Here is a 118,816-nt window from a genome sequence, read left to right on the forward strand (position 1 = left end):
AAACATGAAATGATCGAACTAATGTTTTCTTGAATCTACATACTGCACTTACGTTTTCTACCTGCAGACCTGCTGAGTAGAAAAACATTTGGTTTTATGAGTGAGAAAGCACTAAACTGAGCTTCAAATTACCCTGTTTTGATTTTGTAACCAGAAGAATTCTGCAGCGTGAAATAAACTTTGAAAATGTAAGAGACCACGGCCCAGTCTGTCTGCAGACTGAGCCCAGCTGCTGCTACTGCCTCTCTCATGCTTCAGCTCACTTGTTTGCAAAAGCCTCTTACAGTTCAGGCTGACAGAGCTTTGCCCCTGCCCAGGGACTATGATGCTCAGGTGCTATGGGTTAGATGTGGAAAAACAGAGGCTCTCTTACCAAGTGCGTAACAATGCAGGTAGGTGCCAAACAGGCTTTTTCCACAGCACCCTGTACACAATCCCTTTGAAAAGCCATCCCTGGATTGAACTGGCCATTTGTAGTACAAACAGCCTCACCTACTCGTAAATTCGAGTACCAGATTCAGCTGGTTGCTCCTTCCTGCATCTCGGAGATCAAATAAGGTGAGAAACTAAAAAAAAATAATAATCCCACTCATCTTGGCAAAGTAACAACTTGTTCTAATTCCTCAATTTAAGTATGTATTACCAGTCTTTGGTATCTTTGGGTCAGCTAAGCTTTGACAACACATCTGTGTTGTTTGATAACACATCTGTGCATCTGTTTTAATCACCAAACGTGAAGCACTTTGTAAAGTATCCATATAGCATATGGAAAACATATTAATACAACAGATATTAATAGTTTAACATCTATATTTTTTCTGTTTGCCATTCCAGATTTTTTTTCAGTCTCTAAATCTTAGAACTTGAATGTGATGCTACTTGTTAGGCTGAACTGAGTATATAGCAGGTGCTCTGCCAGACATATTTAGGAAGTACGAAAACTGCAGCTTATATGTAACACCATTATTATTATCTGCTAACATTGACTTGAATGCTGTGACTGCCAAAGCCAAGAAATGGATAGAGGCATGAGTGACATTTGAACACATTGCTGCAAATTTGGAGATGACTTACACTTTCAGACTACAGTATTTGAAGGCTGAGATGAAAATAGAAAATGACCACTTAAAATTCTTAAATTTAAGATGCACTATAACAGCAGTAAGAGGTTCCCAGCTCACACAGTTCTGCCTTGCTCAGCAAGTTCAGGCACCTGCCCTTGGGTACTGATGCTGGTGCCAACCTTGCTCTTAGGCAGTAATATCTTAGAAGAACAATAGGGATTCAAATAATATTCAGTGAAGACATACAGTACACTTAGCCTATGTACAGTTTCCTTGTAGGCAGTTCCTCACTCACAATTTTACACAGAATTTAACATGCTCACTCTACATAGGTAGGATCACTTACAAAATATTCACATTTTATTAAACTGATGCTTGTCAATAATAATACGTGATTATATATTTACTATATTATCAACAATAATAATGATCATCATAATAATGATGAATGTCAGTAACATGTGATACACTGAATGTGAGGCTAAGCTGTCTGTAGCAGTTTCTTACAACACTGGACGTACATGACGTATATAAAGTCTTACAGCAAGCTGCTGAAGTGGAAGTTTAGCAACTAATAGCTATTCTTACTCCAGTTGTGAACTCTATGCAGAACAGCAGCAAATTTAATATGGAGAACATTCCAAGCGATCAAAAGCATAAAGGTATTTTGCATTTAAACTTTAATTAAAGAGACGTCCAAGTTCACAAGATTGCTTTGGCAATCAATTGTAAAGGTCTTAATCATCCACTAGTGTCTTCATTTCATGTTCAAAGATGCACTACCAAGGATTTCAAGATGGTCCCCCTGTTAGAAGCCTCATTTGTCTGGTTTCCATTAAAATTAGGAATCCCTGTGTATTCAACACTAAAAGACAAACTCTCCAGGTCCCTAATCTTTGTTTGTGTTGCGTGTTTGTTTGCAGCTTGGCCTGGAGGTCTTGAGAAATGTCTTCACAGCTCATGTGCAGCACTTGCACTTCTGCAACACCAGACACATCCTCTTGCATCCCTTGTTTCTATTCAGTAGGGGCAAATCCTGCAACTCTGAGATCCTAACAGCTCCACAGTGACCCTATTACTTGGTAACAAAGAGTTTGTTTGACAAAAAGGACATCACTACATGCAGACCTGTCAACTGAGGTTAAGAACATTGAAGTGTAATGACACGTTTAAGTTTCATCTGCTAATTATTACTAAGAGAAGATCTGTTGTGCTGCCAAGAGTCAAAACAGCCTCATACAATCGGAGGCACAAACAGGTGGATCAGGCTGTTGGCTGAACAAGGAACAAACCCCCCTCTGCTGCCAACCTACAGAGCCTGCTGGCCAAGCAACAGGCGGTGCATACAATTCACCTGTCTTTTAAGAAGATCAAGAGCCTATTTTCAGCTAGTATTTCTTCATTTTCAGAAGTTGTCTTAGGTAACTCATCAGAACCTGAAAGGAAAACTCTTTCTGTCTCATAGTTCAGTTGCACAGAAGCAAGTACTTCAAGGAACTGTAATAACAAGACGTTCTGCGCTGGCAAACACCAACAGAAGTAAGTACAATAGCTGCTTTGGATACACACTGAGGAGCAGCTTGCCACAAGCAGTTGCTTAATATATGTTTCCTACAACTGCTCTTTATTGCTCAACAATTCAGCAAAATAACAACTGTCACCGTACAAATATGACGTTCAATTCAAATATGTTCTATGTGCAAGAAGTTCTTACAGATATATACACACACCTCATAACACAAAATATGGACATAAGTCTGAACCAACTCATACAGCCAGGTTTCAAAAATTGCTTTAGCAATTAATCATCAAACAAAAGAAAAGCTTTGTGCAACACCTTTCTAGAAGCTTCAAGAAGGCTACAATGGCAACCGAAAAAAAGACAAAAGCATGACTCTTTTGCTTTAGAAGTACTCTAAAGAGCTGACCTTCAGGAGGGTATTATTTTTTTTCCCTAGATGATAATCAGTAACAGTGCAGGGGGAAAAAAACCCAGTGTGGAGATCCAAGATGTACTGCATAAGTTACCTGCTTCTATCCAGACATTAATTTACACAAGTCACCCACAAACTCAAATTGTCAGAATTCTGCAAGCAGAGTAAGACCCTTTCCTCTACATGTTTGCAAACAACAAGGACAGAAAACACAAGCAAAGTAACTGATACCACAGAGGCTCATCTATAGCCATCGGAGGGGAAAGATGTTTGCCACAAGCTGTGACATGGTAACACTCTCAGTTTAAACAAATTGCTAAGTAAATGTATCTCTCAAAAAGAAATGGGTCACCCAGAAGCCAGATCAATGTACAAACTCCAAGTCAAGAATGTCCCGCAGTGAAGACTGTTCCTTCTGTTTAGCCTTAATTCTTGACAAGGGAGCTCTGATTCTCCTCCTTCCCACTTCTCATTGAACGAGTCCATCAGCTCCCACAAGGATACCCATTCCCTGCAGTATAAGCTGCCAAAGGGCTTATAGATAGCACAACTCAATTCTCATCGTTTTAATCTTTCAGAAAAACCTGCAAAGATCCATTGAGAAAAAGTAGGGGCATGAGGGGAAAGGGAATGACTCCGAGCAGACATGTAGCAAAGGACTACTGAATTTAATTTTATAAAAGAAAAGGACATTACTTACTCAGCTATGTTACTCTACATAGAACAATCTGCAAAGATCCAGCTGAAAGAAACTTTTCCCAAAAGTTGTAATTTATATGTAATTGAAAAAGTTTTATTACAAACACTACAAGGGACATGTATCTGTACAGGAGATAAGTTTGGTTTCGCTTTCTTGTGCTGCCCCATAGGTTTCCTTTGCTGCACAGGCAGTGATCATTTGCAGCGCAGTGATGGGTCGAAGGCCGCACGGAGAGGCTGACGGATTATTAGCAGGGAGTTAGAGCAGCCATGAGGAGTTCCATTTTGTACACAAAGTTACGTCCTTCCATTTTATTCCACTGCACTTCCTTGAACGGCCCTCGAAGGTGATTCCACTTGTTGTCTTGCAGTACATCACCTTTGGGGAGATCCTTGCACTGACTCCGTGGAAACTGAACCATAACTTTGCTGCCGCTTTCCGGACCGTTACGTACTGTGATGAACAGAGATGTTTATGAGCATTTTTACACTGTAAGAACCCCTCACATTAAATATCCTTCCTTATGTATGCTATATACATTACTCCTACTCAATTCCAAACATGCTGAAAGCAAACATGGAAAATTATCTTTTTTTTAAAAAAAAAGCTTTTTCTCTTTGAATTTTGTCTCTCATCTCCCATTTCTTTATTATTTTACTGCCTTAGCACTGCATGTTCTTGCTTAAAGCAAATTAGAGAAACATTTGACAAAAAAAACAACCCTTACAAACAGGGGCGTTTCTCTAGTGATGCCAGGAAGGGCAAAGGTGGGTTTTTTCCTGATTCCTGCCTTGGATGTATTCCCCCCCAGTATGTTGAAAAACATGATCAAAAATATATTGTTTCTAATGGATTTCTCTCAAATGGACAGGAATAAAGTCACTCAGGATAGCTGTTGCTTTTAATCACAAAATTCTGCAAGACCGATGGAGGTGTGGTGGTGTTCTACTGGCTTGGGTAGGGTTTTGTGTTTTGATGCTGGCTGGTGGTGGTCTGTGTTTGTTTTTTTTTAATAAGCAGTTAGTGAGCTAACACATAGCCTTCCCCTCACCTACCAAGCTAGTGTTCTACAAAGAAATAACTATCAAGCTGAATGAACATAATTTCTCCTTCATAAATTGAGGCTGACTATTCCCCATCACCTTCTTCTCCTTACTATGTTTGGAAACTGTTTCTGGGACTGGTTTTTGGCCTCATCTTCCCAATAATTGCAATGAGGCTGACCAGGCTGTAGTTCACCAGATTCTCCTTGAAGACAGGTTGTGATATCTGCCTTCTTCCAGTCCTCAGGAATCCTTCCTGATCACCATGACCTTTCAAAGGTGATCAAGAGTGGCCTTACAATGACATCAATCAGCTCCCTCAGCACTCCTGGATACATCCCACCCGGTCCTGTGAACTTGTGTATGTCTAAGCCTGTTCACAGGTTCTCCAACTCCATCCTCTGCTCCAGAGGGTAAATCGTCTTTGCACCAAAATTTCCCGTGGGTCTCAGGGACCCGGGATTCCTGAAGGTCAGTCCTGAGACCAAAGCAAAGGCGGCAGCAAGTACCTTGGCCTTCCCCATGTCTTGTGCTACCAGGTCCTCTCCCCATTTAAAGGCAGGCCTACATTTGCCTTAAGTCTTCCTTTTGCTGCTCACGAATCTATTGAAGCTCTTCTTGTTGCTTTCTATATCCCTGATATATCAACCAGCTCTCTTGGACCCATCTTCTCTCTGTCCCATAGAATGGTATCCCATAGGATTCTTCCAAGAAGGTCCCTGGAGAGACCAAACTCTGTTCTGGTTGAGAGCTGTGATCCTGTTGTTTGCCTTCCCTTCTCTCAGGAACTTGATGGTTTCTGTAATCTGTTTTTTCTATGCTAATTCTACTATTTTAAAGCCTGTGTAAATTAAATCAGGTTTATATGAAGTGGCTTACTGGGCAAAGTATTGCTTCTATTTAGGTGTCAATTCCATACACAAAGAGATTGTTTCTAGAATATTTTGGCCAAAATTGAAATGATTCTATAGAAGTCTAGAGACTATCTCAGAAAGAGACTTACAAAGTCTGTAAAATTTGCTTAAGCATGTTAAGGTTTTCCATACATTCACAATAGAAAACACTACCTGAAATGGCATAGTCTCCATTTGGTGATGCCACAGTTATTGCTGAAGCATTGCCAATACTCTCCACTGGCCCCAAGCCAACATGATTACTGAAACTCAGCACATGCCATCCCATAACCTTCGCAAGCTGCTGAACTGCATGTACTTGGTGCTGTGACATCTGAAAAACAACAAGCGATTCATCTTCTCTTCAGTATTTGCACACCACAGAAAATAAACTGCTTACTGGTTTTACCAAGCTTTTTTTCTTCTGCTATACAGCAGTCATTTATAAAACTGACTTTGTCTTATAAATTCTCTAGTTTCAGAGGAACTTGTTTTATAAAACATATATGCTACATAAGTGCTAGTAGAGCTTTTTGTGTTGTTTGAATTTAGACTAGTTCCTTTGCGCACTGAGAAGACCACTGTATTAAGCAAAATATGCAGTTAGATTATTCAGGTCTCAAGAACTAATTCAAGTGATACAAACAGGATTTTGAAATAATACTTTATCTGAATGGAAATAAGACTTCTGCTGTAAAATATATAAAATCTGTGAGAGTATTATCACAGCAAACTCAAAAAAAGCTGAGGCTCTCAGATGCATGATCATCTCTATTAATGTTCACGTGTAAGCATAGAGCTTTAACTGCTTAAAAGTTTAAATGCTAATGCTTTTCTGTATCACAAACTTGTAACAAGGAAGTATCTGGCACTGTTCAGAAGTTCTCTGTGAACAAGTCTGAAAACATTTCACCAGAAAGAGATACTCTCAGCAGAACCTGCTTCAACTTGTTTTCTGTGTTGTGGAGTTTCATGTAACTGCAACAGGCCAACCACTGTTATTAAATACTTGTATTTTGAGTATTTATAATGCAGAGTAGGGAGACTGTCACTTCTGAATAAAACCAGCGACTCGCTCTAAGCAATTAAGAAAACACAGTTCATTCAAATATCAGCTGATTTAGTAATGGCTGATGCAGAGTGAACATTAACAAGACAATGTTGAAACAGCAGCAATTGTGGCCTCATTAAGATCTCTACTCTAGACAGGACCTGGTTGCAGTAAGTTTCATATATTGAATACCTTTCTGTCTGCTATGACTCTCACTGACTTGTTCTGAAGTAAGCAAAAATCTTAGTACTCCCATGATGATTACCATAAAGAAATGTATTTTAAGTGGGAGGGAGTGGATGGATGGTGGCAGAGCGGTGGATGTTGTCTACCTTGACTTCAGTAAAGCCTTTGACACAGTCTCCCACAGCATCCTCACAGCTAAGTTGAGGAGGTGTGGTCTAGACAATAGAGTAGTGAGGTGGGTTGCAAACTGGCTTAGGGAGAGAAGCCAGAGAGTGGTAGTCAATGGTGCGGAGTCTAGTTGGAGGCCAGTATCTAGTGGAGTGCCCCAAGGGTCAGTGCTGGGGCCAATATTATTCAATATATTCATTAACGATTTGGACGAGGGAATTGAGTGTACTATCAGCAAGTTTGCTGATGACACCAAGCTAGGAGGAGTGGCTGACACGCCGGAGGGCTGTGCTGCCATCCAGCGGGACCTGGACAGGCTGGAGAGCTGGGCAGGGAATAACCTGATGAAATTTAACAAGGACAAGTGTAGAGTCCTGCATCTGGGCAGGAACAACCCCAGGTTCCAGTATAGGTTGGGAGATTACATATTAGAGAGCAGTGTAGGGGAAAGGGACCTGGGGGTCCTGGTGGACAACAGGATGACCATGAGCCAGCACTGTGCCCTTGTGGCCAGGAAGGCCAATGGCATCCTGGGGTGTATTAGAAGGGGGGTGGTTAGTAGATCAAGAGAGGTCCTCCTTCCCCTCTACTCTGCCCTGGTGAGACCACATCTGGAATATTGTGTCCAGTTCTGGGCCCCTCAGTTCAAGAAGGACAGGGAACTGCTGGAGAGGGTCCAGCGTAGGGCAACGAAGATGATTAAGGGAGTGGAGCACCTCCCTTATGAAGAAAGGCTGAGGGAGCTGGGTCTCTTTAGTTTGGAGAAGAGGAGACTAAGGGGGGACCTTATTAATGTTTATAAATATATAAAGGGTGAGTGCCATGAGGATGGAGCCAGACTCTTCTCAGTGGCAAACAATGATAGGACAAGGGGTAATGGGATCAAGCTGGAACACAAGAGGTTCCACTTAAATTTGAGAAGAAACTTCTTCTCAGTGAGGGTGACAGAGCACTGGAACAGGCTGCCCAGGGAAGTTGTGGAGTCTCCTTCTCTGGAGACATTCAAAACCCGCCTGGACATGTTCCTGTGCGACCTCACCTAGGTGTTCCTGCTCCAGCAGGGGGATTGGACTAGATGATCTTTTGAGGTCCCTTCCAATCCCAAACATACTGTGATACTGTGATACTGTGACGATATTATTACTACTGACCTTAGTAAAAACTGGAAACTGACAGTTGCTAAAGTCATCATACAAACATACTGAAAATAGGAAGGTGGATGACTGAATTTTTCACTCTGTATTTAAAGTTTTCTCACATTTTCTACACAGATAAAGGTGAGATTTCAACAACTCCTGTTTCCCAAACACTAAAAGAAAGGGAACAATAAAGTATATGAGGCTACCTGAGATAAAAGGAAATCCTGCAGTTCTTGCTCTTGATGGGACAATGTAATAACTCTTCCATCTCTGTGCACAACCCTGATCTGTTCAACTCCGATGTTCAGTTGTAGTTGAATGGATCTTAGAAGACAAGATGCATATTTATTCAAAATGCATTACAACACTTAGGAAAACAGGAAACTAAGTACACAGAATCCCTCCATGCATTGGCAAGAACTCTAAGATGAGGATGGTGCAAAGCCTATGGAACACAACAGCAATTCTGAACATTTCCATTTCATCACTCAGCGCAACATCTCCCCCCACACTGCAGGGGACACGCTCTGTGACATGTTCCCAGACCTGGGCCACTGCTTCTTCAGGTCAAGGAGCCTCCTGAGGCATCTCACAGCTCCCTGCCTGCCACTGTGCCCAAGTGTCCTTCCAGAGGTGCAGGGAAAAATGAGGTGTGCTCAGGGCCTGTCCTATCCTACAGCCAAGACTTAGGGAGCACATGGAATCACAGCATAGAATCATAAAATCATTTCAGTTGGAAGAGACCCTCAGGATCATCGAGTCCAACCATAACCTAACGAACTCTAGCACTAAACCATGTCCCATGTGCTCTGGAACTGAGACTGCAAATCGCACCAGTGACACAGCCAGAGAGGACTGCTCAAAATGGTAAAAACAACTGGGGCATCCACAGTCAACACAGCTGATAATCCACTGCTGGTCAGCACATGGACGTTCGTTTCTGGAACATGAAATCTCTTATTAAGATGACAAGGTGCATAATTAATAGCATGAATTACATGAGTCCCACATTTCAGTACCTATGCAACCAAGCTAGGACTGCGCACTAGCTCTCCGTGGCCAGACTGGAAGTTTAGAAGCCAACACATACAAAGATATTTTATATTTAATTATCTCTATCCAAACTAAATCTCCCCTGAAACAGCCACTTTCACCTTCAATTCCTTATTTGAAAGAAAACTATGATAGTTAACTACTTACTAAGTTTCTTCATTAACATGTAAAGTGGGGGGAAGAGTTTTCTCAGGGTGGCTGTTCCCTCAACAGCTCAGAAAAAGAAACACTCATACACAAATAATGGGCTCCTACTTGTCTGTCTGAAGAGAACCTAAACTTGTGAAACACAACCCGAACACACTCTGCCATTGCTGCATGCTTCTACAACTAGGCAGATGCATGCATTTGCATACTTACTTGCATATTTGTTCATATCCTTGAGAAGTTATTAGAACTTTGACACTGGATTCATAAACATCATTTATATTGGACCAGTGAGCCTGAATCTGAGGATCCTCAATACGACTCGCCAGACTGTCAATGGTTCGAGCAGTTCTAGAAGACAAAGACATATTCCATGCACAATAATCAAGACAGCTTGTGCTACTATCTTGTTTAAAGGAAATTAGTAGGTTATTAATTTGTGGCAGGTTTGTTTGTTTGTTTGTGGTTGTGTGTTTGTTGTTGGTTTTGTGTGTGTGTGTGGCGCACACACAAATCAATGGAACAGTGTGGATCAGTGTTCTATTTCAGCACCATCCTGCTGCTAATGAAGCACACTTGCTTACTCTGTACATTTCACATACATTCTGAAGCAGTATCAAAGTGGTACTACTCAGTATCACCTACTGCACAGCAAAGAATAGTAAAAAAGATGTATGTAGTTTAAGTAAAGTAAGGACAATTAGCAGCAGCCTGTGTTGTAACTGTCACGGAGATCTCAAAGAAATCTGTTGTGTTTTGTTTGGTTTTTTTACTAGCTGAGTGTTGTTTGCTCATATTTCATATGTTGTTGCTTCTTAGTACTTAAAAATAAAGACTATTTTAACAGTGAAGGAAGAAGTAGCTATTTTTAAGAACACTGAAAAAAGATCAATTGTATTCTACATAATAGTACATTTTATTGTAACTTTAATAAGAATAGCTTGTGACCTACCTGCGCCTCAAAAAGATATGTTTTGCCTGCTTTATTATCTTTTCCAGAAGTCCTTCATTTGACTGTAAAGAACTGATATCATTTTTATCAAAAGCCTGGGGTCCTGCAAGTCTCATTCTCTTATGGCCAAAAGGGGCACTAGCCGGATGCGGCATCACTGTTGAGCTCAGGGTTTGCTTGTGACACTGCGACAAACAACAAATGTTATAAAGGGAAGTGGTCAAATAATGTTTTTTTTTCAATAAATAATACATATACTACAATATGCTGTTTCACATCAGGTTTTTTGAGCGTACATACTTGCCAAAAGCTCAACTTTTTTACTTTATAAACTTGACAGTACTATAAAGCCAGCTTTACACTCGTACTTTGGCTCCCCTGTTTATGTGGTTCTTGCAAACCTCATGGAAAGTGATTTTTTAAAAAAGGTGCAAGCTAAAAAAAAAATTGGGAGTACGGAAGTAGTTGCTACTAATAAGTCTGCCTTGTATACATGTCTGGAGACAGAATGGTCAAATAAAAATAGAGGAAGCATTTGAGAGAAAAAAAGATTTAGCAACCTGTTTAAAGTCAAGAAAGGAAATTCACTACAGAGCTGAGCACTGAAAGCTTCATGAAACCTATTCCAGTGTTTAAAACACTGGACTATTCCACACGACTGCATGAGTTGCAGAGCCATGCTCTAAGGCATGGGTGTCAAATTCATGTTCACCGGGGGCCACATCAGCCTCACAATTGCTTTCAAAGGGTCAAATGTAATTTTAGGACTGTATAAATGTAACTACTCCTACATTTAGTTTGACACCCCTGCTCTATGGAGATAAACAGTCCCTAGAACATGGTTTCACAATTGTTTAGGTATGTAAAATTGTGCTCTTTTCCTGAACAGATGCAACCTCAACCTTCTACCCCAGGTCCTTCTGCTTGAGTATATGAGAATCTAAAACACTGAAGCAGAGAAGCAGATGTCCAAACAAATGAAGTTACTATGGTAATTGATTGTTCTTTCTTTATGGGATACAGTCTGAACAGATGCTCACTTAAAGTATTTGACCAGCACTAATAAGACGCAAAGGAAAAAGGGAGACTGATGAGCTGTGGTGGAAAAAGCTTGCCCAGCTTTTCTGATGTAAGCAGTCAGGCCTGAGGTTAAACGCAGAACTAGTGCTCCATGAAAGCATTAACTGGAATTCTCCAACCACCTAGACAGGTTTACAACCTCACGGCAGCTTGCCTTACGCACACGGACAGAGCACAGCTGGCCTCTGGTGGCACTCGGCTGGTACAACAGTGCTGCACACTGTGGAAGCCTGAACAAAAGCCCAAAAACTCTTCGGTATTTGACTGTAAATGCATTACCTCTCTGATAAGTTGATGCAAATTATGTTCCAGGACATAGAGATGATCCTCTGGATTCTGTTTTTCAGAAGCAGACTTCTGTGATTTTTTGTCATTGGAAGAGTGGCACAGAGAAATAGACAACTGCAAACCTGTATGAAGCAGATTACAAACAAAATGAGAACACGATTTTCAAGAAGGCTACTGAGAACTGCTTTTCTTCATGTTTTATAGATGGTAGTTTTACGACCAGTATTCCCTGTATCAGAGAAAACCAAAGAATGATGTTGGAGAGCACAGCACCAAAGGCAAGTAAGACTTGCTACTCACTGAAGTGTTGACAGGCCAACTATTAAACTCACTAGGTACATTTCACACCAATTTCTGTGACACTCCTACACAAAAATAAGTCCTCAGGACCCCATTCCTTTCCCAAAGGAATAATGATTTACCATCATATAAATTTTAAGCAATTCAGAAACATATTCTTCACATGATGTTATCAGTTGTGTACCCCCGCTACGAACAGAGGATTCACCAGCCGATTCTGAGCCTCCTCCTTGCCATTTAATTACCCTCACTGAAGATTACTGGCCCCCATTCTTCTGAAAACCCAGTAACTCAAGTCTTAAATTTCAGCTGCTTGCAAACCAGAAGCAATGACTTATGCACAGCTCCAAACTGCGATGTGTACGTGGCATTACAGTTGACAGCTTTAGGTGCTACTGACAAAAATACAAAGAAAAACAATCCAAAATCCACACAATAAAATATGAGTAGTTTAGAAACTCAAGTGCAGCATCTCAATGTTTCTATCTTTAGCAAGCAAAATTCAAATTCTGGGAAACTCTGGTTTTCAAAACCTTTGAAAAACAAGAGTGTTTGTTTTCAAGAAGATAGCCTTAAAAAAAGTCGCATCAATCAGAATCTCAGTTCACATTTAAGAAATAGTCATAGGTTAAGAAGTCTTAAGAAGTTTCCTACCTGGGAAAGGTTGGGAGATTATCTGATTTTTCACAACAATGTGAGGAATTTGCGATTTAATTTGAACAGCCTCTCGTGACAGCTGGGCAAAAATTTCTTTACATAAAAGAACATTCTGTGCAGTCTCCAACTTTGTCTGCCAGTGCGGAGAACCTGAAAATAAAATCAACATTTGCAGGAGGAAAAAGTAAAGAGAAGCTACCTTTTTGTTCAGATCCCAGATATTATACAAGTAATCCAGCTACAAGTAATCACTAAGATAAGGTAATCAGTATCTTCTATCCAAATAAAGTATTTTCAAAATTTTATCCCAATTAAGCAAGCACTTTAAGATAACACTAATGCATTTTACTTAGATTTTACATAAGTAAATTGTGAACTGCTGCTCCCTTCTGGAATCGCATATTGTACTCTCAGGCCTTTTGTGAACTCTGCTAATGAACCTCTGCTGCTTCAGTCGCGATCTACTTTCAGTGATACTTCAAGCTTTATTAAACTCACTCTACAAATGTCCTGGTTTTGGTTAAAACAAGACCAATTCTCTGTTAGTGAATTTTCCCTTCAGTTAGTTTCTTCTAAGTAACTGCATTTTTCTGAAGTTGGCTGCATGTTTTTCAGACAGTGTTCACCTATGGAGCTGATAATGCCCAATGTTTGCGTTTTTACTGAGTTAACGGTAGGAATGGTGTGCAGAAGAGGCCCAGGTTTATCTTTAATTGCTATAGCAGCCAAGGTCGCTGACAGACCTCTTATGTCCCATAAGTGAGGGAGTCGTACTTGCGGGGGGGGTGGACAGAACAGGTGACCCAAACTGACCAGCAAGGTATTCCATGCCATATACGTCATGTGCGGTTTAAAAGCTGGGACATCACAAGGGTCTCGCTCTCTTTGTCCATGGCTGGTGTCTGAAAAGGACCCTGCCCGTTCTTCTGCATGCAACCCTGACCCTGGTTCCAGTCTGTGCATCCACGAATCCAGTTCCTGTCTACTGTGGAGTCCAGTTCAGGGCTTCCTGGTGGCTGCCCTGCAGATGACTTACTACTCTGGGAAATTCCACACTGGTTTTATGTATTTTGCATTATTTTCTCTCATTATTAGTATTATTAGTAAAGTTTTGGGTGTTTGTTTTTTTTTTTTAGCTTTCCATCTTGCAAGTCTCTGTCCCCTTTCCTCTTTTCCCCATTCCTTAGCGGGGAGGGGGAAGGTAACAGAGAACATCTGCCACACTTTATTGTTGCCTTGCAATAAACGGTGACAACAATGACCCACCAAATAATGTTAAATTCATGTATGTGCTTTCACAGGATTTATAGGTCCAAAATTCTTGGAAGATTATGGTCTGAGTAAGCACATGAGCTCTACACTGTACCCTGGATACCATATGAAACATCTACATAGAACAGCATCCTGTCTATGTTCAAGACAGAGCAAGCATCTGTGACACAGACCACCGTGAAATAAAATCCTGTCAATTCTTTTTAATCTTAAAGGATAAAGGATGAATTTTTAATCCCAAAGGTTTACAGCTTCACATATTGGCACATATCAAATGAATCAATATAGTGTCTGCCAGGTGAGCTGTTGGTAAGTAAGGCACATACTGTCTGCAGAGTTTCAGATCCAGAGAAAACATATGAGCCATGGAAACAAGTGATGCATTTTGGGCAAAATGAAGAGTGAACAGTCACTCAGTTCAGTTGAACTCATGGGATGCAACTGGCTGAAACACAATACATTGGTTTGCTTTCGGTTATGTGCACACACTTTTAGTGACTAACAAAAGGTGCGTGAGAATACTTAAAATATAATCCTAGTAACTTTGTTTCAGAAACTGATTAAACACATATGAAAACCTGAAGGAGTGCGCTTTGAAAGTATCGTGTTTCCAAAGCACATGCAGCCTCTAAACAGAAAATTTCAGTTGAAAGAAGAGTGAACAGGAATAGTTTTATTTAAATCTATGTGCTAAAATTTTCACATGCAAACCCATTTCTTAAGAACGTGCTCAAAAAACAACAGCTGTACCTGGTTTTGATTTTGGCATGGGTCTTTTAAAGAGATTGACTGTCCCAAGGTCACCAATGTCCGGAGCTTGTTTCTGAATAGAAACCTAAACAAAAGAGAATGTTATTTGATGTTTGTTCTTTGTTGCAAGCATACTAACATCAAAACAAAACCCACGCTATATCATTAAAGTTACTCTGGCAAACCTTGATATAGGCTGATCCCTCTAAATCACTTGGAATTTGAACATCCAAAGGACAGTAATCCTCAGGTATCTTTTTATCCAGGTCAATGTCTGTGTTCTTTATCACCTCAAATGTGCCGTGATGAAGAAAAAGGGAGCCTAAGAAAGGAAGAACAAAGATACACATACTGTACATCAACCATCTTCTGCAAACAATGAAGCTCATACCTCTGTTTTGCAAGAATATGTATTTCTAAGTCTCCAAACCTCCGTAGTTGCGATTGATGCAAATTTCTTAATGACTTATTAAAAAACAGGTAAATTAGAAAGCTAATTTCAGCACATCAACATCTCAGTCCTCCAGTGTGTGATGTGGAAGTCTGCAAGTAGTATTGAACAATTATGGCAGAAAACCAACAGTGTTTCTAAATGGTGCCAGTAGATGCAGGGAAGGAAAAATAAAGGTATTTTGTTAAAACAAGAAAAAGTTAACTGCCCCGTTTTGCAAGCAAGTAGTTTAAGGTGCAACACCCCCACTGAGTTAAAGGAATGCTAATGATGTTTGGTTTACAGTGTTAAAACTACAACCATGTTCTGTCTGTAAAATACGACTGTATAGCCAGTCATTCAGATGGGACAGATAAAAGCAGTTGCCGCATCTGTCCTAGTGCATCCTTCTGACATCCAGGGCACTGTTCATCTAAAGAGACATATCCTGGGCTACAACTACAGTTTCTTCATCAGTACAAGATGAATAACCCTAAATTTGTCCTTCCCCCACTTCACTGATGATGACAGAAGCACAACATAACCAGTTCAAATGCCTGCTTTGTATCTACATCTTAAGTTTTGTGAGATCCTGTATTCACTCTTTCACTCCCTAACTGGCTCTAGAACTCTGGGTTGGTTACCCTCTCTTACTGTAATCTCTGAAATGATGCAAATTCTCAGCATCATCTCTCACAAGTGTAGGAATAACACGTAGAATAAACCTATCTTCAAAAACGCTCTTTAGTCATGCACTTTAGTTTTAGTTAGTCCTCTGAGGAACAGGGAGTTAAACACAAAGATCCTCATGAGTCCCTTCCAACTTGAGATATTCTATGATTTGACCTCTGCTCAGAGGAAAATGCAACATACTTCTTAATATTTTTAAAAGGCTTCACAGCCTGTAGGTAAGAGCCAAAGATTTACAAGCTCTACATGTCAACTGATCAATTCCATTGCCAATGCAGAATTGTTTCTGTAAAGCAATCTTTACTAGAATCCCACAGTTAGCCTTTAAAATCACTTTCAAGGTTGAGGATTAGCATGATATTTTTCCTGATAATAAAAGAGGCTTCCTCCTTTTATAATCCTACCTCATAATTACAATTAATTTTTATTATGTTCTGTTATTATTAGAGCTATCCCATCTGTTCTTCCAGTTACATTAAAAAACCCCATAAAATATAAATACCCATTCTTGAGAAAAACAAGACCCTAGTGTTTACCTGCACTTCTGTAGCTCAGATCCCCAAGAATTTTGTCTCCTACTTTTCTCAGCTTCCAGTGTTGTCTCAGTCTTAGCAGTTCAGAGTTGAAGTCTCTTTGTCGCTTATTTTCCTGGTTTTCCGCAACTGATTTGGATAATCTCTCCGCACCTTTCAAGAGAATTTGAGCTGCTCCAGCTAATGACTTCTTTTTTGAAATCAACTGTAGAAACTGAGGATTCTAGTAACAAAAATAAAAAAAGACAGTTGCACCTTAATTCTCAAAAAAAATATTATTAGTGGATCTAACTGACAGTGACCGATAACTTTTGCTGGATGTTCAGTAACTTATTTAGAATTACTTTCACACCAGCATTATATAGCCACAGCAGCATTTTTACTTAGAGCTCCAGCAAAGGGGCCTTCGGTACCAGCCCCACCTCCCAGTCTCAGCCTCACCCCAACCCATAAAGCACCACACCAGCACATCGCAAGGAACATTTTACTAAATCACATACATATCACACACGAAAAAAAATCAATGAAATATACCTGTTTTGGAGGAATAGGATCCTGCATAACTGGGTCTAGAGTCATGAACTTTTTATCCTTCACAATGCTAAGAACATCATACAAGACACACATCTCAGTCAAGGCGCTTCTTAAGTTGTTCCTCACTGAATCCCAAGGCCAGAGGGATGGCTGAAACTTTACCAACCCTAAAAATAGGACAAAAGAATGGGAAAAAAAAAAAAAAAGATAGTAAAAAGTAATGGTGTAAGGCCCACTTTTAAGCCACAGAGAGATGACAGAACAGTCTGGGTTGGAAGGGACCTTCAAAGCTCATCTAGTCCAACCCTCCTGCAATGAGCAGGGACATCTTCACCCAGATCAGGTTGCTCAGAGCCCCATCCAGCCTGGCCTGGGATGCATCCAGGGATAGGGCATCTACCACCTCTCTGGGCAACCTGGGCCAGTGTTTCACCACCCTCATTGTAAAAAAAATTATTTTTCATCTCTGGCTTGAATCTCCCCTCCTTCAGTTTAAAACTATTACCCCTTGTCCTATTGCAACAGGCCCTGATAAAAAGTCACAATGGCCTGAAATACAACATAATTGTGTAATATCTGGATCTACTCTTTTCCAGTTTGCCACTGTAATTCACTCGGTCATGCAAATCCCAGCCTCATCCACGGCCAATCGTGGGAATCCGCGGGGGAGGGTTCCCCAGGCACCCGTGGGGCTGCAGGCCGGGCACCCCCGCAGCCAGAGGGCCCGGGGCCCAGCCGCCCTCACCTTCCTCATCCTCCGCCTCGCCCGGCTCGGCCCAGGCGCGGCCCGCCGAACCCGGCTCGTCCTCCTCGGAGCCGGAGCCCTGGCTGAAGTCGATGCGCTGCGCCAGGCGGGCCAGGTTCTGGGACATGGAGAGCGGCTGCAGGTAGGTCTCGCTGCCATCCAGCCCCACCTCCTGCACTTGCTTCTCGCACGCCGACTCGATGCTGATGCGCACGGCCGGCGCTCCCGCCATCTTGCCGTGACCTCCGGCCGCGCCTGCGCGCGCCCTCCGCCCCGACTACGGGTGCCGGGCGGGAGGGGGGCGGTGAGAGAAGGGGCGGGGCCAGCGCCGGGGGCGGGGCTCGTCTGGCCCCGGAGAGGGCGGAGCCGACCCTGAGGGGCCGGGCGGGTTGAGGGGCTGGTCGCGGACGGCGTCGGTACCCGCGGAGCTGCCGCGTCGCTTCCACGGCCCGTGAGAACACGCGGCCGCTTTCCTTCAGCCTCCCGCGGCGCAGGTGAACCCCAGCCCGGTGTCGTCCTCAGAGCTGCAGCGACTTGCGTGTTCAGCCTGCAGGAGACTGAGGAGAGAGAGACACCTCATAGCGGCTACGGCTTCCTCACAAGGGGAGGAGGAGGGGCAGGCGCTGAGCACTGCTCTCTGGCAACCAAGAACCTGAGGGAACAGCAGGAAGATGTGCCAGGAGAGGTCCAGGTTGGACATTAGGAAAAGGTTCTTCACCCAGAGGGTGCTGGACACTGGAACAGGCTCCCCAGGGAGGTGTCACGGCCCCAAGCCTGACAGTGTTCAAGAAGAGACTGGACAACACCCTCAGACACACGGTGTGAACTGTGGGGTTGTCCTGTGCAGGGACAGGAGTTGGACTCGATGGTCCTTGTGGGTTCCTTCCAACTCAGGACATTCTGTGATTTTTGACCACAGCTGGTTTAATTCCCTGTTCTAAACATAAATTCACTTCTCAGTCCCCAACATCAACTACGACCACACAGGAAGCTCAACCCAATAGCAAAAAAACACCCCACAATAATACTGCAATGAAATTACCATTTTAATTCAGTCACAACAATTTTAAGTACAAAATTAAGAAGTTGGCAGTTTACCGCTCTCATATTTATTCTCAACTGCTAAATGTGCATCATTAAAAGCGTTACAAAAATCAGCATTTGTATTTCAGAAAGATGAAGTTGCTGTGGCGGCTCAGTCCCTGCCAACACGGTGTGTCTCGGGGGGCCGGTCAATGCGGAAGAGCAGCTCTGCGGGCAGCAGGTACCCCAGGTACCCCACGCTCTCGGGGCTGGTGTCCTGGTGGTAGTGTCCTCCCTCCCCGTGCTGGCTGAAACAGTGGGTGTGCTCCAGGCGCAGGTCAAAGCCCTGTCACCAGAGAAAAGACCGTGAATGTGCATTCAGGTGAACTGTGGTTAAAAGTTCTGGGATAGTCTTTGCTTTATATTGTGTGTTTTCACACATCTCAGGGTTCACTCCAACAACAGTGAAACTTGAAAGATGATTGGGAAACTAGTAAGGCAAAAGAAGAGGAGCTGTACAAGGATTTACCATGCGACATCAAAGAGAAAAGAATTTAGAAACCCTGATAGCTCCCAACTTTTGGTGTCAACCTCCTAGAGATTTCCCCCCCTATTTTTTTTTTCCCCTCCCTCTCCCTTTCTTTCAGGATTAAGCAAAGCAGTCACACCAAGGAAACCCTACTGGAAATCAGAACCTTTCTGCACTGAATGCCACAGACCTATGCAATTAAGGGACAATCTCTATGCAAAATTCTGAGCGCCAGCTTAAATGAAAATGGGAAGAACTGAATAAAATAACAACCAGCCCACTAAACTGTGAGATCACACCCACCAGTTTGATATATCATAGAATCATGGAATGGTTTGGGTTGGAAGGGACCTTTAAAGATCACCTGGTCCACCCTCCCTTGCCATGGGACACCTTCCACTACATCAGGTTGCTCAAAGCCCACCCAGTCTGACCTGGAGCACTTCCAGTGATGGGTCATCTACAGCTTCTCTGAGCAACCTGTTCCAGTGTCCCACCACCCTCATCATAAAAGATTTCTTCCTTACGTCCAATCTAAATCTACCCTCTTTCAGTTTAAAACCCTTGCCCCTTCTCTTATCTCTACAGGCCCTGGTAAAAAAAGTCCCTGTCTTCCTGATAAGCCCCTTTTAAGCACTGAAAGGCCACAATAAGGTCTCCCTGGAGCCTTCTCTTCTCCAGGCTGAACAACCCCAGCTCTCTCAGCCTGTCCTCCCAGCAGAGCTGTTCCAGCCTCTGATCATTTCTGTGGCTCCTCTGGCCCCTCTCCAACAGGTCCATGTCTTTCTCAGGGCCTCAGAGCTGGATGCGGCACAGCAGGTGGGGTCTCGTGAGGGGCAGAATCACCTCTCACGACCTGCTGGCCACACTTCTTTTAATGCAGCCTGGGATACAGTTGGTTTTCTGGGCTGCAAGAGGATACTGATGAGTAACACAATGGCATTTGAATGCCATCTTCTACTGCTGTCTCTGTAGTGACACTCAAACATTTCCAAAACCATAGGCTTAGCCGAGTGCTGTTGAGCTTGCTGTTAAGTCAGATGGGAGCAACCCAGCTGCATCCACTACACAAGTTGCATTGGTTCTGAATGCAGCAGCTGCTGATGGCTGTTTTCAGAGCACTCGCCAGTTGATTCTGGGAAGATGCACACAATTTAGCCTTTGGGCAAAGGCTGCCACATAATGACAGAATAAAGTCACACCCTGGAACATATCCAAGCTTACAGCATGTCTCATTTAATTCTGGAAATAGGTTTCTTATATTACTTATGACTGCATTGTTATTTATAGTCATTTTCATCTATGGTTTCCTGGTTACTTTTAAAAAATAGTCTTCCTAACAATGCATATCTTAATAGCTTTTAAAACCAGATTGTTTTTTATCCTCAATTGTTTGCTGTTGTATTTAGTGCTTATGAAAGATGCTAGATAACTTTCTAGCCTGAGGTTTTGCAGGCTTTAATTTGCATCAGCAATTATGAGACACATGCTTCATATATTTTGACACAGCATTAGTAGAGACAGTTCTTAGGAAAGTGAACTACATGAACGCATGGCTGAACAAGCATCCACACTCTTAACATTTCTGCTGGTGTGGCCAGCACCAAATGCAGACTGTGCTGTTGGGTTTGGGACAAACACTTGCACCCTTGCAATTGCAACTGAACCATTAAGTTCAATCCACTCTGAACAGCCAGTAGAACAGATTGCCCTAGCCTCAATTCAAACCAGTGACAGGAATGAGAAGCTTCTGTTCCATTATACCACCTCTGGAAGAGTTTAACACAATATATACACACTCCTGTTCTTAAAAGGAAAATCACATCCAGGACAAAAATCATTACAAGTCTCAGTTTACACTTAGAAATGACAGTTACACTCACTGGATCTCTGGAAACTATTACTGGCTGACAAATCAGTGGAGCCTTCATTTCAAAGAATTTGAGCCAGTTATTCACATCCTCGTCGGTGTTCAGAGGACAGGCAGAAAATTCTGGAGGCTACAGAAGAAGTAAAAGCTTTGTAAGTGAAAGGAAGACACTTGTATCAAGACACTTTTTCTCTAGCAACTTTCCTTCACTTTTGCCCTCCCCACTATTCTGCTCACAGTCCTTCTTGCCTAAAAGAAGTTCCAGTGTCAACTACTGTGCTTCTGCCAGAAACACAAGAGACCAGAATATTGCTTCCTTCATTTCACACATAGTGGGAGAACTACTGAAGTCGGGATTCTCCTCCTGGTACATTTTATAATAAGCAATAGACTTTTTAAAATTTACTGAGCTTCTAAGTATCATCTCAGTTCATGTATCTAATTTCATTTTACAATAGTTCTACAGTTCTTTAGCTGTCCGCAGATTTCAAAGGAAAAGATGATGGTACTAAGGCCAAGTAATTAAGCGTCACTAGTTTTGTAACGTCAGTTTTGTAATGTCAGCTCCTCACTTTAATACACTGCTTACCCTAACAGATTATGGATATATTTGAAAATACAAACAAACTCCAAGCAGTAAAATGTTACACCCTGATTTATACTTCTGTTTTCAGAAGGGTGAATAAACTTAAATGAACTGAGAACAACTTACCATAATGTGAATCTTCGCTTTCCCCTTCTGAATGATAAATGTACCACCCATGCCAACCGGCTTTTCTCCATAGTGTTTCTCTAAAATTTGTCTCAGACAAGACACGAAGTTAAGTTCCCCAGTTCTTCCATTGGCTTTCACTTCAATGACCTGGAGAATAAAGTTAATTTGTCACTGCTGCCTTCCACAGCAACAGTCTGCAATGGTCTGTAAGAGCTGCTCTGAAATTCTCCCAAGCTTATAAACCAAAATTACTTTTGAAAATGTGAGTTTTCCTGCAAGTACTGCTCCACTTGCATCATTCCAGTACCTGACCAACTCCCTTTCCCAACTTTCTGTTCAACACTAGCTTTGCCTGTGAAGGGCGCTGGGCAGCAAGTCATTTACTCATACATAAGACAATGATTTAAGCAACCCCTTTCTGTCCCCAGCTGGCTTTCACTCTCTTGTAAAGAAACTCTTGGAGACAGAGAAGGCTGCTTAGTTTCCATGCAGTAGTCAGGTTTGTGACTGCTCTGCCAACACCTCTTTGTGCAGCTGTGGTGGGGGAAGCACTTCTACAAAAAAACTAGACAAGTGCCCAGACCTGATTTACACAAGTACATTGCACAACCATTACCTTAAATCACTGTTGGTTTGAGCTGGATTTGGATGGATGATTTATGATAGAAAAGTTTTAGTACACTAATATACTTATCCCTCAAAAATTCCAGTGCCTCTCTGTCTCCACCAATTCTTCCCATCATTCAGCAGCATCTGTTCCTTATGGTTGAATAATTCTTTCATGGAATTACTACTTCACTGTTATCACAGAAAACTGATAGTAGAACATTGAAGCACACGTTTCCCTTCAGCCACAAAGCTCTACACAAAGTCACCTTTGATCCAGATACGTACCTTACCGGGTTGGCCCTCGCTGGCGTAAAGATTGGCCAACAGCCCAAACTCACAGTCTGTGTATTTACTGCTGTACTTCTCAAGCAGGCACCCTTTATCTGCAGGATTTATCTGAGCAATGTAGCTCCCATTTACAGCAGGCTTTTTTTCACTCTTAGTTTGAACAATAGGAATAAGCTGAGACAAAGAATAGGTAAGAATAAGTCAAGTAAGTCAATGAGAACATGGAAGAGTCATTCCAATGAACAGAACTCATAAATGCAATTTAAGCTTTGGACAACATTCCCAAGAAATAATCCCCTTCATCACACAACTGTCTCTCAGGATGAGGTCTGTACTGGTAAGAAAAATGCACTGATATTGTAATGTAATTGGAAATTCCAGAAAACAGTTTTAATTTTTCTGGACAGTTACATTTAATGTTATGTGAAGATGAATGCTAGTGTTGAAAACAAACAAGCACCAAAGAAAACAAAAACCAACCAAACAAAAAACCCCAAACAAACAAGGGAAAAAAAAAAAAAACCACACACAAGGAAAAAAACAGTCTAACCATTGAGATCTGAGGCCTGCATGCAAGTATTGAAATTCTATGTGTTTATCAGTGAACAGTAACAACCACTACTATTGTGGCACAAATTTAATGCTGACATGGACTATCTCATCTGCCAATAAATGCATCAAAAGGAGACAGCAAGACCAGAGGTTTATGCTTCAAAAGGCTCTAATCAAAGCCTCCACAGGCAGCAGTTTTTGTCTCCTGCAGGTGATCGTTTTGTGTGTGGCGTCTTTAAAACTTATGAGGGTAAAACGAAGACATCCAAGAGGGCAAAAGACAGGGAGTATTGCAAATGCATTTACCAGTAACTTTGACAAGCATTTCTAAGTCTTGTCATTAAAACCTCTGGTCAGGTCTTTGCCAATCAGTTTCAAAAAATCATGTTTCTTGTATGCTTGAAAACAAGCACATGCTTCATGGAGAATTACAAGTTAAAAATTAATCTTTATCATCTCAATAGTATGCACTTCATTGGATGGCTCTCATCCAAATCCCTCCTCATTATTTTATGTGCTTTTGGCATGAATGGTGTTTATTAAACTTTTTATTGTAAATGGAAAATACCCAGCATGATTCTGCTCTACTATTACGATACTTCTATTACTTCATTGAGAACCATCACACTTATTTACCAACCTCAGCATTTACTCCAAGAACCTTTGATGAAGCCGCTCCAGCTCCAAGAAAGAAAGCTCCAGGAAGCTCTATGTCTTTTGCAACTGTATTTAGATCATAAACCTGCAAAAGAGAATCAATCCTGTGATTTTGGTGTGGTGCTCTGATTCAGATTTGTCATCCTGTTCACCATAACCTCTGGATGCATTTAATTCACAATGCCCTCATTGGTATTTTGGATAATTAGGTTGAACACAGTTTCTGAACAACACATTTGGCAGCAACAAATTTGGTATATGAGCATTTGTTTTCTGAAACGTAGAGTCTGCCTGTATGCTTTCCTGCCATTTTACCCCCAAAATGAATTATTGTTCTTATTTAAGTTTGTATTTCTGTAAAATAAAAAATGGAAGGGAATATCATATAGAGCCAGATGTCAGAAAGGAGGCATGATGTTCTTGGAAAAGGACAGTAACACAAATCCATTGTTGGCCTGGAAATGCAAATACAGCCAGTTTTTACAAATTAGCATGGCTGTGATTTGAAATCACAAGCATACAGCAAGCCATACATAAACATGCAGACAAGCCCTTTGTTTAGCAGTTCCTTCCATGCCTCCTGTCACAGACGGTATATTTCCGAAACTATGTTGTATTTGAGGGCAGGAGAAGATGAACCATCATCCACGATATGCTATTTTTCCTTCGAAGTGTAAGATTTCTTGACATAGTCTATGTTAAACACACGTCAGAATCAATCTTGTAAAACACCGAAAAGTCTTTTTTACAAGTGGAATCTTATAGTATCTGCTAATCCTTAGTTTTGTTTATATTTCAATAAGATATTGCTTTTCTTTCGACAAATGTATTAAATCCCACAGCTACAGGAAAACTCACTTTTTCTTTCCGTACAACAGGTATGAGGTAAGGAACACCTCCCACATCTGCTATTCTAGGCTTTCCACAGATTCCTGGAAAAATACAGCCAGTTAGCTTGGTAAAATAGTTTTTCCTAATTAAACAAGCACACAGTCTAACCTACCAAAGAACCTGTTCCTCAAACTTCTAAAACCCTTTGAGAACACTATTTCCCTAGCATGCTTAGATAAAGTCTTGCACTACTAAGACGTCCAAGGACAGTAAACCCCCAAATGATTCACAGTAGGATTTAATGCTAGGCAGCCTGTTATAAAATTAACATTCTCTAAGCACAAAAAAATATGACAGTGGCAACAACTTACTGGTTCTCCGGTAAGATGCCCTTACCACACAGTGGATACCCCCACCGGTACTTGCAAAATTTCAGGAAAGCTGGATACCCAAGTCATCATCCCACTTATTTGGACATGTATTTTACGAAGGGATGAATCACCTTCTGTTTCTTTCACTATACTGATGACAGAGGGAACTCAGATGAGTAGCACAAAAGGCATGTCTGTCTTCCAGACAGCTAATGTCAAAAAAGATGAATCCCATTCACTTCACCAACATATGTGAATGGCAGGGATTTAAAAATTAATGGAAGTGCAACTCCTTAGGTTCATACAGTGATTGGCAGAGATTTAAAAAAGTATCCATCTGGAAGGCAGCTTAATTTCAAAATCTTTTCAATACACTAAATAAAGCTTATGAAAAGAGTATTGCAATCAAAAGTTAAGAAAAAAAAATAGGACAAGTATGATATTTGGTATTGGCTTGTCCTTGTTCATACATCAACTAGGAAGCAAGTTCAGAAATAAATGTAACTCTCATATATAGTCTTTATCTTAAAAACAATTTAAGCTCTTCCAGCATCTTTAGAAGACCAAAACCAAGTAAGATCAGGTAGAAAGAACTGGAGAAGCCATAGTGGAAGACAGGAATACTAGGTTACCTTTGGCAGGAAAGTTGAAGGGTTCCTGAGTCAGATCAGGACAGTCTACAACAGAGACTTGAGCATCAGCAAAGTTTTCTTTAAGCCCTTTCTGCAAAACTATAATAAAGAATAATGGCAAAGTTACTAACAATGAAGAATTTCTAAGAGTTTGACAAGTTACTAACAACAATAAATCTATCTGTTTAGACTTTATTTCAGCAAGATATATCAAATGATTTATGCTTACCCAAAGTAACCGCATTGATTTAAATGTTACTGTCTGTAGGCACTTGTTTCCTGAGCCACAGCTTCAGAGAAGAGCAAAAGCTCATTCAGATAATTGTTAGTTAGCACACTAATTCATTAAGAATTTTTAACACCTTTTAATTGAAATACAATGACTGACCGCTCCCAGTAGACTAGGAGTAGCACAATGTGAAGCGACATGGATAAACTTCAACCACATTCAGCAGTGGTTTTGCTTCACGAGAGCAGACAGTTACGATCACAGAAAAATAGCATGTGAGAGCAAAGGAGGAAGTGAGGTTTAGCTGAAGTGACAACCAGTTCTTTAAATATATCAACTAGACTGTTTGCAATTGCTTTATCATGATCTCAAATGGTCTCTGCTGTTTGGAAACTTCTGCAGTCAAGGATATTGCCCATCATGTTTCTGTTCATGTGGGGATTTTCTGGCAGGTGCCACTGTCAGTACAAGACATGTAATGAATGTGCTGAGGGAGAACCAACAGCCCCAAATCTAAACTTTTGGGTTTGCTTCATATCAACATTTTTAGGCTCAGACCTGCAGAGTCACTCAAACAACAGGGAGGATTCTGACTTAGACAAGTTCACTGTTTGGAAACAACTTCCAGACACTGCTTCAAATACCATGTTAAAATGCCCAAGTTCTTTCATGCCTGGGGCTCTGCTTTGTCTGATATCTCAAACTAGAGAACAGACAATCCAGCCTGTGATCTCAAATCAGGCAGTTCCTTATTTACTCAGAGGATTTTCCTGTGCCTTCGTTTCCTCCAGTGGGGGTTTCAGCCCCACTCCGTGTCTCAGGAGCACCCTCACCAAGCCATTGACCACAAGGGTCAGTAGAAAGTACTGGTCAATTTTCTCAATACACCTCAGAACCTTCCAGTGAGTGGAAAAGGACAAGAAAAGGGCACTCCTCAAATTATACTTAAGAGCTGAACAGCAACAAAATTCACAGCTTACAGGATACCCTCAGGACAGAGATGGAGGTGGGAGGAATTCTGCTTTGTGATCCATCTTTTCTGCTACTGTTTTAAGCTGTTCTACTGCAAGTACACACTGTTCTCTGCCAGCCCACAGGTCTGTAATTGTCAAAACCTTCACAACCCATGCACGGGTCTGCAAATGCAGCAGTTTTAAAGGGTCTCAGATCCTGTTTGAGTGCTTAAACATCATCTGGGTCTGGGGGAGGACTCATTGTTTGCTTTAAGGAAATAACAGCATATAGAAACACAGTGCTTTTCTTTACATCTCAGTGTACTAACAGCATGAACATTCTGCATGTACTAGCTGTAGAAAGGTTTTGATAAGAACTTTAAGATAAGTTTGGAAAGTACATTATAAGTTTATAAGTTTGTAAAAAGTTACACGCTGCATGACTTACCCCCAGCAAGCTCCTCCAGACTTGGAACATGAAAAGCAAACCTTTCGACTTTGGCCATTTCCTAATTGGCCCTACTTTCTTCAGGCAAGACACTGCAGGAGCAACCGATCTATCAACAGGGATAATAGTTTAATGATTAAAACAGGCTGTTTTCAGGGTATTACTTATTTTTCATTTTCAGTCAAGAATACATAGAAAACAGTAGAATTGTATTTCTGCCATCAAAGGAAAGACTAACAACTTCAATATTAAAGTGCATTTTCTTATGTGCTTTGGAAGATGTACCTGTCAGCTGTATAGCTGGCTCAGAGCCTTAGGTATGCTAGTCTCAAGCTTACAACTGGGTGTAGGCAAAACACATCCTACACTGAATCCAGTTGAAGGGACAGGTCAGGAGATTTATCTGTCCTTTGTCAGCCTGGAATCATAATTTGTTTTTGAAATAAAACTTGGCTTTTCTGAGCACATTAGCTGCCTCCTCAGTTCTTCCCTACCTTAACATTTACTTTTCCAGCATTGGCTATGATGGACTTTCAACTGCAGCTGTGACTTGGTCTCTAACTGATTCTGGGAATGTGTTTCTCCTTTGTAAGAGTCTGTGACACCCTTCCAGAGCGGAACAGGCTAGCAGCAAAATCGAAAACAGCAGCAGCAAGTTCTGCAGTATCAGGCTTTGTATGGGTACAGAGCCTGTAACAAAAAAACTTGTTTGAACATAAGTTTAAGAACCTCTTTACAAATGAACTATATTTCAGTCAGCCTTGCAACAGCAAAGCCAGCTACTAGGGCTAACCACTAGCTGAGGGCACAAACGGCTGATTATACACTACCTATAAATCAGCCACCCACAGCAATCATTAACTCCTTAGGCACATGCTTGCTGCACGCAGGAGAAAAACAAAATGGGTCCCGTGATCCAGATCTCAGGCCTTGGAGTAAAAAGCAAAAAGCCTAATTACAATCTCAAATCTGACAGAGCTTTTGTTAGGAAAGACCATGATGTGAGCTAGCTGTTTATGCGTACTTTTAGCTTCTATTTAAAAAAAAAAAAAAAACAGCTTGTATGATTGTTGAAAATCATAACTGTCCTTACACCATCAGCCTCTTGAGTCTGCATAAAGAAAAAAAAATCCAACAGGTAAAATGAAAAAAAAAAAAAAAAAGAAATAAAAAGAGTTGGGAGATAGCGGTCACTTAAGTCTTCGAGTTCCAAGTTCAGCCACCCCAAGTTACTGCTGTAACAAGCAGTAGAGAAAGGGAGAAAGACAGCTGCCTGTGTGTAATAATTCTCATCTTAATTAGTCTTATTCATCTCCACAGGTGACTCAGTCCAAATAAGTAGGCTCAGATATAACACCTAGACCATCACCTGCTGTTTAAAGGGCAGTAGTCTGCTCCCCACAATCAAGAAAGGATGGAAAGACTGTGGAAAAAGCTCAATGCACCATGATAAACCCTATCTGATTGCTAGGCAGTAGCCCTTACCTGGAAGGACACCAGAGAAGTAGATCCCTGAGTCACCAAAGAGAGCAGTCCCTGAGACTGCAAAGAGAGCAGTCACAGGGGAGCCTGCGTCTGTGGGAGAGGGAGAACCTGAAAGGAGATAACATCAAACAGTTGAGATCCATCATGGAGGGGTGGAACGACACTGAATTACTAGAGAAGACTTTCAAATAAAGAACACAAATGCTAAAGTATGATAAGATTGTTAGATCTGGGATGGTGCAACAAGAAGGGAGATAACAAGCATCTAAAAAGACTTTCAAAATCTATCTTTTCAGAGCAGGAAGAAAACATCAGAGAGAATATTTAAAGGCCAGGAGAATGAAGATGGAATGGGAACTATGATATTAATGGGGTTGTCTAGTATCAAAACCTGAATTAAAACTAGTTTGCAGGGTAGAAGCCAGAAAGGAGTGGTTACAGGCAGGCTAGAGACGAGTCAAGGACTGGGGGGAAGAAATACCGGTGACAAATGAATACGGCAGTTACGGAGAAGACACCAAGAAGATCAAAACATCTACAGCTGCATCCTTAGAGGTTGCATTCCCCAGCTGGAGCCAAGTGAGGAGATCCTGTCCGGGGCAGGGGAAGGCTGCGGGACAGCAGAGGCATTTGCCCGAGCGGCGGGGATTTGGGGAAGGGATAAGTCATGGAAGGACAAGGAGAGCGCCCGGCGGGACTGGGGTGGCATCCAGGCGGCCGAAGGCAGCAGGGGGAGCTGGAGCGAAGGAACGCCAAAGCTGACAGGGCACTTGGCAGGGCTGCGAGGGGAAGGAAGGGGGTGCTCAGGCTGGAGCCGCCCGCTCGGGGAGACGGGACTGTAGAGGGAAGGAGAGGCGGGACAGCAGTAACAAGAGACCGACCAGTCCCACGAGTCTCACCCCGGGCGGGAAGTGCGGGAACCGCGCCCTAAAGAGAGCCCGGACCCTCCGGGCTGAGACAGCCGGGAGCTGCCCCGCACCGCCCGAGCCTGCGAAAGCGCTGGCAGTCGGTCCCTGTCCCCAGACGCGGCCGCCGCTACCGCCTGCCCGCACGTACCTGCGCCCGGGCTGCGCGGCGGCACCGCCCCTCTCGCCGGGCACCGCCCCCCACCCCCGCCGGGCACCGCCCCCTCTCTCCGGGCACCGCCCCCCCCCCCCCCCCCCCCCCCAGCATGGCAGCACCGGACAACTCCCTCCCTCCCTCCCTCCCTCCCTCCCTCCCTCCCTCCCTCCCTCCCTCCCTCCCTCCCTCCCTCCCTCCCTCCCTCCCTCCCGTCAGCCCCCGCGCCTCTCGCGAGCGCCCGGCGCTATTTAACCTCCCGGGCGGCCATTTTGCGTCCTCTGCAGCGGGGATGCGAGAGGGGAGCAGGTGAGGTTATTGCGCGCGGCATCCGCCGGCATCCGCGGCGCTGGGGCGGCGGGAGCGAGGGATGCGGGTGAGGCGGGAGGAGGCACAGAATCGCAGAACTTTAGGGACTGGAAGGGACCTCAGAAGATCATCCAGTCCAATCCCCCTGCCGGAGCAGGAACACCCAGATGAGGTTACACAGGAAGGTGTCCAGGCGGGTTTTGAATGTCTCCAGAGTAGGAGACTCCACAACCCCCCTGGGCAGCCTGTTCCAGTGTCTGTCACCCTCACTGAGAAGAAGTTTATTACAAAATTGAAGTGGAACCTCTTGTGTTCCAGTTTGAACCCATTACCCCTTGTCCTATCATTGGTTGTCACCAAGAAGAGCCTGGCTCCATTCTCCTGACACTCACCCTTTATATATCTGTAAACATTAATGAGGTCACCCCTCAGTCTCCTCCAAACTAAAGAGCCCCAGCTCCCTCAGCCTTTCCTCATAAGGGAGATGCTCCACTCCCTTCAGCATCTTCGTTGCCCTGCGCTGGACTTTCCAGCAGTTCCCTGTCCTGCTGGAACTGAGGGGCCCAGAACTGGACACAGTATTCTAGATGCGAGGAGCAGCGGTATCGAGTCGTGCCCGCTGGCCGGGGGGCCCGTGTGCGGGGAGGGCCCGGCCCGGCGCGGTTGTCCTGGGGAGCGGCAGAGCCGGGCGGCTCCTCCCGGGGGCGGGCGAGGCGGCCCCGGCCTGTGGGAGCGCAGGGAATGTGCCCCGCTTGGGGCGCGTGTCCGGCGCCTGGAACCTGAGGTAAATGTTGGCGAATTCAAGGGTGGCTGTTTGATGCGGAGGGAAGTGTGTGTGAAATAATCAGCCAGTTACATCTTGTTTTTTTTATTTCCTGAGGAGATCTGTCTGGCCTGCGGGCTGTTAAGCACAGGGGTGCAGCAGAGGCGGAGAATGATGCTGAGCTCTGAACTGTAAGTATCTGGCACAGCCTGGAGAGCTGAGAGGGCTGATGTTGCGTGTGGTGGTGCTTGGATGTCATCTTGTTTCTGGATGTTGCGTTTGTCAGGTCTTGGGTGAACTGATGTTAGCCGTGTGGCTGCAGTTTGTCCAGGGCGTAGGTGCACGTTGCTGCTAAAAATCACCTTTCCTCGCACTGATATGTGTATTTTGATACAGCAGATCTCAATTATAGTTCTGATTTCTTCTTTTTTTTGGTAACAGTATGTAAGATTTGTATTTTAATCATTTGCACTTAAGAGGAACTTGTACTTCGTTATCTACTGACTATATATTAGGGTAAAATCTGTGTTTTGTTGCTTACTCACTGTATTTGGTTAGGATATGTCGCTGTACTAACCACAAACTTGAAAAAGATGTTGATGGAGCAGAACAGAATCCTTAGAAGCAGAACTTAAAGCAGACAAGAAGGATAATAAATAACTGAAGCTATAGAATTGCTGCTTAGTGTAAGCACAAATGGACTGCGCCTGCTCAGTGAGCTGCTACCATAAAGAGGTCAACTAGCGGACAAGTGATGAAGATGATAAACGACCCCCAAAGCGAAAGTAACAACCATCAAAGAGATTGAAAGAGTTTATAATATCAGTGAGAGGATGCTAGATGACAGCAGAGACCACAGAATAATCTGCCTTATGCATATGCAATTAGTTCTCAGAGCAGGCAGCCAATATGATAATGATTTCTGGGAAATGTAATGAGCATGTAATATTTGTACCAATATAAACCATGTACCACCAACTAATCAGTGGCATACCTATGGAGGGACACCCCCAGCGCTGAATAAAGAAATGCTACTTTTAAAACCCTAAAATGTGGTTTTAAGAGTTAGTTACTTTGCCAGTTTCATGGTACCAGTGTGGCTGCAGTTTGTCCAGGACATAGGTGCAGGTTGCTACTAAAAGTCACCTTTCCTCACAGTGAATGGCAGATTGAGTCCCTGTCTGCTGCTATTTTAAGTGCATTAAGATGAGTTTAATGTCTAGTGTACTTCTAAGTCTGCATTTAATGCAGGTTTGGAATGAAATATTTTCATTTTGGAAGAAATGCAAGGGGGTAGATTCTGCCTTGAACAGTTAGATGATACAAAAAGTTATCTAATTGTAGAGTGCTTAAAATTCAGCCACTGATGTATGACTGCAGCAGACTTGTGGTATTTTTATCAGTCTTTGTTTTGAGAGTAACTTGGAGGTCACTGTAGCTGGATGGATTATAGGTGTGAACTTAATATTGTGAGTAGTTGTGGCTGGTTGTGTTCTGTAGCCATTTGTCCTGGCCTGCTATTCTTAATCTTTACTGCTGATCTATATAGATGTACTGTATTTTCAGACTCGTCAATTTCATGTTGCTTATGCCATGCTTTTGGGAGGCCTTCCTGAATCCGTGCAGTTATCTGTAGTCTACAACATGAAACTGTTATCCAGATAATAGCAGGTTATCTGAGGAAATCAGATGAATCTTCCGATGCTAAATGGCATGTAATAACATTAGAAATATTAATGGGTATGATGATGGGTTTGTGAAATGGTAAAAAGTACAGTGAAATTACAAAGATGCAAACTTACGTGACTAGTAAATTATCAAGGACCAGGTAAAATAAGGCTATTAAGTAAGAAAGACCTGTTTCTCTGATGTGTGTTTCAGTCCCTTTTGTGTAGACTTGGGCAGCTGAAGGGCTGGATTGGGTTGTCTTGCAGATTCGACTGAAAATTAACATTTTGTTTGTGGGACTGTTTCCCATGTGGGTTGATAGCCAGTGAACAAAGGATTGATAGATGGTTAGAGCAGCAGGCTTTAATTATAGTGTAGCTAGCAAAAGAGAGGGAAGATGGCATTGCTTCTGGTGGCGACACTATTAGATTAGTTTTAAAAGGTTGTAAAGCACAGGGAAGTGGGTATCTGTGTGTGACTTAAAGCTGTAGTGTCCTTCCGAGTGTAAGAAGCTGTTGGCTTACATGTGTGCTTATACAAGGGAATATTTATTCCTAGTAGGGAGAGAGTTAAAATATTCTGAACTCCGATCTACGAATTTCTGAACAATCTGATGCAACTCTGAAGTTAGCCTTGCTTTGAGCAGGAGTTGGACCAAAAGAGCTGTAAAAATCCCTTCTGAGCTGAACTATGCTATGAATGTCTTAAGTAGCTGCAACTTAACTGTTGCTCTGAAGGTTTATACACGTTTGCCTATGATTCACAGGAGAATCTATGTTGAAATGTGCTCAAGGTTGTTCTTGTAAGTTTATTAAGTGGAGTGGTGGAAGGCTTGTTACCTGATTACATAGAATTTTCTTTAAAGCCTTGAATTCTCATTGATTTTTAGGGCACACTGAAGCATGACTGATACGGATGAGTCTCGGGCTTCTGGCTCTGATTACTCTGATGCCCAAGAGCCAATATGCAGCCAGCAGAAAGAACCATGTAAGGTACATGCATGTAAAACAAATACACAAATGGAGTGTTCACATTCAAGACAGAAGAAAGCTGCTCCTGAGGGGTCTTCAGATGAGCTTAACGGTGTACGCAGACCTTCAGCTGAGGTTTTACTGGACAACAGTGACTCAGAAATGTGAGTTTTTGTCTCAAGTTTAGAATTTTTTGAGTGAAGTACTTGTGTCATATATCATAAAAGTATACATTCTTTTGAAATTAAATATTATTTTTTCCTTTGCAGTGATCTCTCTGCTGCTGGTGGCAGTGAGTACCATCCCAAGAGCTCCACTGCACCTTCAAAGCAAAATAAGAGATCTCGGTCTTCAGGGCAACAAGCTGGATCTGTCGGAGGCGTGTCTGACAGTGAAAGCTCTTCCGATTCTTCTGCGTCCCATCCAAGTCCAGTGAAATCATTGGAATCTTCCAAGCAGCAGAAGTCAAAACTCAATTTGAAAGCCATTTTTGCCTATCACTTCAGAGGAAAGAAGTTTAAGGCTGCTGCACACCGAAAATTCAAGATTGTCTCAGGGAAGAGGAAGAAGAAGAGAAAATATGAGAGCACAGGGAAGCCTATAGGGAGGCCACCGCTGACAGCCTCACCTCTAGAGCAAAAGAGAAGGCTTCTAGACAGAGGTTTTCAGTTCCCTTTTGTTGAAAAACATTATGGAAAGAAAGATCTTCCCTTAAAAATGGTTCTTGGTTATGAGGTGAGTCTTCTTTTGTGGGATAAATGTGTTTTTTCATTCAGTCTAAAAGTAGTGAATTTAAATAGGCTATGTTGTGCCTGGTGTCCTACAACAAAATGGGTAAATGGTTTTTACTTTTGTTGAACAGCATGCTTGATGTTGTCTGTTTAATACCTTTGAGACAAACACAGCTAAAATATGGGTATCAATATAATACTACAATTCAGTTCATGATATAAATCCTTTATAGTGATCCATGATGGATCTCCTTTATAGTGATATTTTAAAGATCTCACCTGATGTATTCTTTTCTTTAGCAAGCAGCTACGAAGGGTTTTTTGCAGTACATTGAAGTGCTTAAATATGAAGAACATCTTAGAAAAGCTCTAAAAACCCTTGAGGCTGGTGAAGACTTAGAAAGAGAATGTCTGGTGGTACGGAAACACAAATATTTAGATGATGAAGGCCCCATTTCTCCTATTCGGGAGACAAGGTAAGTTCATCTTTATATTTTTAGGTGTATAAAACTTGGATTTTTTTTGTTCTTATCTAAAATATAAATGTGTGTGTATTCAGGCAGATGCGTGTTTGCTGGTATGGGGATGGCACCAGCCCTGCTTTAGTCTCCAGCCCCAAACAGCACTGTGCACGTTGCTCTGGAGAAAACCATCTCCATCCAGCCACACCAGTGCAGTCTCTGCTGCTCTGACACTTAAAGAATTCAGGAGACAGGAGAGGAGCATGTGGGTTTGTTAGAGTTTTAGGTGTATCAAGTTCAGCTCCTATCCTGTCCTTGTAGCTGCTGTCAACATTGTGTAATCTGGATGCGAATATCTGCTTATGAAAGTGTTGTTTATTTTGGGAACAAAGTGCTCAGCTACTTGGGATTCTGTGCTTGTAAATATGACCTGGAACTTCTCATAGAAGGAGATATTTTTAATCTGAAGACAGATCTTTCTTTCAAGTGATGATTTGTAATGTCTCATTAAAATGATGTGGTAAAAATATTCCTGAAATGAGTTCCTCTATAGTTACCCCAGATAATGAAGTGGTGTGTTTTATGGCAAAGACTAAAGGATATTTTTTAATTTCCTTTTTACTATATTAAGCATTGAAGCATCTTCGGTCTTTCTTCATGATCAAGCATTTAACTTAGATGCAATAAAGGGATCAGCAAATCAGCAAGAATACTTAATGTTTTAAGTATACTCAGCACATTAAATTAGAAAGACTAAAAGACAGTGTAAGGTACAAAGCAGGCTTTCAGCTGCTGTTCACTTCAGTAATCACACTGCTAACTATGTGAGTAGAAGTATTAGGGTGAGCATGTAAAATGAGTAACATTAGTTTGCTCTCTTACAAAAGACCAGAAGAAACAAAGTTCTGTAGAATAAATGCAAGTCAGCTTATCCAAACATTGGATTCTTTTATATGAAATGAGTACTGAAGACTTGTAGGTTTTAGAACCAGCCCTTCCTGTGCCATTCACTGAATAAAATGGTTTAATCTGCTTTGAGGGAATCCTTTCTATCTTAAACCTGTAGATGACAGTAGAACTGGATTTCATACTTGTGTTCCATGACAGTACAGAGATAATATTTCTCAGTTCTAATACCAGGAAGACAGCTGTGTGTTCCTGCTAGCTAACGCCTGTCCTCTGATTTTCTTGATCGTATTCTGCTGGGTTTCTGGCTTACTGACTCTCTAGGTTGTTTGCTGGTGTAATCACAAATATCTCAATACTACTATTGATGTCTGATATGGAATGTTTGTTCTGCTGCGAAGCACTGCTTCTGTCCTGCCAGTATTGCTACTTAGGATGCAGTTCTGGATTCAGAAACTACAATTTGAGAACAACCTTATGCAGAAGTATTATCTTATGCCTACCTTGTTTCCCTGAAAATAAGACAGGGCCTTATATTAATTTCCGCTCCAAAAGATGCTTACTTTTTTACATGCACAGCTGCCTGGGCAGTATTTAAATTGACTTTTTAATGAACTGTAATTAGGACTTATTTTTGGTTTAGGGCTTATATTTCGAGCATCCTCAGAAATCCTGAAAAATCATGCTAGGGCTTTTTTTGGGGGAAACAGGGTACAAGCTGTAGCACTTCCTTACACATTAAGAGAAACCAGGGGCTGTGGTAGGGCAATAATTTGCGTGTTTTGGGCTACTATAAAAATAGGAACTTGATTTGAATGTTTATATTTCAGTGATGATGGTGATGACAGCTTGAATTCTCATAATCAAGATGACCTTGATGCCAGAGTAGTGGTGAGTAAATATTCCTTAACTTCAGAAACTCTCTAACCTTCTTTCTCTTCTGAGGTTTAAGAATTTGTGGGTAATGTTTTGAGTACTTAATTCTTGAGCTTAGATGCAGAGTTAACTGTGTCGTACCTGTGAATCCTGATCTGTAATGCAGAAGGAAGTTGTTTTGAGAGTCTGCACTCTCTTTGAAGTAGTGCTGGAATGTGTAGGAATTCTGGAGTTCTCTGAAGAGTTCTTAAGTTTGTGAAGTTACTTCCAAAATCTTACCTGTTAAGTGTCTCAAAACTAGACTTGTGAGTACTTCTGTCTTCCATTTTCTTAGGAGAACAGCTCTTTCATTATAAGCAGTAAAATTCCAAGTAAGAAAAAATCAAAGCCAGAAACAAAACGTGCAAAATCACCTAAAGTGATTGAAGTAGAGGAGGAAGACGACTGTGCTGCTGCAACCTCTGGGCTTCTGCAAGGGTCACCCCAGTGAACAGAAAACAAAGCAATGGAGTGGCAGTGATCACTCTTCAGTTACCTTTTCATGGCCTGCTTGGTTTAAAGCATTGTTCCTAAGCCAGTATTGAGCTATCAACCAAGCAACCTAGTCAGGTTTGGTTTAAGGTGAGTGTATTGGGCTTGTGTCCAAGGTGGTTACAAAACCAGTATAATTTGTCTTTTTGCTAAGCTTCTAAGTCTTCTTTGCTGTCCTGTATCAAGTGCATAATATCCTTGATCCAGTGGCTGATAAACCTGCTGAAATGCTGACTTCTGCAACTTGACTAGTGTTAACCAATGGATCATGGAATTTGTGTAATGAAAAATAGGAAAACAAGTTCTGAATATTGTAACATAGCAGTAGCACAGTATAGGAAAATGTATGCATTTGTGTATGTACATATATATGCTCGTGTTACAAAGGACAATTTGGATGCCTTTCTTTCATAGCTGACTTTTTTAAGTGGCACTTGATTATTTTTCTGTGTCTTAAGGAAATGCAGGTTAAAGTGTGAAATACTTTGAGAGCTAAGGGTTGAAGACACAACGCAAGTCAAGTGCCAACAGTAAAAATTCAAAAGTGCTTAGTCAACTTGGGCAGAAGTCTATTGCAAAATATGATTAATGTATTTAAATGATGATAAAAATCAGTTTGCATGATTGAGGTTGAGTATTCCATGTGGAATAACTTCTCTGGAAATTAATTCTCTGCTCCAGAATCTAAGACAGTGATCTGAAGTTATAAGTTATCTTAAAAAATAACTCCAGCAGCATAGTGAATCTTGGATTAAAAGATTGTTTTTCCCTTCTTGCCCTCCTCTGTCCAGAATGGGTTCTGATATGAACATGACTAAGCAGAAGATCAAAGCTCTTTATGATGACATTACTTAACAAGCATTGCCCCAATTGCAAACATCTTTTCTCAGGGATGCTTTAGACAGTTGGAAACACGACTAGTGAATGTTTAGAAGTGGTCTGAATACAGCTGACTCCTGCACAAGGCAGTCTTGGTAGCAGTAGAAATAAAAAATAGTTTTAAAAGTTTACTTGTCAGTCAACAGTATTGAAAAAATGAAGGGTGATCTGCCTCACTCAAATGCTTTTAATAACCAAATGGCTGTCAGCAACAAACTAACAGCTGTTCAGCAGGTAAAAGTAGTCTGGGCCAAACAGTGATGTTGTCAGAAAAAGACTTTATATCTACTGGTTTCATTTCCTTCAAAATGCAGTTGACAGTCTGAAGAGATACACAGTGAGTCCTCAGTACAATGAGAGCAGGTCAAGCAGCATTTCTTATATGGTTGATTTAAGGTCCCAAGTCCTTGTAAAGGAAGTTTGAGGTTTCCCAGTTGCCACTTGGTAGCTAGGGGGTAAAATTGCAAAAATTACTCTGCGGTAGTTGAAGATCACATTGAGTGTTGGTCCAAAATTAATGGCTAAACATGATTCTTCCAGGCATGTACCTGAGAAATACTCCATGGCTTGAAAGAGACTCATCCTGGACCGAGGAGTGGGGTTCTTGCTTGGTAAGGCATAGCGAGGTGGTTCCTGGAGTCCTGCTCATTCTGCAGTTCATGTGATGAATTTTTCTGTTCAACTGCTGAGTGACTCAGAAATGAACTAAATTTCAATTCTGATTAGAACTGGATAAATTAATATGAAAATCAAGCTTATTACAACCGCTAAATTGATTGCTGAGACCTAGCTTTTGACTTAAGAAATCTTGAATTATTTGATCATATCTGATAGTCCTTATCACTTTTTTTTTCCTTCTAGTTTGTTGCCTTTGGAAGATGAAATACTACTGCTCAGTTCTCTTGATGTGCAAGGTAAGCTGTTAGTTGGTTTGCAGTTCCTATTTTCTTCAGGTAGCTTTTATACTTCGTTTCACTCAACATTTTTGAAAAAACGTATTCTATAGTTCAAATGTGAATACGTAAGTGTTCCATAGCTGCGCAACTTTGTGTGAAAGCTTCCAAAGTATGGAGTTCAGTGCAACATCTCTTCTATCAGTCTGACCAAAATTAGAGCCTGGAGCCTCTGCTTGAATGAAAACCCAAACTTTTGAGTTCTTGAATACTTTTCTATTAAACGCAGTTTTTGTTAGAAGTTGTATATAGAAGTACATTGGTTTTACCTGATGTTGAATGCTGCAGGGCAACTTAATCTTACCTGAGTGGTTTGGACGCTACCTGGGACCTTCGCTGCTGTACCTTTCTGTACTGGGCTGTATCATTCAGCTGCAGCTTCTGATCGCTTCCCAGTGGTAAAATTTCATCTTAATGCATGTCCCATGCAAGAACAGGGGGGACAGCACAAAGAAGCCAATAGTCTTGCACAAATATATTGATAAAGCTGTGCATAGGAAAACATCTTGAACATGGGCAGCCCTGAGCTAAAGCTGGGCAGTAATGAAAACCTCATCAGAACATACTTAAGAGGCACTTTCTTTGGCCATTGCTACAGTAAGGGCACTGGACTAGAAAACATCAGTTTGACATGGCATAAATTGTTCTTATGTCAGCATGATACTGGGTTTTCTGCCAGCTACCTTGGTCAAAACCATACCTGTCTCTAAAAATAGAAAACAGTAGTGGAAAGTGACAGTTATTATTGTAGGTATGTAGTAGACTGAGAAATAACTTGATTTTTTTTTTTTTTTGTACTGTTAAAAAGCTGTTTCAGAAATAGTAAAAAGATAAAAGTTGATGCAGCCAGTCTGTTCCAGCACGTGTTCAGTTTTTGTCTGTTGCTGTAGACAAAAACCTGGAACCTAGTGCTTAGAAAAAACCCTTCTTTCGCAACCCACAGCTGATGAACATATTAGTTGTGTTACATATATGAAGGGACAATATTTGCATATATTCAAACAGCAATTCCTTTAAATCCTGGTGAATCTAGGGGGTGAGTTTCATGTTTGTGATGTGCAGAAGTGTAGTTCAGTTATGTCGATCTCTTTCCAGGCTCTGCAGCCCTAAGCAGCTGCAACTTTTTTGGACTGCTTGAATTCTTACAGCTGTTTGCTGGCCTGATGTACAACTCTAGTACTTTGGCGGACTATAGTGGAATGTGTTGGTGAAAAAGGTAAGCTTTGTGTGTAAGAATATTAGATTTCTTCAATAACTGTTTCCACAGCAGATAATCAGACTAATTTGTGCACTGTCTGGTGTCTGCTCCCAGCAGTGTCTCCCTGATGGGGTGTTCAAAAAGCAGTGCTACAGTATTTCAGCAGCTGGCATCGTTGGTTTTCATGCAGATGTGCTGGTTAAACTTGGTATTTCTGTTGAAACAAGTAGATTGAAGGTTTCTTATTGCAAAGCTTGTCAAGTACAACATGGAAGAACTGTTGAACTGTTATGAGATAAAAGTACAGTTAAAGCAATGGCCTTGTTCTAAAACATTTCTATTTTAAAGGGCATTCCTGTGATGTCTGGAACATGGTGGAAAGCCTCTACTTAAGGGTAAGTACTGAAGAAATAGTTTTTTTTTCCTAGGTGGAGGTAGTTGGATGAGCATCATAAAAGCTAAAGTCTTAGCTTTTTGGTTGCCTTTTTACAAAGAAGCAATATTTTATTTTGAAACACAAATCCAAGTACCAGATGGCAGCTGGCAACATGTTTCTTTTGAAGTTAACTGGCTAGACTTCAAAACCAGAAGCTATTCTACAGACATTGTCAAGAGCTAATTGTTATGCCTCGTTATTCAGCAAATAGACACAACTCACTGTGTGTCTGAATTGAAGAACGTGGCTAGAAGAGTAACAGGTTCTGCTTTCCTCGCTGTAAACTTAATTGCAGTGGTGACAATGAGACCTGTAACAAGTTGACTTAGTGGAAAAATGATGCAAACATAGTTCAAAATGTAGCTACTGTAAAATCTCAAGGATTCATTCTGCCTCCTGCCTCCTAGAGGAACTGGAATTGGCAGGTAAAGACATGCAGCGCTGCATTCTTGTAGATGGTTTATTAGAGCATATTTGTAAGGTGTCTTAAAATTGTGTGTCATGTGGGTTTTCTTTACATCACAACAGCAGCTGACTGTTGGGTTACTCCCTTAGTTGTACATTCTGTGCCATGGTGCTCCAGGTTCTTAAAATTGCAGGTGGATTTTGTTGATATGGTAGTGTGGGCCATGGCTCAAAAACAAACAAGAAACCAACACGTTGTTGTGCCATTAGAATTCAGACAGCATAACTGGGCTACAGTCTGCCTGCTTTGAGTATAAAAGTACCAAAGTCATTGTAAAAATTACTACAATGCTGAAATAACTTGGAATTATTACTCAGTTGCAATAATTTCCTTCTTTTTAGGGAGCCTACGTGATGGTCCAGTCTGAACTAGCATCATGGTAAGTTAGTGTGACATTGTTTTTTTGCCCTCACCTGTTGTTAGCTGTCTGTCTTTAACCTGCTGAGCTGCTTATATTGCTGGGTTTCTTACTGAGAAGATGCAGTGTTGCTTTAGAAAACAGGAAAGCTTGTCTTCCTCCCAGCTTGAGAATACTGTGAGAAAATTGTTGTGATGATTGGCAATATGTTCAACTGCTCTGAAGAGAGTGAGTGAGAACAGCCTTTCTGAACAAATCTGAGTGTTCTTTTCATGTCACTTTATTCTGAGCATCTTAACAAGCAGCGTTTTGTGTCAGTGAGCAAAGATCATGACTCTGTAAAGAAAAGCCTCTCTCAGGGAGAAAGGCTGTCAGGAATGCCTGTGGTGGTTAGAAATCACCTAAGTGCCAAGTACTGCTCTAGGTTCTGATGGTTTGTGTGGACATACGTGTCAGTATGTAACCTTAGCTTGTATTTTCAGGTGGAGTGTAATGAGGAGAAATACAGAATACCATTTCGCAGAAATCTGAGGCCTCTTCTAGGTTAGTATGACCTCTGAGGTTCTGCACATTCCTTAATCACAGGGGGTTAAAACTGTTGCTCACATGGAGTTCCACTTATGTGGGGAAGATAAAATATAACTTACCTTCCTCCTGCCCCCAAATGTCTTGAAACAAATGTACAAAGTGTTTTTTTGAGATACCTTTCCAGTCTGCTTAATTTTTATCTGTCATGTTAATTTATAGTAGCAGGAGTGTTGAGGTCTATCCCGATAGGATCTCTTCTGTAGGTTCGTGTCGTTGGAAACGCCTCACAGAATAAACTTGTGGTTTCGCTTTACCCATTGAACTACCTGTTAGCTCTGTGGGATAAAACTGCAAGACAAATCTCTGCAGATGTAGCATCCTAGGAACTGCAATAATGCTTTATGTTTTCCTTTAGGTACTGACTTATGCTTTTGACACAAATGAAAAAGTGATTCAAGTGGAAAAGCTTGGTAAGAGTCAAGAGATGGTGTGTTTGGGGACTTCAGGTGTAACCAAAATTTTGGATTACGTGAGCTGAACCTACTCTTTAGCCAGGTTTTTGTGTAGGTACCTGATTACTAACATGGTTTATTGTGGTTTGAGTTTTCTGGATGGCTTGAAACAATCTATTCCCCCTTTGATCAGGAAGGAGTGATTGTTTATTTCCTGTTTTGGTGGCTGTAAGAAAGAATAGGCAGCACTATCTGACCTCGTCTGTCTGAACTTGAAGTGACTTTGTAAAAATGCTGCATTTTTGTTCTGTGTTAAGTACATGTTTGGTATTTTCATACTGAAGAGCAATATTGGGTTTTATGTCTGAAAGTTCCTGAGTATAAAGTGTTATCTCTGAGCAGCTCGGCCAATTTACTACTATAGCATTAAAATTTTTGGCTTCTGTTGTATAGAATGCAGAGTTTAAAATAAAAGAAGCAAAATATTCTCAAAGTATAAATCCTTCATGGCAGGAATACATACACACTTAAAAGAATTCTGAAGCTTCTGTTTCTTTTAGGTGAAATTCATGGAGATTGTTTTCTTTTAGTTGCATGGCAGTTTTTGTGAAAGGAAGAGTACATCAGCTCAGCTTATCACGAGACCCCTAACTGCTGCACACAGAAAGCTTGCACGTTAAAATGAGTGATTGCAGCTGTTGCACTGTATGGTATCTGCACCCAGCAGCATTCTCCTGGTGGGGTGTTCAAAAACCAGTGCTACAGGAGTTCAGCATGTGGCATCGTTGGTTTTCATTCTGCTGTGTCTGGTAAACCTGGTATTTTTGCTGAAACAGTCTGTGTCCCTTTTCAGGGATCTGGGTGCACTTGCTTTCTCTTTCCATGTTCAGTGTGAGAACTGGATACTGTCGACTAGGCAAGTGCATTCAGTTTCTTTTTTTTTTTCTAAACAGGTGCTAAAGCACAGAACAATGTGACTTCTGCTGTGTTAAAAGGATGAGCTGTGGAAGATAACCTGTCTGACAGGTGAGTATGGAGTTACTTCTCAGTTCACAAGGTTTCCTTGCAACTGTGTGTTAACTTGGTATGACTGTAGAACATTGAAACCCCTCAGTCAGTGTGGAAACAGTAATCTGGTAGCAGAGACTGCTGGGCAGTGATTACCCAGTATCTGAGCAGGTTGTGTATCTGTGAGCCATTCTTGTGTGTATAAATACTTGAAATGGCTGTCACAGTTGCGCAGCAATTTGTAGCACTAGTTTCTGAATTCGACTGCTCTTGGTCGTGAGGAACTGTTCTGCACTTGGAGCTTTTAACAGATTTTAGGCTTGTTGGTGTACACAGCTTGGGAGGATTGATTGGTCCTTAACAAGAAAGGAGAACCTGAATATCAGTTTAAGTTGGTGGTAGCAGCAGTGAGAGCGAGTACCCGGTCATTACCAAGGCTGCTGGGATGTTGCTGTTTCTGGTGAGCTGTGGACATGACCGTAAAGCAAGTAAGTCCAGCAGGCTCTTCCATTGCCACATAATGTGGCACAAAGTCTGCTGGGAATAAAGCTTTAGTGTGGGTCAGGTACAGCGCTCCCTCCTGCTGCTTTGATGACAGCAGGTTCCTGCTGAGGTGTGGGTGTGTGGCTGTGTCCTTGCACTTCAGATACAGAGGAACAAAAGTTCTAGCCAGAACCTTTGTAACTTGGACTCCAAGTGGAAGGGATGGATGGTTGATGGTTATCACACACAGAAGCAAAAAGAGGAGAGAAAAGGCTGCTCCCTGCAATTTACATCCAACTTTGTTGTTAACACTTCGCTTACACTAACCAAATCTGACTTTAACCCATAGCTGCAGCATGTCAGAGGGCTGAGAAACACCATCTGAGTGCCACCAGAGTGAGTCTGAAGGTAAGAGTGCTCAGCAAAACTGCTGATACTGAAACTCCAGGTCACTTCAAAGAGAGTTTGCATGGCTGAAAAACCAGCAGCTCTTAACGCGGTGACCGCATATTAAAATCCTCTGCAGGATGCCGTGGACGCTTGGTGTGTGCTATGGTCTATTTATGAGGATATAAACCTTCCCTGGTGAGGCCTCTTGGCCTGAAAAAGGATGTGTATCTACTGCCATAGGTCCTTTGAGATGCTGATGTAGGGAAGAGGCTGCTCAGTTCCATTCTGAAACCAGTTGACTTTCACAGCATGTGAAATTGGAGAACAGGTTAACACAGCTGTGACACCAGCAGTCCTGTGACTTAATTGCTGCTTCCTCTTCCCTTGGCAATGATACACCCTAGAGCTGAATGAAGGTCTTACAGTGGATAATTCTGAACAGCTGGGTGAGGGAGCAGTGCAGGGTGGGAACACTACAGGCACAGTGAGTAGCGATAGGAAACAGAAAATAATGGTATGTGGGGAGCTGGCATTGAGATGATGCTTCTGCCTCTTAACATTGTAGAAAGGGGGTATGTATGTGTTCCCCCTGTCATGCTTCAGACTAGAGGAAGCCTTGTTAAGTGAAGAATTCAGTGTGCAGAAGACAAAGTTCAAATAGCTGTGGGTTTTTTGGTATGGTTTGTGTTGTGTTTTGTTTTTTTGTTTTTTTTTTTTTTTTGAGTGGAAGTGCTGATGTTTTTTCTCTCTCAGGTCCTGGTGAGGTTGCTGTGAGTGCTGCAAGGAAGAACTAGAGAGCTCTTTCAAACACAACCTTATCTAGACTGTTTATTGCAATAATCTAGAATTAAATGTGTCATTCCAACTTCCCTCACTGCTCTACAAGATGAAATAGTGGATGGTATTTGGAAACCAGTTCAGAAGCACAGGGAGCCTTTGCCCTCCTGGAAGGAATGGAGACTTCACTGCCTGCTTGGTGTTGCAGAAGAGCTAACAAAGCTGAGTTGTGTCAAGTTGTGATTTGACTAGAACAGGCTTTATCAGCTGTTCTCCTTTACTTCTCTGTCACTGAACTCCACTGTACTAAAGCTCTGGTGAGGTATTTACTCTGTACAGAATGTCAGTGTTTAAATAAAACTGTCTGAAAGCTGCAGCCTGGGGTAATTTCCTGTTCTACTGTATGCAACCAAAGGAGAGGTGAGTAAATCACAGCTTGCTGGTAGCAAAGGGGAGGCTCAGTCTGATCATACTATGAGAACAGGCATATTCAGTCACACATTCAGCCCTTGGAGAACCTTGAGGATGAATATGAGACTACAGATACTATACCCTTCATTTTGCATTGCAAAAAGCCTCCACCTCATCCAGGTGCATGGTTTGGCAAGCTGGTTTTGGCTTATGCTACTAGGGGGGAAACAAATTGCTTTTGCTACTGTAGCACATGCACCTGCACCATGGAATGAAAAAAACAATCAGTGAAAGCAACCCTAAATTGAGGAGACTTTCTCTGCTGCATTTTGAACAGGACCAGCCTTAATGAAATTGCCCTGCTATTCCACCTACCCATCACTACATTGAACTTGGTTGCAAAAGTTGCTTTGAATTTGCCCTGTTACAATATAATTACTTGGCTCTGAATTGGAGCTGAGGAAGCTGGGACAGAAGAAACACATTTGGAAGTGGTAGCAGTGTAAGGTTTTTATTCTCTTTCTGTCTTTAGGTGCATAACTATGTCCCTCTTGGCTGCAGGAGTTCACTTCCTAAAATCTTAAATCACATCATGCAAAGGACAAGTTAGAATTTGCGCTTTAGAAGAAATTAATGTCTTATACTCTGAGGATTCAAGTATTTTAAAAAACTTTATTTGAAAATGTTTAATACAGGTATGTTAAAAGAGATTGTATGATCTCCCTTTCAAACACCCAACACATGTAAGTAAAGGCTTTTCACAATGTCAGTGTACACAATCTGGGGCAAACCACAATTAAAATGGTTAATTTGCTTCTGCAGGATTTCAGTAAAACAGGGTACTACAGCTTGTTTACATACAGCTCCACAATTCACTTAATGAAGTCTGCATTACTCTTGGGATTGTACCAATACACAAGTGTTCCAAGTCTGCCACTCACGGTGCTTTCCAAGTCTTCTTGGCTCTTAGTTTTTCCAGCATTTTCTGCAAATCAAACAAACCATGAGATCACAGTAGTCTAGCTTAAATGACTGCAAAAAGTGTAGTAAGGTGGATACAACTGAGGTACTACTCATGTTTAGGCTGAACATCAGTAGGAGTGGAAGTACTGCTCCAAAAAACACAGGTTTCACAGGGGAGGTGAGCTTTTTTTCACTTCTTTTTATACTTCCATAACTAACAGAAAATAAGAGCGATTTATTCCACCACAAACACGCTCAGGTGGTCACTGCTAAAGGCAGGATTTGAGCCTGGAGCCCCTCAGAGCAGCCTCAACCTGTCAGGTTTATAAAGTGTGTAATTCCTCCTGGTTGAGGGCCAGCAAGGGGACAGGGAGAATTAACAACCCGAGTCCTCTTGTTCTAGACCAACTGCAGGCAAACGCAGATGGAATTTTTGCAGCTTTTAAGCTGAGGAGTGCTCAGCAAGGCACAATCTTGTGTTACTTACAGTAGCAACAAAGCCAGAAAACAAGAGACTACCTTAATGGAAATTCAGTCAAGTTGGGACTAATAAAACCCCCACCCTTCTTTGGCCCAGTTGACTTTCCAGCAGCTGGAGTCCCTCAAAGCCTTTTTGCTCAACTCAAAGTCACCAGAAACATTCAGCCTGAAGTAGATCCTTTTTGAGAAAATTCCAGCCCAGTCATAGTGCTGACAAGGAAATGAAGTGGGATATATGCCAGTAGCACCATTTGAAATCCAGACTGGTTTGATGGCCTCTTTCAGTTGTACGCATACCACAGAACTATGTCTTAATTACTTTGATTAGAAGCTCTGAAGTCATGAGAACTAACCAGGTAGGATGACACTAGTACACTATTACCTTTTGAAACTCTTTTGCCTTTTCCCTGTTTTTAGCATAAGTTTCTTGCCTTGTTTTTTCTTCCTTTCTGATTTTTACTTCCGCAAGTTGATTACAAAGTCTGTCAAAACAGTGGAAAAAAAAGTGCCTATTGTCAGGAAGTGAAGTGGCAAAGCAGAAATCAGTTAATAGGCTTAAAGGTTTATACTGTCTCAATTGTTAGAAATTTAAAAAAATAAAATGGACCCAGGTATTTAGTAATCTAGAATCACTTAAAATTCTTCTTTGGCTGCCTTTGGCACCCTACTTAGGAGTTGTATATGCGTATTATCATTAAGCATCCATATACAATTCTGAACTTTGTTTCACCTTCAATCTAATTTCACACATGAGCGGACACCAGGAGCTGAGCAGGCTGCGCTCCTGGCTCTCACTGCCAGCGCGGGGAGAATTTCCAGCAGGTTCCGGGGTCAAACACAACATCCCCGGTCCCAACGCGCTGGTGTTGCTCTGACTGACCAGCAGCTTTCACAGGACAGCTGGACTACTTCTGTTTTTTTAATTTAACCTCCCACTTGTGTTCATGCAATACCTTGAAGTACGCTGATGCATTGCAGTTTCTCCAGCTTGCCTGTCTTCTGGAGAAGACACCTTCACTTCTCCTACTTTCTTCAACTGATTGGCAACTGCACCTTTTTTTCCTTTGGAAAAAAAAAAAGCAAAGCATAGCTTAAATCTCTGGTTCAGCTAACTCAAAAGTGTGAGAGGCTTCAAAGATCTTTAAATGCCCCTACAAAAAAACAGGCTAACAGAACAGACACAAGGGAGATGACACCTTGTGTTGAAACAAATCTTCAGTCTCACTCATTAGGCTGTTGCCAGTCGTGCTTCTCAACAGCCAACGTCCAGCTCCACGTTTACACAGAGAAGCATCAGTTCACTTAATGTGGTTGTTCTTTATCAAAGAACTATTGTTTGCAAAGAAATGATCTATGACCACAAACATGTAGGCAGACTGTGAAAATAGGTCTCATAAAGGGCCTTTACAACAAGAGGTGGCCAGACAGTGGCGGAAAAAAAGCTCCCTGCATTCCTAAGAAAACAAATTAAAGAATATTTGTCTGCAACAGCAAAGATGCAACAAGTGTGAAATGTATTCTTCAATAGAAAACAGCAGTTGAAAGGATACCTAATCTTGTCCCCAGATAAACCTACCAGAAGCAGGAATAGATTCCTTTCGCTTGCTTAACTTCTCAGACTTTCCTCTTTGAAACTGTCTGGCTTCTGGCTTTGCATTTTCTCTGTCTTTATTTTTTATTTCTTCTACTCTTTTCAGAGATTTCTGGATGAAGTTCTTCTTTCTTTTTAAAAATGATTCTTGCAAACTTCCTGGTGTAGACACAAACTCCAGCCGCATCGCTGTGAAAGAAAAGGTCAGGTCTGAATGTTTCTCACTTACTAGAGCTGATATTGCTCACGGAGAGAAGTCATGCATTTCAATGCATCTCTCCTCAAATGCCGAGCTGGACTACTTTTGTGAATCACACAAGGGAAATGACATTAGGAATGATGAGTAATCTTGTAAAACAAGCAGCAATTCAGACCTGTGGAATCTAATACCTGCAAGCAGGTCTGCCAAGGCAAATCCTGTGATAAACACTAGACTGAAAGCATCTTGATGCCTCAAAATGTATTAAAGACCTGAGAAGTCCCTAACATGGTTAAATTCTGTCAATTCCTGTCTTTCGCGTTACTGCTGTTCATTTTGGACAAAAAAACCCCACTTTGCTGATGTTCCACACTATCATCAGAATAGGAAAAATACATTCTTTGGCTATAAAGCTTGGGGACAGACAGGAAAACCAACCAACCAACTCAAAACACATGGGGCATAAACTACATGACAATAAATCACAAAATACCACAGAATTTTTCAAAATTAAATAGACACAACACAATAAAACCAGTAAAAGTTATAAAGTCTCATTGGAGACAGCCTGGCATAGGAAGAGCCAAGTCAAGACTTCCTTGTCAATAAGACACATTTTAAGCCTGGGCCAAATGATCTCCAAACCAGGCCTGAACAGGAAGATGCACTTGCCTAAGTAAAAGCAGTTCTATGTTTTCCAAAGGAGAGGTGTATTTATTGATTATTTTAATACTGTAAATAAAGACCTCCTCTATCTCCACTTTATTGAAGTCACATATAATTACCTGCCGTCTGATGTGATGGAAAGTGACTGTCATTGGGACTCTGGGCTTTCGAAGAACCATCAGGACTTGCCAACACCGAATAATCCACATGTGGAGCTAGCGGGAGAAATTCTCTCTCCTGTTTCAAAAATAATCAGTGATTGCAAACAAAATACGCCACAAATTTGCACAAAGCGATAGTACAGTGCCACTAGCGTAGACTAGATTCAAATAAAAGATGCAAGAAACACGTCAGAAAATGATCTGCATAGTAAGTGTTAAAAAGCTGCTTTCTAAAAAACATTTTAAAACTTAAAATAAATAAATAAATAAATAAATAAATCCATTAAAGACCCTTTGCCCACCAGATCCCGATTTGTTCTTAGTTCAGGGCTGCCTAATTTAATCTCAACCGATCTGATTTTCTTTCTCTCTCTCTCCCCCATCACTCTCCTCCCTGTTCTCGGGGAAGGCAGCACCCACCGCAGAAGCACGTCCAGCCACCAACCTCCACCCTGCCCACGTTTCAATTGCTTTATAAAGACCCAACTTCAGGCGCTTTTTCAACCTTCTCTAGATGCCTCCTGCAACTGAAACATGATTTCACCTAAAGTATTAATCTAACACACATTACTTGGTTCTACTTCATTGCTTCAGTACCAAAACTATTCTCTCATTACAAACTAGTCCCTCTATAATTTATGGCCTTTGCTTTATAGAATCATAAACAGTTTGGGTTGGAAGGACCTTCAAAGCTCATCTAGTCCAACCCCCCGCCATAAGCAGGGACATCTTCATCGAGATAGGTTGCTCAGAGCCCCATCCAGCCTGGCCTGGGATGTTTCTGGAGAAAGGTTGCTTTATGTAAGCACACAGCAGACCATAGACAAGTGAAGTACAGCAGAACAACGAACTGATCATACTTTCCCCATAAAACAAGAACTGCTATGTGGACCTGGTGTAGCTCCATCCACCAGGCAGGGGATTTTTTTCCTTTCTTCTCCTGTTTAGTTTGTAGCTTTTGTTTTCTCCTACCCTCTTCCTTCACGTTTTCAACGTAATGGGACACAACTTAGTCTTGCAGACAGTGGCAAGATGTTTCTGTTTCTCAGTAGAAGTCTTCCCAAACTCTACTTGCTCTGATATGACAAGGTAGTGATGTTAAGGAATAGCCTTAACTTCAATTAGTTCCATTAGATCTGTCCACAAAACTTAACAGCAAAACCAGATAATCCAGTCACTCACTAAGCTCAGGCAACCCTCACATTCTCTCATTTTGCAACAGTGGATTAACTGCTACCGTGAGGCCTCTCCTTCTACCATTAACTTAAAAGCACAATTACATTAGGTAAGAAAGACTCACCTCAGTAAAAACATTAAAATCAGGCTGATCCATGCGTGCTGCTTTATTGATTCCATCCTCTTTAATTTTCTCTTGGTTAGTATGTTCAATGTCTGATTCTGCCAGACTGATGTCATTTGAGCCTATCAGAGTGAGCTCAGATTCTTCCAGAATACCACACCCTGACTCAGTCTCCTGGAAAATAAATTATACAAGACATCACTATAAAAAATAATATATATATCACTATTTCCAGCAATAGGAACAGCTGCTATCTTATCAAAAGAGGAGGCTCATTCAACATGTAGAAGAAAGAAAATTCATACCCACGCTATAAATGAAATGCAGAAAGAACACTTTGCCTGAGGTATTGAGGTGTGCAAACCCTGGAACCTGAGTCCAGTGCAAAGTATTTTATCTACCAGCCTTAAAACCCAAAAACAAATAACCAAAAATAAGCAAACAACAACAAAAACTCCACCTCTTCTTCACTCACCTCAAGTTTAAATTACTTAGTTCCAGAGCAACCCTTTTTTTTTTTGCTTTAAAGCTACATCAAAGCTGTTTCCTCAAGTTTCCTTATGCTCTGGTTAAATTACGTACCTCCTTCAGGCTTCTAAATGGGGAGGGGGCTGTTCACTAAGTAACTGTGCCACGTAGCACAGCCACGTGTTATCGTGACTGACGCTGAGGGAAATGCAATAGAGACGCTACAGCTCCTCCAGCAACCATGGGAACTCCAGCTCAGTTTAGCTACTGCTAATTACTGCAGTGCTACCATCTGAAAGAAGTAGAATGGCAGAAGTCCAGGAAACATGCAGGTCTTAGACTAGAATTGTAAGAATCAACATTTGCCAGGCTTTCAGATAGTAAAGGGCTTAGTGCGAGAACAATAAAACCCAAACAACAAAAAAACCTGCACAAATTACTGCTTTGGGAAATTTCTAACTCACCCAGACTGGAATAGGACACGAGCTTCTGGGCACAGATTTAGAATGTTCTTCATGTCTTCCCAGGAAAGAACCATTCTGTTGTATGACAGCCTGTAAACGGATGTCCGTGTCTTCCAAGTTGGTTCCTCTGGGAATCCCTGAAGCTTTTTTTACTTCTGGAAAACCTTGATCTGGCTCCTTTATATTTGTATTGCACTGAGAATCCAGTTCCACAGCTTTATTTGCTTCATGTACATGAACTGGTTTTTCAGGCAGTTTCACATACTTCTCATCAAATGCCTCCACAGGTAATTTTTCAGAATTCACAGTCTCTTGTAATAAGCGTTTAGGGAAAGTTTCATCCACTGTACCTGGTGGAGCATCCAGCAGATAAAATGATTTCTGCTCTTCCAGTGGATTCAGACTTTCATTTTGCTGATCTTCCATGGAACACTGGAGATTAATATGTTCCATAGTTTTTGTCAGTTCTTCATATTCTCTGGCAGATGAAATGCAGTTCTCATTGCCCCATTTTTTAATTCCAGCATCGAGGTCCACTGGCTGATCAGCACTCTGACAGTGGTCACTCAGGGTAGATTCCAATTGCAGTGGGTGAAAAGAGTCTTCAGAACCTGTTTCAAAAAGGATCAAGTCAAAATTCCAGCTAACACAACAGAATTCCAGCTTTTAAATGCCTGTCCATAATGAAAAATTTTAGTAGTGTATAATAAGAAGTCCAGCAACTAGGAAGAAACATTTTATTTAAGAAAAGTCTAAGTTTCTTCTAGCGTAATACCATTAACAATACATAAAACGATTGCTTCACTGTATACAAAACAACTTCAAGAAACAACACTCTTTTTTTTTTTTCCTTCTTAGAATATGTTTAGGGACAGACTTTGTCATGCTAATGACATAACTACATTGTAAGTCAATGGATTTACAATTTATACTCTGTCAATGAAAGCCCTTTGAGTCACCTTTTGGGACAAAGTCTCTAAACAAGGAAGGAAACAATCTACACCACCATTACTTGGGCATAAACTCTTAAAAGTAGAAGGAAACATCTGAATTGGAACAATGATTGTTGTTTCTGTAAGCTACAATATTGCACCCTAAATTATCTTTCCCTTAGGCTCTACACATACACATCAAGATTTCTTTCCCAGAAGAGGCTGGGAAAAAAAATCAGGTATCAACATTTGAACTACTGGAGAAGCATTTCAGCCAAACAAACAACAGGGTTGCTTATGTTATTTCTTCCCTCTTTTAAAGCACAAGAGTAATAGAATGATTGGTTCAAGATTATAAAAACATGTAAGAGATGGGGAGATTTTGTAGTTCCAGTTAAATCACAAAGATTGTTTCTGTAAGCAATATAGAAATAGAATGGTTTGAAGTTAGAAGGGAGTTTCCTAAATCCTATTTGCTGTGACCACAGGCAGTCTCAAAGTGTAAACCTCTCATGGCACTTTTTATTACTTTTTTTTTGGTACCAGCATCTGCCAGCTAAAGGGAAAGAGAACTAAAATGGACACAGAATAGCTGCTTGCAGCTTTAACGATAAATTGTGTGTGTTTCCAAAAATTATACGTGTATACATATATATGCAAAAAACAATGATAATTGACCAGGAACATTTACATTATAAATACATCTATTACTTAAAATATTGTGCTGTGTTTCCTGTTACTGTTCAGCTTTCTGTTGGAGCACGTTAAAATCATGAAACATCTGATTCTTGGTAAATAAGAGCTTCAGAAATATTTAGACTACTACGAGATGCATATGGAACTTGAGATTGGTCTTCTTGCTTAGAATACATGAAATATCAAGTTAATTTAAATTCAACTGCAAAACATTAAAAAATACTTTTCCTGCTATGACCTGCAGTTAAAGCAGCATTAATCTAGTAAATTAATTACTACACTGTAACACAACAGTTTATTCCCTCCTTTTTCTTTCCCCCCTTTATTTTGTAGATAAAGCAGTTCTATAATCAGATCAAATATCTCAACACGCAGTACAGAATGACTATTGGTGTGACTTAACAGTGGAAAACAAAAATTCAATGATTTGTTGAAAAACACAATGTATCATAGAAAAAGTAATATCAGAGACATTCTAACCCCTATACCTCAAAAATTTTTCATTAATTTATGGAACTTCCTTAATTTTCTCAAATTTAAAAAATTACAGACATGCATGAACAAATATTTGGAAAAGTACCTAGGCTGACAGTTTCACCCAGAGTTGATATTTCTTCACTAGGATCATAATTACTACACAAGTAATAAGAAACCCAATATCCATTACAATGACATGAATATACAGGCCTGCTTTTGTATTAAAGTCATAACTGCTGAGAAAATAAAGAACTCTATGAAATTTAGGAGTTCTACCCATTAAGTGTGGTGGAGAAGACAGTGTGTGAGAGCAGCAGCAGAGTTAAGACATTCGAAGTAGGGCTGATAGATAAGTGAAGGTTCTTGCCCAGTTTCAACGCAGCAAATCCACTTCAAGGGTTTGTATTTACATGCTGGGAATGGGTTGATTGGGAAATCATTGATCTGACTGTACTGTACGTACCTAGGGTAGAATGCTCTTTAACAGACTCTTCTGCTGTAACATTTGGCCTGTTTGTTTCAAGAGCAGAAGGCAGACTGCTGCTTTCTATGTTCAGACTGGAGTTGCTCAATTCTACAAATGCAGACATGTCTTGGCTTTTTGTTGAAAGTTTTGAAGTCTAGTGACAAAGAAAATAATCTTGATTTAAGATTCATTTTCTCAGAAATATGAAGGTTAAAAGTTAAAGGTAATATTTGATTTTTAGATCACATTTCTGCTATAATCAGCATAACTACTTCCAGTTCTAAGTACATCAAAGATTATTACTGTGTTTCTTCTAAACAGAAGACAGTATAGGGATTATACATTTAAATCTTAAGCCAAAGTATTCCTCCATCAGAGATTTTCTGTAGTACCTTGCTAAGTTCTCTACTGTCTTGCAAAATTCTGTATTGAGAACTGGATGATGATGAACTATCCAAGTCAAGACTTGGCTCCAAAGGCTGAAAGAGCTGGTGATGAAAGTTCAGCAAATGTCTCTGTGTTTCAAGAAAATCAAGTTCAGCTGCCGGAGCTGTAAGAAAAGGAGTTATTTTAAAAACAAACAGCCACCCCTTAACATCCTCCCCTAAAAAAAACAATGGACATATCACACCTTGCTTTTATATGCAGTAAATAAAACATATGGAATTCTGCAAGTATACAAATACTAGCTTGTAAAAATTAAAAAAATAAACAAAAAACCCACTATGATATCCAATTCTTTCACCCTGAAACAATGCAAGTACAAAAAAGCAGCAAGGAAGTGCTACGCCACTGTCGCTTCTTTTTTTTTAATGAAAAGCTAAAATCCATAAGCTGTCAGTTCAGCACTTGTGAGACTGCATCAGAAGTTCTGTGGGCTTCCCAGTACAAAACACCCAGCGACACAGTGAAGCAAGTCCAGTGAAGAGCTACAAGGATGATTAAAGGAAAGATGAAGCACATGATGTTCAAAGACACAAGTTTGTTACTCTTAAGAAAGGGCTTGGGGGTGTGGGAGAAGAGCACAGAAATCTCTGCTGTGTGCTGCATACTAAGAGACCATACAGAGATGCAGTCAGTCTGCTTGAATGTGTTCAGTGAAAGAAAGCGATAACGGATGCAAGATGGAACACAGGAAATTCTGGTTAAATACAATTGAAAAAAAGGGAGAAAAAAATAAAAAAGTTGTTAAAACGTCGCCTCTGTCCTTGGAGATATTCAGAAGTTGCCTGGACAGGGTCTTAAGCAACCTTGTCTAAGTTGGCTCTGCTGTGAGCAGGAAAGAGAATTTGGATCACAGAAATGGTCTAGATTAATTCTCTGATTCTAGGTTTTCAAATATTCCAGGAGGAAGCAGTTCAAATTAAAATACTAGGGCTAGCTTCATGACAGCTAATAAAGATGTTCTTCTTTTCATGAATCATTACATCTTTCGAGAGAGCACAGAACTCCCACCAGTCTGGTAATCAGTGTTTCGTCAACATGTGACCCTGCGTGAATAACAAAGTATTAAATATTACTGACTCTACCTTCCTGAAGCAAAAGTTGTGCATAAATAAGTGATAAAATTGGTACAGATAACAAACAGCCTGGCCATGGTAGCAGGAAGGTGCACAGAACTAGACTATGATCAGGTAGATACCCGATCAGACTGTTTTGGGGTTTTTTTGCACTATACTATGTTGTGTGGACATTTACATAAAGAAAAGCATGAAGAACATCAAAGCAAAGTTCTCACATGTAGAATCCTTACTGACTTTAAAACATAAGCTGAATCTAAATAATATAAACTAACACATAACATCAAATAAGCTCCTCCTCATTCTGTGATGAGAGTGCAGCACAAAAGTTCTCTAATGGCACATACCTTGAAAACATGTATTGTCCTCTGAGCCAGAGTCCAAGTCTCCAGTACGTTTCCCCAGCCCCTGCTGTCTCTGATTTCCTTTATAATGATACACCTCTCCGTCAGGCAACCAAGTTCCAGATGCTCCAGACAAATTCTCTTGCCTCTGCCGCACAGTAAAAGGCAGCGAGGAGTTCCAAGGATGTCTTGCTGTTTTTCTCAAAATTCTATCTTCCATACTATCAGAAGACAATCCTGAAAGAGTAAGATAAATGTTCACAGTTTTGCATACAAACCACTTACATGAAATCATCTGAAAAGACACTGCTCAATATCCTGAAATATTTGTAAAGAGCTCTGGGGTTTTGTTTCTTTAACTGTTTCCTGTCAATGCTCCCACAAACTGTACCTCAAATCTCCACAAATACAAGCTGATAATATCTAATTAGGTAGCAGTCAGTACAGCTTAGCACTTTTAGGAAAGACTAAAACAATAACATCAGTAAAGAATACATACTGTTATTTTATACTAGCTAACATTTTCCTTTCATATCACATATAATTTTGACAATCCTTTAATGTGAGATAATCCTTATCCCTTGAATTTCTTTATGACATTGGGCAATAGTTTCATTCCTGCATAAATCGAAATTGCCTAATACTAAAACAAGAAATCTGAGGGAATCAAGGAAACCCAAATGGGTTTCCTAGTTAGCGCACGAACCCCTCTTTGTCTATATGCTTGCAGTGGAATCGCACACAGCTGTCAGAAAAAGTCATTACTAAGAACCAAGTGTATAGTGAAGATAAAACTAGACTTGAAAAACTTATTCGTGTAGCTGAGTAACCGAAACCTTTGGTACTTTTCTTCCACAACTAAAAAAAATTAGAAAAGCTACTACCAATCTTAGAATTTGCCTTAGCTTTCTTATGTCAATAAAACACAGATTTGTCACATGAGTTATGAAGTTTATTACTCAAAATGCCACTTAGCAGTTTAGAACATTAGGGCTAAAATAAAGCCTGAGATTTCGGTGGCTCAAAAACTGTAATCTTCAAAAATTGATTTATAAATATGGACTAACTCATATACATGTGGTTGTTTACAAGATCAGATGTATCAGATTAACACAATATTAAGTCTTATACTATATAAATCCACGAGTCACTATCATTTCCCATGTTCACAAGTTAAAATGTCAGTATAAAGAGAAGCAACTACTTATTATAAAGGAATTATTTTTAGTTTTAAGAAAAAGTAACTTAAAAGCAAGAGGTAGAGTGCAAGCAAAAAATATGAACAGATATCTTCCAGAAAACTATTAAAACTCAATATGGTATTCAAATGACATTTTTGCAAATATGTTATTAAGAAATAGTATGGTGACAAGCACATATTGGTACAATTCTCTTAACAGCAAGACAACAATCACAGCTCTATAACAATCTATGATATGTATCAGTTTATCATTTGGGGATAATTTTTTTAATTTGCCACTGAAAAAACTGCGAGTGTTCAAGTTGCTTAATAGAATTCAAAATACCCTTGTCCAAAGCTGACAGATTATAAGGTTAAATTATTATAAAAGTAAAAACATCATGAGCCCACAATGAGGTATTTTGGTTACACTCAACTCTAAGACATATTAGTCATTCTTAAGTGAGGTTCCACATTAGCCTATTTCAGAATAACGTATGTCCAGTGAGTTAGACCCATTCTGCTATAAAGAAAATACCCAATTTTCCTTTCACAAGAACAACAACAAAAACCAAACACCTACCAGTATCACCAGGGCTTACGTCCAATGTTTCACTAGTCGAAAGGCTTCCAGTGGAAATTGTTGAAGATAAGTCACAGGGTTTTCCTTGCATGAAAGCCTCTGAACCTAAGGGCGTGGATTCTACTTTAGAAAGTACTTCCTAGGATGAAATAACACACCTGTTACCACGTATCTGGATGTCCATAATTATAGCTTTACAACCACACATTTTACTCTGAGCTCAGTTCAAGTGTAGAAGCCTTCATGTGTTTGCACAGTCAGGCAAATACAGATTCATCAGTGCTCAGTACAGAACACTCACACCCAATGGCCCAGACACATCACCCCCCAAACACCCCCCAACACACACACACACACACACACACACACACACACACACACACACACACACACACACAGTTATAAAGCCTCTCAGAACTGCATACAAATCATGACACCTGGAAGATTGTCTTATCTTCTGGTGGTCAGATTTGGCTATTTCTCATCACAGACCCATTTCTACTAATTGTGGATCTCAGAGGGACATATATGGAATACATGAAAAACTCAGGAATTTTACATGTTTTACATGTACTTGCAAGACTGAGCCTTTTACATACAAAAAAAAAAAATACAAAATATCCTAAAATATTATCTTCCTTAAATGTGAGGTAAGCTGTACAAAGTCACAAAACATAGAATGAGGGTTCTTGTACTTTCAAATTTTGAAGGATTAGATGTGAACATTTCTTTCCAAACTCCAAGTTAAACTGTGCACAGTGTGTCCTGGCAGCAAAGAGAAGCAGCAGAGTCCTGCGGGAATACAGCCAGTAGTTCCATTGCAGAGATTACCTCTCTTTACTTAGTGTTTGTCGTACTGTTGCCTCTAAAATACTGCAACCAGTCTTAGCCACCCAATATGGGATAGAAAGATTTCTTCACAAAATAAAGAGTAAGTGAATTTATATGGTTATTTTGAGATGACTAACCGTATTATTGAGCTTGGATGATAGTCCAGAACGCGTTGTAACTCCCTCTTCAATTTCAGCAGCAAGAAGTGGTGAATCTTGAACCACGTGAGAATCCTGGGACTGGGCTGAACACAAATGTAACAGAAGCAATAAGGAACAGAAAACCACTTTCTATTATAGTTCATGGTTCGCAATTTGTTTTGAGCACCAGATGGCAGCAATACTCTGCTGCTCCTGTTCTCACTAACAGGGCACCAATTTGCACATCTTTACCACTTTCTTCTCACCTGCAACACAATTTCTGCTCCACTGTACCGCCAATTTAATTGGTAACCAGCAGTTCTCCTTGACCAGCCTTCGTAAAATGTCTTAACTAGCATGACAGCACTCTGCAGAGCAAGCAGAAGCTAGAAATTCATGCTTTGGCTTTGCAGAATGAAACATGGCTTTGCTAGAGTTACTACAACCATTTAATTGGGGTGGGAGGAATCTTTTGTCCTCTACTATTACAATGACTACAAAGAAAAACAGACATTCTATAATAAGGTGTCAAGGTTTAAAGCAAGGCGGCAAACCAGGACAAAGGAGATGAGAAAAATCAGAATCAATGAATTAATTATTAATTAACTAATTAATAATTAATTATAGCCTGACTACTACCACAGAACTGAATCACCTTTGCCATCATACTCTTACACATAAAAATAAGTAAGATCAGTATCTATACAAAAGCACCACCACTACAGCAGCACCAGAATAATGCGATTGCTGTATTCAGTGCTGACAAGCACCTTCGAAGTGTGACAATTCTAAGATTGTAAATTAACTGCCAAACAAACAATTCTAAAACAAATATTCTAATTTCCAGTAATAATTTTCAAGAAAGAAGTGCTAAATATCAAACTGAAATTAAACAGTACAAGTTCAGTGGGTGTGTTTTCTCCTGATTCTACAAGGGCTGCTGGTGACAGAGGCATTTCAAACCCCCAGCATTTGTAAGGCTCTATACTTAAGCAGATACTGTAACATTTTGTGAATCCTAACACTAGTTTGTAACCTGTATAAATTGAAACTCAGTGTCTCACTGGGAGATGAAGTACAGTTGTTCCACTTACTTTACTATACAAAAAAAGGGGGGAAGAGATTTACCAGTGAGGCAACATCAGTAAAGTATCTATATGATGTGATATTTATGTATCTGAATCCATATGAAACATTTAGAAACTCATTTCAGGGAAGGGAAAACAAAACAAAACAATCTAAGGTTTTCTATAGCCGCTATCATCAAGTAGTCTTCTAGGAGAAAGTAAAAGACATGAAAGGAAATAGATCGAAAATATGCTTATTTGGGTTAAAAGAAACTATATTATTACATTAAATGCTAACTGACTGATCTCAAAATAAATGGTAAAGAAATTCTCAAACGGCTTCTTTCCTCTCCACTCACAAATTCTCCAGAAAGTTCTAGCAGGCTTGATCCTGATCATTTATGACATTTTGATTGGTAACTGAATGGAGCCGTTGGCAAGAGAATTTGCAAATAATATGAAGGGTGGAAGAATGGTAGAGAAACACAATACCTCGGACTCCTGCAGAGCTAGGTCTGTTAACTCTGTTCCAATATAGATAAAACTATAAATAAAAGAGCACAGAACACTAGTTTCCAATCCCTTTTCTATATGTATGAGACAAAGGTCTTCGGGTTGACAGGAAAGATAACTTTTAAGGTTTGAGTAGAACAAGGTGGGACCAAGGTGGCAACAAGCTCCTTGGCTGGATGTGGCAGTTGTGAGACACAGCAGTTTTGCTCTTTTTCTTTGGAGTAGCATATAGGAGACAGAGCATCCTGAAAATGAACGAGGCCTTGAAGAAAATTCCTTGAACCAGCATGAAAACTGCAATCATATCATCTCTTGGTATTTAAATATCTCCATAGGAGGAAAAAGAAATGCACAATCCAAAAGATTTCTAAACTCAAAGAAAGTAATAAGAAGCAGTGGCTAGAAATGTCTGTTAGACATTTAGAAACTGGAAATAAACCATTTATTTCACAATTTGGTAAAAAATAAAATGCTGGAACAAACTACTGAAGAATTCTCCATTTCCTGGTACCTTTACATAAGATTATTTTTCTGAGAGAAATGATTGTACTTTCTACAAAATACCAGTGTGACAGGTAGTAATTTAGGATACATATCAGATGAGACTGAAGCAGTTAATACTCTCTTGTATATAAATTCTACGGAGAGCTATGCTACAAGTTTTTCATTATAATACTGTAATAACCTGCACTGTTCTTGTGATATTAATATAAGGAATGAACAGTAGCAATTTCATGCTATAAACCAAATTATTTAATTAAAAATACAACATTCTCATATCTCATGACTTTGTTACATTAATATCCTTTATCCTTTGGTGTCTCATAAAGGAGGGTTTTTTAATTCTTCTCTCCTTTCTCCAAAATAATAGTGCTGCACAGCCTTCCTGTTACAAAGATACTGCTGATAGTTTTGGCAGTTGAACTGCTCAGGGCAATCCTCTTAAAAACATAATCACAGAAAGCTTTGCTTTTTTTAATAAATAGAGATGTTCACATGAAGTTTTCTAATCCTCTTATATAAATCATTTCACTGTTCATATATAATACTCACTAATGTAAAAAGCACTACACTAAGATATTTCATATGAATTGGTTAATGTTCTAGCAATGATTCTATAATTTAGTCAGAAAAATACAAGCCTTTTATCCAAATGTTGTTAAAAAAGAGAAAATTATTTAATGATAATTTAAGCTTAAATATAGATATATTTCAAAAAGCATATTCTGAGAATTAAATGAAGCAGTTGAAAGATAATGAGCTTATATGCACATATTGAAAACAAATTTCTAGTAAATACTGATTGAATTGAAAAGGATGTCTCAACATAAACTAAATGAAAAGTTATCTTAAGATTTGGGGCAGTGGTGACATTTCTAGCAAACCCAGGAGAAGCACACTGCATATTGCACATAAAGATGCACATACAAGGCAGCGAAGTTGCTGGAAACTCCTTTGCAGATCTAGTAATGTATTTATTTTAGATGGCTACTAAAAACTGTACTGGGCCACAAGATGCTGACATCTTGCAATAAGCTTCAAGTTGCTTTAGTCGAGGTTTCACAAACTTTGTGTAACAAGTCAGGCACAGCATTTTCAATGATAGCAACAATAAACTGCATTTCAATCTGCAGGAAATTTGAAGAGAAGCAAGTGCATTATAACTGAAAGTACTGGAGCCTTTCAGTTAACATTATTCCAAGACCAGAGAGAAACGTTGAATTTGTAAAGGCAGGGAAAAACAGTAGGAATTAAAAACCTTGACATCCACTTGTTAGTCCAATCTCTAGAAAAACTTCTTAATAACCCACTTGCTTTGTTTACTTAAGACTAATCACCTTTGTCCTTTTATAAGGCAGTCAGGCTACCCATAACATGCTTAGCAGGCTTCAACAATCTTGTAAGAAAATTATTTTGAACATTCACAAACCACATTATAAGAAAAACAGGTGGTTTTTTTCATAAGGAAAACAATTTGGTTTAATTTATGGATCAGACTTTGCGACACATGGACACAGCCCATCCTCAAAGGTGTGATGTCTAATACAAGCTCTTCGCAGATGAACAGAAAAGATCAGAATGAAAGTAATTCTTACATTACATCCACCTCAAATCCTCTGTTCAGTTTTGGGCCCCTCACTCCAAGACAGACGCTGAGGTGCCAGACTGAGTTCAGAGAAGGGCAACAAGGCTGCTGAGGAGTCTGGAGCACAATTCTGATGAGGAGCGGCTGATGGAACTGAGGCTGTTCAGCCTGGAGAAAAGGAGGCTGAGGGGAGACCTTATCACTGTCTGCAACTGCCTGAAAGGAGGTTGTAGCATGGAGGGGGTTGGTCTATTCTCCTGAGTAGCAAATGATAGGACAAGAGGAAATGGCCTCAAGTTGTGCTAAAGGAGGTTTAGATTGGATATCAGGAAAAATGTATTCCAGGAAGGGCTTGTCAGGCATTGGAACAGGCTGCCCAGGGAAGTGGTGGAGTCACCATCCCTGCAGCTGCTTAATAAATACGTGTAGATGAGGTTCTTAGGGACATGGTTTAGTTGTGCACTTGGCAGTGTTACATTAATGGCTGAACTCAATAACCTCAAAGGTCTTTTCCAACCCAAACGATTCTATGATTCTACAATTGCAGTATTTTTACTTCTGTCATAACAGACAATTCTTTCAAAGTTGTGTCTTTGAGCTAACACCCAGCCTTCTGTTTTTTAATCTCAACTGTATTTTTAAACAATACACACTCATTTTCAGTGGACATTGATATTTGCAGCATGTCACCACCCCAGGGTTCTCTTTAAATAAACAGTGTGAATTCAAGGCACAGTGTGAATCCCAGGAATCACTGGGTACTGAATCAGGCACACCCCTGGTCTGCTCAAACCAGGTTCCCACCTGACACAGCTGCAAACCCAAGCACCCACATTAATTACTTTTCTTTTATGCAAAAATGTCTCATATCAACTGTTCGAATGAAGTATTTCATTATTTCATTATTTTGCTCAAGATGAATCAAGATGAATCTTGGAATTTTTTACAAAGAGTGTTTCGTAATTGAAAAAAACTAATATATGGTCTAAAAATTTCTGTAGAAACTTTATACTAAATCCATATTTAAAAGATTTGACACTCATTTTCTTGGTCTGCTCAAAACCTAAACCTGTAGACACATTCCATCAACTCCAGTTGTGCTCCTTACAATTCCTGTACAGTTGTCTACTAACATAGACCCTGTCCAACAGAAAAATCAACAGGGAACTTAAGTCATGGAATTCTGGTGAATTTTCTTTTCTTGGTGAATTTTTGTTTCAATTATATTTTTCTAGTCAAACACTGATGGGATAAGCTTGTTTCAACTATAACTCAATTTGCTAGTATATAAATTATACCTTATAAAAGGGAACAGTATCAGATATTATTTCATAATCAAGACTCTCAAATACTCTTCAGAAAATATTAGTTCCTCCAATCTGTAGTTCTCATGAACAGCAGTATTTATTATATATTTATAACCACGTATATATATACACTTTACCTGCAAAAGAAATGTTGAAGCTCTTTGATGTGTCTACCTCTGGTATAACACTAAGTTCATGTTGTTCCAAATCGAGCCCTAACTTGACTTTTGTCACAGGTGGTTTGGAAGATCTCCATCTTCGTTCTCGCCAAAGAACATTCTCAGACTGTTCTGAAAAACAAAGTTTTGCATGTTTAACTTATATATATATATGTGTGTGTGTGTGTGTGTGTGTGTGTGTGTGTGTGTGTGTATAAAGTTAACTTGGGGAGGTGGAAGAGAACTCCATCTCAGCAACAAAAAGAGAAAAATAATGAAAAATACTACACAGCCTTACCACTTTGCTCAGCTGGACTGATGCACCGTGAAGTCATTTCACTTCTGTGAAATTTACTCCTGCCACAATTGTCTTGTTGGTAGTTTTCTGAGACTTGGAAAAAGTCAGTCCTATTAATCCAGTCAGGCTTTTGTGCCTCTGTCATTTCTTCATTTGTGCAGTTACGTCTCACCTTAGAGGGAAGGGGGAAGCAACTGTATATAATATTATATTTAAGCTCATTTATCAAACTAGCATTTTCTTGTGCGTGTATTCCATGCAGGACAATACTGAGCACTCTGCAGAAGCAGTTCAAATATGCAAGATATTGGACCGACTTGCTTAGCTTCCAAAAACATCTGGATATATATGTATTTTATTCAGCTCTACAAACCTAATGTGCTAAAATATAGTTGTTTACATTTTCAAGGCCTTTGTTAAATCACATCAGAATACTCAGCATTTTGAACAGGAACTATTCCTGAAAAGTCTGCTTTTAGTTTTCCAGCTCTTGAATTCAGGAATTTTAGCTGTTGGACTCAGACAACAGTTATTTTTCTAAGACGGCTTTTGATTTTGTTTTTGGTTTTGGGGTTTTTTTTAAAGGGCAAAAGGAGATTCTTCAGAAACTCAAAAGTAAACTTTGCTTTTTCTTCTGCTATTCAAACCCAAGCAAAATTACAAGTCAAGAGTGCAGCTGCCAAACCAATTTCCTAGCACGTACACATAAAAAGACAAACTTTAAAAAATAATCTATTCAAAATGCTTACAATATCCTTTGAGGTACTGCTGAAGTATTTTTTATACAAGAGCCATTTTACACATACACATTTCTAGAGCTCAAGACAACTATACCTGCAGATATTTCAGACAATATAACTGTTTCAATAGGCATTATGTTCAGAGACCAAGCACAGAAGTTCACACTACTTCTGTAGACCAAACAAAAGAGCACTCTTGGGGCTTACAGAAAAGAAACACTGATTACAAATCACAAATCCTAATTAAAATTTTCATCATGGTAAATCACCTAAAACTACCAACACTCCATGGGATTCTTCGCTAATTGGTAGCATTTACTCCTAAGTTTGACTCACCTACTAGATGAGTCCCCATGCAAAGCATTTATAAAACTTACCTGCTTGTTCAGAAATTTTTTCAAAGCCTCTTGCTGTCTCTGCATCTGTTCCTTCAATTTATCTTGCTTCTCTAAAAGCAGTTGTTCTTGTATTTTCTGCCTAGAAAGAAGAGCTTCTCTTTGTGCATCAAGCTGCTCTTGCAATTCTTTCAAATACTTTTGCTGAGCTTGAATGCTTTCTGATGAGGCCAACACTCTGTCCCTTAAATTCAGTATACCAGAATAGTTCAACAAAGCTGCATCTCCAGTTTTTGATAATGATAATTCTTCAACACCTTGGGCTTTAGATTCTTCATGAGATAAAGTCACAGGTTGAGAAAGATTGAGAGGTTGTTCAAGGCTTGTTTTGATGGTGCTCCCTACAGATCCCTGCTGATATGCCAAAGAATCTACTGGGGCTGCCTGAACTAGAGGAGATCCCTTTGTTGATGGCACAGGGGGTGTCTTAAGTGGAGGCTCTTCTCCAGCTTCTGACTCTGTTTGGTGGTTAGACATATTCTGAGATGACTCTTCACGGTGCACTGTTTCTGAAGGCTCAAAGGAATCTTCTGCAGGCAAAACAAATGTAACATGTTGCGCTCGTGCTTCCGGTTGTGATGGCAAACGAAACTCTCCATGCTTCAATTTTGATTTTTCTAAAATCTGCACATGTCTACTAGGACAAACGTTATGTATTTGCTTTTCACGTTCCTGTGAGGATGTTTTTTCCAATGTACGCAATGTTCCTGAAAACATGGGTAGTGACTGTGCATATTCTTGTCCCCGAACCTGTTCAGACGACTGGTACTGTGTTGGTTGCACTCCTTGCCTCTGTGTAAGTGGTTCTGAGACAGGCTTTAAATTAATTGATTTTGTTTCCACAGAGCTCGGAGGTGTTGCAGAAGTAAACAAGTATCTTTGCTTCAGTTTATTCTGATACTCCTGTAGATTATGTCTAGTTTCTTCATCAATGATCTGTCTGAGCAGCCTTAACAGAAGGAAAACATGAATCTTTCTACAGTAATGCAAAGATAAACATCAATTTCAATAATCAAAGCAATTGAAATTATTTTGAAACAGGCAACTCAGACTCCCATTTCATAAAGGAATTTACCTATTTTGCCGTAGAAGGTACTGTTGATAATTACGAAGCCTCTGTAAACGCTTGTCTTCTCTAGTACTCCTGGTTTCTGACACAGTAGCATCTCCAGTCTAATAAAAATGAGATAATTTTAAGTACACATATACAAATAACTCACAGAAAACTATTAAAGCAACAACCTTAAACTGTATGTTCTATCTCCTAAGTTTACAGAAGGCACTCTGTACCACTGTTTGAAGTCTGTGAGATTTCAGCCCGAGGCAATGAAGCTAAAGCAGTTTCTGGAACAGATGGCCCACAGCTACGGTCTCTCTTGGCAAGTCGAGCACACACCGTCAAAGTCAATGGTGCTTACAGCAGCCTAGCTCAAAGAGGTAAATGTACCCAGGAGCAAACTCAGGGAGCAATGATCCAACAGATCTGCCTTTTCAAAGCAATCAGGTTCTCAGAAGAGTACAGGTTGTGCAAATGATTCAAGATTTTAAAGAAAGATTACTTCAACATCTTCAATAAATTCCACTCCTTTAAGTAGCTGTTTGAGATGCAGACAGACAAAAACACAGAGGTGGGGTTTTTCTTGTCTTTTTTTCCCCCCAAAGATTCTTTTTCTTCTTGAAAAAGGATATGTGTACATGCATAACCATTACATGACTGTAATCAGATTTTACTAACAGGTATTTTAAACAGATATGCTGCCCCGGGGACTATGCAAAGATAATCCAATATACAAAGTCCAGTGATATCGTATGAAATAAAAGCTTCTACATTAGACAAAAGGAAGCTTTTATATGTACAAATGTCTGATTCACAGCCTAAGAAATAAAAACTGATTGTCTTGACTGACATAATTTAAAACTGGCAGATGGTGCTCTTGATGTTTATAATCAAGATAATTTAAACTACACAAGATTTTCTACAATTCTTTACCTCATGTTCCACTTTGTTCTGCTGATCTGTAGGAGGAATACTGTGGCTTTGTACCAGTTGACCTTGGTCTTTCTCCTCTTTTTTTTTCTTAGCCTCCTCCAAACAGTTTTGCATTTGGATCTTCAGAGAAGCATCTTCCAAACATGCTTTCTCTTCTTCAATTTGTTTAAGCAAGGCCAGCTGTTCCTGTTTCTGTTGCTCAATTTGCTCATTCTGTTGAGAAGAAAAACGAGAGTGAATTTCCAGAACTGAATGACAAAGACCCCTCACAAACACCACCATACACAAAACTTTGTTTCAAGTTACAATGCAAGTTTTATTACTTGTGACAGGCATTACTGAACTGTAAGAGGCCTTTAAAAAATGTTCCAAAGTTTACAAGAATAATTTCCGTTTACTGGCTAGATACTTCTAATAGTACCTGGATCCATTTACTATTGCACTATTATCTCTTCTCAAATTAACAGAATGGATAAAATCAGAACCTAACGGTTCAAGATACATTATACTTTCTCAGGGACTGCAAAAGAAGCCCTTTTCTTAAACTGAATTCAGAAATCTATTTTGCATTTTATAGAGCTCTCCATCAAGAGTTCAATACATTTAAATGTTAATTCAAGCCTTCCAAAACTTCTGAAATAGCTAATAACCACTTTAAAAGAACTTAATAAACCTCTGAAGTGTATTGTTTATTTTTACTATCTTTCCATGTACCTATCAGTTACAAATCACTTAGAACCACACGTAGAAACAGCATATATATTTTTAGAATGGAAATGAAGAAAAATTTCAAAGTACTGGCAAAGATGAAATGGAAAAGAGTCTTTCATGAGACAGTCTGAATGGGGATGTCGGGAAGAGCAACCTGAGAAAAACCTCGACATGAGAACAGTCCAAGTGGAATAACAATATATACATCTCGGCAAGTGCAAAGTGGGAGAAAATGAATGTTACAGAAAGTAATCACACTTTCACAGAGGATCCGATGCCTTTTTTTTTCCTAAAACATTATTATTATTTTGACTTTTTTTTTCCTGATTTTCTAAACTTTAACTATACAATTTAAGGCTGCACTAAGACACAATTTTCAACTTTCTTTTTCTTTAATTGATAAACCACCACATAATAGCCAGTAGGTCTCTAAGGATACAACAAAAAAAATTATAACGGAATATATACATGATGCATATAATGAAATAATACACAGAGTTATTATTTTCTAAATACAATAAATGTAGCATTCTCATACACACTAAAGAACTTCTGAATTTGTTTCCTGGTTAATGAAAAAAACCAAACAACCCACAGAAACCAAAACAGTCAAGGTTTGTAAGCTTTTCCTGTCACTCTAAACACAATTCCACAGAACTTACACAGGGTTAGTAAAGTTTTCAGAGAGTTGTGTATTGTTGATTACATCCTCCCTAAAGCAAAGCTATTAATCTACAATTGAGATTCTTTATTTAATCAGAGAATGGCATCCTTGTCTATAGCACCTGTTCCATTTTAAGAAACTGGGTTTTTCCACTCTATTCTAAATTCCAGCTCACTTTCGAAAAATTAATACAAAGAGTTGAAGTGTAGGAAAACTTGTAGTCAAGGTTTATTTGCTAAAAGTATGTTAAAAGCATCTATGGCTGCTTTATAACCTAAAGCATTTTAAAGTCTTTTGTAAATAATTTTTTTACATCATAACTGAGATAGGAATAAACATACACACACTTACCCACTTTTGTCTTGCCTGTTCCATTCTAATTTTAGCTGCTTGCTCTTGAGGATGAATTAGAACTGAATTTTCAGCTGTGACTGTATTTTCCACAGAGTCTAAAATACAAGTTATTTAACTGTAATTGTAGTCTGAAAGGGCCTTGGATCTTCTTTACATCTTGCTTTACAGCTTTGCAACCTCTCTGAACAAAATTAATAAGCTGCTCTTGAAAAGATTACCACCGCCGTCCCACTACTCTGCCTGTCCTCCTAAGCTGGAAAATCAGTTTTTTGTATTATTTAAGCCCTTAATGGCCTTTTAGCACGGCTTTCTTGAGAATATAGTAACGTGTGGGGAACTGTGCTGGGTATGTGGATTCCCTGATGGAGGATATGGGAACAAAGATTAGCCTTGAAGATATTAAGGTCTACCCGTGAGAAAGGGTAGAGGAGTAAAGGAGTATCCAGAGATATTAAGGCATACCCGTGAGAAAGAAGGGTATTAGCAAAATATGTTACTATTGCAGCCTGTAAACAATAGCAAAAAGGCTCTTGAGCTGGCAAACACTATATAACAAAAGCGTTTGTGGCTATAAATGGAGACTGCTGTTTGTACTTAAGAAGAACTTTGTCTATGTTGTTTGTCCATCCCAGTTGCGACAGTAACGGCTCAGCTCCAGCAGGACAGGAGATTGCTTCTACCCAGATTACTTGGTAGCCTAATAGCAAGATCATCTTGAGGAATAAAAAAACCACACATTAACCTCTCAGAATAAAGAGGGTATAAAACTAACACTCTCTGGGCAAATGATCTAACGGTTGACTAATGCACAAAAAGCAACTTTTCATTGTGTACTACCAACCTAAAATAGCAGCATAGTTTCCCCAAAGGCATGTTTTCAACCATGCTGCACTCCCCAACCCCCAGCAATTATGCTGGTGTATCCATGTACATGACTGAACTATATGTCTTGATCTCATTTTAAAAAAACAAGCACCCTATATGAAAGCAATAAAAAAACCCAAACAAACACCACCACAACTTAATCACTTTAATAGACTTCAGAAACTCCACTTAGCATACAAGTTTACCAACTTCAGCACTAGCAAAGTTAAAACAGCACAAAGAATAGAAATGGAAAGTAACCCAAAAATGGTTTGGCCACCAAACAAATGGAATGTCTAATTGCTATAAATTCCAGTTTTAAAAAAGCAGCTTTTCAGAATGGTGCCTAGAAGCAGAAAAAAGCCCCCATGATTTCAGATGCATCAGCTCATGCTTGTCTTGTGCGTCTCCAGCTGTGAACCTTTGAAGCATCTGGCTTTTCCAGTTCAACGGGTACAGAATTTCAATGCCCAATTTCACACTGAGAATTCTACTCCTGGAGACAAACGCCTATTAAAGCATGGCAATATTGAGTGTGACTACAATTTGAGTGAGATTTAAAAGATACAAAGATATTTTGGACAAGACCTTAATGGGCAAGTTGGACAGAAGAGGAGAAACCTTCTTTTTGTGGTTTCAACAAATCCACAAAGCATGGTCAGCAAAGACAGAAGAACTGTATTTTCTGGCAACATGACAAAATATAACTACTCAAAATTCATTAAACAGTTTTGTTACGGTCCACTCTTAAAAGTCTTTTTGCTCCTACACAAAAAAAACTGATGCAAGTATGTATTACGTACCTTTGGCTTGACCTACTGTATTCTTCCGTTGCTCACAGTTAAGTTCTGAATCACATAATGGTCTCTCTACACTAGCAATTGTGCCTGATTCAATAGTGCCAATTTCACTTTGACTCTCTTTCTCACTTTTTGACGTCCACTCCTCTTTTTGGCTCCGAATCTTGTTCAGTAATTTCTTTAGGGCAAGTTTTGACTGAGGTTGGTGAGTTTTTACTTCTTCGTGATCTATAAAGAACATATACTGTTAAGAGCTTTGGGAAATTAATATCTTCACATCATTAAAAATTAAAAAACCCTCTTTTTTTTCCTTAATTGCTTACACAGTTGGACAAATAGCTCAGATATATTATCAGTTTTTAAAAGCTTAACAATATTTTGTCTTACCTGAAAACACGCAGCAGTAATTTGGTTTTGCATGCTATAAAAGGAGGGCTAATTTAGTTGTAGTGTTTAGAGTCAGACTACTCCTGCTGCAGAAACAAGCAGCACTATCCCCCCCCACCCGCCTGTATGTTCTCCTTTGGATTAGCACTGGCCACACAATGTGCAACAGACCAAAAATGGCTTGTGCCTGCAAACGGCTGTGGCAGATTGGCCAAGCAGCAAAGATCATTAACACACTTCTTGTTCACATCATGTTATTCTATTCATGCCACAAGCAAAGAGTACACACACACACAACTGTTGCAGCCTACTCACAATATGGAGCAACTCAAATCACAAATCTGAACTTAAAGGACATAGAATAATTAGACTTTCATACAAAGTCAAGCTTTAACTTGGAAATATTTCAAAACACAAAATGAAAAATATTTAAGTTGTGCTGGTTTAACTCAAAACTAGTAAGTTTTCCTTCATGCAGTTAGAAACCTTTCTTTTTTGTAGCTAGCACAGTCATTGTTTGGACTTAGTTTGAGAACAAGAAGATAACACCCTGGGACAGAGTTAATGTTTTTAATTACTCTGGTTTGCGAGCGAAGAATGGTTCTGAGTGTTCCGCCCACAGGTGTGGGGCAGCAAGGGGAACATGGATGGGGCAGAGCTTGACTGACATCCAGAATGATCAGTAAAAGTATTCCATCCCACTAGTGTCATGCTGCAAACTTAAGGAGAGTAAGGATCTCCCAGTTAGTTCTTCAGCCAAAGTCGGGAGAGAGAACTGTTTGGGGGAAATTACAGTCGGGAGTTTCTTTAGTTTGGGCTTCTGCCATTCTGCCATGTTGCAGAGGCCTCTGGGCCTTTCTGCCCTTTTTCTCTTTTATCTCTCTGGGATCTGCTGTTCAGGACCAGGTGCTGCTTCCTAGAACTGGCTGCTCAGTGCAGACCGAGTTCATGAGGAATTCCATTGAGTATCTTATTTTATATTCTATTTCCATTTTATATATATTAGTAGTTATTTTATTAAACTGTGTTTATCTCAATCCACGAGTTTCTCCCTTCTCTTTCAATTCTCTCTCCTATGCGGGGGCGGGAGGAGTGTGTGAGCAGGCGGCTATCATTGTTATACTGCTAACTTGGGTTACACCACAACGTAAGTTCACATATCAACATCATCCCATAATTACAAAGGAATTATGGCTCCTAATAGTATATTAGAAAAAGAAGTCAAATTTTCATTTTTAAATTCATAATTGTTAGAGTATTATCATCCATGACAAACTTCATAAACCACTTGATACTGAAATAATTCATAGGCATTAAGAAATTTTAGTGCTTCAGACATTTTAGTCAATACTGAAATTAATTTATTTGATATATTAAACTCTCCTACTATAAAACCCCAAAAGTTTGTTAAATGTAAAGTTTAAAAGCTTTACTTTCTGATTCATTGGGGACCTCCTCTTCCATCATCTGTTCTGATTCTTGCTGAGTATCACAAGCAGATTCTTGTTGAGTGTCACAGGCAGACTCCTGCTCCAAAGAGATATCAAGCTCATTATCTTGAGATCTGTCAGAAGGGGCTGGCAGAGGTTGTGGCTCAAACTGCAAAATCAGGTCTCCTTTCATTCCTAGTGAAAAACAAAACCACATAAGACGACCGATTGCAATAAAAAACAAACAACATTGTAAGACCACATTCATCATACAAATCCCTAAGACGTTCAGATATTAATAGCTTGTTTCACAACAGATTTAATATTTTCTTTCAAAACAGATGACTCAAAATTGTTTAAAACATTAGCCATCTATTAATTTAGAAATTCTACAGTGTTTTCCACTAGAGTATGCCATGTCTTTCAAAATAAAAGATTATGTGACAAAAGGCTCATCTTTATGCAAAAAGCAGCACACAGGAACAATTACATGCAGAAGGATCCAAAAAACTTCATTGGGGAAAAAGCCCATCCTGACCGGGCTGCTCACAGGGCTGTTACAGGATAGTGATTGATCCCGAGCTCCAGGAGTGAAATCCTAGAAGACCAGTCAGCAGGAGCTCTGCCACCATCACTGACCGAGGGGGTTACTGCCTACAAGGGGTGAGGGACACATCAGAAGATCCTCTTGGGATTGTACATCTATAGATATTTAGGAGAGGAAGCAAAGGCAGGGAAAGGAAAAGATCAAGTTAGTCTGGAGAGGAACAAGTCTGAGGAAAAACATAAGAACAAGGGCATTAAAGAGACCAGTCAGTGTACCTGTCTGGCCATGCACTATGCCTAACTGTCCATCCTGTCCTCTCACTAAACTCCATTTCTAGCTGTTTTCCTTAGTGAGGAACCCTCTATTTTGTATGCATGTGTGTGTGTATGGATATAGAAGGGCCCAGCAACTGGAGTGAGGACCGAAAGTCACAGATGCACCTTGCGTCTAAAGCTCTGGCGAACAACTCCAGAGGCCAGAATTAGTGCCTATTTTGTGGCTATGAGTACCAGAATGCAGTGGCTAGCAAATCACAAGCTGGACTAGCCAGTAAGAGGCTTAGGAGCTGGTATCAAGCAGGTGCAAGGCTGGACTGGATACTAAAGAGGTCAAGGGATCTGCAAATTGGCCAGCGGAGGGATCAGGAGATCAAAGCATCCAAGCCAGATACAGGGGAAACCATGGGGTCTCAGGATCAACAAAGAAACCTGCCAGCACATCTGTGTGTCTGTCTCAGAGACAACTGGGGACAACGGGATCAAAAGTCAGCTACTCTGCAGAACAAGTACTTAAGGTCAGCTACTGCAGCAATCCATAGCATGTGCATACGTTCACATACCCAACTGGGTCTGTGTACCAACAGCTGGAGTGGAGCCGCAGGTATTGGGGGTTCACACACCTAGGAGCCATCAACTGGGGACACTAAGGATCCAGGGCCTAAAGCCACTTAGGGATTGACCCCCAGTGCATATGTGAGCACGCCAGCGCGTATGTGAGCATGCAATGTAACTAGAAGGCTACAGGGTCCAGGATGAATTACTGGACAAACTGGGCGTCTAAGACCTGTTACTGGGGGATCCACAGTGTGACAGGTGGAGACCTGGGACACAGGGGACAGATACCAGGTAGACTTGAGTCTAACACTAACTGCTGGAGGGCTCCATACTGTATACACAGATGTATATCTGTATATCCCACAGATGTATATCTCACTAACAGGTCTTCATCCTGATCAGCCAGAGCAGTGAACAGGATGAGTACTGAGTATAGCAAAAGCCTGCTCGTTTGTGGGCCTGCTGAGAATTCACACACAACCTTGTTGGACTGGGGAACAGGCAACTGCAGCAGCCCCTCCTCTACCGGGCTACCAGGTTCAGCAATCTCCAACAAATTACTTACTCCTGTCTTCACTGTACATATCTTCAAATGCAAACTCCAGTTCTCTCTGCCATTCTTCTTTGACCTCCATGCGTTTGTATGCAGGCACAAAAAGCTGAGGTGGCATCTGCGCTACAGTCTGTCTTCTGCGCATCCGATCCATATTCTGCATTTGCTCGAGTTCCTTCAGTAGCCTTTCCCTGCCCTTCAAGTATACGGCAGGTATAACATAAACATTTGGTGTTCACGATCAGACAGATAAAATATTTCCACTTGGTTACCATGAAGTTTGTTTAATCCTTAATGTATAAAGTTAATTTTATTCTAGGGAGAGAGTGCTTCCTTGGGAGAACACTGTATCTGACCTTTAAACACAAGAGTCATCAATACTGCACAGAAGATCTAATGTTAAATAAAGGATCAGGCTGTATTTCTGCAGGCCAACCTTCCTCAAGATAATTAAATCTTAGTTTTAACAGGTAAATTAGTACCTCCTTTGGTAGGTTAGTTTTCTTAGTATGTACTTCAGCAGCTGCTACTTTTAAAGACAAGAACTAAATACTTTTGGCACACTACAATTATATATTAAAGCTATTGTAAAAAAGCTTTATTTGAAGTTTTTTGGGGGTTTTTTGCTTGTTAACTTAAGGAGCATCAGTAATATTTCCACAGTTGCCCATCTTAGTTAGGTTACTCATTCAGGGTCAATCATATCTCAACTAAAAACAGGAGGCTTTTGCCATTTCTAGCCTCCAAAAATACTTGTGAAGGTAACAGACAATAGAATAAATTTCAGAGCATACCTCTATGTACAAAGACCTCTCTCAACAGTTCAGTTTTTACTTCTTAAAGGAAATAATTTCAATATTTTCAGACTTATACACTAACAGAACCTCAGTCTTTCAGTAAAAATTTTGAAAAGTTTTCAAAAAAATAAACTTTTGCCCTCTGAATAATAAACCGTTTTTCCCTGGAACCACAGAATAATCAACTCCAACTAAAGCTGATATGAAGAAGTAGAGGTTATTGCCTATTAAAATTTGGCCTTTATTATTTTCAATTGGTTAATAGCTGGACAAACATTAAGATAACAAAAATTAAAGGATGTTCTTCTAAAGGTTGGTCTTCACCTGTGTCCTTTCAGATCACCAAAACAAGCAAACCGAGTTTGATGGGTTTTAAATGCTCTGAAAACTCCATTTAGTCCACCAATTTTCCTCCTGTAATTCCTTTACTAACCAACTTCCTACAACTTACTTAACACTGGTCATTTTGACATTAAAAGCAGGCACAACCACTTTGCCTACCTGAGCCAAATGGACCTTCTTCAAGGCATGATTTCCTCTGAGATGGGCCTTTTCAAGCTGCTCTCTTCTCTCCCTCTCTGCCTCTCTGTGTAGTTCCTCCAAACGCTTCCCCTCCTCTTCAGCAGCCAACCGAGCATCTGGCTGGCAGGCAATCAATACTTTAGTCCATGAAGTTCTTTGTGGTAGTTGAAAGCATATTCACAACAAATAAATGAACAACCCTGCACAAAAGCACTTAAAAAAAAAGGCATACAATGCCATATAAACACCCTTGAAGGTTCATAATTCTTGGTTGCCAAAAGGACCAAACTATATTTTTGATCTTTGGGAAAAAATATAAATTACATATTCCATAAGTGTATGTGTCAAAATGTTCTTGTTTCAAGCTGTACTAAGGACAATCATGTGTATGATTTGTTATAGCAGAATGGTTAATTTTCTTATAACATGAGGTAAAATTAATAATATAGTCGATATTACAGAGTGACTACTTCTATCCTCACAGTTTTGTTTTAGACAAGAGGGGGAAATAAATGTAGAAGTGTTTGCATACTCATTTGGGAAACCAGAAACAATCTGCTATTTTTAAATACGAAAAATCTTACCAACACACGAAAATTAAAAAATACTTAAGAAAAAAAATAAATCATTGCACATAAGGAAGGCAACAAAGGTTAACATTTTGGAATTTTCCATTACAAAGCTAAGCAAACTACAGCATTTCCTCTTACTGTTTAGGCCTAGTCCTTAAAATGTTATGAAAACTTAAAACTTCATGAATGAAAACTTCATTAATGGACTGAAGAAAATATTGACAAAAACAAATGTATTGAGAAAGCTTTTCTAGCCTAAAAGAGGCTGATCCAGAACAAGAACTTAGACTTGGTCTCATATCACCGATAAACCAAATATTGTTTGTTTCCAACAGCACTACCTCAATTCAAAAATCACCTCTAAAAGCTAAGCTCTTGCCCTATCTCTCACTTTTCCACATCCTCCCCTTTTTCTGATCTGACTCTCGCCTTTGTCTGACTGTACTGTAAATGTGAGTATGATTTCCCATTTGGCAGAAATCTATTCATGATTCTTTTTCCCAAATTAGCCTTCTGCCACGTTGGCAAGGTGAACCCACTGACTGCACGAACAGATGAACAAAAATATGAGGTAAGTCTGGGACTACACAACTAAAAGAGGAAAAAGCTGGATAACTGCAACTGTTAATTTAGCATCAGCTACAAGGTGGAAGATTTGGATGTCCTAATATTATGCCACTCTTGTGAATCTTGCAGAAGCCTGTTCGTGTGGGAAAGACTCTCAGGTGTGACCCTGCAAGGGACTGAGCACATAACAGGTCTTGAAAGGTTCCCCATCTAAGAATCTGGTTAGGAAGATGTGTAACAGCTGTTTTATACAAGTTCATGTTTCTCAACAAGTTCTAGAAACCCGAATTGCTGATATCCAGACACTGTATGCAATATAAAGATACATGCAAGCATGTATCACAAACACTTGGAGCTAATTACCTGCTCTCCATCCACTTCTCTGTCCACATAAGGTTCAGAAATATGATAACGTGTAACAGAAAAGTTGCTATAGGGCTTCACTGCAGAAGTCTTTTTCACTTCAATATTCTAGGAAAAAAAGTACAAGTACAGCCATGTCAGAGAACAGTATCTCTGGCAAAGCAACTGAACAGAACATAAGTGATCTGTACAATTAAATTAGTATTAAGAGAAAGCCACTCCCCCAAATTCTCTCCTGAAAATATTGTTGTTTAAAACTTTACATACATTCAAGAATCAATAAATCACATCAGCACAAGGCAGATCTAGAGGGCTTAACAACTGAGAACATCTAACAGCCTAAGGCAAAATCCTCCACTCAAATTGACATTCATCAGAGAGCTCTACCTGCATGTTTCAAAAGCATCAGTTTAATTCAAAAGCAAATGAGTTTAATGTACTAATACAAGTCCCACTTAAAACAGCTGTCACACTCACCTCAAAGCAGGGCAGTCACAGATCCACAATATAATTATACCTCACAGCAAAATAACACTACAAGTATGCTTTCTTTACGAAACTCATAACCCATTATGTCCAATTTACTAGTTGACCAAAGAAAAGAGCATTTTTCACAACCTCACTGGAAAGTGTCTATTCATACAATACTTTTAAGTTTTGGGTACACTACCACATTTCAACCCTTGTCTGAAAGAGTTTGAACACTGAGCAACCAGACCCTCCCTCTTCTTTGGCCCAGCCTGATATTCTCAGTAGCAAGGTAGCCGGGTTAGCTAACTCAGAATTCTGTAGGACCTGTCTTTGTACTTCCAACATCTCCTCCAATTATTTTCTCTCAGCTTCCTCTTCCCTACACTTTCTACTAAAAAAGGATTCTTATCCACATAAACTAAACCAGCAAGTTTCATATCTCAAGTGGTTTAAAACTAACATGACCGTAAACAAACACAAATACACAAAGAGCAAAATTAAGTCTTGGGAATTTCTTAAGCTCATCTGTATGTAACATGGGGCATACAAAATTTCAGTATTGATTACCTCCTGCTATTTAATAAAGACTGGTATTTGGTTTGCATGGCAAGGTTTTGGAAGCAGGAGGGCTATAAGGCTGACTTCTGTGAGAAGCTACTAGAAGCTTCCCCAATGTCCGATAGAGCTAATTCCAGCCGGCTCCAAGACGGACCTGCTGCTGACCAACGCTGAGCCCATCAGCAATGGTGGTAGTGCCTCTGGGACAACGTATTTAAGAAGGGAAAAAAGGTACAACACCAACAGCAGCCAGGAGAGAAGAATGAGAATACGTGAGAAAAACAACTCTGCAGACACCAAGGTCAGTGAAGAAGAAGGGCTTCAGGAGCTGGAGCAGAGATTCCCCTGCAGCCCCCGGTGCAGCCCATGGGGAGGCCGGCTGTCCCCTGCAGCCCATGGAGATCCATGGTAGAGCAGGTGGATGCCCAAAGGGTCTGTGACCCCGTGGGAAGCCCATGCTGGAGCAGACTCCTGGCAGGACCTGTGGCCCTGTGGAAAGAGGAGCCCATGCTGGAGCAGGTTGGCTGGCAGGACTCATGACCCCATGGAGGACCCAGTTCATGAAGAACTGTAACCTGTGTGAAGGACTCATGTTGGAGAAATTCATGGAGAACTGTCTCCCATGGGAGGGATCCCACACTGGAGCAGGGGCAGAGTGTGAGGAATCCTCCCCTGAGGAGGAAGGAGCAGCAGAGACAATGTGTGATGAACTGACCACAACCCCCATTCCCCATGCCCCTGCTCCGCTTGGCGGGAGGAAGCTGAGAAATCAGGAGTGAAGTTGAGCTTGGGAAGAAGGAAGGGGTGTGGGGAAGGTGTTTTAAGTTTTTGTTTTATTTTCTCATTATCCTTCTTTGATTTGATTGGTAATAAATTGAATTAGTTTTCCCCAAGTTGAGTCTGTTTTGCTTGTGATGGCAACTACTGAGTGATCTCTCCCTGTCCTTATCTCGACCTGCAAGGCTGTTGTTCTATTTTCTCTCCTCTGTCCAGCTGAGAAAGGGAGAGATAAAGCTGTTGTTCTACTTTCTCTCCTCTGTCCAGCTGAGAGATAGGGAGAGATAAAGCAGCTTTCATGGGCACTTGCTGTCCAGCCAGGGCCAACCTACCTCAAGACAACTGAAGAAAGTGAAGTCCTTAAATTTATATCTATATGCATCTAGTTTTATCCTTACCAACAGAACTTCAGTAACTTATTGTTCTTAAGCAAGTGCATGCTATTCTAGTGGGAAGAAAAAAATACATACAAATAAAAGCACACCATCAATAACTTATTTGTTCTTGATAATGCTGTTTAAAAATTGTCAACTTAGTTAAGAAATCATAGTAGTTGTAACAGTCCAACATCAACCAAAACGCCTGTAGATACTGACTATAGCTCTGAAAACAGACAAGTCCCATGTCTAAGCCTCATTAGCCAGATCATTGACTGCTTCACCCATACTGTTACCTTCACAACGTATAATTAAAGCTCAGTCTTCTGAATGGTTTAAAAACTGTATAACTAAAAAGTCAGTAATTAATAATGATAGTTAATCAAGCAAATCTCCAGAATTGTATTCAAAAGCTGAAGATGTGAAAATTATGTTAGAGGCTGCAATTTTCCAATTAAAAGCAATTAATGCTGAAAGAAATAATACCTGTAATATTACATCTCATGCTGGAACCACCACAGTTAAGAATCCATCCACACCTCCATAGAGAAGTTTGTCATTCCTCCTTTCATTTTTATTTTTTTCCCTAAAAAAGTAAGTAAGTCTATACTAAAATCTGGCAAAACTGGAGCAGCAACATATCATGAAATGAGGAAAAAATAAAAAAGAAAAAAAAAGAAAACCCATCTATAAATGTTATGAATACTCAAGAAGAATATAGTAACATGTTTAGGTTGTATTTCCTTTACATAAAAATCTTACAGATCATATAAAAAAATAAAGTTCAAAAGAACTCTGTGACACTTGTCAATAAAATGGTCTTTACAGTTTAACTTCAATTAAATAACTTAACAGTTGGTCTAACTAAATAAGGCCTCAATTCCTAAAAGCCATCCTCTGAGAACTAAATTTGATTATGACAATATATCAAGAGTAAAAACACTTCTTTTGTAACTGGGTAAAGTAACAATAGTAGGAGTATCTCCAGAAAATGTTTCTTATATTCTAAGTAATCCCGCAATGAACAACACTGCCCTAGCTCCATTTTATTACATTTTATTCAATTGTTATTGCAACAGAGCATCAGATTATGATTATAGTTATGTTTAATAACCTCTTTATGTAAATTGATTCAAGAAAACAAGCATGCTTATGCAGATGACCTTGTAATTTGCTGTAATTCACAGGATTCAGAGTGAAGTTAAGCAATTCAAATTCAGTGCCTTTTGAGTAATGCATTTGCAAGACAAAACTCCAGATTTTTCCCCCTGAAACTGACAGTTAACATCTTTTGTTTTCTCTCTATATACACAACTATGAATAAGCCACAGCTCTAATCATCTCTGATCTTTCAATTACTTAGCATTTAGCCCCAGTTACTCTTCCAAGAGTCCTTCACCCTGTGCCCTCCCAGCAACACAGGCCTATGAAAAAAGGATTGAAATGCATACAGATATGAAAACTAGGAAAAAGACTCAGTCAGTCTAGAGATCAAACTGACACGCTGTTATATTCCAACAATGCAATGCAATCCCTTTCCTCAACAAAAATCCAACATGTCAGCAGAACTGTTGATTCAATCTGCCATTATCAGAGCATTAACTTATTAAAAGAGAAGAAACTCACCTACTGTAGAAAATCAAGATGTTTGCAAACTCTGCTAAAAGTCTGTTTGTTGAAAAAGTGAGTAAAGGACTTCTACTCATGGGTGTAAATGCATTAAATTGTAGTATGTCAGGAAAGGATGTTACGATTCTGTAATACTTCAACAGGATACTGACCCAGACCTGTCATCCATTACAATCACAAATGCAATTGTACCAGAACCCAGGGAAACCTGAAAAGTCTCCTTGCCTGCCCTGGTGAAAAAAGACTAAAGAGTAAGAAGGAAATTCTGTATTTTTAAAATGGAAAGAAAGGTTTCTTACTGAGGTTTTTGGATGAAAAGTATTATATAGGACTGTGTCTTTTTAGTCATTACACCATCTACAAACACAGGTTAATTGCGGCTGACTTTCAGTCACCAATTAGAAACTTTTTTAATAGAATGCAACGTAAAGCACATCCTAAACTGCAAAAGTTATTAGAAAGCAATACAGCATCTCGCGCTTTTCCAACAATGCCAAACTGAGCGACAAAAGCATCTGAAAACCAGGAAAGAGTCAAAGTTTTAACTGACACAGGTTTCATCTGCTCTGCAGCAGATAAACCAGCAGCAAATCACATGGAGCAACGTGGAGAACAGCAGAACAAGAGAGTGTTTGAATTTGCATGAACTGTACCATACAGAACCTTCTTTCATCTGTTTCAAATTCCCATATTGCATATACTTCACCAGAAATAGCCCCAAACTTTAGCACTCCCTTATGACACTTGCTTTTTTCCTCACTCATATCCAACCACCACAAGAAAACTCTTGGGCAGCCAGCGAGGCAGCCTACAGAGAAGCAAGTACTAAAAGACACACATGCAAACATACAGGCACCCCTTCTTCTAATCAATCTGCAAACTGGGAGGGTCAGACCTTACTCAGTTTCTTCAGATCCATCAGTACCAAACCCCACCATCCACCATACCTATACAAAACATGCTGGATGTACCTGGGAAAAGCTTTGACAACTTCACTGGCTCCCAGAGGGACCAGTATTCCTTAATCCTTTCTCTTCTTGTCAGTGGTCTGAATATCCCTGAAACTGACAGTGTGAAAAGTACAGCACCACACACGGCAACTTAGACTCAGCATTATATGAAGTTCTGTTAAATTAAATATTCTAGAAGCTAACTCCAGAGTAGAAAATGCATGTAATGTTCTTCCTGAAGTTCAGATCTGCAATCCTACAGCAACTTCTACACCCATGCAGAATCTCTCTGAAATCCAAGTAGTACGAAGGAGGTACAAAGTTGCCTTCTAAAAAGGGTACAGGATAGAATTAAAAATATGGTTTTAATCTACTTTCTCCTCAATAGTTTTAGGTACTGGTTTCCTATCAAAATTAAACACCTTACCCTACATTTAGTATTCCATATAAGCAACAATGAAATTGGAAGGGAAAAAACCCCCAAACAAACAAAAAACAAAACACACAGCAACAAAAACCCTGCAGCTAAAGAGGTAGAACTATCAGCATTACAGAACTAAACAAATCTCTACTACTACATCATTATGACAGAAGGCTGAGGCAGTGTGTACATGCTGAGAAAGATTATTGTACAGTTTAATACCACTGTGTAAATCAAAGTGAGATCATGATAAAAAGACATGTTAACCACAAAAATAAAATCTCAGATGACAAGAAATAAAATCCACACATAACAAGAGATCAGAAATAAACAAATAGCAAAGCTTAGCAGTAAGAAGTCTGCTTATACATAATTCATTAATTTTCTTGATTTTTGCTGAGCCACTCTCCTTATAGTATGCAAATAGCAATTTCAGATATCCTGCTGTGAGAAGTCAGATCAATAAATAAATCATTACAATGATATAGTACCCTGAAATTGTGATCACTATTGCATCATGGATACATACCTCCAGAGGATGTGGCTGAGGGGGTGGCAGGCTCGCCACTTTGGCTGCTCTTTGTCTTTCCACTTCCAGAGCGTATTTACGCGCATTTGTTCGTCTTGGGGAAAAAAAAAATAATACTTATATACATATATATTTATAAAAAATATACACATATATATATAGTATACATATATATATATGTATATGTATAAGATATACATACATACATACATACATATATATATATATATATATATATATATAAAACAAAACCACACACATACAAAAGCACTCACGGAAGAAAGAAGAAAAGGAAAGTAACAATGACAGCACTGTGCAAAATAAAAGGCAAATCTAAAAATAAACAGATTCAGATATACCTGGATTGGATGCTCAAGAGATAGGGGTGGGCAAGCACACTGAAAAGTCAACAGAACTTATACTGGAAGGCAGCACTAGAAAATGCATTTTTGAAGTAATGCAAAAACGTTAATACACACAAACTTCCAAAGAAGTTTGCTTTTCACTGAAGTTTTCAGAAAGCACTGTATCACTTCAACATATTTTAATTGCTCAAGTGTGGACAAAAAGTATTTAATCAACAGGTCTCAGCTCTATTCAAGCACAACTATCCCCAGAAGTACACAGCTCATTTTTCACTCCAGCTCAAGTTTGGTCCAATCTGCTAAAAAAAAAAAAAACAAACAAAATCCACAAACCAAACCAAACAAAAAATAAAACAAAAACACACTAGGAAGGAAGACAAATGCGATAGTTCCTGTGTTCAAGTGGGTAACTCTCCATCAGGAACTGGCCTGAGAACATTTCATATCACTGAACAGCTGCTAGCCAACAATGTAAACTGAGAATAGCAATACAGAGATTAAAGGTTCCTCACTCATTGAGAGTCTATAAGGCCAACCCATATACTTGACTTTTTTGTCTTGGTTTTGAAACTACAATTCTTACCGAAATCCACAAGCTTTGTCCACAAGCATTAATTATCTAACCCATAAATTTTAAGCAACTCCAAGCAAGGAGCATCAAGATTTTCTCCTTTCACCTTATGACATTGTAAAATGTATTCTATGCTTAGTAAAACTAGATAACTATTGCATACCGCGCTTGCTCACGAAGTAATTTTTCTTTTTGGTACTTCTGCTCTTTCAGGGCTTTCCTATGTCTCTTTTCAGCTCTTTGCTTCCTTTCCTCTGCTTGCTTTGCCAGAGCTTCTAAGTCAGGTTCCTTAACAATAAAATATTGCAAGAACTTAATACAGGATTTTACTCATTTCTCATACTATCAGTGTAATATTTCAAATTAAGTACTGTTTGTAAGAATCAAAAGCTCAAAATTACTTTCAACCATATTAGAGTAAAAATACTCTCAATTATAACCTTTCCTTCTCTGCCATCTACTTTATTCTCTTCTCTGCCACCAAGAGCAGCAAATTTGACACTTTCCCCAGTCAATGTAACCAAATATTGGCATGGAAACCTTAGCTTCTCTCTTCATCTCTTTCATAAAGAGAGTAATATAAACATACTTACACATTTTAGCAAATGCTGACTAAACTGCACAGCGAAATCAAGTTACTGCCTTTCAGTCATTAATGACAACAATCATGTATCAACAGAAACATTTATTTGTAATTAGTTCTCTATTCCTATGGCATTCGTACTACAGTTTTCCACAAAATCATCCAACCTAGCATCAGGAAGAACTTTAAAATAAGTTAGAGACACTGAGATATGGAAAAGCGTAATGTTATTTTACTTGGGTTAAAAAGCCTGACTAATTCGGGAAGTAAGGTAGTCTGCAAAATTCATGCAAGAAATCTGTCAGATCACTGATTTCTATAAACCTGGTTCAAAGTCAAATCTGCTGAAAAGTTCTATCCAACGACCTCAATGATCTCTTTTAAGAGAGCCTACACAAACTATAGGATTTTAAAGAAACTGAAAATAGTTTACAGGTGCAGAATTCAGAAGTGACAACAGTTAGCAGTCTAGGCAAAGGCCTGAGGCTTTTATCAAGACTTCCCATGTCACTTGAGCACTGAAGGAAAACAAAAAGGTTAAGTGTATTTTCTGAACCATAGAAAGGATACTGTTACATGGTAGAGAAAAAAGTTACTATATTCCTGGCATACTTGAGACAATGATTCACCATGTGCAATTTAGTCAAGTACTAACACATACTATCATATATGTGTATAATCTAACATAAACAAAACTTGAAGAGTTTGCTCAGCAAAAGCCTTTGCAGATAGGCCTGCTAGACCATTTAATCCTGGTCTTATGGAAAGCTATCTGCAAAAAAGTACATAAAAGTTTCTAAGAAGTTTCCATTCTTGAAAACCTGTCATTTTAGGTATTAGGACTGCAAAATCAAGAATATTAAAAAAAAAAAAAAAAAAAAAAAAAAAACCAAACAAACAAAAAAAAAACCCAAACACCAACACGCAAGCAGCAGCCTTGGTATTTCTAGAACATCAATAATTTCTCCAACAACAATATTAAGCTGTTTTACTTACGTGTTCCTTGGCTTGTCGGTGACCCTCACCAATTGCTCTTAAGCTCGCTAAATACAGTTCTTCTAAAGCTTTCATCTTTTCATCCTGTGCTTTCTGCCATTCAGCTCTCAGTGCCTCCTCTAACCGATGTAGCTGTTCTTCTCTCCTCTGCTTTACTTTCTGCCTTATCTGCAAGGCGATATACTTCTGTTGCTCTCTAACCTGTAGAAATAGCATTTCTGTTTAGTCAGCAACTTAAAAAAAGCACAATTTTTTGCAGCAATCCTTTCCATGATACATTGTGCCCTCCTTTCAGCTTTCCATCTCATCTCCTATTCCATTAAAAATGTGCCCAGAAGATACTTAAAGTTGTTGTTACCTTTTTCCATAATTATATTTAAATAAAACATTTAATCTTAGTTAAATGTTTCAGTTGAAGTCCAAAGAGCAACATGTAACTGATAAACAAAATGCAAAAACTGCTTGGAACATCCTTCCCTCCAAAAATACAACACAGTAAGTTTTTAAAGACTCTATAACAATGCAGCATGGTTTAAAGAAAATCAGTAACTATACTGATGAATTAAAGTCTGTTTACTAAGTTTTTGTTTTCACTTTGTCAGTAAATTCACTTCACTGAAGAAAAACCATAAAGAAAGAAGCCCAAGAAGGGTGAAAGATTAGTATATGGTAAACATCTTGAAGATGTAAATTTTTTGAAGATGTGAAAGACCTGAACAGCTTGTGTAGGACAAAGCAGAGGAAGGCTGAGAGAAGAGTAAGAAGAAGAATGCAGAAACAGCTCTGTCTCCTAACAGCAGGACAGAAGAACAGAAACAGGAGGATGAACTGATCAACAGACATGTTCTGAAGAATATAAAGGTACTTTGCTCAGACATTCTATAAGGAACAGTAGTTAAAGCATTTAGAGCTATGACATATTGTAGCTATTCAGTTCATCTAGTGGAAAACTGTGAAATTTTATATTAGTAGCAGTTGTCTTATTTCTTCTGCATGATCACTGTGAAAACACCTGGAACACTTAAGAGGTATGAATCCTTACACAAGTCACACGCAGCAGAAAAGAGACACTTGCATATTCACAGCCAAATAAAAATGGTAAATACTGGGAAACTGGCAGGGAAGAGATTCTGAAACAGATACCAAAGCAAATCTAAGAAACAGAGAAGGTATCACAAGCAAACTATGCACTTAGGAGTAAATAAACATGAGAAAAGGAAAATAATTCACAAACTAAATACAAACCTAATATACACTATTATGACCCTGAAATTTTAGTTAATTTTCCTAAATTATTTGTTACATCATTGAATTAAATACAGAACATGCAAAAATACAGACATACTTGCTGTAGCCTCAGTTTTCTTCTTCTTTCATATTCTTGTTTCAGAAGCATGGTTTCTTCATTAGGACTAAGCCTCAACTGCCCAACTTTTGCAGCTTTCCTCTTCATCTTTGGAAGCGGTGAATAATCAACTTCTATGAGAACAACATGAAAAACAGAAATTGTGCATAAATTATATAGGTAAACCAGCTACAAAACACAGATAGTGACATAATCTTACAAATCTATGGTGGTATCTAGGACTGTGAGCTACAGCTGTTTACAGCTGTTTCAATTGTACTCAACAACATTTGTCACAAAGTGTACGGCTTTTCAACTATTTATGCTATGTAGCAAACTCTGCAACAGTATCACATTTGCATTCTTCATTGGGGACCAGATAGGCACATCTGCAAAGTGAATAGCAAACACTACTAACACAAAAATGGAAAACCATCTCCCAGGCTGGTCACTTGGGAGATTTGTACTGAAATGCTCTCATAACAATTACAAGCTACTGAGTTTGTGAACATTTTTGACTGCAGTCTAAGGTTTTCTGCTGTGAAGACTGTGAGACTCCCAACAACAGTCTGCATGCCAAGCATTTCACTACAACACTGAAATCGCTCACTGACAATTTTTTATTCACGTTTTCTTAAGCAGCCACTTCAAATGGTGTTTCCATGTAGATTTTACTGCAGAACCAGGATCTGATGGTTCTACAAATTGTTTCCCGTCATCCTCACAATTAAAAATTTCATCTTCATGACAAAATAGACTTTTTTAGTCTGATATGCAGCCTAGTCCAAAACTGCCCCCTCATCTTTATTCGATCTTTAAGTATTTATATCCCTGAAAATACTCTCCCAAAACAAACCAACAGAGACTTTCAAAAGCCACTGTTTAGTTTTTAAAATCAAAAGCTTATTACTAATGAATAATCCATGTAGCAGTAACAATTTATCCAACATGTTACACCTGGAAATACTTATGTTCAGTATCATAAATTTAAAAAAATAAGAAAACTCTAATGAAATCAGGTAAAATGTATAAACAAAAGCATTATCCATAAGATGATTTTCATATAGGGTTATTAAGCCAATTAATCCTGTAGGAAACAATTATTTTGCAAATATAATAGGCCCAAGCAGGATCTCTCAGCAAAGCATATTTCAATAAAAATTTTGCAATATCAGGTGTTCTACATAAAGGTAGGCAGACATAATAGGGCAAAAAGCCCCTGCTTATATCCCCCCAAAATTCCAGCTGCAATTTCCAACCCCTTTTCCCCATTGGTTGTGCACAGGGTTTACAGACTACCCAACGACTGCCTCAGTTTACATACAATACCCTTCCGCTTATCAATCTATTTAAGAACATGGATTCCTGGTACTTTGGCTACCTTTGCCCCTAAATTAACTTGTAAATACAGGTATCAGTATGCATACAGGCATCAGAATATATTCCAGGAAGAGACTGTGTTTTACATTAAGGATTCATAGTCCGATGTCTCTCAGTCCTACTCCCCTGCTGGGGTCAGGCGCCAGGTCCTCAGTTTTGAAAAAACAACATTCCTTCGTTAAACGTTCCTTACAATCTCAAGTTCGTTACAGTATAAACAGGGGCAGAATATGATGGTTCCTGCGAGCCTTCCCTTATTCAGCTAATGAAGTACAAAAGAGAAGTTTATCAATACAGACAATTAAGGAGCAAATGCCCACATTCTCCTCTCCCAAAACAAGGAAAATTTAGGAGATGAACGATACGAAGATCTGACATTTAAAGGCCAAGAGCAACAGCGGGTGACGCAAATGCCACAGTAACCAACGTCTGCACAGGTTCAATTTCAGTACAAAGCAGTGAATAGGTACAGGGCAGTTCCAGCTAAGCCAGCCTTCCCCGAGATCCCTGTACTACAGGCGTGCTCGTTGGCAACATTAACACCTCTTTTCACCCTTCCAGGACAGCACTTCCCCACAGCCGGGGGAGAAGCCGTTAGGAGGTGAGGAGCGGCCGGGGCTCACCCGAGGGGGCGGCTCGGGGCGCAGCTGCCCGGGGGTGAGGAGGATGGAGCACGTAGGGCCCCAGGGAGAGCCCCACCGCCAGCGAGCGGGCCCCAGGAGGCCCCGATCAGTCAGGGCCGCTCAGCTAGCCCGGGCTGAGGAGGGACAATGCGGAGGGGAGAGAGAAGAACGCGCTCGCCCAGCCCCAGCCGGGAACAGCACCGCCGCCTCCGAGCGGCCGCAGGCCCGCGCGGGAAGGCGAGAGCGGAGCGAAACAAAGGGAAGCAAAGGCAGCAACCCCGCGGAGTGGCCGCCCACACCTACCGCCGCCTGTCCCGCCGCCCGCTGGGCCCCGCCGGCCGCCGTCACCGCCAACGGCCGGTCCCTCGGGTGCGTCACCGCCAACAGCCAATGGCGGCGGGCGCAGCGGGAAACCAAGCGCCGCGGCGGGAACTCGATATCTGCGCATGCGCTGTGCTGCCCCACACCGCCCGACGCTCCAGGCTCGCCGCAGGGCGCATGCGCCACCGGGCGGCCCTGCCCCGCCTCCCCGTGCGGTGAGCCCCGCCCCCGCTTCCCGATGACCAATGGGAGTGGAGGAAAGCTGTGACTGGCGGGTGAGACCCAGCGCGGTCAGAATAAAAAGGCGGCTGGCGGGAAGAAAGACTTATAGAATGGTTGGGGGTGGAGCGGTTCTTTGCAGATCATCTAGTCCAACTAGCTCAAACAGATCAACCAGGAGAGGTGCTCTCCCCTGTCAGGTTCTCAGTGGGTCCTTTCCCCATGCTGGATTTAAATGGGGTTCGTGTTTTGCCCACTGACTCAGGTGATCTCGGTATGTGTTTGAAGGTGTTTGTTACCACTATTTTCTTAGAGCACCATATCAGCAGGACTTAGGGCTTTCAAGCACCAGAGCTCATGTGGGAGAGGTATTGGCTGCACTAGCAATGGTGAGGGAGCAGGAGAAAACTCAGCGCTGCCAGTTTTACTTCAGTGGTTTTACCTCTTTCTTGTTCAATGCTCTTTTTGGATGCACTGTGTGAGTTGGAGTAAATTGCCTAAATTCAGTGCACCCAGACTTGCTGCTCTGCCTTCTGCTCTGTCTTCTAGGCTTGCACATGGCTAAGTCAATTCTACAATGCATGGATCTGCGCTGCTGTCTCAACCTTGTAACTGCTGCTGATCTGTCTTTTATAAACCTCCTTTTTTTATAAACTAATGTTTCATGCAATACTTGTGTGCTTCTTTGCTTTAATCTTCACATTTCAGGTTTGTTTTTTTTTTTTTTTCCCAAAAGGGACCATTTATTATACATAGGAGACTTGCAGCAGTTGGGACTTGGAAGTGGAGTCATCCGATATCCTTGATTTATGAGGAACATAAACCTGAGCAAAAACTTGTTGATGTTTAGAGAAACAATTGTGCTGCACATAGGGATAAAGCAAAAGAGGCCATGCTAGACTGTTGGTTTTGCATTGAGTAAGTTTGCAGGGTTTGAGCCCCTGCTGTAAAAATGCAAGAAATGCTTGTGACTTATAATTGATCAGGCAGAAAGGAAATAATCAGTCATCTTGCACTTCAACGTGAGTGCAAAATACAGCTACTTGCTATGGTGTTTTCTCCTAGACAAAGGAAAAAACATTTGTACTAGGAACTAACTCTCATAGTAACCCACCATACGGTGCCCCACAGGACTGAAACCAGAAGATCTGAGATTACTTGGTAAAACTTTGTGAGTTTGTGTGTGCAGATGCATAGCCACACAGAAAATGCACTAAAAATATGGGATTGAAAAAAAAAAATACATGAACACTAGAAGAAGAGATAACATAGCAATTTTCTGCATTTTATTGCTGAATTACCTTCTTATTCACTGATTTCTGTGCTAGGGATCAGTTAGGGATATAATTTGCTTTCTGTCAAATGCTTGCAACTTGCTGCAAACTGCTGACTGTAATAGCTGGTACCAAGTTAATACCTGATTGTACATTAAAGACACCCAGATGTTTCATAGGATGCATATTGAATAAATTAAACTTCAGCAGTGCGCTTCCAAATGTGTTTTCTGTTCTCCTTATTGGATTTTTTTGTCCTTCAGCATTTTCATTATGGCATTCATTATGGCAGCGCCCTCCACAATAACATCTCTTCTAAATAGCTTTATCCTGCAGGTCAACAGGTGAAAAAAATTTAAGACAGTCTATTAAGAGAGTAATTGAGACTATAGATTTTAGAATCTTCTACTTATGAAATGTGAAAAAGGTCAAATGCATGCTCCTCAATTATCCTATTGAAAAAAAGGGATATTATGAAACCTACATGTACTGGGTTAGAATTTTGTTTCAAGGGTATTTTCTAGTCAATGTGTTGCGGAATTATTTCTGCTACCACCTAATTTACATACATATACTGAAAAACAGGGATTTAGCAAACAGTCATTTTTATACTGTAAAGTTTTCTACTTTTTACTACACCTGTTTGAATTACAGTATTACAAGCTCCCATTAATCCTTTCCCCTTGTGAAGCAGATGGTTTTCCTTTTATAAAAGGTGAACAGCAATGCGGCAGTATCAGTGCATCTAGCCAGGCATACATAAAACTGGAGATAATGGCTCCCCTGTGCTTCAATTACTGGTCACATTTCTCCTGGGGGAAAGAATGATACTTGTATCTACACATTCCCAAAACAGTTGGGGGAAAATCTGAATTTCTTTTCAGGAACAGAATGCTTTCCATACATAAAAAATGTCTCGCAGTGTGAATCCATGTGAAAACACAGATTTAAAAGAAACCATTTGTGTTTCATGGGTTTGAAGTCAAGGAGAGGTCTGCTGCTGAGGCGGCCGGTCGGGAGCTCAAATCACAGCACAGGCCTTTTGCTACCCTAGAAAATTGCTTTTCAGGGTGGGACTGTCCGTACTTCCCTGTCACAGAGGATGTTTATTCCATCAGCGGATGAAGCGTGACAGAAGCTGCTGGCACAGGCAGGTTGCCTTGGCGTGCTCTGTGGGACAGTAAACTCTGCAGATAAGGTCAGTGAGGCTGGAGTTGCTCTCGTGTGCCCAGAGAGAACAGAATCACTGTCTCATGGGCAGGTCGAGTAGAGCAGCGCATTCAGCCTCTGCCTTTTGCTGCTACGCAGGAGCACTTTCTCCTTTCTTCATTAGAAATTCTTAACTGCCCACTCATGTCTCTCACTCTCACAGGGCAAGGGTGACCTACCTCACAGGCTTTTCTGCAGCTTCAGGTTTTATAGGATTTCTGAGATCCAGGAACAGAACATTGCAATCACCCAATGGTTTACTCTTGCAGAGGACTTGGCACCCTGCAAGAATTAAGTATTCTCCTTGGAAACCTTGAAGGAAGAGCATTAAAGAAAGTGTTGTATTCAGATACTAAACCCCACACCCAGAGTCCTCTAACACCTCATTAGATAGCAATGCAGTTTTCTGTTTCTTGCCTTCTTCTTGCTGATCCGTATCTGAATGAATTAAGAGCTTCTCTCGGTTTGAATTGGCCTTTCTCTGTATCCAGTGTTCCACAGTGTCACATAATCACATTATCATATGGTCTTAAAGTGTTTCCCTGTGGTTCATTTTGGTCTGATCTGTGATTACTTCTCCTATGCTTTTATCTTTTTTAGGACCTGACACCATATGTCTAATTATTGTGACCATCAGTAACTGACAGGATGTGGTTTTACAAAGGTTTGTAACCTTCCAGTTCATACAACCTCAAAACTGCAAAGTGCTTTTGTTAAATAGTTTGTGTTAAGTACATTTTTCATGTGTAAGCTTTGCAAACATAGATGAAGTTTCCTAACAAGGAAAAATGTCTAATCTTTCGTTTTGAGACTGACTAATCTACTGTGGTCAGCCCATGCAAGTGCAGCCTATAATAATCTCTGCCTGATACTGATCTGGAGATAAATTTTCTTGATAGACGGGGAAGGGTAGCTTTCATTATTATACTCCATGTCATGTAATAGAAGGCTGCAAGGCTCTGCTTTCCAGTACCCCAGCAACTGTATCCAGAGCTCTGCCTGGATAAATTCTCCACTTGCATATTGTAGTAATGAAAAAGATACTACAGTTTAAAAAAAAATAAAAACGAGCAAAATATAAGGCATAAAAAGCTAAGTAGCTGTTAAAAGTATAATATCCTGTCATTAAATGAAATACAATGTACATCCTAAAATTATTGCCATGGAAGGACAAAGAAGTGACTCTACATTCAGATCTGGGTAGTGTCTTACAGAATAAAAACTGCATGCTTTCTTACAACATTGGTCTGTTAGGGAGCCAACAGCAACCTTGAGCGATGCTCGTTCTCTGTCACAAATGTCCCTGGACTTCACCAGCATCCTTAGCCCAGCATAATGGTTTGGTTCTCTGGAAAACAACCAGCCTTGAGGTGGTAAGAGATTATTATTCACGTATGAAAAATGATGCCACATAAGGTCATTTTAAAGTGGGCTCTCGAACTCTCTCCCAAAGCTTAATGCGAACAGAAGTCAGCTGGACGTGGGTTTTTACAGATAAAAAGGATCCTTGTGTAGCTGTCCTGCTGCATGTCCTCAAAACCACTCTGCCTAATCACTCAGTGGTGCCGGTGTATGCAGAATTCTACAACACAAACTCGGTTTGTGTACATTCATCTACTAAAATTCTTGTAATCCGTGCTCAGCCTTCTAAAATATATTGGAACCACACACCGAATTTTCCCCAATTGTTATAATATGCATAGTAACTATGTGCACAAATAGGCCAATTATGCTCAGTCCAGTGAGTTCACAGCTGGTCTTTGTCAGCTTTTCTCAGCTACTGTACCATATCTCGTTTGGCTAACCTTCCTTTGTTTCTTCTCGTAATGTCTACTTTTATTCAATTTCAGAAACTATACTGAACATTACTTGCTTTATTGCACGTAGTTTCAAGCAGAAAATAGAACACTACTGGATTTTCTGTTATTTCCTTCAAATAATGGATTCTACTCCAGCAAGATCTCTTAAATAGCTTAAAATTTTACCTTGTAGAAAAAGACCACCTTATGTGATTAAAAATGCTTTTTAAGTTTAGTCCTGCATTGGTAGTAAGCATAATATTTTCAGCATGTAGCACAGATGAAACTGAGAGAAAACTCTTTTTTTTCTAATATTAAAATGATTACTTTTCCTCCAACCTAAACTGGCTTGTTTTGTATTGTTTGCCTCCTCCTTTTGATTGCTTATATTCATTACACTGTGCACAGGAGGTGTTGGAGTTTTCACAAGCTTCAGTTTCCCTCACGTGTGCATCCAAATGCTGTGCTGTAAGCAGTAAAATTAGCATAATAAGATCTTGAAAGATAGCTTAAGGCTTTAAGTCTACAAATCGCTAAACAAGAGGTTAAAGGTTCTGATGAAATCATAAAGAACAAGCGAATAGTCAGGTCCTGCCAACTTTATCACTGATGCTATCAGAATCCCCTTTGATGTGTTAATAGTCATTTACAGATAAAGCAACTAAAATGCGTGCTAGATACTCCCTTTTCCTTACTGTTGGCTTCTGCCATCTCTGACAACTTTTAGTGTGGGTTACATACAGGATGCAGGAAAGTACCTGTCTTTATCCTGGGATATCTGTTATAATATCTTAATATTGTTTCTGAAATACCAGCAAAATTTCCACAGAGTGAAAGAGTGGATCCTGGTTTGATCAAGACCTTCACAGTCTAAATCAAACAGACTATATGATCAGACAGACTTGTGATATACCAGATTACACTTCTACCACAAATTACCTTTGATGTTTTCTTTAGTAGAAAGAAACTGATTATATAGATGGAGTCATTAAAAGGCTTTATGGAGGAAATATGTTTCAAAGAGAACCTTACAAAAGGAATGGATGGTGAAGAAAAATTTACAAGGAGTGAGAATGAATTTGCACCAAGGGGGGGAACTTGGAAAAAGCTGCAGAGTGAACCAACTTGTATTTAGAAGAAAGCAGTGAACGTGGAGCAGTGATATACTGGTTCTTATTGGTCCCATTTTACTCTTTAACAGAAACAAATCTCTCTGCAGACATGGAGACATTTTCTATCTTCATTTTGCTAAATATTACAGAAACCAAGGAGGGATAAAAGAACAAAGGGTCTTCAGTGATTGGAAAGAGGTACATTTAGAGTCAAGTATAAGAGAAGAAAATGTGGAAGGGAAGCTGATTAATGACTTAGATGTGAGCTTGGTAAACCAGAATTTGAGCTTCAGTTTTACGCAAGACATAGACTTTTGTACATGTTATCTTGGCTTAGTCTCTTGGGGATTGATCTGATAAGTGGAACTAAGTCCCAGAATCCTGATCCTGAAAAGCCTAGCTAAGCTAAGAAAGTCCAGAAGTTAGCATTTTTTTAATCCTAAAGTCCCCTGAGCTTCTAGATTTGCTGACCTTTACAAGCTCAAGCTGTTCCCATGTGGACAGGACTTAATGGCTCAGAATCTAAACCCAAACAAGATTCAGGAATTACATTTTTTTTTAATATAGGTCAGCATCTAGTGTGCTCTAAGTACATGCAGCACAAAAACTCCACAGAGTTCTGCACAAAACACGCTACTATTTTCTTTTGAGACTGAAGAGACGATTGGAGACCAGGCCTCCTGTTTTCAATGTTTTGGTCTGAACAGCCTGAGTAGTCATCTGCTCACTCTCCCTATGGCCAAATCGTTAGCGAATGATGTTTTGCACAGTCGCATGGCTTCACAGGAAGGGGGACGTGATCCCATCTTCCTACAAAGAGCTGTGCCTGCTGGTTAGAACATGAGCACCGGTTGACTCTGACTTGGACCAAGAAACATTATAACATCTTTCCCACTTAATCCACAAGGGCTGTGACCAAAACTGCCATTAAGTCAATGCAGTTCCTACCACCTGCTCCTATTGGGGAAAAGAAAAAAAAAACACCTTTGCCCAGCTTTTTTATTTTTCTTAAATGTAGGTTTCTATATTTAGTTGAGGTTGGAGGTAAAGATATATTTTCTGAAAAGTATTTCCCTACAGGTCTGAGAGGTGGAATTTAAGATCTATTCCTTTTCTCAGTATTCCCTCCAAGCTAGCGCTAGGTAGCTGCACCTTTGACTTTATGTGGTTCCCTACTGGTGTGCTCACATCTTTAGATGATACCTTGAGGTTCCAGGAGTGCCGAGGTGTAGGAGCCTTCATCAGCCCTAAAATCAGAGGTGTCTACTGAATCTGACCCTTTGTTTCAGGTATTAAAGTAATACTGAAGTCAGTAAAGCAGCCAGCAGCGGGAGTGGAGAAAGACACGGACAGCAGTGTCATTTGCCCCAGTAACGTCCTTGGTAAAGAAAAACATTCTTTTTCCCACTGGTCCAATAAAATTGCCTCAATCTGCTTCCTTGGGTGATCAATGCTCATCTGGAATTTTATCACTGTCCTTTTTAGAGGATAATTTTATTGTTTTACATCTATAAAGGCAAGGTAATAAACTTGGATTTACATAGAGCTAATTTCTTTCTTTGTGAGTGTGTTCTGCAGGATGTGAGCAATTATGCTTCTGTGGGAGGATACGGGGAAACATGATTAATGGATCAAAGAGACACCTTCTAAGGGAAATGGGTATAATACCAAGGGAGATAACGCTCCTTTTCATAATAGTTATGCAAATATGCCAAATGTTGGAGAATTCAATTAATATTTGACAAATGGATTTTCTGTGATGCAGAGTAAACACATACTGGGGAAAAAATAAAGCTCTATTGCACATTATCTGTCAGGCTCCTCTCACACAGGCTGGGCTGGCTGGTCAGGCATCTCATTCCACTGCAGGTGGCAAAGAACAACGAGGCACGAATCACTGCCACACAGTGACATTGTTTGGAGGAAAAAGATTGACCAAGGTGAAATTCTATGCACACAAGGCCAACCAGCACTTGTCAGGCCTATTGCTCAGTCCTCTGCTAGAAGTTAAATTTTATTCCATGTACATGAAAAGTGGTTTAAGAATGAAGGTGACAAGAATTAGACATTTATGTTATTTTCTTTGTCACTTCTCTTATCTGTAAAAGCAACAATAGTAGAAAAAACAACGATCAAATAAGAACAGCATTCGTGAACTAGTGGAAGACATTGGGCTGGGACCCAAAAAACCTGAGGCTCAGTTACCCAAGTATAAAATGAGTTTAATACTAATGATACATAAAGGCAATGACTCATTTAGACAGTGTAGTGATGGGAGATGCACAAATATCTAGATTTACCGAAAACATAAGTCTCTTGTTTGTTTGCTAGCCTCCATACTGGATGTGGTATTTTAATCTGTACCCTTAAACAGTCCATTCCCTTACTAAGGATTTATTAAGAGGTTTTGTTCTGAGAAATTATGATCCAAAGAAGGGAACCATTTGAGAAACATATTGAAGAGTTTCTGACAGAGCTAACAAAATGTGGCAAGAGTTATGGAGCTGAAGTTGTAAGCATGAAAGTCAAGCTTGTCCCTTAGTTGCAGCTGTGCTGTAGGTCAGGGCTGTACCTGTGCACACACCCAGAGCCCTTAAGTCATTAATTCCCCAAGTGGTCTAGGAGCTCCTCAGCTAGTCATCTGCATCGACGATTTAGATTGATTTGATACAATGAACCAACCTGAGACACAGTGATTGACTGGACTTCCAGCCACCTCCACAATTTAAAATTTGACTTTCACAGAAGCTCTCCAGATAGGAATTGTGGACGGTTTTAGAAATTTCCCCAGACAGCTCCTGCTGTCCCTATATCAATTTATATGCTTAAGTGTGTTGATTAACATTCTGGGTGGAGAATCTGCTCAAGAGATCCCCTTACATGGTTCTTGCTGCAGATTTACCAAACTTTACGTAGACATTTGTAAACAGGCAATAGAAACTGTTCCTATATATGCAAAAACAGCCACATAAGACCTTTATAAATTCTTACGATGGTTAAGAGATGTTTTGTATGGTTTTTAAGATAATCTGTAGGAATGCATCATATACATGCTGGAGTGGTCACGTAGCACCACAGGCCAGTTGGCTTGTCTAAGAATTGAGCCAAACAGTGGTTTCAGAAGCTTGACCACATGATCCAGTTAAAATTCCATTGCAAGGACCCCAAATGGCAACTCCCATTGCCATCTCAACAAATAACCACCCTGTTTGAGAGATCTAATTCACCATAAGAGCGTTACCCTATGCCGAGATCTCAAGAAGCTGTTTCTTTTTAACCAACACTCTGTGTGTCTGTGCAAAAATCCTGGGCTGTTAGGACATCCCATGCCTTGGAGTCAGGAGGGTTCTTGGGACGCTCCTTCAGTGCCCAGAGACAAGAAGTTGGGGAGAACTTAAGAAATAAATCTTCAAAATCCTGTGATCCTCAGCAAACCTTCTCTCAGAGATGGCATGTTCCAACTTGACTTAGAAGCTCTCAAATGTTTCAAATGAGACTTTTGTTTATTGTTTTTTTCTGATAAAGCAGGTCCCTACTCTGTGAAAACAGGAGTCCACTGTGGTGCAACCAGAAAAGACTTGGTGAACTATAAACTTATATACATCACATAAGGGCTGTATTTTTTTCAGTGTCTAGCATGACAGCCAAGTTACCCTATTTAAAAGTGATACTGTTGCTTCCTCAGTGGTGTTGTGTAGCAGTCAAAGCAGTTATTCTGGGCAGTGGAGATGTGGGGTTGATCCTTAGCGTGCAAAAGCCCTGTCTCAGGCTAGGAAGGTCTCTCTGGGGCATGCCCTGTGCCAGCTGGGCTGCCGTGCGTCCTGGAATGACACTGGCAAGAAAGCAGACAGTGTGGTACCAGCCTCTGGAGCCATGGAGAGGAAGGTGAGGGGACCTGGCAGTCAGGCAAAGATGGAATTCTTATCTGCTGTGGTCTGAACTATCAACATGTTTTACGTTAGGTAATCCTGAGATGAACACTCAAAGCTAATGAGGGAGTAGAGACCCCAGGTTGGGCTTGTCCTTCAGCTGTGACATTCCTCTGGAAAGAAGGAGCCACGCTCAGGGCACCACAGCGAGGGGAAGGCTCTGTCCTGTGTATCCTGAGCAGGTAGGAGCTCCAAAGTCCAGTAAAAGAGAACTGCTCAGACGCTTGTTATCCTCAGGATTTTATAGTGCCCAACTGCCAAGCCCTTGTGTGGCATTCTGGGCTACCCTGGGTAGCATCTAATTCTTTTCTTTGAGAATATGGACCTTACATGCGTAATTTCATTTCTTTGATTCACCCTGCTGAGACCAGACTTTGTGAAGTCTGTAAGAAGGGCATAAATAGGTATTTTGGATCTCATCCTCACATCATTTAAGTGTGCATTTTCCCTTTGCTTTTGAGTGCAGGAGAGGATGTGAGCCCTGTTTTCTACTGGCAAGGCATGTGTTCATTTTGATTCACTATGTTCAAATTACAAGATCTTAAGAAAATCCTCATCTCTTCTACTAAGCCATCTATTTAAATCAGAGGTAATAAATTTTAATAAACATTGATATTTTTTCTGAGTTTATGATTTCCTTTAACGTGCAGTTTTGCTGTGATCTTGGAGTAATTGCCTCTAATAGATGACTTCCCTGTTGTCAGGGCTGATTCTATCTCAGAATGTATTAATCTAACCCACATGTACGCTTCAGTTAAATGTATCTTGGCAGACATCCACCACTGGAATCAGTGCTAAACACCACAGAGTGTTTTTCTAATTGGACATAAAATTCATAGTTTTATCATATGATTCTTTGTTATACAGTGTGTCCAATTAGATTTAATGAGCTCACTTGCAGGAAAAGTTGGCCAAACCAGTGCTGTTGCTAATTTATAGAGACTACAGAAAAAAGTTACTTGATTAATTTCTTTCCAAAATTAAAACTTTCTAGGAAATACTGTTGCTTCTTTCCTTTTAGCACATGAATATACAATAGTCTGATTTTGGAAGTAAAATGTTTTCCCAGTGTGTAATTCCCAATGATTGTTGTAATATCTTTGGTTTTTTTCTTGCAAATATTTTGGCAACAAAGATGAGTCTAGCATGTTCTTATATCATGTTGCTAAAACCAAACTCAGTAGCATAATGACTGAAGAACCAATAGCAATGTAGCTATCATAGCATGAATTAGAACAAGCCAGCTTGAAATCCTGTGTAAATACTTGGCAGCTGGTGCCCAAGCTACTCTAGCTATGCTGCCAGCTCAAGAGTTCAGTGTAAAAACATTGTCAGTTAATACAGAACTGGTTTAACAATGTTTTGCTCTGGAAAAATTATCTCACTGGAGACAATCATGCTGGCTGGGACAGGAGGAAGCTTCAGCCATTACTGTCTGAATTCTCTAGACCTTGCAAGGTGTGCAAACCTGAGCTGGTCCATGCTGGAAAGCTGTGTGCTACCAATCTAATTCATGAGATCAGATTCACAGAATGGTTGGGGTTGGAAGGGACCTCTGGAGATCATCCAGTCCAACCCACCTGCTAAAGCAGCTTCACCAGAGCAGATCACACAGGAATGTGTCCAGGTGGGTCTGAATGTCTCCAGAGAAGGAGACTCCACAGCCTCTCTGGGCAGCCTGTTCCAGGGCTCTGGCACCCTCAGGGTAAAGAAGTTTCTCCTCATATTCAGATGGAACCTCCTGTGCTTCAGTCTGCGCCTGTTGCCCCTCATCCTATCGTTGGGCACCACTGAAAGGAGTCTGGTCCATCCTCTTGGCACCCATCCTCGAGATATTTATAAACATTGATGAGATCCCCTCTCAGCTTCTCTTCTCCAGGCTGAACAGACCCAGCTCTCTCAGTAGTCTCTCCTCATAAGAAAGATGCTCCAAACTCCTCATCATCTTTGTAGCCTGACGCTGGACTCCCTCCAGTAATTCCCTGTACTACTTAAACTGGGGAGCCCAGAACTCCAGATACAGCCTCTCCAGGGCAGAGTATAGGGGCAGGAGAACCTCCCTCGGCCTGCTGGTCACACTTTTCCTAATGCACCCCAGGACTGAACACCTGGAAAGATTAGAGCATGGAAAACACCACAGAAGAAGGATTTCGTTTGGCCTCCTCCTCACTGCAGCATGAGCAGAGGGGATAACAAAGCCAACTGGTAAGCTGGTGGTTGAAGATGTAATGCAAAATGTCAGTGTCAACACATGGTTGAGAAGAGTGGTATTTGGGAAAAAAAAAAAAGGAGATCCAAACACTTGAGACAGTCATTCACAACAAAGAGTTCTCTAACAAGCTGACGCTATTTTATATGGAACCCTTCTGTCTTCTGCCTTCCATCTGATGTCAGTGGGTAGATGATGGGAGCTGGTAGGTTCTATATCCAGTTGCGAGAGCAGAGATGGGAGCAGCTCCGTGGGCAATGGCAGCCCCACTGCCACCCTCCTCTTCCCTGTGCCCATCTGTGTGGCTTCCTCCCACTGCCTTCACCTGCTGAGTTGCTTAGGCAAGGCACTTGTCCCTGTGGGATCACTTTCCACAGCTGCAAAATGGGAATAATCCACCCGTTTCTGACAAATGCATTGAGAACTACCAGCATGAACCTCAGAACAGGAGTGGAAGTCATTGCTATTGCAGTTTCACTTGCCCCTATGTGCTTTGTGACAGTGTCCCAGGCCATGATTGCTTCAGGAATTGCTACTTCTGAGTTATTAAGAATTAAACAGTTACAGTCCTGTTTGTATTTGATAGACATATGCTAAGTCTTTCATCCCTGGTATCCTTGCTGCTTCTTACAAAGTTGTTTCTCATTTATATACAGAAATAACGAGACAGAAAAATGTTAAAAGGATTACCTGAAAGCTGCAGATCCCTTCTGGCAATAATTATTTATCTGTCCACCATTCTGTTTGGGTGTATTTTTTTCTCTCTCAGTGTATATATATATATATAACAACAAATTACTTAGCAGAATCAAAGCTGCTTATTTTAAACTTGCAATGCTTTCTTTTGACCTGTCCCCTAACAAGCAGCATAGTGGAGGACACATGCACATTTTACACTTAGTGATCTTTCAGTGTTAATTTATTTACATGCATCTAGTTGCTTTCCTAATAGTATAGACCAGTCTTCGTTCCCTAATGAAAGTAGTCATGGGAAAATTGCTTGAGGTGCTATAATGAAAGCAAATTTATTACGATTTGTCTTTAGCAGAGCAGGCTAAGCATGAGTACCTTGTGTGTTAACTGTTTCTTTCACCTGTACAGTACAAATTTTCTACTAACGATGACAATGTATTACCAATTTACACAGTGAAGAGTCATCATTAACTAAATATCCTTGTCTTAACCCCCAAGAGAGGACAATGTCATTAACCTCTTTTACAGATGAGGAAACAACACTGGATTAGCATTGTAATGTCATTGACTTCTGTGGATTTATTCCCGATTTACACCAGTAGAAATAAGACTAACACTAGTCCTCAGAAGAAAAAGCCGTTTGCTCATGGTTATTTGGTCACAAATCTGCATGCTCAGGATTAGGCACCGAAGACACCCATGTTTCCTTTCCTGCTATAGGAAGACTTTCTACTGAAACAGCGTCTATAAACCTTTAGTTAGGATTATTTTTTAAAACCCCACACCAGCAAGGAATCTTAAGTTGCTGTCCCATGTGTGTCTGGAAATAATTGCCCTGTGTCTAGAAAGTCCTGCATCCTATGGAAATAAATGAACAAGAACAAATTATTTTTGATGAAGTTCTACTTGCCCAGAAAGGTGGATGTTTTTCTGGGTATGTTTAATAGCAGCAAAGAATAATGGGCTTCCAAAGATTGCCAATGAGCAAAGAATGTAAGTTAAAAGCCTTTTTATATGCAAATACTTCATTATGTTTGTGGTTTTTCTTCTTCTTTTTTTTTCTTCTCATTTTTTTGAAAGCAAAAGCACAATGGGACATCAGTTATTTCAATTTACATATGAATATCCAGAATTCACTTTCCGCTTACAGTAACTCCAGAGTCCTGGTGGTACCTGTCAGCATCTGAGGCTTGGAGCAAAGTGGGACTGTGCTGGCTTCCCCAGACAAGAGGGCTCGGCAGAAATCAGGGGGCTACACTGTTTCTGCAAAACCAGAAAATCTTCTTGCAAGGTACATGTTCATTCCCAAGTAAGTGGTGGCAACAGCATTATTTCTGAAGCGGTATGACTTGAAAACACTTGGAAATACAACTATCATGTCTCCTAGCTCAATTATTTCTAATGTATCCATTAGAAGAACACTTAGCTGTCAGTTGCAACACACTCACTGCGAGTCTGGGAATTAAAGCTGAAATTCAGCCTTACACAGAGGATTAGTACTGAGCTTCATGTGTAAGCCCCACTCAAAACAAGGTTAAGTCTCACTCGTTAATCTCCTTGCTCTGAGTGGTCCTTATGGGTTAAATGGGCACTGACCGCACTGGCAAGTGTCCCCTTCCCATGGCTGAGCGGTACCCCAAGCATTCACATTCCTTCTTGAAATGAGGTTAGAAGGTAATTGTAACTAAATCTTGAGTATTCCAGATGAAATGATATCAGGTCTGCAGACTGAAAAACTACTTTCTGGGTCAGAAACCAACAGGGAGGCCAAATTTCATGAACCAGTTCAGTGATATCGCTGGCACAACACAGCTGGTCTGCTGACATTAAAACTAATATTCCAATGGGGTTTGATATTCTTCTGAACATTTAAAATATTTATATATTGAAAATCTGAAAATCTGAATAGAAAATGAAACACTTATTTCTTCCAAAATTGTTTTTCACATTCCACTCCTTCCAAAGGTAAGTGTATATGAAAACCAATTATGTAAAACTCTTTGCAAGACCAACTTTGAGCCAGAAAATTAAATCAATTCAGATATTAGCAGAACTCTAGAGATTCTAGTCCGTTTCCAAAAGTTTGCAGAGATGAGAATCAGAGATTGAGAAAGCCATGCTAATCTCAAAAATCAAAGGCAGCATTTTAAAAAGTATGGATTATTTATAGTAGTGCGTAAGTAACCATCAGTTTTAAGTTGCCAAAATATTCGCTAGTAATTAATATTCAAAACCTCAATTTGCAAAGGGAATTTGGAGAATACGTATCACTGTTTCATTATTCCCTTATCCATGAGTGCTGCTCTTTCTTTGTCAGAGATGCCTCTTTCCTGATACAGTTTATCATCGGGTGGGATTTTTATCTGTCTCGCATGGCAACACTTGAATGCATGAGAGATGCTGGCAAGTCTAACAGATTTTGTGTGGGAAACTCTTCCTTTGTAAACAGTAATAACAACCTTCCTGCACAATAATAGGAAAGCCTATGGATTTATTTGTTCTTGAACTGTATTGCCAAATAGTCATGAAAGTGAATTCTATTTCATTGGCTGATAGTTGCTTATTTAAAGTAAGGCATATTCACCTTTATTTTTAATTACACTAGTAAAACACAATGGGGTTTAGATGCTAAAAGCTGGCATACAGATAATAAAATACATTCTCTTTAGGGAAAATCTATGATTTACATATGGATCCATAGTCTTATATCACAGGAATCACAGGATGTTCAGGGATTGGAAGGGACCTCGAAAGCTCATCCAGTCCAATCCCCCTGCTGGAGCAGGAACACCCAGATGAGGTTACACAGGGGTGATGTTCCCCCATCCCACTCTGTCCCCTCTGTCTTCTCCCCGACACTGGTCACAGAGCCACAGGCTGAGAGACAGTTCTGTCTCAGGGTGTCCGTATCACCAGATCTGCAGGTGAACAACCTACCCTGGGGTTACATTCACCCACATTTAAAGCACTCAGCCTCCTGTTAAGCTTGTTCCCTAGCAGGGGCTTGTCGTAATATAAAAGAGCAAGTCAGTCTGGGATGTGACAGGATCAGTGCTTAACCAGTACAGACTGTTGATTCCTTCAGAACTGCACTCTCTTAGTTGGCCTTGTGGTTTCAAACCCACAGGGCAGGAGCAGAGGAAAACACGCAGCCAGGGGGAGCTTACAGGATAGACCTTATTTGTTCCTTAAAACACTCAACGTAAAGTGCTGTAAGACGGTTGTTCGCACAACTGCTGCAGTAGTGATGAAATGAATGCGTGCAGCTTTATCACCATGAATGTGGTCCTGACTTCCCACACCTCAACATCTATGCAAAATTTATTTTGACAACAAAAGACGTCTTGGAGTCTGAAACACCTGTAGGATAAAGTAATGCTCCCAGTTAGGAAACAAGAATTTTCACATGTTCCCTCTCTTCTGCTGTGCCAAAAACCTCTGTGTCTCTGCCACAGACCTTTTTCTTTGAAACTTGAACCAACCAACCAAGGACTGCTCCATCTCCTTCTGCAGTCAATGGGAACCTCAGCTGACTTCACTCACATTTGTTCACTCCGTTAATCTGCCTGAATGTATTTCTATTCAAACAAGAAGCAGACATTGATATTACCAGAGAAAATGAGGGTGACATGAATCTAATTCCAAACAAAAGAGATTTATGGGCCAGTTGGAATTACAGCACATTTATTTTCTTTAAAGTTAATGGGCGGCATGATCCAATAATAATTGTATCTTATGCTTTTCATAAACCTCTTAAGGCATTTCATAATAAATTAACAGTTCAAGCACGTCATCATTACAGAACATTTTGCAATAATCCATTAGGAATTAATGTAGAGTGAGCTTTCCATCATCACTAAACAAACCACTACACAGCTAGGATCCACGCCAAGCAGACAGGCTTTGAATTTTCTAATGAAGATTATATATTCCTTACAAGCATATTGCCAGGACTTTCTATTCACCTCCTCCCCACCACCTGCAAATTTTGTGTTTAGCCATTTCTCTAGTGAAATTAAGAAAATCCAGTGCTTCGCGTTTAATTCAGAGATTGTGGGCAAGATGGATCATAGAAAATGCAATATGAAGTAGCTGCACTACTGGATTGAAGATCAGTCCCTAGAGTGGCTTCATGTGTTTCTGAATTATTTCTTGCTCTTAAGTAAGTAAGACTCTCAAATAAACTTTTGCTGCCTCTTCTTAAATCTTGCTACTCCTCCGATCTTTTCCAGTTAATGGTTCTGGACATATCCCTTCCTCCTCATAAAACACAGCAAAGAGGGAGAAAGCACCTGTGCAGGTTTTTCCTAGCTGTTGTCAGACCTAGAAATTACATGCCCGGCTCTTATGGGTGTTTTAGGGCAGCAGTGATGCAATCGGGCTTCTTATATTCCAGAGATAATGTCTGGATCTCAAATTCAAGCCCTAAACAGCTCCCTCGCCTGGCAGCAGCCGCTGTTCCTCTCCCCTAAGCTATTCGTGGCTTTCCCCGACCGTCTTCTGCCCAGCAACAGTTTGTCCCTTCCCATCTGCAGCAACGCTCTAATGTCAGCATCCTGCCCTGAGATCAGCAGCACGAACTTCCAGGACGATTTACAAAGAAAAATAGCTTCTTCTTCAAAGATTAAAACTCCCTTTAGATGTCTGACACCGGGCCCCCACGCTGACAGCATCACACGGGATGCAACTTTTAAGCCGTTTAAGCGAGACGTGGTTTTGTTTTACAAAGACGGCGCATAGTCTATTATTAATCTTTTGCATGAGAGACATGGCAGTTTCCCCACTGTTCTGCCAGACGATATGGTTTGATTGCTTCTGCCTCCTGTCAAGTCTCCAGTTGGAAATGTGTAATACGAAATGAAGTGCAGCAAAACAGAGACGGATGTGCTGAGGTAGTTAAAACAATGGTGGGGTAATTAAGGATCGGTATCGATACCAGAAACAAAACAAGCTACTGTTCGGATGGTTTGATTAACACTGCAGGTTTGCAGGGCTACTGATCACACATCCTCTGTACAAAGTGGAAGGAGAAAAATCTTTTTAAAATAGGAAAGTTTGACACTAAACGGTGCACACTGGGAATATTTAATTTATTTAAACATTTTCAGGAAGGATTCTCCTCCAAGCAGAAACAGGAATAGAAAATGGTTCTTGCAGCAGCTATAACAGCAAGTTCTATAGTGAGAGGCCACTCTGATCTTTTTGCTAACATGTACTGCATCCTTATTATGCGCTTAGACCTGTGGCAAACATAGCAATAAAAAAGGAGACTGAATGCCAGTGGCAGAAAAACTATCAGTACCTGACTACATAAAACATGAGAAGTTCCTCCTGTGCATGCCACGTAGGAAAACAAAAAAAAGCCAAGAGCTCCTTCTTTCCCTGCACCAAAATGATGAAGTGCTGCCTAGAAGAGCAGTGCCAAACTGTGAATGGCTCTTATTAATGCTATCTCATGCAACTTCAAAAAACAACCAGCTTTGCACCAGAAGGTACCAGAATCCCAGCAATGGAGTGAGGTTTACTGCTGGGTGTCTGAACCATAGCTCCTGTTCTTTTGCATCTCTTTTACAGGTTACATTTGCCCTTGGTATCCTGTAACCTTACAAGATTGGTCCCCTCTCGTGTCCAGCTGCACTTTGACTATCAAAGAGAGCAAATAATTCCTAAATCTTTAATTCTATGAGATATTTACAAAGTAATGATCCCTCTTCTTTGGAGAAGAAATACAGTCTGTGCACCACCATTAAGTTGCGTCCATGGCTGTGTGGTGTATGCAGTGTATGTGGGAAACAGGGAAAGGGTGGAAGCACAGATTCCCATGGGCTTCAAATGGGATAGATGACCAATAACTGAAAAAAATCTCCTTCAAAAAGATCAAGGAAAAATGAAAGAAACAACTCCCTCCAAAAGATATATTGCCTCTCCTTCTTTTCCCTCTTGCCAATAGTGCCTTGTCTTATATGCAGTCATCATCTCTCTTTTCTGTGAGGGAGATATTCATGCAGCGTAGCCTCGCTCAAAGTGAGAATATTCTTACTTTATTTCCCAAAGTGAATGTATCAATTGAACCAACTCATCAACTGGAAATCACCTTGCATGAGCCAACCCCAGCTTTCTCTGTTGCCAACTGAACGATGCGCATTGCTGACGAGCTCGGCAGAACAGGCCATTGCACAGCTGTGAGCTGCAGGGTGAGCGAGGCTGCCGGTCTCCAGCGGTGTGCCTGCCCAAAGAGCCGCTGCTTCGCCTTCCCCTCGTCACACAGCAAGCGCTTCTGCATGAAAAAACACACTGCAGCCATTATTTCTAATAATGATTAACAACAGAAGAAGGAATATTAATATCAGCAGTGGTTTTGTGACTAGTGTACTGCTAGGAGGCTGCTTAGATTAGGTTCAAGGCTGAGCTCTGCTGGGTCTGCTGGATGCTCCTGATGAGTATTTTACCTAACAGCTTGCTGATAAGGATCATAGAATCACAGAATGTCCTGAGTTGGAAGGGACCCGCAAGGATCATTGAGTCCAACTCCTATCCCTGCACAGGACAACCCCACAGTTCACACCGTGTGTCTGAGGGTGTTGTCCAGTCTCTTCTTGAACACTGTCAGGCTTGGGGCCGTGACACCTCCCTGGGGAGCCTGTTCCAGTGTCCAGCACCCTCTGGGGGAAGAACCTTTTGCTGATGTCCAACCTGAACCTCCCCTGGCACATCTTCCTGCCATTCTCTCAGGTTCTGTCATTGGTCACCAGAGAGAAGAGCTCAGCGCCTGCCCCTCCTCCTCCCCTTGTGAGGAAGCTGTAGCCGCCATGAGCTCTCCCCTCAGTCTCCTCCAGGCTGAACAAACCAAGTGACTTCAGCTGCCTCTCATGCGGCTTCCCCTCCAAACCCTTCACCAACTTCACAACCTCTTCTGGACACTCTCCAGTAGCTTTATATCCTGTTTATCCTGTGGTGCCCAGACTGCACACAGTGCTCCAGGTGAGGGTGCAACCCAGGCACAAGTGGCCCAGTTGCTTCTTTTGCCTTAAAGGTTTGAGCTTGTTTTCCCATGTGCCATCATGTCCAAGTTGCAGAGCACTTGGAATGTCTCTCCTGGCCACCTTTGCTGAAGCTGTTCCACCCTGCGTAGAATAATTCATATTTACAGGGACCTGAGAGAGCATGGCTCGTAACTTAATTATTACAGCAGGCATCTGGAGAGGGGATGGGGTTTCTTGTCTGTTCTGCAGGGGGTAGATGAGTTTTAATTTACTAAGTATGTGATTGAAAACTTAAGATGAGTGCTAGGCAGGCAATGCACAATGACACAGACTTAAATTTGGTCATAACACTACTCAGACATGAACTGCTGTGGTAAAGGAGCATCTTTACCGCTCACTTCTCCGATGTGGATCACGATTGGCTTCTGGTGCCTTTTGAAGTGACTTCAAGCTGAGATCAAGTGCAACACTCCGGGGTAATCCACATTTTTGTAGGATCAAATGCAACCGCACAGGTGTAGTGCAGTGAGTAACCTCCTCTAACTACAGCTAAAGGAGAAGAACCAGGAGCGACATGCTCCCACAGAGGGTTGTTCAATCATTTAAATCATTGCTGGGCAATGAAGGCAGGATACGGCGAGCTTCAGTAGGTCTTGAAGATGAAGTGAAGCCTACTTCCAATTGCTGGGCTTTTTTATTTTAATGGTCTTGGCACCTAACACTGAATGATTGATTCAGTCTTCAGAAAATAAGTAGAAGATTCCCATTGATTTCAGAGGGTCACAGAAATGACCCACTCCAAACCAGCAGTCTTCACCTATAAGCATCAGAGATAAAATAGACTAGTCACACTTGTAAATCCAAATAATTTTATTTGGAAAGCACTGTTTCTACAGAAGTGGGGGTTTTATGTGAAACTATCAATTTCAAAACAATTTTGTTTAGGAAATAGTGAAAATCTTCCTCTTTCAGTATTCTCCAAATGAGAAATGCTCAACTTTAGTACTATTATTTGCCATTTAGTGATGAAGCTCATATAAAAGAAATCCAAATTGAAACAAAATATTTGGAGCAGTTTAAGGTAAAACATGCAAACTCATCTAAAAAGAACTGATTTTATTTAACAATTTAACAGCAACAATTCGCATCCCATTCATCTCCCTGCCACTAAAAAAAATAAGCTTTTGTCCCACTTGGAATAAGGAAAACCTCTGTCCCATCAGGAATAGGAAGAGCTTATTTCAAGATTTTCACAGACTGAAGAAAAAATTTCCCAGCCAGCTCTATTGAATAGACTTCTGTGTCTCAGAGCTGTAAATATAGTTTGCAGATCTTGCATCTGCTTTTTGTTTACAGTGATGGTAAGATATCTGTACAGGTAAGTCAGGTTTTCCATGACAACAGTTCGTACATTTCTAGCTACTGGTAGTTCTTGAAAACACAAGAGAATACAGAAAGAGAACCTCAGAGAAAAGAAAAGAAAAAAAGAAAAGAAAAAGGAAAGGACCTAAAGAGCAGAATTAGATCTAAAGAGCAGAATTAGATAATGCATAGAGTAGCTGAGCTTGTTCAAGTAGGTAATTGTATTAGTATTGACTCAGTGTAACCATCTCTCTTTCATAAACAAATGCCTTGCATGACTGGTTTTCTGTGAGTATAAATGCATTGGATTTTTTCTTGTTACTGAATTTTATAGGGAAAAAAACAACTACAGGAGGACCCGGGTAATTATAGACCGGTCAGCCTCACCTCTGTCCCTGGGAAAGTAATGGAACAGCTTGTCCTTGGTGCCATCTCAAGGCATATCAAGGATAAGAGGGTTATTAGGGGCAGTCAGCATGGCTTTACCAAGGGTAGGTCATGCTTGACCAACCTCATAGCCTTTTATGAGAATGTAACAAGGTGGATGGATGATGGCAGAGCAGTGGATGTGGTCTACCTTGACTTCAGTAAAGCCTTTGACACAGTCTCCCACAGCATCCTCACAGCTAAATTGAGGAGGTGTGGTCTAGACAATAGAGTAGTGAGGTGGGTTGCAAACTGGCTTAGGGAGAGAAGCCAGAGAGTGGTAGTCAATGGTGTGGAGTCTAGTTGGAGGCCAGTATCTAGTGGAGTGCCTCAGGGGTCAGTGCTGGGGCCAGTATTATTCAATATATTCATTAACGATTTGGACGAGGGAATTGAGTGTACTATCAGCAAGTTTGCTGATGACACTAAGCTGGGAGGAGTGGCTGACACGCCAGAAGGCTGTGCTGCCATCCAGCGGGACCTGGACAGGCTGGAGAGTTGGGCGGGGAATAACCTAATGAAATTTAACAAGGGCAAGTGTAGAGTCCTGCATCTGGGCAGGAACAACCCCAGGTTCCAGTATAGGTTGGGAGATTACATATTAGAGAGCAGTGTAGGGGAAAGGGACCTGGGGGTCCTGGCGGACAACAGGATGACCATGAGCCAGCACTGTGCCCTTGTGGCCAGGAAGGCCAATGGCATCCTGGGGTGTATTAGAAGGGGGGTGGTTAGTAGATCGAGAGAGGTCCTCCTTCCCCTCTACTCCGCCCTGGTGAGACCACATCTGGAATATTGTGTCCAGTTCTGGGCCCCTCAGTTCAAGAAGGACAGGGAACTGCTGGAGAGAGTCCAGCACAGGGCAACGAAGATGATGAAGGGAGTGGAGCATCTCCCTTATGAAGAAAGGCTGAGGGAGCTGGGTCTCTTTAGTTTGGAGAAGAGGAGACTAAGGGGGGACCTTATTAATGTTTATAAATATATAAAGGGTGAGTGCCATGAGGATGGAGCCAGGCTCTTCTCGGTGGCAAACAATGATAGGACAAGGGGTAATGGGATCAAGCTGGAACACAAGAGGTTCCACTTAAATTTGAGAAGAAACTTCTTCTCAGTGAGGGTGACAGACACTGGAACAGGCTGCCCAGGGGGGTTGTGGAGTCTCCTTCACTGGAGACATTCAAAACCCGCCTGGACATGTTCCTGTGCGACCTCACCTAGGTGTTCCTGCTCCAGCAGGGGGATTGGACTAGATGATCTTTTGAGGTCCCTTCCAATCCCAAACATACTGTGATACTGTGATACTGTGAACTACATAGACGCAGGTGAAAAGAACTGATCCCTAATATTTTATAGGAGAGGCAGTATGAAACATACATAGCAGTGAATCCAAATGTAACTAGAGATTATTGGAATTGCTAGGATGCGTAATCATGCTTAGCTCCACTCAAGAGAGTTCCAAAACCAAAACTCCAAATCTGAAGCCATCAGGAACGTAGTATTTCACATACTCCCAGTCCCAACTGTGAGCTTCCATGTGGGTCCAGTTTCAAAACAGAATTTCATACCCACCTCACTTTTGGGCGATCACTCTTGTAGTCCCTGTTCATGCTGAGTAGAACCTACTTACTCGTGCAAGTTATTAGACTGAAAGACAAGGGGGTAAGAGTATCTCCCCCATTTACTTCTCACAACACTGCAAAAAAAAAGTGCAATATATATCTTTGCATTATAAGTATAAAACTTTGGAGGAAAAAAATAAGCAGAAAGGTTATGAATTTGGCCTCTGGGATCCACAGGACTGAAGTGATACGAACATCCACAGATATTAGATATTATATCCACGAGTACAATGAGAAAGACTTTGGAATTGAGCCCAGAAAGAACTGCTGATACAACACAGAGTTCCTTATGCTTCTCCTAAAATCTCAAGGTCTGATATTAATAAATAAAAAGGTTTTTAGGCTGGAATTAAACTTCTGTAGTTTTATGTAGGACAGGTCTTTACTGCCTATTTCAATTTGCAGGACAACCTAACCCTCAGACTCTGCCCAAGATTTTGAGAAATATGGTAGCTGGGAAAGTCTTTACAGTCAAGTCACAAACTTATTTTCAGTAGGAGGTAAACAGGAACCAAATGTTTTCTTTCTGTCATGTTATGTATTAAAATGTCTTAAAGTGATATTAGTGGAACCAGCCAATGTACAGCCAGAATCTACTCCATTCCTCCACCCAACTGTAAGTATAATCCCTTTCTTCTGACATAAACATGTATACATAGACATCCAGCTCATGGTCCAAGCCTGACTGATCATAGAAGGCCATAGAATACCAGGTGGGAAGGGACCACAAGGATCATCTGGTCCAGCCTTTCTTGGCAAGAGCACAGTCTAGACAAGCCCAGCACCCTGTCCAGTTGAATCTTAAAAGTGTCCAATGTTGAGGAATCCACCACATCCCTGTGGAGATTATTCCCATGGCTCATTGTTCTCATAGTGAAAAATTTCCCTCTTGGATCTCTCTTCTTAGGCCCAAAGCTGGTTTGTAAACAAGACGTCCCAGCCAGCCAGTCTGAAATCTTCACCCTCTCTGGCCGCCCATCCATGCAATCCAGAATCTCACTTTTGATGGTTTTGATGGAGGAAAAGATAAATAAAGGCATTATCTGTCCATTTCTGCCCAGGCAAGTGAGGGGGCAAGGAAAACTTCCTGATCATTCCAGGAAATGATCTGAAGTCCTGAGAGATGAGATTTAGTTACAGACATTGGACTACTACACAACTGCGGGTACAATGAGCAAAGCAAGGACTGTGGACACGATTCTGCTCACTATGGTCCTGGGACCAAAGGGAACTGCAATGTCTTCGGCCCATAACCTCAGCACACAGGCTGTAAATTTCTTCCAGAAGATTGATGCATAATTTATGACAAAGATATTAACTCCTACTTAAAAAAAAAAAACAAAACAAAAGCCTAAGTTATAATGATCTACTGCTTCCTGTTTAGCTATTCTCACAGGTCGTATTTTATTTCAAGGTTGACTCTATCCCACCCTGACTTAAAGCTCTTGGATTTTGCAACATCATCAAATGGGTTCAAACTGAAACACAAGAGGTTCCACTTAAATTTGAGAAGAAACTTCTTCTCAGTGAGGGTAACAGACACTGGAACAGGCTGCCCAGGGGGGTTGTGGAGTCTCCTTCTCTGGAGACATTCAAAACCCACCTGGACACCTTCCTGTGTAACCTCATCTGGGTGTTCCTGCTCCATGGGGGGACTGGACTAGATGATCTTTTGAGGTCCCTTCTGATCCCTGACATTCTGTGATTCTGGAAGGCCCATCGCAATGAATTACAGTGACACCTATGTCAAAAAAGCACAGGACCCATTTCTCTGCTAAACACGCTATGCAGAAATCTGGACAATACATGTGATTTTCTAATGTTACCTGAGGATACCTGCACTCCCCTTAATTATACTCTTTTACTTTCCCAGTCACTGTAAGGTGATCATCAGGGAAGCAGGAGGAAGCAGAAGGCTCTAGTATGTGCCAGAAAGAATAAGGGACATGCTGTAAACAATATCTATGTGCCAAATGCTACTGGATCTTTCAACAGATCATTGAGCAGCCTACAGCTCCAGTCTGGAATTAGGTTGATTGTTCAGAGGAAAAGTCCACAACCGAATTAGCTGTTTGGATATCTGACTGCAATGATTTTGGAAAAATATAAAAGAGCTCACTGCTTTAGTATGTTTATATACATAAGGGAAGCAAATTATCTGCTGAGAGCCATGGGACCGCACATTAATTTTTAAAAATAAAAGCTTTTTACACTTAAGTTTCTCCAAAACATTTTGTCCTCTGACACTGAAGATAACATCAACAGCAACAGAAGAAGTTGATGGCTGGTGTGAGAATCTTAAAGGAAGTGACAGTAGGTGCTTGCCAGTTAAGTATATTTTTATGTCAAGAAGAAAAGAATAGAAAATGTCAAACTATACCTAAAAGTAACTACAAATGTGTAGGCTGAAAGAATTAATTCACACTTGATTCTGTAAAAGTCTCAGCTCTTCCTGTAAATAGTCAACCGCCTTCAATTCCTAAAAGATCAATAGAAGTTGAAAGCATTTAGTAACTTGCAGGAAGTTGCTCAGCACTACACCACGGTGTTTATAGTGCAGATTTTGAAAGTCTGGCTGGCAAGACAGGATCTTCAGAGAGAAACACATCTTGAAGCAAAGAAAATCTTTTCTCAAGTGTGCGCCTTCAGGGATTCACCATAACTCACATAACTGTTAATATATTTATGGTGATTGAATGTGGAAATGTTATATGTAGACATCAACTTTCAAAACAGTTGTGATTTAGGGAGCTGCAGGTGTTACTTCTGTAAATTTCACATAGTTCGGTGCCAAAAGAGGAGACAGCGTGAAAAATTACAAGCAGATCTACTAAAGCATTTATATCCATGGTCTGTACTGAAGAAAGCTTTGTCAACGTGACTTATCTTTCCATTTCTGTAAAACATGGTGCAGATGTAACTGTCTAACCTGACTTTTAGTCACAATATTTAGCTACCTGAAAGATGAAGTATGATGTAACACCATACATTCCTCCTCTTTCAGTCTTTCTCAGCTTTGGAACTGTGAGCCTTTGAAAGCAGATGACATACTCCATTATTATCAAGTAAATTTTTTATCTATCATTTGATCACTTGTGACAGTGAATGAAATGTAAAAAGAGTAAATGTGCACTAAAGAATTAGCCTGCAAACTATAATAGTTATTATAGTGTATCCAATATACAAAATGTAAATTATTTGTCACAGGTTTCAGAATAATATTTTTATGCTTTTCAGATAAGATCAACCAAGTTCTGGTCACATCACATTTCTGTATTATCTTTCAGAATATAAAACGTCATGTCCTGCTGAAAAGGGAATTCTGAAGCCCAAGAGTCCTGCTGCAAACTGGAGCTCCAGGGAAAAAGAAGAGTATCTTAGTGCGGTTTAGTTTTGGCTTCAAATGTTCATAGATCAGAATTTCTAATTTTGTAAATCTAATTTAATTTCACTGACTTCAACAGAGCTGTGCCAAGTTATCCAAAGTTCAGAAGAAAAGAATTCTGCAGGATGGTGACAATGCAAACTACTTCTTTTGCCTTGTCACTGTGGACTGGCTTCCTGTTTGAAGAACTTCTCCCATAGTTTGTGAAGTCAGAAGAAAGCACTGTGGTAATTTACTCTGACCTCCTGAATATATAGAGGTCATCACAATTTCTGGGCTCAATTCTTGTGTGAACTACAGCAATATTTTTTAGGAAAGCATCCTGTCTCAATTTAGACATTACCAGTATTGACACATTTCAAGTCATGCTGGATGTATATTCCTCTCCTTATTTATTTGCTTGTACGTTTTTAATCTCAGTGTAGCTATGTGGAGCTCTCACTTTCATCTGGGATCCTGAAGAGTCTGTTCCTGAAGTCTTGTCCCCCACACAGGTAATTCCAGTTCACAGCCGATTCACTCCTCAGAGCATTTCTTTGATACACTTACTGTACCACAGCTCCAAAGATCTCCTCTCCTGAAGAGAAAGCGCATTATAGTCTCTGGGACAGTTCAGTGACATCTATCATTAAGTCAGCTCCGAGAATACGGATTAAGAGCCAGCTGGACTTCTAATTTTTCAGAGACTACCAAACAACTTTCAGACAGTAATAACTAATGGCCACTTGTGTTCCGAGGTAGCTGCTGAGCTAGAAAAGAAGCTGTTTGTTATCCATCACCTCAGGAACCATTGTTATCATGACAAAAAAATCCTGAGCCTGATCTTTCAGCATGGAAATTACTCAGAGTTTCACTCCACTGGCAACGAGTAAGTTTCATGAGGTGCAATTCATCTCACCCAGCTTTAAATGTTTACATCTGATCTACTTCTTAAGTACTTTTTATAATCAGTGAAAATAGACACTTCCATGGCACAACCCTCCCCTTCAAAACCTGGCAGATGAATGTCACCACCTAGCTTGAGTGTTTCAGGTAACCATATGGGAGATTTCCATGGTAAATATCTATTTAACACAAGAGAAAGAAGACTCTGATGATGTGATTCAGGCGAGGCCCCACGGGAGAATAGTGTGAACAGAGAACAATGAAAACAAGAGCCCAGAGTAAGTCTGAAGAAAGTGTGGAACCAAAAATTAATCAAAGAAAGGAAAAGGAGTTCTTGAAAGGTAAAGACACCAGCAAAACGAGAGGTGGAACTGCAGAGAGGTGGGAAGGATCTGCTGTCAGAGTGCGGTGGCTCCGGCACGCCCTGACAAAAGGTCCAGAACTCCTGGAGCCTGTGAAAATCACAAATCCAAAGAGCCTTGGCAAGCAGCATTTGTTTCTTATTATCAGGAAATATTTTGCCAGTTGGGAAGATACCGTTTGGAAGGTTTTGCTTCTCTAAGTTCTCAGGAAAGAAAAAATTCTCCAGGGAAAGGGCCTTGTAGTTTATACACATATGCACCCGTACAATTGCATTTTGTATTTGAACTTGTAACTACTACCACAGTTACCACACTTCATTTACTGCCTTTGTGTGATTTTTTTCTCTTTTTCTCCATACACACACATAGAAACATTTGTACTTATTAAATGACTAAGCTGCTACTGTCACAGAAGCAGGATACAACAAAAGGAAAAAATAGTGAATTTGGTAGCAACATTTTCCATCCTTGTACAGTACTATATAAAAAAATCCATAAATTCTGAGCAGGTTTAAGGGAAGATTACTGCACATTGATAGCTCAACTTGAAAACATTTCTATTCTAGATTAAAAATAAAGTAATAAAGATTATAATATAATCCTGGCAGCAGATTTTTACATCTACATCTAAAGGACTTGCAGGTTTATTAAAGAATAGTGCAGTGTCTTAAAACATGAACCGAACCTTTTACTGAGCTGTACTGCAGACTCTACTGCTGCAATCAATACTCCAAACAGCCCTATTTTTCTTGGACAAAAAAACATACATATATCTGACATTTGAGGAAACCAGGTGGATAAATCAATAGCTAGACAAAAATGCACTTAATCATATCTGTTCTGGACAGATGCAGATTGGAAAATCCTATATGATCCATGTATTGCTTTCTGCTTAAAGCTTAGAAATTAATCTGTGTTTCTCAAATGACAATGTCCTGTTGCTAGAGTGATTACAGTAGCAATTAACTGTGTGCCAGCTTGCGTTAGGCAGATTTATTGCTCAAACATAAGTTCAAGTATAGTTTGGTAGAGTACTTTAGCAAAAATACATAACTTATTAAACCAACACATTACGTACTTAATAAGTGTAACAGATTTACTGGAATATGTTGGAAAGATTCACACATTCATTTTAACATTAAATCTACTGGGCTGCATTTTCTTACCTACAGTCAGCCCAAGGAGGAATTTAATACATACGCATACTTTGTCTTTCCTTAATGGTTTTAAGCAATAACCACTATTGGACATTCCTCACGGCATTGCAGGCGATCATTAAACATACATAATAGCCCTACTAAATTATTATAGATAACTCTAATGCCAAAAATGTCTGTGTTCAAAGGCACATTTATACACAAAACGGCTGCTATGCTTAAAGGTGCTCTTTTACTTGACATCGCTTCATAAAGCCCTTTGAGATAACCACAGTGTGAGAGATGCTTTAGAAAAACACAATTTTATTTCTTCTCTGCTTTAGCCCTAAGCGGTTCAGCGTTATTTGAACATCAGCAACAGCTCTTCTTTACAACTTCAAAGTCAGATTCTAATCTCAAATTGGCAGTGCACCTCGAGATTAAAAATCTGCCCACTACTGGAAGAAATAGATGTTTTCAGCAGAAAGGAGAGCAATAGGAGGTAACAACACGACAGCCTAATATCACTCAATTAGAAGGTATATTAAGCTTACGCTAAGGTGCCTGACATGAATGCTTTTACAGGAAAGCACTTTAAGAAAGGCGTGAGGAAAAAGATGACACCATTAAGCTTGGGAAGAGTTTTGTAGCTGTTATTGAGAGCAAGATTCCTCCCAACTGACCTTTTCAGCGAAACCCTCTGTGTCAGATGGTCTGCAACCGTGAAGCCCAGGTAATGTCTTTTGGCTTCAACATGTGTAATCCTGAAAAGAAGAAAATGCAAATACATGTCTGAGGTCTTTTACTTTCTACTAGTGACAGCCACTGTCTGTTTAGGAACATGGTGAGAAGTCTCCTCAGGACGAACAAAGAGCATCTCTGTGGTGGAGCCAACCTGGACTATGGAAACTGGGGAGCAGCTACAGA

General features: G+C 40.3%; 4 protein-coding genes across 9 annotated transcripts; 1 reads left to right on the forward strand and 3 right to left on the reverse strand.

Annotated features, from left to right (window-relative positions):
• Nucleotides 1–3,647: 3,647 nt before the first annotated feature.
• On the reverse strand, nucleotides 3,648–17,886 carry MED17 (mediator complex subunit 17). The gene is made up of 12 exons (XM_082055779.1): nucleotides 17,610–17,886; nucleotides 16,865–17,031; nucleotides 16,334–16,553; nucleotides 14,863–14,999; nucleotides 14,678–14,762; nucleotides 12,653–12,805; nucleotides 11,690–11,820; nucleotides 10,331–10,515; nucleotides 9,592–9,729; nucleotides 8,385–8,502; nucleotides 5,809–5,968; nucleotides 3,648–4,151 (listed from the first exon to the last, which is right to left on the reverse strand). Exons 1-12 carry the CDS (start codon nucleotides 17,839–17,841, stop codon nucleotides 3,946–3,948), a joined length of 1,932 nt encoding a protein of 643 aa, XP_081911905.1. The 5' UTR covers nucleotides 17,842–17,886; the 3' UTR covers nucleotides 3,648–3,945.
• Nucleotides 17,887–18,634: 748 nt separating this feature from the next.
• On the reverse strand, nucleotides 18,635–29,854 carry LOC309449805 (ester hydrolase C11orf54). Of its 2 annotated transcripts, XM_082072227.1 has the most exons (10): nucleotides 29,701–29,854; nucleotides 28,802–28,891; nucleotides 27,317–27,425; nucleotides 25,687–25,785; nucleotides 24,711–24,784; nucleotides 23,836–23,937; nucleotides 22,641–22,817; nucleotides 21,744–21,893; nucleotides 21,045–21,161; nucleotides 18,635–18,978 (listed from the first exon to the last, which is right to left on the reverse strand). In XM_082072227.1, the coding sequence occupies exons 3-10, from the start codon at nucleotides 27,372–27,374 to the stop codon at nucleotides 18,805–18,807; spliced, it is 951 nt and encodes a 316-aa protein (XP_081928353.1). In that variant the 5' UTR covers nucleotides 27,375–27,425; nucleotides 28,802–28,891; nucleotides 29,701–29,854; the 3' UTR covers nucleotides 18,635–18,804. The 2 variants fall into 2 exon arrangements, with proteins under 2 accessions (XP_081928353.1, XP_081928354.1); XM_082072228.1 differs by lacking the exon at nucleotides 29,701–29,854 and having other exon boundaries at nucleotides 28,802–28,909.
• A 292-nt stretch (nucleotides 29,855–30,146) lies between these two features.
• TAF1D (TATA-box binding protein associated factor, RNA polymerase I subunit D) lies at nucleotides 30,147–45,380 on the forward strand. Of its 3 annotated transcripts, XM_082051079.1 has the most exons (17): nucleotides 30,147–30,169; nucleotides 31,053–31,123; nucleotides 33,490–33,735; nucleotides 33,841–34,306; nucleotides 34,603–34,778; nucleotides 36,500–36,560; nucleotides 36,880–37,166; nucleotides 38,496–38,566; nucleotides 38,817–38,869; nucleotides 40,004–40,124; nucleotides 40,455–40,501; nucleotides 41,350–41,387; nucleotides 41,849–41,909; nucleotides 42,310–42,364; nucleotides 43,300–43,372; nucleotides 44,187–44,245; nucleotides 44,981–45,380. In XM_082051079.1, exons 3-7 carry the CDS (start codon nucleotides 33,503–33,505, stop codon nucleotides 37,033–37,035), a joined length of 1,092 nt encoding a protein of 363 aa, XP_081907205.1. In that variant the 5' UTR covers nucleotides 30,147–30,169; nucleotides 31,053–31,123; nucleotides 33,490–33,502; the 3' UTR covers nucleotides 37,036–37,166; nucleotides 38,496–38,566; nucleotides 38,817–38,869; nucleotides 40,004–40,124; nucleotides 40,455–40,501; nucleotides 41,350–41,387; nucleotides 41,849–41,909; nucleotides 42,310–42,364; nucleotides 43,300–43,372; nucleotides 44,187–44,245; nucleotides 44,981–45,380. The 3 variants fall into 3 exon arrangements, with proteins under 3 accessions (XP_081907205.1, XP_081907207.1, XP_081907206.1); XM_082051081.1 differs by lacking the exon at nucleotides 38,496–38,566; XM_082051080.1 differs by lacking the exon at nucleotides 30,147–30,169 and having other exon boundaries at nucleotides 31,050–31,123.
• Nucleotides 45,381–46,067: 687 nt separating this feature from the next.
• On the reverse strand, nucleotides 46,068–89,426 carry CEP295 (centrosomal protein 295). 3 transcript variants are annotated; one of them, XM_082069483.1, is made up of 28 exons: nucleotides 89,273–89,426; nucleotides 86,967–87,100; nucleotides 85,622–85,822; nucleotides 84,206–84,330; nucleotides 83,107–83,200; nucleotides 77,395–77,502; nucleotides 75,872–76,012; nucleotides 74,586–74,769; nucleotides 72,644–72,835; nucleotides 70,827–71,051; nucleotides 69,157–69,254; nucleotides 67,431–67,643; nucleotides 66,516–66,613; nucleotides 65,423–66,389; nucleotides 64,306–64,477; nucleotides 63,987–64,139; nucleotides 58,874–58,980; nucleotides 57,906–58,044; nucleotides 56,146–56,379; nucleotides 54,671–54,828; nucleotides 54,276–54,432; nucleotides 51,708–52,318; nucleotides 50,776–50,949; nucleotides 49,434–49,551; nucleotides 48,435–48,638; nucleotides 47,812–47,920; nucleotides 47,241–47,340; nucleotides 46,068–46,400 (listed from the first exon to the last, which is right to left on the reverse strand). In XM_082069483.1, exons 1-28 carry the CDS (start codon nucleotides 89,415–89,417, stop codon nucleotides 46,353–46,355), a joined length of 5,409 nt encoding a protein of 1,802 aa, XP_081925609.1. In that variant the 5' UTR covers nucleotides 89,418–89,426; the 3' UTR covers nucleotides 46,068–46,352. The 3 variants fall into 3 exon arrangements, with proteins under 3 accessions (XP_081925609.1, XP_081925611.1, XP_081925610.1); XM_082069485.1 differs by lacking the exon at nucleotides 89,273–89,426 and adding an exon at nucleotides 88,433–88,453; XM_082069484.1 differs by lacking the exon at nucleotides 89,273–89,426 and adding an exon at nucleotides 88,394–88,420.
• Between the last annotated feature and the right edge of the window lie 29,390 nt (nucleotides 89,427–118,816).

The sequence above is a fragment of the Streptopelia decaocto genome (assembly GCF_964273445.1).
Source record: "Streptopelia decaocto genome assembly, chromosome: 1".
In the NCBI taxonomy this organism is placed as follows: domain Eukaryota; kingdom Metazoa; phylum Chordata; class Aves; order Columbiformes; family Columbidae; genus Streptopelia; species Streptopelia decaocto.

Coding starts and splice junctions, on each gene's coding strand:
- MED17 (XM_082055779.1), bottom strand. CDS start 17,841: ATGGCGGGAGCGCCGGCCGTGCGCATCAGCATCGAGTCGGCGTGCGAG. Junction 15,000..16,333: donor TCTGAGCTACAGAAGTGCAG/GTAAACACTAGG, acceptor TTCCTTTCTTAG/GCTCCCTTTTTCTTCATCAC. Junction 12,806..14,677: donor CATGCCAAAATCAAAACCAG/GTACAGCTGTTG, acceptor TTTTATTTTCAG/GTTCTCCGCACTGGCAGACA.
- LOC309449805 (XM_082072227.1), bottom strand. CDS start 27,374: ATGGCCAAAGTCGAAAGGTTTGCTTTTCATGTTCCAAGTCTGGAGGAG. Junction 21,894..22,640: donor GCGAGGGCCAACCCGGTAAG/GTACGTATCTGG, acceptor TTTATTCTCCAG/GTCATTGAAGTGAAAGCCAA. Junction 18,979..21,044: donor TAATAGTTTCCAGAGATCCA/GTGAGTGTAACT, acceptor CTCTGGTGACAG/GGCTTTGACCTGCGCCTGGA.
- TAF1D (XM_082051079.1), top strand. CDS start 33,503: ATGACTGATACGGATGAGTCTCGGGCTTCTGGCTCTGATTACTCTGAT. Junction 33,736..33,840: donor GACAACAGTGACTCAGAAAT/GTGAGTTTTTGT, acceptor TTTCCTTTGCAG/TGATCTCTCTGCTGCTGGTG. Junction 34,779..36,499: donor TCTCCTATTCGGGAGACAAG/GTAAGTTCATCT, acceptor TTTATATTTCAG/TGATGATGGTGATGACAGCT.
- CEP295 (XM_082069483.1), bottom strand. CDS start 89,417: ATGCGCAGATATCGAGTTCCCGCCGCGGCGCTTGGTTTCCCGCTGCGC. Junction 72,836..74,585: donor TATGTACAGTGAAGACAGGA/GTAAGTAATTTG, acceptor GTTTTTCACTAG/GAATGAAAGGAGACCTGATT. Junction 50,950..51,707: donor CGTGTCCTATTCCAGTCTGG/GTGAGTTAGAAA, acceptor TTTATTTTCCAG/GAGACTGAGTCAGGGTGTGG.